General features: G+C 34.8%; 3 protein-coding genes and 1 pseudogene across 14 annotated transcripts; 1 reads left to right on the forward strand and 3 right to left on the reverse strand.

Annotated features, from left to right (window-relative positions):
• Nucleotides 1-23,549: 23,549 nt before the first annotated feature.
• LOC149078901 (U2 spliceosomal RNA) lies at nucleotides 23,550-23,723 on the reverse strand (annotated as a pseudogene).
• Nucleotides 23,724-25,954: 2,231 nt separating this feature from the next.
• Nucleotides 25,955-42,888, reverse strand: LOC149078902 (LITAF domain-containing protein-like). Of its 2 annotated transcripts, XM_089241087.1 has the most exons (6): nucleotides 42,650-42,888; nucleotides 41,497-41,630; nucleotides 37,985-38,062; nucleotides 33,542-33,598; nucleotides 31,664-31,814; nucleotides 27,746-28,483 (listed from the first exon to the last, which is right to left on the reverse strand). In XM_089241087.1, exons 2-6 carry the CDS (start codon nucleotides 41,606-41,608, stop codon nucleotides 28,375-28,377), a joined length of 507 nt encoding a protein of 168 aa, XP_089097213.1. In that variant the 5' UTR covers nucleotides 41,609-41,630; nucleotides 42,650-42,888; the 3' UTR covers nucleotides 27,746-28,374. The 2 variants fall into 2 exon arrangements, with proteins under 2 accessions (XP_089097214.1, XP_089097213.1); XM_089241088.1 differs by lacking the exon at nucleotides 37,985-38,062 and having other exon boundaries at nucleotides 25,955-28,483.
• Nucleotides 42,889-55,166: 12,278 nt separating this feature from the next.
• hpo (serine/threonine-protein kinase hippo) lies at nucleotides 55,167-68,480 on the reverse strand. The gene is made up of 11 exons (XM_089241089.1): nucleotides 68,236-68,480; nucleotides 62,860-62,940; nucleotides 61,983-62,163; nucleotides 60,443-60,505; nucleotides 59,853-60,017; nucleotides 59,358-59,525; nucleotides 58,594-58,731; nucleotides 58,282-58,398; nucleotides 57,706-57,928; nucleotides 57,063-57,409; nucleotides 55,167-56,219 (listed from the first exon to the last, which is right to left on the reverse strand). Exons 1-11 carry the CDS (start codon nucleotides 68,247-68,249, stop codon nucleotides 56,061-56,063), a joined length of 1,656 nt encoding a protein of 551 aa, XP_089097215.1. The 5' UTR covers nucleotides 68,250-68,480; the 3' UTR covers nucleotides 55,167-56,060.
• A 211-nt stretch (nucleotides 68,481-68,691) lies between these two features.
• LOC149078904 (dyslexia-associated protein KIAA0319-like protein) lies at nucleotides 68,692-92,755 on the forward strand. 11 transcript variants are annotated; one of them, XM_089241090.1, is made up of 22 exons: nucleotides 68,692-68,855; nucleotides 72,294-72,415; nucleotides 74,058-74,342; nucleotides 74,940-74,997; nucleotides 75,715-76,069; nucleotides 78,226-78,397; nucleotides 78,517-78,620; nucleotides 79,123-79,210; nucleotides 79,923-80,015; nucleotides 80,149-80,281; nucleotides 80,877-80,941; nucleotides 81,716-81,876; nucleotides 82,542-82,801; nucleotides 83,883-84,031; nucleotides 84,728-84,879; nucleotides 85,953-86,162; nucleotides 86,547-86,641; nucleotides 86,877-87,022; nucleotides 87,692-87,814; nucleotides 88,696-88,786; nucleotides 90,040-90,155; nucleotides 91,993-92,755. In XM_089241090.1, exons 2-22 carry the CDS (start codon nucleotides 72,313-72,315, stop codon nucleotides 92,139-92,141), a joined length of 3,108 nt encoding a protein of 1,035 aa, XP_089097216.1. In that variant the 5' UTR covers nucleotides 68,692-68,855; nucleotides 72,294-72,312; the 3' UTR covers nucleotides 92,142-92,755. The 11 variants fall into 11 exon arrangements, with proteins under 11 accessions (XP_089097216.1, XP_089097222.1, XP_089097225.1 ...); XM_089241096.1 differs by having other exon boundaries at nucleotides 68,707-68,855; nucleotides 78,244-78,397; nucleotides 90,043-90,155; XM_089241099.1 differs by having other exon boundaries at nucleotides 68,714-68,855; nucleotides 78,244-78,397; nucleotides 90,061-90,155.
• Nucleotides 92,756-105,380: the final 12,625 nt, after the last annotated feature.

The raw sequence follows: 105,380 nt of genomic DNA on the forward strand, positions 1-105,380 counted from the left end.
GGAAAAATCGGGAAAAACCTGATTTGTGTAAAAATACTGATGTTTTCGAAAGTTTATTCATCGGAAGGAAATCTGATCACTTAAGCCCGGGAAGAGTTTAGGCACTAAAAATGGTCAAAATAGGCAGGTAAAAAAGCACTAAAAATGCTTAAAGTAAGCATTAAAAAATATATTTACAATTAACGGAACAGAGTAAAAACATAACTAAAGCCTATAGATATTAAGTGCCCGAAAACTGTCTAAAAATTAGTGGCACTTACTCCGTTTACTGTTTCATATAATAACCGCATTATTTTCAAAATTAAACTGATTTTCATGCAAAAAATAGTGTTTGTGGTCCCCCTCAAGATTAGGTCGATTCTAGGGCCACCATTACCAGACGCGAAGCCCGGAGAGAAGAAAATTATGGGGGTTCCTTCGATTTACGAATGATTCTCATTTATTTCTTGCATCATATGAAAAAGCCATTATTTCTATAGTTGAAACACAGCTGCCACGTTTTATTATTGTGAAAAAAAAAATTCTATTCAGATTACCACATGTGCTGACACATACTTTGAGGGCAGGGCCCGGTGTGACCGCGCCTGACTCCTGATGGCGTATCTGATCAATTCAATCTAGTACTAAATACCTAAAAAAATTTTCATGGCTGTTTGCAGTGCGTTTGTGGTGTAAAGAAATAAAATGGGGCCCCAATACAATATGAGCACCAGGGGCACTCTCAACTCCTGCACGGCTGGATGAGCCAAGACGTCAACTGATGACCTCTTGGACTTGAGACAGCGATCGGTCAGCATTTTCCAATGCAGTCCAGTGCATCAGCAAGATATGTTATAAGGAGAAATAAACTTTTCTCAGCTTCTCATACATAGCTGCGTTTGTCTGAAATAAAAGCATTGATGTCCAACGCCGTCTGGCCAACGAAAAGTTAATGCAGGGCAACACCAAGTTTTCTATCTCTTAGGCACTAGCGCCTATTCGAGTTTTGAATGGGTCTAGAAGGGAGGCCTTTCTGATAGTAATTGCTACAAAGAGTTATTTCTATTCCAAAATTGAGAGAATTTGTGAACGAACAGCATAAAAAGACTAGCGGTGAAAAAACTTTCATCTTTTGCCTTCGTTTACGGCTTCTTCCTCAATTCTTCTCTGATTTTTGAATTCAAATGTCTCAGCGAATATTGCACTTAGAAACATGGAATTGTTTTTTTTTTGTCATAGTAGACTGGGCGGCAACTTTCGAATTGAGTTTTTGAGGACAGTGTCCGTATGGAAAGTTAATTTTCATATTTTAACAATTATACAACTGCTTGTGATACGAATTACGTGTAATCTGAGTTCTACACATTATTAAATACTTTTTCCTAATTGGAATTATGCTTCCATTTGGCCAGTAAAATGTGGAAAGGAGAAATTGGGAAAAATCACCCTGTTTTTTTTCCAAACGTATCTTCTTCTAGCACTTGTTGGTATTACGAGCGTTGTTTGTTCAGTATATCGATTTCATTCTCCTCGAATTTCGACACCATTTTGCTCACCTTGATTCATGTTACTATTGATAGAGGGAAAAAACGAAGGTAAAAAATGTCATTTTCCTTGTCTTCTCTTTCTTTTATATCAGTGTTTCCCAAAGGGGGCAATATCGCCCCCTGGTGGGCGATGGAATAGTCCAAGGGGGCGATAGAACCTACTTATTTAACATAGGATCCTATGGATTTACTTGACTTATGAGGAAAAAATTTCTGATGAAGGGGGCGATGGAACAAAAAGTTTGGGAGACTACGATTTATATGAAAAATTCTTTTCACATATTTATCTTCACTATTCAAAATTACACAATCGCAGCTAAACAAACACAGTAAGCAAATCAGCGAATTCAAATACAGTACATGAATTCTGTGCTGTACTTAGTTTTTTTTTTCTTCCGGAAATTGCATAACCGTATTTAGTTTCTTTTGGAAGATAATTGGCAGCACTTAGATCACATGACACGCAAGCCTCAGACAACCATAATAAGTACCTATTCGTTAGAAATTACTCAGATGAATATTTAGGAAATAAGTGTACGGATTAGTATTAGAAGTAGCATGTATATGGGAGGCCATGTACCTAAGAACAAAATTCACGTTTTAATTTTTCTCAGCCTCTGGGAAACATATTTTCACCTGTAAAATGCTTACGTTATGTTCTAAACTTTTTTTTTTATCTAAAAATTATGCATATTGAATTTTTAAATTCAAAATTTGGGAGAAGCAATGTTTCCTTAGGTACAATGTTTCTCCTTAGGTACAACAACCTTATGTATTGTATGCCCATACTGTTATCCTCTGACCATGACGCGCGAAGGGAGGGTTCATTTTCCAGGGGGGGGGAACAGGGGGGAAAAAACTCGCTAAAATAGTGCAAAAGACACCCAGTGGGAAATACCAACGTGCTCCTTTTCCCTGCGACCTTTTTACCGAAAGAAGATAAATGGAATCGCCCATCGTGACGTTTCATTACGTAGCCAGAGGCCAATTCAGTGGGGGTATACAATGCCTATGGACACAAACGGAATTACTTTTTCTTCCCCTCCCCCTCTTTAAACCGAGCACAACTCCGGTCTATCGCCACGGGCAATTTACTACCGAATGAGTTGTGCCGGAAGTTAGAATGTGTGTACCTAGCAGTGCTCTCCGAGACCGTCCAACCCTTTGGGAAAGAGCGCAAACCATCCCAAGATGGTCTCTCTGGGTGGTCAGCGGTCATGTCTGTCTGTCTGTACCTAGCAGTTCGAGTGCGTATACAGTATAGTGTTGTGTCTGATTTTCAGTGCTGTCATCTATATTTCAGAAGTGAAGTGTATTTATTGAATATTTGTACCGTTTGTAGGTCTGCTGCTCTCTGTGGAGAGACTTTTTAACGGGGAGATGGGCTCGCATTCGCTCTTCGAAGTTGGAAACCACAGAAACCAAGTTCAGCTGACCACCACTGTGGAACCAGTGGAGTTTGAACCAACACCATCTATAGCAGAATTCCTCCTTTGCTAAGCTCGTGACTTCAATGAAGAAGGTCATCTCACCTATAGCCATTTGATACACAGTCCGACTGCATGCGCCATCTTTACCAGGCCCGTCATTTAGGGGGGGGGGGGGGGCTTTGAAAATACACTACAAATGGGATATATATATATATATATATATGCGTACCTTTAGTACATGTTCTTTGCCCCCCCCCCGGCAAAAGTTGAAATGACGGCCCTGATCTTTACCCTTTTTTGTGGTATATCAAATGGCTGTAGGTGAGATGACCTCACCTACCTCTAGCTCTACGTCACGAACATCACGTGGAGGACTTCTGCTATACATGGTATTGTTTGAACCCGGATCCTCGCGATGCGAGTTCGTCATTATGACCACTCGGCCACCACAGCGGCACCCGGATTAACTCGCGGACATAACATAAAAAGTGTAGTTTTTATACTATATACTAATGCTTTACTATTTTATACTCCTATGAACTGTTTTTCATGCCTTCTCTTCCTTCATTTCTTCGTAAATAATAACCTGAGGATCCCAATGACAAATTTACTTCATCAGAGTCGTCGGGAGAACTAAGGAGAAGCATTTTTTCCACCGTTTGTTATCTTTTTGCTACGTTCCTCCTGTCTTTTGAGTAACTCGATTTAACTATTTTATGCAGAGAAAGGCTTGTTCGATAACTTGTTTTTCGGTGCCCGAAGGTACAACGTATGCGATTTTGTACTCTAAAGGGAGGAAGCAACTGGAAGGTTGAGATTTCGATCATTTTTAAAACAAAAATAAATCAACAAAACCTTGATAATAAACTATGGCTATGACAATTGATCATAAAAAATTAAAGAGAGAGAGAGAAAAAAATTGTATATGTATTTCTCTTACTTTTTTTCACCTTCAAAAAAGAATAAAAATATCATGTTTACTTACCTTGAGGCTCAGGGGCGTAGCCAGAAATTTCGTTCGGGGGGGGACCACTTTCATTTCGGGGGGGGGGACCAAAGTGACAGAACAATGGATTTGGCCATCTTTTTCCCTTTTTTCGGTCATTTTCTCACATTTCGGGGGGGGGACCAGACCCCCAAGTCCCCCCCCCCCGGCTACGCCCTTGTTGAGGCTTCCAATAGCTAGTAGTTTCCACTAAGCAACTGCCTCTCTCTAGTTTGCATCTACTGGGAGCCATCACCCTACATTCCCACCCGTTTTCAAATTTTAAAATGAAATTTCCGTAGGTACAACTGTCTTGCGTACAGCGGTTTCTTTGAACATAAAAGAACATGATCATTTTGCAGAGTAACCTCCCATAACGGCACTGCCGTAATAAGCTGTCACCCGAACTGACGGATACTTTTGAATTACGTCGACAGAAACCCAATGTATTTTACTATCAATTACGGACACTCCTCGTTGGCGGACAAAATTTTCGGTCCCATGGATGTCCGTTATCGAGAGGTTCTACTGTAAAAAATGCGACTTTGAAAGCACTTGTGAAAAATGCGCCGTTTTGAACAAAAAAAACTCTTAACGTAAGTAGGACAACCGCTTTGTGTTATGTTCATTTTTCAATGAAAAATACCGAACAAGGTTGATATGTTCTCTTTTGGTAGAAATAACTAACTTTACATTGCGATTTCTACCAAAAATATTCCCGTTTGAATGAACCCCGTTGTATAATCCGACGGAGATAATCCAAAAGATTCAGAAACCGTTGAAAAATTAATTTCCGATGGAAAAAAATGGAAATGTTCCCTTTTGAAAATAAGATCCTCAATTGGAAATATTCAATTTTAAATAAATTAAAAAACTTCAAAAAAAACTTTTCAGAATACGAATGAGCAATTATTTTAATAATAATTATCGGATTTTCATTATTGTTTCTCCAATATTTCTGAGGGAAAAGACATAATTTATCATTCAAGCGGGATGGGAGTTTCGAGAGAAGTTTTATTATTGGGATGGAAAGCGTGACAAAAGCCAGTAGAATTGATAGCATTGACTATCCTAAATACAGTAGATAAACCCGTGATGGTACCAAGATAAAATGGACTAGCTTTCATTCATAAATGATGAATCATTCATGAATAATTATATAGACCAGGGAAGGCCAACTTTTTCAAGGGCCAATATAATGGTCAGCTGCAGCGTCCTGGGCCACACCAGGGACAACACTCCTGCGTATAAGCCACGTCAGTAAAATTATCCAGAAAACTCGCAGATTTGTGTCCGCCACAAGCAATACGGTGAAAAACGGGTAAATTAGTAATTAAAATTTTTTCCTGGGCTCTCCAGCTAGTAGATGCAATGCATCAAAAATTATTGTTTCTCTTGCAAATTATTCCATCCATTTTCATCCATAGTTTCAATTTTCAATATAACGGGCAAAAAATTTTTTCTATATTTTTTTTCTGCAATTATTTTTTCCCCTTATACCTGATTTAGCAACTGGCGGTGTCACACGGGTCGAATAGACGCTCAAGGGATTGATTCGGTAGACTTCGAGAGCAGTTTTATTATTGGAGTGGAAAGCGTTGTAACAGCCAGTCGAGTGGATAGTATCGACTATCCCAGGGGTTCCCAACCTTTTTCAGCTCGGCTGGCTACCCCCAGCTGGCTCGGTTCCTTTCCGCGTACCCCAGACCCCGAATCCTCCAGATTGGGGGGGCCCCCCTCATTCTGTTTCACCCATTTCAGATTCCAAAAATTTTTCTAAAATAGTTATATGTTGAATTAAATTAAATGGTCTATTTTTTCATTATATAGTTTTTTATTTTTGAAGTAAGCAAACATATTAACACAAAGATTTAAAAAAAAATTTCAATGTGGTATTTGGGGCTGAATGGAATTACAAAGTTTTGAAAAATTAGGTTCAAAAGAGGATTAATACAATCTCAAATCCTGAGCTGTGATCAATTTGCTTTTATATTTGTTTTTCACATAAGTATACGAAAAAAACGCCCGTTCAACAAGCTCCGGGATAACAAACGGCAATAAAAACATGGCTTTTTTAGAAAGTTCACTGTATTTGACCTCGGCGAGCCCAAAACTGACTAGGTTCACCATTCCATCGTTGAAGGGAATCTTCAGAGTGGTATCTGATGTGAGCTCTAGCAATTTCTCCTTTTCTGGAATCGACAATGAAGCCGGTTCAAAATACTCTTCTTTGAAAGGATTAGATGTCCACCGATCCCCTATTTCTGGCTCTGAAAAATTATTTTCAAACGAGGATTTGAATCCTTCCAAGTGACCGACTGTTAAATTTAGCTCGGCTTGTGACAAGAAATCGTGAAGTGTTTCAAATACTTCCGAAAAAGAAGGGCTACATGTGCCGAAGTTTGAACAGCAACGTCAGGACAACCACCTAACCTCAGTGTGCAAAAGCAAAGCGTTGTGTAGGTTATCCATGTCTTAACACAACAATTTAAATAATTTGTAGTTGGTAGGTAGGATTCACCTTGAAAAAGTTGACAATCTTGATCGCTTCATCAAGAACGTTTCGCAAATTTGGAGGCAACGGTTTCGATGCAAGGATCTGTCTGTGAATATAGCAATAAGTCCATTTCATTGTGGGAGCGACTTCTGCCACGCGTGCACGACGGCCAGAGCAGCAACCTTCCGTGGATTTTCCTCCATCTGCGGTGAGCCCAATGCATTTTGACCATTGAATTCTCCTTTCAACGAAATAATCATTAATTGCTTCAAATAAGTCTTTAACAGTCGTACAACCCCTTCAATGGGTGACAAATAAAAAGATTTACTTCGAATTCAAATTTTAATTTGATTGACAAAAATCAAAAAATACAAAATTTACTTTTGTCGACTTGGATAGAAAAGAAAATCACAACCTTTGACGTGGCTTATGACTGTGCTCTCAACATCGTCTGACATGCCCTGTATTCTTCGAGATACCGTATTATTTGACAGAGGTATTAAACTCATTATATGAGCACTTTCCTCTGCAAGCGCATGCATCTCACAGCAACTTTGATGCACGGTGAAATTAAATTTTCACCAATGGTTGTGATTTTTTCCTCGTCTCGCGATACGATACCTAATGTAGTAGGAGGCATCGGTAGCTTTGACAGAATCACTTTTGGCAGATTCAAAATGTTTTCACGTTTACAGGTGTTCCTTTTAAAATTACCTAAAGTGTACCTTTTTAAAATTCTTTTTAATCTTTTGTAATTCTTTTGTTGTTTTGTTAGATGGGTGGCCGCCATTACCATATTCTTTTCGCGTACCCCCTGACAGCCTCTCACGTACCCCCGGTTGGGAACCACTGGACTATCCAGAATAGGTAAACCCGTGATGGTACCAAGATAAAAAGGACTAGCTTCGCATAGACTCGGCAGACTACATTGTAGATGTGAAAAGATGCGAACACGCACCATTACCTGTCGTTTCTGTATATTCATGAGATTACACGGAACCATATTTGCGATACATGTATTCTAATTACTTGATTTACCTCCTTGGAAATGAAAAAATATCAGTATTTTGGTTTGAGTATTAGTCTGCTTCAATGCGCTATCTCCACCAACCTGCTATGTTGAAATTTAGAGATGACTGCTTCTTTGTGTTTTTTCGACTTAAAAAATCATCGTGTCTGGGTGTGGAACTATTTTGTTCAACGGCACAATATGAATCCAACCATCCCATATGACACATTTTTTCTCTTCGAAATTATCGGGGTCTGCATAGCCTAGTTAGTTATAAATTTCGAGGTATCATTGTGGGTTGGCATCCACTTCAAAAAATTTCGTTACTATGACCAAATATGCATTCAACTACGAATACATAGACCAAAAAAAAGACAACTTGCCCAACGAGGTGGCGGAAAGAAATGGGGGTAAAAATTGCCATATAAATAACATAATAAATAAACCATAACAAACTTTAATAGAAATACGTGTGTACGAAAAGGTAGCGTAGCTAATTACTGTCGTCACTAGAAATAATGAATATAAAATAGTCTGTTAATCGGGTCTGCTGTGGGCAGATGATAGTCGCATTCCGCACAAAATCACCTCAAGGACCAGTTGTTGGATATCCCTGATATACACAATAAAAATTCAAATACAAATACAACACCACAACAGGCAAAATGCCCAACGAGGTGGCTGGGAAACAGATGCCCATAAAAATATGGATGTCATATATTTCAAAAATACAGCAACCCAATTACAAATGCAATTAATAAAAGTTACAAACAATCTATACACATGATAAAATATTATACAATGCCATAAAGAATACTTATGGTTGTCTTATTATAAGTATAGATAGCTTCTCGATTTACCCCAACATGTTTATCGTATTTCTTTTTAAACGTGTCAATTGTGTTACAATTTACTACCTCCGGGGGTAAGCTATTCCATTTATTAACAACCCTATTAGAGAAAAATTCCCTGCGACACCATAACATTGCATTGTCCCTCACCAATCGATACTGGTGTCCCCTTGTAAAAGCAGTCGATTGGTGGTGTACTGAAAGTTCATGGTCCATCCTATCCATCCCATTGAAATTTTTGAACACTTCGATCATATCTCCTCGACACCTACGTTCATCCAATGTAAACATATTCAAAAAATGAAGTCTCTCTTCATAGCTCAAGCCCCGTGTCCCAATAAGGACACGCGTGGCTCTTCTCTGCACCCCTTCAACCAAGTCTATGTCCCTCTGTAGGTATGGTCTCCAAAACCTTACAGCACACTCCAGTCCAGGACGAACTAAGCCTCGAAAAAGCGGAAGAATGATTTTAGGAGAACGCGAAGAGACTTTTTAGAAAATGAGACCAAGCATTCTATTCGCTTTTTTGACCACCGCTGAACAATGTTCAGAAAACCTAAGCCGCTCGTCAATGAGAATTCCCAAATCGGTGACCCTAGATGCATCCGGGATAGTCACACCATTCAACTCGTAAGAGAACCGCGGGTTGTTCGAACCAAAATGAGCGCACTAATAAATCATGCACTTATCAACGCTAAACGTCATGCTCCATTCATTTGCCCATTCTGCAATCCTGTTTAAGTTGGTCTGGAGCAACTCCCTATCGCATTGATTCCCGATTACCCCCATTAGCTTCACATCATCTGCGAATTTGCTAGTAATCCCATCGGTACTCTGATCGAGTTTATCGATAAAAAGTGAAAAAAGTATAGGGCCAAGGACACTTCCTTGAGGAACTCCACTTGTGACGCCTGTCCAACCAGAGAATCCCCCGTTCACCATAACTCGTTGCGACCTATCTCTTAACCACGATTCTATCCAATTCAGCAAGTTGCCCTCAATTCCAATCTCGTGTAAATGATGCAAGAGTTTACCATGTTGGACCCGATCGAATGCCTTCGTTCGTATAATGATTTCTGATCACTTTGTGTTTGTCAAAATCATGTTTGTTTGTTTTTTTTTTTTTTTTTGCTTGGATTGGTAGACATGCATCAAGAGCATTTGTTTAGAAAGTCGAAGAAACGTCAGATGCTTTATTAATTGAATTTTACCGAAAGAATCGAATTAATCAGTTATATGAAGACGATGATGAGTAAAAAAAAAATGAAAAAAAATGATATATAGGTTTTTAATCATTCATTATTCAAGACCACAGACTTCACGTTGCAGTATCTCGAGAGAGCATCTGAAATCTCCGGAAGCAGTTTCCGCATTAATTAAGGACTTGTGTTTAACCGAATTAAGCGCGAGTTTCGCTGTTTTCCGCCCAAAACGCGAGGGAGGGAAAAATAATTAATTATTGAGAAAACATGTTTTCGGTTGAAAAGATAATATTAGGGAAATATATGTTCTCTCTCTCTCCACACAGCACTTTCTCTCAAGAGAGAGAAAGTAAGAATGTTTGTTTGTTATAGTTTGTAGTTATAATTTCATGCATTTTTGAACGCGTTCATTTATTCCTCTGGCGCACTTTCTGTTGAAGTTGCTTAAAAATATGCAGTGCTTGGTGGAATGGATAGTGAGAAAACAGTGCTTCCGAGTAAATTTTATGAATGATTAAAATACGAATGCCGATGGGTGATTGCCATTAAAGTTGCGATTTCAAAACGCTGTAAAATATGGACCACTGATCAGAACGGCTTGAAATTCTGCATGAGCACAGTGATACCTCGGCTAACGAACGCCACCGCTTACAAATTCTTCGGCTAGCGAAGATTTTTTTAAGGATTTTTCTTCCTCGGCTAACGAGTACGGATTTGGCTAACGGACATTTTTGTTGATATGAATGCACGCACTAACATAAAACCATAGCATGGATTTCCAATTTGTGTTCCGCGGAAACCCGGGGTTCCGTGACAGCTTTTTTGGGGGGTTCCGCATGATCTAACGCCACACGGAACTCTTAAAAATCACGGATACCGGAAAGAGCTTTCAAAGGGAAAAAACTTTCTTGTTACTCGCAAAGCTGTTCTTTGTTTTGAATTTCAACGAGGTAGTAAGGTTAAAAAAAATCCAGACCACTTGGAGGACTAACTTCCAAGTGGTGTGCGAGCATCTGAGTGACCAAAACAGTGTACAATTGTGTGAGTGACCAAAAGAATGACCTGGTGAGATAGGGATGAAAACAGCGACCTAGAGAGTGTGCGATGAAAGCATGACCATAAAAGAGTGACTTAACACAGAGACATATTTACGGTGTGGGGGGGGGGGGGGGGGACTAAGCGGGCTGCGGTCCAGGGCGGCTAATTTATAGGAATCAGTAGAACTGATGGGTTTATAAGAATCAGAAAACTGTGATAGAATGGGTGAATGGAGGCCACAGGCCACAATACGATAAATCGGCCTCCGGAGAAGCCCCCAGAAAAAAAAACTTTTCGGAGGGCAATAAAATTACGTGGTTCTTGTGAATTGCTCGAATTTCGACATGGACAAATGAGGCTTTTGCCCAAGCGGCGCCTGCTATTTATTATAGCACCTGATCCCATTACCGTGGAGTTCCTCTATGCACCAGAGAAGGCACTCCAGGCCGGACTTGTCAGGCTCATGCGTTAGGACAGCTCTGCAGTAGTTTATTAAAGAATCAGGCAATATCTCTTCCTTCTTCAATGCAGAAACAAACAAAATGAGTTAAACAACACTCAGCGCTTGATAATTAATGGTTGGAAAATAATTATTGTTGTATAATTATTTTCCAGCATCTCTGCAACTATCCTAACCATTTCTTGTAAACATATGCAAGGAACGTGGCCAAAGATACACGCGGTTCAAGTCCAGGTTTAGGAATCTCGTAACAACTTTTTAACGCTTCCTCCCGCATATTGAGTACGTAAATAATAAATAACATCGTTGCACATTGGAGCCCCTGCCGGCTAAAAAAATTCTGCTGAGCTGAATAAAAAATCTTCGGTAGTACTAAGGATACTTTTTATTTTCCAGATATATATATAGGGGGCAGATTCTCCTTAATTTTTACCTGTTGTTTCTCTGCGCATATAATTTCAATATCTGTGCAGAATGTCAAAATAACATGCTATATACAATATAGGGAATAATTTTTTCTGCTCAGGAAAAAAACTCTATGTGCACGGAGGTATTCTCAGTCATTCTCAAACCGTAAATAATCGTTAGTAGGTAACAGAAGGGGTTCTAGTTTAATCATTTTTCCGCAATATAGTATAGTATTTTCTAAAAGACATGTTTTGGCTGATAAAATTTTATTTTCACCCCCTCTTTGTGCCCTTTTGTGCCCCCCTCAACAGGTGCGTACACTTCTGTCTATACACTGTTCCTGATTAAGCGAAGGTTGTGACTGAGCTCTTTTTCATTTTGCCTAACATTTTGCCTAGTCCAGGGGTTTCAAAAACTCTACGTGAAATTCATAAAACTTGTCGAACTGGAAGAAAGGATAAACAATATTATCAGGGGGGAAAACGGGTTCCACGCTATTACATTTGGCGCGTTTTCGCAGAAGCTGATAATTTCGTGTTAAGGCTATTATGTTGCAGTAACGAAATTTGACTCGATCAAGTTGATGAAAAATTTCCTTCATTTGCTCAATGAATTTCATTTATTCTTTTGTAAAATATTTAGGACGCATCAGATTTTAAAACAAAATCAATTATTTAATATAGACGAATATTGAAAACAATTTTTTTTTTATTTTCCCCATTAGGGACAGTTCTTAATAATTTCATAGAACTTTTGAGTTTTTGAATTTTAATCCTTGCGAATATTATGTTGAAGGGAATATAAACAGAATAAATTTTTCACAAAATAAACTCTTTTTAGCAGTTTTTAATAGCTTTCTCAATATGTACACACACACACACACACACACACACAGGAAACCGAAATATATATGTTACGGTAAATGTGATAAATCGGTAATTACGCATAATTGCCAGTAATTATACAAAAACGCCTGAGTGATGTAGTGGTAAGGTGCTAGTCTACCACCATAAAGGTTGCTGTCATAGTTCCGGGTTCGAAACCGAGGGAGGATATAGATGCGATGTTTTCCCTAACGAACATGAGGCGACTACATCGCCTTTCGCTTCCAACCCATCTCGTAATGGCAGTAAATTGCAATATCGTGATATGGGGTCAGAGTTGGTGATGTACTAGTAATTATGCATAATTATCAATCGTTTAGTTAAGTTAGATAAATTTCACTGCATTTATCACTTTTACCGGCTATTATGAATAATGCCCGAATGGAGTTGGTAAGTTTGATAAATATGGGGCATGGGTGGAGATACGGCGGGCATGAGGGCATTGCTCACCCCTCAGCATCAAAGGTGAAGTCGACTGATCTAATGCACATATGTATAGATTAACTGATTAACTGACATCATCATCATCGTGCCCCCCCCCAGACTTTCAGTCTATCCCCGCCTATGATATGGAGGAAGAATTTATGTGTCATGAGTGTAACCTCTTTGCTCCAGAGGTACACGCATGTGTACCTTCATTTTTTAAGGCATTAAACGGTTTTATAATGATTCTTTTTCAAGTTAACATCTGTTAACTCAAATAGTCCTAGCAGATATATCGACTCAAATTAACTAACTAATTTATTTATTTATTTTGGGCATTTTGGCACACAGCAAACACAAATCAATCAGAAAATTTTTTTTAATAGTATATATAACTACTATCTTTAGACGTAGTTATATATTACGCAAAACTGTCATTGTCTTGAAGGGGGGAGTGAGTTATCATTACATTATTCGTAAATCAAATATTTGTCATAAATTCTTCATTCTGAAAAGCATATTTTCTTCTAGTTGTGCGAAACTCGAATGAACGCATTAGCTCATCAAATCTTGCGATGTATATTTCGGATAAAACATTATAAAAACTCATTACTTTCAATCATTTATTGCAAAAAATCATATTAAAACATGTCATAATGACTCGTGACATTTGAATTTCACCAAAACTGTGAACTTTAACTGAATTTAATCCGATTTAGAATCGTTAAAAACTAAGACTACAACAAAAGTCGATGGAATCGTCAATTTAATACTATAAATTTTGAATTTATCAGACGGTAAATAAGCAAAAAAAAAAGTACTCATTTGTGAAAGGATACTGTGGGTCCTCCTTTCTAACCCTTTTCTAACCTCCTCCATTCAGAAGGCTACACAAGGGGTGATCATTCTGATCAAAAATGAGACAGCAAGTGGAGATCGTCATGCGAACAGCCATAAGGAAAGCATTAGCGAGATTCTGTGAGCAGCCTTTCGACCCGAGTCACGTGACTCTGATCCTTCCTTCCCATTGTGTAACTCCCTTCGCGCTTCCTCTAGTATTATTATTAGTCTATGCATTAAAACAGTCTCGTCGTGAGCTGAATTTTCGTGCCACACAATCATCATCAGAATTACTTTCACTCGAGCTCGATTAACTCATGTCCACCTCGGAATCTTTTTCCTGGTGTATCTCCACTTCTTTCTTGGAATTCTTTGAATCATTTCATGTAAAATGAAAGATTCTGCTAATAGAAAATGCATTTAAAAATTTAAAAAATTTGCTTTTTTTTCAAAGCACACGTTCTTTCAGTGAAAACTCTTAAACATCGAACTGAACAATCTGTCCAGAAAGTTCCGGATATATATATATACAGGGTGCATAGGTAACAGAGTGCAATTAACTGAGTTTAATTAACTAGTGTTTTACTGACGAACTGTTGGCCCTAAAGGCAAACTTTCAGTTAGAAAAAAGTATCCAAATAACGTGTTGTACTCTGATTTATGCTATTAATGTGGCAAGAGGGTTGTTTAGTTAATAAATTTAAAAATATTTTTTATACCGTCCTCTCTCTCTCTCTCTCTCTCTCGTGTACCCAAAAACCCAGTAAGACAGATGTTACCCTGTTTTTCCTGATGTCATCTATAAAAATTCCCCGTTTTTAATTGCAATATTAACTGAGATATTTGAATTCGAAACACGAAAAAAATATATATAATTTAAAGCGGGAAAACCATTTTATACAAATTTTATGATGTTTTCCCGCAACATACCTCCATTTTTTGAATTCGAACATCTCAGTGAATGTTCCACTTAGAAACGTGAAATTTTTATATATGGCATCAGGAGGGACAGAGCAACAACTTTTTAATTAGGTTTTGTGGACACACGGGGCCGGTAAAAAAGTTTTAATCAGGAAGTACGCCTCTAGTTCGCCAGTAAAATGCCATACTCCCTGTTACCTACGCACCCTGTATATATAAATTTAAAGAAAACTGTTTAGTTCATGAAATAAGGCAAAAGATTTAATTCGCTCAATCTTATCTGAAACTGAAATTTTAAAATTTAAAAAAATTTATTTAAAATTTAATTTTTAAGCTGTTTTTAGTGTTTTTTTTTTTTAAATTTGCAAAAAATTAAGTATCATCAAACATATGTAAAACTTTATGCTGTTTCAGGATAACAACATATACAAGAAATATTTGTAAAAAGTTTTAGTAAAGCAAAATCTTTAATTATTATTTTTAATGATATTTCTACTAGAGCAGTTTTTCACCACGTTTAGGTATGAGACCTTTTAATTTAATTCTAGATGAGTCAGTTGTCAAGGAAGAAAAGGAAATATGTCGAATTTGACTTCCTTTCCTGTATATGGGTATGTAGAGTCATGAAACACAATTTGTACACCGTCAGTTCATTTCCGATAAATGCTTCATGGTGTTGAGAGTTTCCGAAAGATCGAGTGAGATGAGCAAAAGAAAAAGGAAATGAGATTCCTCCCAGCATCACAACCAACGAGAAATCAATTCATCCTCTTCTTCCGAATTCGCATTCGTTTCCGCGAGACTTCAATTATTTCTTTAATTTTAATTGCAATATCCGGCAAACAGAAATTATTATCAAAAGTTCTAAAATAATCGGAAATCCGTCTCTATTCGACATTTTTTGTACAATACCTATTTAACTAGCAGAGCAATTCTGCAGCTAGTGGAGGGGGGGGGGGGATCTGAAGGTCTGCCTGTTCTTCCCCCCAGACCGAAAGGCGAGAAAATGATTGCTATTCATGAAATCACGTGATTAAGTCCAATGTACTGTCACAGTTTTTGGTACTCCTCACATTTTTTCAACTCATTTATAGACAAAGATTTTAACAACTGGCTGCTGCACAAATACGAGTTCAGGAAAGAAAATTCAACTGTAACTAACCGATGGGAATCAAACCACCGTGCTATCGCAATCCGAGCAAATTCGCTAGACCACCACGCTAGAGAAGCAACGAATATCTTTCCTTAGAGCATATATACGCTGAAAGCGAGCGCGAGTCAGTACAATGGCACTACCTCCTATGTACAACAGACGTAGAATATAGGAGGTACTGACAATGGACAGACTCAGAACTCAGCATACACTGACATTTACCACCAGATGGTCGCTTATCTGTAAATGATGCCACTCTCTCGGCTATCCATACAAAGGTTTTAACAACTGGCTTATGCGAAAAGAAAATTCACATTAAAGACATCCTACACTACTAAAACATAGGCGCTAGAACCTTGGGACTCAAGTTATATCAACCCTCCCTCTCAGCTCACAAAAATTAATAAATATACAATGCACCCCCTTCTCCTGAGAACGCGTTTTGGGACTATAATGGCAACTTCCATCCCCACCTTCAATACTTTCTTCGTGTAATGGCGGCGACGGTACATCGTTTGAAAACCGGTCGTTCCTATTTTACTCGCAGTGAACTGAAGCATAGTTTTGTTTTTGCTTGATAGATGGAGCAATGGTCCCTTTTTTTTAATATTAACTGTTTTCATAGGGTTACCAGACGTCCTTCTTTAGGAGGACATGCCCTCCATTTTTTATTTCATTTCAAGCGTCCTCCTAAAACATTCGCACGTCCTTTTGTCCTCCTTCCCAAGTTCCCAAAAATGTTTTTCATTTTTTTACTGGGGAAATTTTTTTTCACTCTGAAGCATAATTATATCTCGTTTTCTTTTCCACCCATCTTTACACGCTTTGACCAATCGTCGTCGAAATTCCCAGAATACAAGAACTCAAGTTACACCCAAGCAGGTCAGATGCTATTGTAGCCATGACACAGCTTGCTCCAGGATGATATGAAAAAGACATTTCGAAAAACCGCTCCGGAAGAATAAACCATTCATTCCAAGATTGTTTGCTAAGCAACAGCTAATGACGTATACCGAAGTGAAGAAAGAGGCGGGGTGTTGCCTCTTCCATTCAGAAATAAAGAAAAAAAGGATGTACAAACAACACTCAATTCTGATTCCGGAGCGAAATCGCCTCTGGCAAAAAAAAAAATCAACGCTCTCGAAGTTAAAAAAAAATCTTCTGAGGGTAGAGAAAAAAAACCTCTCACCTTGCTCCAGGCAAAATAATAAAACTGACCAGACTGTGTGAACAATAAATTAAAAGCGTGGGGAGACGGGTCATATTTGTTCTTTTTTTTAGAAGTTCAGTTCTGTTTTAGTTGGGAAAAACTATTGTGTGGCGGGGTTTTTTTTGGTGAATTGGAGCCATCCGTTGTATAATTTAGGAAAAAGTGGCCTCACGAATCATGCTGACGTAAGCGTCCTCTTTTCTTGGTATTTGAATTTTTAAACCCTAGTTCTAAGTTCCAACGAACTTTTGACGCAGTGTGTATTCTATAATATTTTTCATCTCATAAGGATGAATTTTAAGCAAAAAATGTTTTATTCAGCTTAATTTCGGTTAGAAGTTACTAGAACTTTTTCGTTTTTGATTGATGAATATACATCGGGACTCTTCCAGTCAAAAATATCGATCCAAAATTTCTTCACGACTCAACCTGTCAAAGTTCCAAGATGAAGAAGAAATAAAATGGAAAAAAAAAACACGTCTTTTCACACAGAGAGAGAGCTACTAAAAATTCCTCTCGCATCAGAATCCACCAACATTAGTTGTTTGAGAAAGAATCAATACTTTATATTGTGCTATCGCCCAATAACACTCATTTCCACAACCATCGACGCTCTCGGTACTTTTTCTTTTTTTTCTTCTCCCTAAAGAATAAATAGTGAAGCCCGATGTTCGAGCTTAAAAGGTTCTATTTTACTCTTGAAACGAGACTTGACATTTCTCATGAGAAAAATGATGCCATGTCTCGTATGAAACGAAATTTTCCGTTCGATAAATACACGAAAATTCATAAGGAAACGTCAAAATAACGCTCTACCCCGCTACCGAGTTCTCGTGATGGATACTGACGGTCAATTTCGAGAGGAAGTACATCAAAAAATTGAAATATCGTGTATTTAGTTGAACTTATATTTAAATAAGTCTATAACACGCGTTGTTCATACACTGCCTGGGCGAAGGGGCAGAAAAAAATAAAAGCTGCAGTATATATATATATATATATATACATACATATATATATTTATTTATTTTACTGCTCCTACTTTGCACGTCTCGGGAAAAAAAATGTTGGGATTTCGGATCATTTCTGTTGTTTCAGTCTTGGAGACAGCGATAAAATGAAGCTGCTGAGTATTTTAGCATACTTATTTAAGGTGCTTCATAAAGTATAGTGTGCTCGTCATCCATCTTCGAGCTAATGACGGGGTTGCCGTTCCCAGAAATATTGATATCCCAGAAATCGTTAAAAAAAAAGCGGGGTAGGAAACAGCTATTGGCTAGAGCTTCTGGAAACCTTAGGCTGACTCATCCGTCGTAATTAGTCAAAGGTGCGACGTCAGTATTATCACTGTAGCCAACAGGGCCGTCTTAAAAGTATCATGGGCCCCCGGGCCAAGTGGTTTTTCGGAGGCCCTACTTGGTAAAGCCTGGAAAATTTCGACCGGATCTCATTTTTGTGAGGCCCCTCTTCTCTTGAGGCCCCCGGGCCGTGCCCGGGTGGGCCCATGCGTTAAGACGGCACTGGTAGCCAATCGTTGACCTCTAGGGCTCCTCAAGGCTGAATTATCTGCCGTCTTTGAAGCGAAGTGTATTAGGTAGTATTACAAATACAAATACAAATACACGCCACAACAGGCAAATCGCCCGAGTCCAACAACGCCTCTACAGCGCTGTTTCCTAAGACGCCTTGAAACCCGAGCGAACTCATCGAGGACTAAAAAAGGATCTAAAAAAAAAAAGATGTTCCCACCTCCGTCTCAAAAGCATCATCGCCCCAGGGCTAAATAAAAAAAAGAGGGCTTAGGCACTACCTCTAATAAAACATATTTATTGTCATAAATCATTGTGGCAGATTTTATCGTAGAAGCCCCTACTGCAGGATGTAGAGGCCATGGGTCCCCGTGTCGTGCCCGGATGGGACTCATGTGTTTAGATGGCTCCTTTCCAAAACACGAATCAAGAGGTTCGATTATAACCATCGCCACACACAAGAGAAGCTCCCGCACAAGAACTCTGCCTCTGCGCAATGGCATATTCTTCAACAGAAATAATCATGATGCTAATCATTGAATCATCGGGTGGTCATCCGTGTTGTCGGTGAATATATTTTCATTACGAAATCAAGCATACATCCTCAATGTTAGAATGAAAACCATGATTTCCCCCCTCCCTCCTAACGGTAGGCCTGGCAGGGATCTAGCACGGGGACCCGGGATAGAAATCTTATTATTTTTGTTTTATTTTTCTATACTATAAATTCATTATATAGGAGGATCACCAAATATCTCAGTCCAGGGAGCCTGGCTCTAGGTTGTGGGGAGGGGGGGGGTGGATGAGCACCGAGATTCTCGCGGGAAAGGGAAAAACTTTATTCCAGCATTGAATGTGCCCGTCTAAATTCCCCCCAGATAGTAGGCACATTCTTTTTTATTTCACCTGCACAGACCTGTTATTTCTCTGCGTACAGAATTTTGATATCTCGATATCTGCGCGAAATTTGACGAAAATAAAATACTACCTTATACAATGTACGGAATTTTTCTCTGCTCACATAAAACTCTGTTTACAGGGAGCATTCCCAGTCCTTCTCAGACTCTAAACGTCCATACTTTGAAAACTTATTCACCATGAAAAAATCGTGCTTTTCTTTGTCACTTTTGTCCATAACCAATGCACGGGTAAAAAAATAAAATTTTATCAGTAAAAATATGCCTTTTCCAGAAAATATTGAAAATAAGTGTACAGAGTACAGTACAGTATATATACTGTATACATATATTACAATATGTAAAACATCAATGATCTGGAACTACTGCTGTCACTTCACTCAATAAAAAATAGAATTGTTGTGATTCTTCGTTTGGAAATTGTTGATCGGTTTTGATCAGTGTGCCGCATTGCAAAAAATATAGTATGACATTGACAAATATATTTTGAGCAATAATATTAGTTGAATCGTCAAGTTTGCTTCGAAATTTCAGCAGTTGTTAGTTTTGTACGGTAAACTATTGTTAGTAAGGTGCACCAAGAATAGTCCAAAACATCCTCCTAGGCCTACATTCAAGGTTCACGAATTTTTTGTTATGCCCATTTTACTAATCTAAATTTACCGCACACAAATAGCAACTGTTAACATTTTTGAGCAAACTTGATAATTCAATTGATATTACTTTAAAAATATTTGTCAATATCATACTAATTGACTTTTTCTATGCGGAGCACTAATCAAAAAACCACAGTCATCTCAATTTCAATCGAAGAATCACAACAGTTTCATTTTTTACTTGATAGGTGACAGTAGTCGTTCTAGTTCAATGATATTTCTTACATATAATATATATACACGGTGATTCCCCTTGCCGCATTTTACTGGTAACCATTGATCATAGAGGCATACTTCCAATTAGAAAAAGTATCCAAATAACGAGTAGAACTCAGATTCGTCGTTCATGTTGTAAGAGATGGTATAGTTATCAAAATATAAAAATTAACTTTTTAAATACTGGTGGCACCCTGTCCTCACAATTAGCGTCTCCTATACGTTAGGAGTTCCTCAGGAATATTAACGTTTAGGCGTGTCTGGTTTTCATGTACTTACAGTTAGACACAATTAGAAAGTTATTGCTCACAGTCTCTCTTGAGGTCAACAAAAAAAATTCCACCTTTCTAAGTGCGACATTCACTGAGATATTTCAATTCGAAAATCGGAGGAAAGTTTGGAAAAAAAAAACAGCATATATAAACTAACGGACGCTTCTTCCCTTGATTTATGCTGTTCTTTCAATATGCTGATTTTTTTTAAAGACACTATCTCGTTAAAATGCAAAATAAAGAACACCTTTGCGAGTACATATTAGTGACAAGAAAATTTTCTTTGAAAGTTCTCCGAGTTCCAGGATTTTTAAGGGTTCCGTTTGATCATGCGGAACACCACACCGCCTTGGCTTTTTCTTTATCCACGTATAGACCAGTTTTTTCCAAAGTGGGCGATGAGAGAAAAAAATTTCTGAAGGGGGCGATGGAAGTTTGGGAAACTATGAGCCAGCGGTTCTCAAGCCTTTTTGACCCAGGGAGTCCTTTCCGGTATAATTTCTATAGCGAAGCCCGAGACCTATTTTTGATTTATTCATTGAATTTGATATTTTTTTGAATAATGAAAATAATTAACTTTTTAATTTACTTTTTTTTATTTTCCTCAAGCGACCGCGGAGCCCCTGTGGGTTCACTAGTGGTTGAGAACCGCTGGTATAGATATATGTGGAGCGGGAGATCAATTTTCTGTTCGAAAGACAGTTTTGTCTGCTCTCCTTTACAGGCACCTTACGATTGGCCAAGTGATGGCTCTTCTAGGCCAATGCTACACTTTTGCTCAAAGATGGCGCGTAGGTCAGCCTAATATTTCAAGCAGCTCTTATACTCAATGAATCCTTTACCAATCAATGGTATGTTCTAGAATGACGATGGCAAAATAAATTTAGTAAGTGGTTAAAAGATCATAAATCATCCAAACAATTAGACTGTCAACTACCAATTCCGATTTAAATCTAATCGAGATCCTATCGAACTGAAATGAACACCAATTAAATGAATTACTTCAACATTTTCATGTGTTTGACTTTATTTATATTGATATAATATATAATTTTCATTGCACGTAACAGCTTGGATACAGTGGATAAAAAATATTTGAAAGCTCACAATAGAGCAACTTACATCAACATACACATTTAGCACATGAAAAAGGCTGCTAATGCAGTGGCACAGACTGTAGTACAAGAAAATAATAGGCACACGAAGATAAGGGAATGGATATTCTCTTACACACACACATATATATAAATGGAGGTTTCCTTTCATTATTTCAATGCATGGGTGAGAGCATGTTATATGATACGCAAAATACAGTCATCACAGAGATGAAAGGATAAATCAAGCTCTAGAGAAGGTTTTCTTTTTTTAAACCTGTAATGGACATATATCTTCAGTAAGAAAGTCAGCATATTCTGCACTTTTTTTGGATGTTCGTAGCAATACAATCACACTTATCTATCATCAAGGAAGTAATGAGATACCAATCAGAAATATTCATAAAATATACAAGTTAAAAATGATTTGAGCACCTGTATTCTTATTATTCTTCCCTTTAATTCCAATGAATATGATTTTCATTGTTTGATTCGTTTCAGATCACATAAGGAAACAAAAAATTAAATCAGGAAAAAATTTTTAATGAAAAAATGATGCACCCAGACCTGCCAATCTATAAAAAAAAGGTTAAAAAATCCTGCAATTTTTCCTCACAAAAATCCGGTAATTTACTGGAAAATCCGACAAGAGTACTTTTGAATGTCATATTTGTCATTTTATTGCAACGAAAGAACCTACACACAGATATAACAACTTTTGGAATCCAGAAATCCAGATATTTTCCCGAGGAGGAGAGGGTACACCCACTCCCAAGAACCCGATCAAAAAACATTGTGAATAAAAAATTTTAATCAATTGAGAAAAGTGCCCCACCCAGGTCCTGGGTATCCCTTAAGCAGGGATGCTATCAGTGAAGTGATGGATAATCTTGGGTATACGAACTCTCAAAAGCAGTTCTATATTTTCTTTTTGAAGGCATTTGATCTGAGAAAACAAAAAAATTCAAAATATAAGGCTGCTGATGCTCTCTCAATCAGTTATGTATTGTTTGCAGCGTGGTTGTTCATAGAATACAATAAGTATACACGGATGTCGACAACCAAGACCATCCTCTGATACAGTCACGTCATTATCAATTTGTTTAAATGCGGTCACTAAGACATTTTTTGATGGCTACTCAAGGACATGACGTCTTCAACAGAGTAGGTAGGTTTCGCTAAGGTGACTAGAATAAGGATAAGCTATATCTAGTGGCTATAGGTTCCGTGAACTACGGCTGCGCTGTATAGTTTTCCCCAACGGCGACAGTAGTCATTGATGTCACAACATCGTGAAAGCTCAGGGAAAATATTAAAAATTTCGATCGAAAAAATGTTTCTTCCACATCCAATTTTCACCTAAAATCCGGAAAAAGAGCAAAAAATCCGGAGTTGGCAGGTCTGCGCATCATATAAACAAAAATACAATAAAATTTACAATATAATGTTTAACCAGAAGAACAGACATTCTTTCGCTTTCTAATTTAAATTTTGCTACCTACTGCAATTTATAATATCAATTGTGTACGTGTGAAGAGATCTCAGAATATTTTGCTTTCATCAACTGATAATCTAAATTTTTGTTACTCAAAGAGGAAATTGATTTGAATGAATTGATCAACTGGAATTAAATTCTTATTGAAATTATTCACTTTCAATAGTTTTTCACTCGCTAGAAATGAACCTTCCGAGGAAAAACTGGGATAACTAATCTACAGTGTATAAAATGTAATTTGAAGCATCTACCAATCTAAAATGTGATCCCACACTACCCAATTCAGAACTGACAGAACATGAACCTGATTTAGTAGAATTCACACACCTTTTATAAATTTTTATGCATGATTTATGACTTTATTCTCTGGACATGCATATCAAATTTTTTATGAACTCTTAAAGGAAAAAAAATATTTTAATTTCTTCGATATTATTTGCTGCAAAAATATATACACTGAGTATGTAATTAGTATTCTAATTTTGCTCAGTGAAACACTGGTTGAATAGCGAGAGAGAAAATCTCCAATCCACTATTGATTTTATAGCAACATAGAAGGCCTACAGCAAAAGCTCAGCAAGCAAAAGCACTCCTCCCTGTTCCAAAAATAAGTTTAATACCTTGTCCCATATACAGGAGATGGCATACCAGATATTAATCTAATAAGAACCTAAACTTTAATCTCGACCAAAAGGAACAGAAGCAATATAATAGCATAAGGAAATAAACTTCACAATGGGACAACAGGTGCGCATAAACATATATATATATCAGATAACTATAATAAATGCTTCAACAACCTTATGACAAATAAATAATGCTAATAAAATAGTAGCTAAACCAAGGCGTACTGTAAGCTGCAGGAACCCCTTGGGACAGATTAGCATCTGATTCCCAGATGTCGATATTTTGCATCTTATTAGCTTATCTTGGGGCTCCCTGAAGCTTTGAGCCTCAGTAGTCCCATAGTGGTTTCAGACTTTACTGAACTTCACATACCATTACAAAGATCCTGGATTATTAAAGACTTGATAAAACAGCTGACATGTCTCAGCACAAATGCAACAGTTTTGACCTCCTTTCAGAATAAAATTACATCAATCAAGAAACAATATCAAACATCTTCAATCACAAATAATTACTCTTGGAAAATATGAAAGCAATGCTTTTACATGTCATATTTTCACAGAAAATCCTTCACACATTAAAAATTTTTTTTGTAAATCTATGTATACTTAAAAGGACAGAAATAATTTGATTTATAATGAACTTCAGAAAATGACTATTAAAATATATTTTTCTTCTTTTCAGTCTTCCCTACAGAATTTACAAAACAATAGTGATTAAAAAAACCCTTTTTCTTTGTTCCAAGCTCTGTAATGTCGATAATGTAATTTATTAATTTGCATCTGTGCAAAATAATGAGCAAGATCTTATTACAAGAGAAAATGAGTTCAGGAAGAAACTTCACACAATATACATTAGAGATTCTTAAATTTGTTCGGCCTGCTATCTGTTTTCGATTGGGATGCAGGGTGATCAGAATATCAAAGTGATCAACTCTGAACACAAAAATATATGAAATTGGGTCACAATGAGCGGGACATCAGACATTTTGGACATGAATCCTATATCAATTGATAGGTGGCTCACATTCATATCATGCTGAAAATAGCTTAAATTATAGCACACCAATATAATTAGTCGAAACTCAATTTAATGAATCAGAAGATCAAATATTATTTTAAAATTTCATTGCATAACTGACCCCTGGATTGAAAAACTCTTGTCTAGATTCACTAGGAAAAAAATGTTATTAATTTTGATGCTCAATGAAACATATATAGCAATTAAAGATGTTTCACGAGTCAATCTCAAAACCTACAACTCAAGTTGAAAGAAATGAAAGTTACATTATTCAAATAAGCATTTATAACATACACATCACAGGAGAAAAAATTCAAATACTTCTTTGGAAATATCAGGAAACCTTACTACATGGGTGAACAGGATAATTTTTTTCCTTACGTAACAGAGTACTATGACCGAAAATGCTAAATTGCATGATGAAGCATTCGTCAAAATTGAATTTACACCAACAAACTGAAAAAAAAACCTTTGTATAAAAAAGAGAAAAATGGCACTCAAAATATCACAATAAATAGCTAAAGATACACGATTAAAATCATTCATCAGTCAAACTGCTTTTTGAATTAAACTTACATAAATTACATCACTGACTAAATCATAGAACATAGTTACTACAGTATATGTTAATAGCATAAATACTCCAGTATATGTGCCAAATTTAGTGAGAATACAAAAATTTGGTGTGACCAATATCTTTCATCACCAGAGAGAAGCTCAATATATTTTTAAACGATCTATGAGATAAGAAAAAATCTGAATAAGACTTACATGACATAATCAGTCAAGGGTATCTCAAAAATTTAATCTTGTTGAGCCCCCACAGCTAAGATAAAGCAATACTAGGAAAGACTTATTCATATTTAATGTTTTGATACTCTGTAGCAGAAAATTATAGCTAGAAGGGATCCATTTTATGATGAATGTCTTTCTATAACAAAAAATATTTGAAGTGAATGCAGGGCTCCCACTCAAAAAATGAGAAAAAGAAAATGCAGGAACAAAAAGTAGAATGGGGGAGGGTAACCTCCTTAGACAACATAATCATAGCATAATGGAAAAAAATCCCAAAAACAATTTTTTTTGCAAAAAAAAAAAATTCAAATTTAAAAAAAAAATTAATTTTGAATTACCTTTTTTTTTTTTCATAGCACTATTTCAGTTTCTTATAAGACTAACTCAAGCCAAAGCAAAATGACAAATGACTTGGTTACAAAACCAATTTTTGGCCAAAACAGTGTACTAGCAACTACAGATAATTCTTTGCCGGTTCTCCTCATATATATTACATAGTCTTCCAAAGTGCAGAGCTTGTCAACTCTCTTCGACAAGGCACAGCAAATTTTGAAGATGTAAGTTTTTTAAGAATGACGCTCCTTGGAGACCACTTTCACAAGCACAGTGCAAAATGTGTAGATTACAAGATCCGATGTAAATAAGGCAAGGTGAACCTGTTTTACTGCATTGTCCATCATTTTTTAAAGGGATTTGTTCACATTTTACTGTTCAATGCCAGTGTAATCATTTTTGACAAATGAAGCACTTCCATTTCTAGCTCTTTGCTGAGCATTGTAAATATTGTTTCATGCCTTAAAAATACAGAAGACAACTGAATGCTATTGGGTAGCACCAAAATCACCAAACCAAGAATAGGCCTATGTATCCAACTGCTTTGCAATACAAACTGTTGTTTCACCTGTTTGCGCCGTAATTTTGAATGATGAATGTTAGTTACTGTCCAAGACCACAAAGTAATCAATACAAAATTATTTTTCCCATCCAGACAGAAGTTTTTAATGACTACTATACTTGTTGAACCCTCAAACTAAGCAAATGAAAAATTAATCAACCAAATGGTCCACATACACCCCCCACCCCTCTAAATAACCTTAAAAATGATAAAATTTCTGCTTTGGCAGAATCATTAATTGCATTCTTCAGCATTTGTAATATTTGGCAATATATCAATGATTTCCTGCTCAATTAAAATCAATTACACAAATTTTGTCGATAGGATTTGGTAAAAAAGTAGGACAAAAACTAGAAAGTAGGACAAAACCGAGAGAGTAGGACAAAAGTAGGACACTTTACCAAAAAGTAGGAAAAGTAGGACGAATGGGAGCCCTGTGAATGTTAACCAACTGACTACTCCTGATTGAAAGACCTAAAAGTATTTGTTAGCATTGAAGCAAAACTATTATAAAAAATGCTCAATCTCTCGAATGACTCATAAAAAAAAAAACAGCAGTTATTTTCTCTATGTAGATATCAGACTTTCATGTAGTTTACCAATTTTGTACTGGAGCTTTTTGACAATACTATTTTCCCGTAGATGTGCATGCACGGCTGCCAGTATGTCAAAGGACTGTTAAGCAGAAAAAAATGGCAACAGCCATAGTGATTTTTGTGAAAATAAAAAAAATGTGTAAGAGAATAGTATGCAATCAAGTTTTTCAAACAGTCACCAAAAACTTAAATGACTTGTGCAAAGCAGAATTCATGAAACTTACAAGTCCTGTAAAATCTGCATTGAAAGCAAATGCTTTTGCAGCTAAACACTTATATGCTAACAAACAAAATGTGCTTATAGAAAAAGCGTGACAAATTACACAACAGCTTTGCATCATGAACAAATATATTATTTTAACATTTAAGAATCACTATATAAATTCGTCAAACTACAATTGGCAAAACATAAATACCCCAATAAAACACACAAATGTATATTAAAGCTTTAAAATAGCATTAATTCTTCAAAGACTGAAGAACTTATATAAAACTGGCGTTCAATTTTTTCCTCCTTTGCATGGAAATGTCACAGAGAAAGTCATAACTACAGTATTTCAAGAAGGAAATAACCATCCATATATACATGAAACAATCTGTACATATGTGGTTTCAAAAATTTTGAAAACTAATTTTCCAAACATTATTCTATAATAACCCATCAGTATTGTCCATTCTCATCAAAGACATTTCAATGACAATACAAAATGTAGAGATACGCATTTTTTGCTTGCTCCAGCATTTTTGGAAAAAATGCACCTTACGAAAATACCATTTTTCATTCTTTTCTTTTTTTATCAGTAGACATGGCAATGTGTCGATAAGCACCAATTGATACAACTGGTGAAATCCAACAGTATCAAAAAAGCCCTGGAAATCAAGATCATTGAGTGTATAAATTCTCCTATATCAATTTTGACTAACAAGCTTTGCGCCACCTTTTGTAATAATAAAAAAAAAGTCTCATTCCACACACCTCTCATTCTCACCATCACTTAAATCAGGCTAAATCAGATATACACGAAGGATATAGAGGGGAAATTTTTTTTCACAAAATGTGTACACTTTCACTCACAAACATTCCCGTTTGACTTTGAATCCACATAAATCAGAATTATTACACGTCATATTATTTAATTATTAATGGACACTAACTCATGAGTGTATATGTATATTTATACATACCCCTACACTTTGAACAAGTATACAATAAAAAATAACCCTAATAACTGTAAAAATATGACTTGAAATTGGAATACTACACAATACTGGTAAATGGGTATTTACACTAAATAATAGCAGAATAAATGATGTTCTTTCACATGTGACAAAATATGTTATAAAATACACTTTCCCACCACAAATAACATAATTTTCTTCTCCTTTTGACTGTCAGCATTTTCAATCATTAAGATTTCATTGGATTTATATCCTACGGAAGGTTCCTAAATGCTGTTTGCAACTCGGGCAGCGATGCTCTATATCTTGGCATTCTGGAACACAACAAGGAATCAAACAGCAGCCAATCCAGCACCTGCAATTTAGAACAAATTACTAAATGAAAATGGAAAAAAAAGTAAAATTAGGCTATATTATATCAAAAAACAAAGATCTCTGCAAAGATACCTTGAAATTTCAAACCATCAGCATGTTTTTGTAAACAAGACGTTTTGTATTTTTTAATAATTCAACATTAAAATTGGAATTTCACCAAATTAAATAAAAATATCTGTTCCAAAAAATTTGTGGGCTAGCACCACTATACAAATTCTGTTAAAAGAATTCAAAAGCCAAGCAAGATAGCATGTGGTGCGCAGTTTTGCTTAACCAATTACAGTCAAACCTCGTTAGTGCGTCACCCGGTTAACACGTCACTCTGCTTATCGGGTCACTTTTTGGAAGTCCCAATTATCCTTAGGCAGGAATTGGCACAGATATGGCTTACTCCGTTTAACGAGTCACTCTGCTTACTAAGTCATATTTTTGTTCTCCCAAGAGTGACTCATTAATGAGATTTGACTGTATGTGTCTACGACGGCACATGATGTCATGTTGATTTTCTGTCTTTCTCACATGAATATGAAGAAATAATACATAATACAGCTGCTGCCACCTGCACATTCTTAAAATACTTCAGGGAATACTAACAAATTTTTATATTCCTAGGTTAATTATTTAAATGAATAATCACAGAAATACCTAAAACAGCCAGCATGGGTCATTTTGACCCCCCCTTAAGAAAAATGATTGATTTTAAATTAAATATCTGCAGATGATTTGCGAATTGTGTTCAAAGAAGCGATGCCACACAATTGATGCTGTAAAATCATGTGGTATTTTAGACAACACCCAAAACATCAGAGCTGAGCACCTGGCTACTAACAGATTTGTTCTCGCTTCACACATTTGGTACAAGCTGACAGAAAACTGTTATTAGTGAATAGTCCTGGACCAAAAATTACCGTGGATGAGCAGTTGTTGCCATGTATATATAGATGCAAATTTATCCAATACATGCCAAATAAGCCAGACAAGTTTGGCATCAAGTTCTGCTTAGCAACTCTTGCAATATCCATAAATATGTCTTGAATGGCTATCCATATTTAGGCAAAGATAAAGTGCCACCAGTCAATGCACAACTTTGGGAGAGTGGTATTACTGCAACCACATCCAGTCTGGATGCACCGTCACAACTGACAACTATTTTACTTTTGGGAAACTGGCAGGTGAGCCTTCTGTGAAGAAAACCACTATTGCATGTGACACTTCAACGTCACAATATTGTCCTGTTGCACTGAGAAATGCAAACACACTTATGACATATAGGTGCAAAAACAAAAACAATAACCCTAATTATTAGCCACACCTTGCATACAAATGTGTCTGCAGATGGCATCAACAAAAAAAAGCCGAACACTGCAACTTATTACAGTAGCACTAAATGTGGCATAGATGTAGCAGATGAGATGCTGAGGAAATACTCTACAAGATGCAAAACTCGCAGGTAGCCTGTTCATGTACAACAGCCTTGACAGTCACACTCAATGCTCACCTGCCTTTCAAGGAATCCTCAGGCTCAACAGTATCACGCTGAGAATTTAGTCTTGTGCTGGTGCTTTGCACCATAAATGCCTTCCAATTCTCTTACACACCAAAAAACGAAAGAAATATGCCTTTCAACTGTGCAAGAGACAATAAGGTTTCTGATAGCTGCAAATGATACAACTGTCAAGCGTGCATATCATTCAACTTGAACTGATGTTTAATGAACTTTAGAACATATTGTGGGTTCATTCACGTTCATGAGTATAATTTCACCTTGAGACATGTACTAATTTATAGTATGTGTTGAGAGAGAGAGGGAGAGAGCCTCCATTATATATAATTTGTACTCATGCAAAAGCACATTGTGAAATAGGTTAAATATTATAGTCAGACCTCGGTATAACATCACCTCTAGACACCAAATAAAAATAACTTCACAAGTGGGGTGATTTAATAGCGAATAAAACTTTTTGCCAATTATACTAGAACTTTCAAAAAACTGACGTTATAGATGGGGTGGTGAAAAAAGTGATACATGTTATAATGAGGTCTTGCTGTCTATTGTAATTCCACATCTTTCATCAATCAATTTCATTATTCATCAATTGAATTTCTTGGGGGAGGGGTCAAGTTGACCCCTAACAGTGGTTTTAGTTAGTCTAAAATCCGGCTGTTCGAGTATTAACGTGAGAAAAGCCAATTTTATTTTGGGATTGGACCCATGCCAAAATATATCCTAACAATCAATCAAAAAAGTAGGGTCAAACTTTAGGAAGTGCTAGTACACACAAAATCAAACATTTACCGTTATAGTAAACCATCAGAGATGAAATGTTAAGAAAATCCAGGGCACTTACTCATTTAGAAGTGACTGCTCTGCAAACTTAAAAGTGTCATTCTGGTTGTGATTTTACGAGTGAAGACAACCAGAAACCCGACTGTTAGGTACACATGCATACTTTTGGCACAACTCATTCTGTAGTAAATTGCTCAAGGCGATAGCAGGGCTGTTTCAAGAGTATCATTGGCCCCCGGGCCAAGTGGTTTTTCTGAGCCTTTACCTGGTAAATTCTAGAAAATATCAACCAGATTTCATTCCTGCAAGGCCCCTCTTCACTTGAGGCCTGTGCCGTGCCCGGGTAGGCCCACGCATTAAAACGGCACTGGGCGATAGACCAGAGATGTGCTCTATTTGAGAAAAAGACAACAATGTACGCCTATGACACTTTCCTTCAATCTGAAGATACACTTGTTGCCAGAATTAAGGCTGTTACAGGAGAAGTGTATAATATACCTAGTCTGTTCAAGAGTTTGACAGCCCATTTATTGCTGCTGCGAGTCATGCATTTAGATTGATGGTAACTCTTTTGAGCCATTCTTTTAAGTTTTATTAATCAAAATGCCATTTTTTAATTTTAAGTCATTTTTGTGTTTTAACTTGACCCTTCATGAGCACCCCCATTGAGTTCACCATCAAGTCTCTACACTGACTTGGCATTTAATTTCTGACCCATTATGCTGTGATAAACTGTTTGATTCAGTGTGTACAACCACCTAGTATGGGAACTTCCTACAGTAATAATGCTTGTCTTGGTGTTTTCTGTGTCAGAAAAGATTCTATCAAAAACTGAGAAAATATAAAATTTCCAGATTTAATGTAAATGCTCACCCCAACAGAACAAGACCACCAGCTAATAGCCAAGTCAACAAGCCAGGTAGAGCTGTTGTCTCTGACATCACATGAGCACCACAATGGGGGCAAGTGACTTGCATCGGGTATGGTCCACAATGAGTAACATTAACAACAGTCACAGCCTGAACTATATAAGGGGAAAAAATAGATTAGAAAAAAATAAACAAAATTTAGAGACAAACATAATTATCATAATAAGTAACTTTTTTTTCCCTACCATACTCTTTGATGAATGGAAAGAATTATGGATGAAAAATTTCATGCTTTAAACTTTAAATTTGCAAATTTAAAAATAAAATCTTCGAAGATTTCCAGTTTTAAACAAAATTCATAACTAATGACAACATTTTGCCCTCTTAAGCCCTGTTTACATGGGAAATAGAAAAGGCGGGTTTAGAACCTGCTTCAAGAATTTTCACCAATGACTGCTCTCCATTTCTTCCTTACAAAGGGAAAAGTCATCAAGCAAGTGATAGAACTCCCAATGCTACCGCAATATTGCACATGTAAACAGAGCTTTAGAGAAAACTCTAAAGCCAAAATTTCAGTGCTACGCCACTCCAAGTTCCTAAAAAACCACTTTTTAAGGTGTGGCAGGGGTGATTTTGACTGATTTTGCAGTAAGAAACTTGTTGTTTTTTGTTTGTTTTTTTTTGCACAACTAAGAGCAATCAGAACATGTCCTGCAAAAGAAATTGGTAATCCAAAGGCCAGCCTTTTTTTTTTTTTTTTTTTTTAACCGAGCACAACTCAGGTCTATCGCCATAGGCAATTTTCTACCTAGTGAGTTGTGCCAGAAGTGTAATTGTGTGTACCTGACAGTCTGAGTGCGTATCTAGTGTTGTGTATGATTTTTCAGTGCTGCCATCTATATCTCAGAAGTGAAGTGAGTGATGTGTAGTGACTGAATATTTGTACTGTTTGTAGGTCTGTTGCTCTCTGTGGCGAGACTTTTTAACGGGGAGATCGGCTCGCATTTGCGCCTCGAAGTTGGGAACCACAGAAAACCAACTTCAGCCGACCACCACTCTGGCGACGGTGGGGCTCGAACCCGGGTCCCCGCGATGCGAGTCCGTCACTATGACCACTCGACCACCACAGCGGCCCAAAGGCCAGCCTACATGCACAAGCTATGTGTTGTCCTTGAGTAGTTTTCTGTGAAGTTCCTAGTATGGGAATCTATGTGTATCTATCTATGTGTATGGCTGTCAAAAAATATTTCAGTGTGCACCAAGCAGTGCACAAAAGACAAACATCAAACTTGGGAGGATGTTGAAACAATGAATTCATCAAAGGAGTTTGTGTCACATCTCTTTGATTTTGAGTAGCCAAAAGACTGGGAATCAAGTTGTGCATGACGAGTGGGAGAAAAGTGAATATAAAAATATGAGAGCAACAGCCTGGTGAATTCGCAAAGCAAGACCACAGCCAGCGGGGGTCAGGGAGAGTGAACATATGTAAACACACCTTGAAGATTTTCATGGAAATATGAGAGGAACAACTGTGGATTTTCTAACTCACCAAGAAAAATTTATCATGTAGCTGAATGTGTTAAGCTGGGATTACACTGTAAAATTTTTAGAAGAGTTCTTTTATGAAACTTCAAAAATGCAACCAGTAAACAGATCGGTTACCTTCGCTCGAATGTAATCAATATGCTGCTCATTGGTCAAATTTTTCAAGTTTTGTAAAATATCTTTTATCAAACTTTTATAGTGCAATCCTAGCATTAGGGTTAAATACCACATTCAGATACGCCAAGTCAAATGAATTGATTGCAAAAGCAATACAATCATCGCGAAATTGCAAAAATAAATAGGCAGCGATATATATCATAAGAGAAAAAACATTTACCAGGAGCTCCAGTTGGTGTATTCACAATGACTGTTTGAGCTGAAGGAGGTTTATATCCTGAAAATATATAAATCAAAGAAAAAATTAGCTAATCAAATATCAAGGTGATTTTAATACACAAAAGCAAAAGAAAATGTCACAAGTACAATAAAAACTATTAATTATTTGAAGACACAAACAAATATAAGGTATGATTGGCATTTCCATGCAAAGCAAAATAATGATCAAACAGAAAACACACAAAACACGGTACAAAACTAATTTCCTAGTAAAAAAAATCAAGCATTTCATGCACAGAAATCTGAGCTTCTATGCATGCACTACAGCTTCACAGAGCGGAGAATTTTGGAAATTCAGTTTATTTACTACATTCAGCTTAAATATCCAATAAGTGGACATAGTTGGGGACTGTACACACAGAACACTGAATTATATCATTACAATTTCAGTTAACTCTGGGATAAAACAGTAGTAAATTGTCTCAATGGCAATATATCAAAGTTGTGGATGATTTTAATTTGGAAAATACTATATTCACTCAAGTAGTCAGTCCATTTATTCATTAATGCAAAATACAGAAAACCCCCCTACTTACATAACACCCCACATTTACATTGTCTGAATTTTTTTTCGCTATTAGATGCATTTTAAACAAAGCTTGAAGACCTTCAATGTCAGTTTTTAGAGAAGAATGTTTCCTTGAATAAAAGCTACATTGAAAAATGTAAATATAAAAGGGAAAAATAATGAAAATCTGCAAATTTACATCATTCTTCCTCCTGAGAATGGAAGGCGTTACCATTAGAAACGTTTATCTTGACTTATGTCATCAGTTGTGAAACTCATTAATGATGTGGGTAAGTCAGGGTTTCACAATACAGTGAAATTGCTTCATTGAATTTGTTTACCCTTTATTTTATCAAACAACTGTGCATGTATAAGCCTTAATGCTTATAAGTTTCCATTTCAAACACTCCTTTCTCTTATTTTGTGTTAATATGTAAAAAAAAAATAAAAAGAATTTCTGTACCCACTCGGGGAGTATTAGGTACCAATTAACATTATGTAGGCCTATAAAGATTTCAAAAACAGACTTAAAAATAGGCTATATCAAGCGTGGTCAACTTCTCTCTGCTCGAGGGCCAACATAATGATCAGTGACAGCATCACCGGCTGCACCAGGGACAACACACCGGTGTATAAGCGGCACCAGTAAAATGCTCCGGAAGTCTGGCAAAACATCTCATTCCCATTTTAAACTTCAAGGACAATTTGAAAGTTTGAAAAGGCAGTATGATAAGAAAATAGTACGCCAAATCATTTTTCTTTCCTAGAAATAATTTATTAAATAATCTGTTCATCAGGAAGTCTACAGTTGAAACCAATAGCTCAAATAATGATTATAATTCAATTAAATGCACATTGTTTTTAACTAGTTGGGGGCCAGCTGTTGGCCACCTTTGGCGTATATAATATTCAAAGAGCTTCTATCCACCTATCATATTTTCCATTGAAATCAAAACAATAGTACAGAAAATTATACTATCGACAATTTATTTGGCATCCACTTACAGAGCTATGACTATAATTACACATCCAAATTACTCAAAAAATTAGAAAAAAAAACTGTTGATCTCTACCAATTTGTGAAGTGAAACTTCTATAGCGACATAACAGTGAAAAAGCAACATAAGAGTAAATTTCCATGAGAAAGGAAATTTGTCATAAAAACTGAAATGCTTTCTTTTTCTCAAACCTTTCTTTTTCCCTCTAACTCATAGGTTCCCAAGCTTTTTGGAGCCAGCGCCCCCTTTTTTAGTGCATGACTTTATAGCGTGCCCCCCCCCTCTCTCCAGGTAAACTATATTGTACATAGTATATATTGAAAACAAGGACAAATTTTTAAATTTATTTATTAATTTATAAGAAGGTAATAATATGTATTTTTCTCACAGTATTTGATTGAAAATATATATGCTATTTGGAAAAAATGAATATAATACCATTAGTGAGATATCTGAGCTTGATGTGATGAAACTAATTTCTCGATGTTTGGTGCCATTTTTGTCATCAATAATCTTAAAGATCTGCGTTCCACTATTGACAATGTTTCTTAATAGACTGGTGACTATGCTAAATCCTCTCTCGGCTGAATATGATGATGGGAATGCAATAAAAAACTTTTTTGCTGCAGCCCATAAAACCGGATATAATGTTTGAATTTGACTTTGTAGCCAAAATTCCTGATACCCTTTTCTTAATTTCAATTTCAACTCTTCATTTGTTGAAAATTCTATCAACTCTTCTTGCAGCGATAATTCTGTTATTTGAGGAAGGTTCTAGGACCCATTCTGGAATAGTCATGTTGACCACATCCTGAAATCTATTCGCACAATCTTCTGTCAGTGCTTCCAAATGCTGGCAATAAACCAAAATGTCGTTATCGGTTGTTTCAATTGAAGAAAGCATTGGAAACTGATAAAATTGTCGTCTACCAAAGTTTTGTTAGTACAAAGTAAGTTTTGACACGAACGCTGAAATAATTCCTTTTGCTTTGGTAAAATTCAAATCATTTCCTTGAAGTTGTACACTCATTTAATTAAATTTAGTATATAAATCGGGCAAAAAGGCACAATATCACTCTTATATTTCAATAAATTCTCTCTTAATGAATCATCCTTGTTTTCAAAAAACTTTGTGGCTGATTCAAAGAGTTCGTAAAATCGTTTCAGACAGGTACCTTTTGACAACCAACAAACTTCTGTATGTAATAATAAATGATTAAAGTGTTTTCATCGTTCTCATCACAAAGATTTCTGAATATCCTGTCATGGGAGCATTGCTTCTGATCTTGTTAACTGCTTTAATTACATATTGTAACGAGCGATGAAAGCGATCACTAAGATTTTTTGCGACCAAATGTTGCGGTGAATCATACAATGCACGACCACTAAATTTGGTACGACATTAATATCACCGGAACATATTGTGTTTATTACAATGAAATACCTTTATGATTTTACCAGGGTTATTAAAATCAAAACAATAAAAGTAATAAACACATTCTTACATTTGGTGGTAACAATTTACCCTTGATATGAAGAAATTCCGAAATACATTGGTTGGTATTTATAATAATCTTTAACCTCTGTCCACTGCACTATTGTACCGCCCACGAAATATTGCCCCGGAAATTTAAGGTCTATATGATTTACATGGGAAATGAAAAAATAAGGGGAAACCGGCATCCACCAAAGCCCAAAATTTTTTGCTGAGCAGGGAAAACTGGCAACTCTGTTTCCTTATTTCGCAATAGCGAAAAATCGCAAAGGATTATGAGAAATAGTATGCACCGTGAAAATCTCCAAGAGGATATGTAAATACAGTATTTTTCCTCCTCTTTCTTTACTCTTCTTTCTCTACTAGAGAAAGCAGTCAAGTCAGTGCCTGAACTCTCAGTGATACCGCAATATTGAACATGCAAACCGGGCTAATATGACTTGAACATGAAATGCCCCCTCAATATGACTTGAACATGAAACGCCCCCTCAATATGAATTGAACATGAAACGCCCCCTCAATATGACTTGAACAAAAAACGCCCCCCCCCCTCAGACTTCTCAGCGCCCACCAGTGGGCAGTAGCACCCACGTTGGGAACCACTGCTCTAACTGATTGTGTGAAGAAAGTCTGAAAAGCAGATGGGTGGTGGTGGGAAGACGTCAAGAGGTTCGGAGGTGTAAGAAAGTAAAGTTGGGTGTGCAGGAGTGGGTTTGAACAGTTTGCATGGACAAAGACAGTTTATTACCTTTCCATATTTCCTGTGATGCTACACCCCCGGCCACTAGAGAGTATATTTCGCATGCAAACACAATTTTTGTGACGTCACAGTACCAGCTCCTAATTGGCTACACTATCATAACGCAATTTTTTTTATTTTGAATAAATTTTTATTCAATTACATTGATGTCTGGTTATTTTATCATGTGTGCAAGCTGTTTATGCGTTTTTAAACTTTGTTTGCCATAATTTATATTATATTGGTTCCCCAAAGCAGAATGTTTAGCACTGTTCTGCGATGATCCCTCGGCTGACTGGAAATGTTCTGCGGTAAAAATCCCCATACATGTAATAGCGTTTTTTGCACTTTTTTTAAAATTCTTCCGAATTGTTCTGCAATAGTGCTAATTGTTCTGCGACGTACGTCGCAGATTTTGGCACATTCTGCTTTGGTGTATCGATGATAATTAATTGGTATTGGTATAATTACGAATTTTTAAAAATTTGTGAATCTAGTTATGTCAAACCTAGAAGTTTCACTTCAATCGCGCAAAATTCTCACACAGATTTTTTTTAGCATGCATAACCTGCGTGTAATGAAAAAAAAGAGGGAGAAACGAGCATGGGGGGAAAACTCAGGCGAGATAAAGAAAATCACCTGACCTCCAGGCATAGGAAAAACAGGCACACCACCAGGTGGTGGTGGATGTATTGGTCCTTGAAAAATATTTCTTCCAGCAGCTTGAACAAAATCAAAAAATGCAGATTGCAATATAGAAAACAATGAATTCAACTTGATTATCATATCGAACTGGAAACCAACATATTTTTCCCATAAATATGCAGAAGAAAATGCATACGCAAATATCTTATAGAATAAATGTTTTGTGAAACAGTAAAAACAATCATTTAGAACATAACCTCTTGGGTATTCCAAGAGTTGTATGATGACTAGGGTGATAGAGACACCATTGTGCCAGCTAAGTTTGCCTCAGGACAACATAATTGTACAAAGCGATCCAAAATTCATGAAACTCATTACAAAATATTTTGTTTTTAACATCATACAAAGAAATAAATCGAAAAGCTATATTCCTTGTAATGAAAGGTCATTTATGGATACAAAAACAATATTTACATCAAAATGTTACAACATATGTTCAGAATGTTAACCTCTTTTGTGACTGCAAGCGCAAATTCTTTTCACCAGATTTCTAGCCACTTTTCCAGCACTTAAAGCATTTTCGTTTCAGTCTCCAGACGTGCCAACATTTGAAATCCAGAAATCTGGAGATTCTCTCGAGGGGACCCCCCCCCCCCCCACTAACACTCATGGACTCTATCAAAAAAATATTCACAAAAAAAATTCCGAATTTTTTTTTTTTTTAATCAATTAAGAAAAAGTTACATTCCTTTTCCTCCCCCCCAAGGCAGGTTCTGCATTGCCCCTGAGCAGAATATAATTCCATGTCAGTCTTTCCATGCAGAATAGACAAATCACATCTACATACTGTTCATAAAATATAAGTGTTTCCTTTCGTGGATGCTATCAGTGATTCTATCTTGGGTATATGAACTCTTAAAAGCTTTATAAAGCTTAAAGTTTTATATTTTCTTTCTGAAGAAGTTTAATCGTAAGAAACAATTTAAAAAAATTCAAATTACAAAGCTGCCGACGAAAAAACATGTTTACCGCACGGCTGTTAATAGAAAACAGTAACGATTATACTGGAATTAAGTCGTGTCTTTGCCAATTGCTTAAATGCGGTCACAGAGACTTTTTTTAAGGCTGCTCGATGGCAATGACTATGGTAATCAAATCATTGACGCCACGACAACGTGAAAGTTTGTGTAAAATCTAATTTTCTGCCAAAATCCGGAGAAATTTTAACAAATCCGGAGAGTGGGAGGATGGATGAAAAATCCGGAGTCTCCTGCATAAATCGGAAGAGTTGGCAGGTCTGAGTCTCCAATTTAATACCCTTTTTAAATTTGAACAATAAAATTTTCGATGCACCAAATTCTGGTGTTTTGACTATTCATGTAGTCTGTTGAATGAAATCAAGCTTTATCTGCGAAAAACACGGAATCATGTTACTCAATGTCATTTTTATCAACGAAGCTCTTAGCCACTGGCAATATCTCAAAATGTTTAATTTGATCAAATGCTTTCAATTCTTGAATAGCACAAAAAAATATAAGTGTTATTTCTTCAAGGCTCTGTGAGCAGTCCCATGACAAATTCATCTGTGATGCCACTCTTTGAAGGAGAGTTCAAAGTTTTGTTCTTCGCTGGCCTAATAGAGATGGATGCTTACCTTTCTTCTAGTCTACAACATCTCAAGTTTTCAGAAAAAAGATCACTAATCTGAAGATTGTGATTTATTGGGTGAAGGGACATTAAAAAAATCATTATTAAATGCCTCAAAAATAACTTGAAAGAATTAAAAAGAACTGCTCGATCATAAACATTCATTACTCCTGGGAAAAAACCATCTTGATCACACATCAGACTAAATGCTACCGAGAGCATCAGTGTACATGGGAAATGAAAAATATATAAAAGCCCACATATATACCGTATTTACTCGCATATAGGACAGGGTATGATTTCAGAGATTAAAATAAAGGGAAAACCAGATTTACTAACGCAACTTATTTCATTTATATATATTCTCAGAAAATAACATACAATGTACATATTAAGGCAAACAACCATGTTTTATTAATGCTATCATCTTTCGTCTACTCAAGACATATTTTACCTATTGCTCCAGTAAAGCACCCACAGTGCTCTATCCCTTTGTGATTGTAAGCACTTAATCAACATTCTGAACACCTTGTACAAATCATATTCAAGGATTAAAATCACCTGATTTAATGCGTTTGTATGTCCAACTTGCCATAAGCGCATTCTTTTTTTGATGATATATAATATTCAAAGAGCACAGGCAGTCCTAGAAAAAAGGTTGACTTTTGGCACACTCAAACTCTCCCTCCGAAGCTTCGCTACAACTCTAATCCTTATTACTCTCACTCCACAAACCATCATTCCCCCCCCCCCCCCCGATCCGTTGAGTGAATTTTTTGAATAACGTGATATAAGTTCTAAAGGTACACTCTTTGCGCAACCGGCAATAAATTCTTTTATTGTTATTAGAAACCCCTTCTCCCTAGTCTTGATGTGATCACATTAAGCAATGTGTGTGTGTGTGCACTGCACTAAAAAAAATGCAACGAATCCTTCGCTTACATAGGCCTATATAGCACGATTTAGCTTTTTGAAGCAGTGAAAACTGAATAAAAGCCTTGTCCTATATGCGAGTAAAATATGGTATATTTTTCCTTTTGAGCAGTATAGCATTACAATTTATCAAGAAAATTAGCATTTACAAACTTTCAGTAGAATAAAGATACATATTTCATAACGGGTTTTGTGTGTGACTTTTGAATCATCCTGTACTGCAAGTACTAGAGGTGAAGAGGTGACTAGAAGAAATTTGATTAGACATAAGGGATGTCCTGGTTTTGCCTTATTTGAAATCTAATCACCCGTTTTTCAGCATATATAATTACGGCAAGGTCTTGAAATCGGCTTACATAGCACCACTTGTAGAAATGGTTGCTGTTATTTTCATGGAGTTTCATCCATCTACTTTCACTTCACTGTGAACTAATTTTGAGAAATAAATCGAAAGACAATCAAACCCAAGGCCACAATTAGATGCTTGGTCAGCTGGAACAAATACATTTTGGCACCTCCTCGTAATGTTGAAGGAGAGGTCAGAGGTCCTGTCTGTTTCAGTGATACGAAACCCACCTGCTCTCCACTAGTTACGACCCTGCACAAACTACAAGTTAATCTCCCCCCCCCCCCATTTAAGTGGTTATTTACAATGGTAATTTGATTTCAGTGCTTTTCCCGATTAAATTTTGCTTCTCGAATTGCTTCAATTGAATTTTCTGGATCCAATGCTTGTGGAAGATTTATACAGCATCAGCAATTAAAATGAGCAGAATTACACACACAAAAATTATTTTGGATGACAAAATATGTTCTATCATCCAAAAAATTGATGCTTTGCTTACAATTGCAGGAAAAAAAATTTTGAAGTGTTGTCAACTCTATGGATGACACTGTACTAAGAATTTGATACATGGTTCAATATACTCACCAACATTTGGACCATAATGACCAGGAGATGGATATGGTGCCGACTGTTGCGGTGCACTAGTATATGGCGGCGGAGGTTCCGCATAGGGAGCACCATTCTTCTCGGCAGACATATTGATTTTACAATTCAGCTACCTTTTCAGACGATACAAATTGAAATGTTATGATAACTAAACACAAAGATATATTTATGAAATTCTGGAAAAAAAAAATTACTACAAAACTGTAGTGTGACCTTCATAACAACCACTGTTAAAGAACACCTTCCATTAAGGAACACTCATTTAAATCTGTGGAACATAGTCTCAATGTATTTGGCAAAATATCGCGGCACTCAACGTTAGGGAAAAAATTTTTTTTTGGTTCCACGGTGTCCATTATTGAGAGAACCTATTCTAAAAAAGAACCTAAATTTTAGGCTTTGCCCAGCCAGTTCAGGTGGCAGCAAGAGATATCCCTGGCCAAAATCTGATAGCGAAAGATACGATTTAAACCCCAGTCAGGATGAGGTAATCTTTTTTCAAAATTTGATGATCACCGCATAATCTCAACCCCCCCCCCCCCCAATATACACTCAATTCAGTACAGAGCTATTGCGAGCAAATGCAACTTTTTCACCTAAATTTTTCATAATCGAAGATATTCCCATGACTTTTGGGAGAGAATACACACCAAGACATAACACAAATACAAGAAAAATGTTGAGTGAATAAGTCAATTTTCGGCTTTATTTTTCCAGGTTTTTGTTTGCACACGGTATGCCATAACTATTTTCTAGGTTAATAAGAAAGTGTTTTCGGTAAGAGATATATCCACAGTATGTTTTAAGCAGGATATATAATAACAAAGCTATGAATATATGGAAGTGAATGAGCCAATACTGGGGATTATAAAACTGTGTCATACCCCGGATATGTTGTCAGTGTATTTCACTGTATATTACACATGCATTTGCCACACTTTTAAAACAAAAAGTATGTATGTATTCAATCCATAACATCTGGCTCTACTCCCCACAACAACAAAAAAGCTTTCAAATGCAAGCATTGAAAACAATTACCAATACGGAAACTGATAACGTGGATTTAAAGCGACCTCAATAGCATGGAACAAACACGTAATTGTATATAGTATCAAACAAAACGAAAACTCACTTGTTATTTAAGCCTAATCTGAGAGAAATTCGGACAATTTATCCGCGACGGTTGACTATTTCGAAACTTGTCGAGACACGAAGCCTACAAGATGAGACGCTAACACGTATTTCGCTCGAAGGAAACGGCACTCGAATGACACGGAAGAGTTAAAACATCCAAACTTCGGCCGCTGACAAATAAACAGTCACTATATGACGCAAATAATAAGCCAGAGGCTTGTTTCATGTGAATCACGCAACTGTGCTGCCAAACGGGACCTACGAAATACTAGTCAGCTGAGTCGTAAGATCGCCTGTGCAGCGTTCAATCACGGAGCTAGTTTTGTAGGAAGTTGATGCAGTTTTGGATATTTTGTCTTTTGCGATTGGCTTTTTTGGATGGACAGATTATTGAATGCGCGGGATGTGGAGTTGTACTGAAACCTTTTTTTTTGTGGGCAAGGAAAACGAAAGACCCTCGAGTAAAACATTGGTTGACCATATGTCCCGTATTTTCCGGGACAGCGCAACACCACATTAAATACAGTCGGCCCCTCCCGTATTCGCGGTTTTTTTTTTTTCCTTTATTGGAATTTTTTTTCTTCAAAACTCAGAAATCGTCATTCATGTGTTTTGTTTACAAAATTTGAGTTGTGCATATTAAGAATGGCTCGCTAATGACATTACTGTCATCACCAGAGCCGTAGCAGCCCCCAAGAGAGAAACAGTCCTCTTGGGTTGGATTAACCTTTCGCCACAATGTGCACTAAAGGATACAACCACTTCTACAGAGCCAACTGAAGAGACTATAAAAGACACTGTCACGTTAGCGAAACAGGTGGGTGGGTTCAATGATATGGATATAGAGGAAGTCGAACAGCTAAATTAATAGCAATTCAGAGGTGTTGACCGAGGAGGAATTAATGCAGATTGACTGCTCCTGAAACGGAAGCGGTACCAGATGAAGATCAAGATAAAGAAGTAGAAGACACTGGTTCACCATGAGTAACATACTGGAAAGGCTTCGCACGTTCAAATCAGCAATGGATTGTTTTCATGGTACGCTCTTCACATTTAGAAAAATTTGTAGGGGAAGTCTTGTCATCATATTACAACATACTTGATGATATAAAGAAGACACGACAAACAGAAATCACAATGTTCTTTCAGAAAACATCGCCAACAATCGTTGCACCCTCTTTTACATTTCGTTCTATCCTCTGCGTCACCCTGCTCTTTCCCATGATGTTCAATAAACGAGATATACAAGAAGAAAACTATGGTTTCGGTTATTCGCGGATTTCCCGTATTCGCGGTCACCTCCGGAACGTAACCCCCGCGAATACGGGGGGCCAACTGTATAGTAAATATAGTAATACTAAATATTATTTCTAGTGTGGTGTTGGCCAGTGCCGGTAGCTAATTTTGCAAATGCTACGCGATTACACGATTTCAGCCAATCACATCTCTTCTTGGTTTACGATAATTTCCCACTACCTTAATATCGTACGATCTGTTGTGCTCTTTCGGTCCATTGAGAAGAAATGTTCTCTTCTAAGTTTATTTTTCCTTATTTCTCCTCTAAAGCCAGGTTTTCCTAGGAGCAGGCTTACTGCTGCGCGTCCAGCGTGAAGACTGTGATTGGTCAAAAAACCAGAATTTCAGGTTTTTGACCAACTATCAAAGCTGTTAACTTTGCACGTGACTGACTCTACTCCCAGTATTGAATTCGTCATGTCCAGGCAGGATGATTTTCATCATCACTTTCCCCCCCCCCCCACTATAAATTCACTTGAAAAGAGCCTGTGAACCAGACCGTTATGTCTGCGAGGTGCGGATGAGGGGTGCAAAATCCCTGTTACCCCCCTCTCCCTCACAAACCAAATTTTTAGATATTTTTGGAAAAAAATTTAAATACCGAAAGAAAATGCCCTTTATATGCTATTTCAATCAGTTTCTGTGGATGATGGGAGCCAACTGGTATAATATAGATTTGACGTGTGATTTTATGAATCTGCCATTTACGAACTGCATCTTTTTACGAAACTTCTGGTCACGAAAAATATACTATCCCGTCTTTTCTATTTACGAACTTTCGAGTTTACGAAATTTTTCTTCAAAAATGCTTTTTTGAAGGTTGGTAACAAGAAAGTTTTCTCTTGAAAAAGTTCTTTGTCCCCCCCCCCCCCCAAATGTCGATCCTGCTTACAAGCCCCTGTCCAAAGACGAATGGACTTTATTTTGGTTATTGAGTGTTTATTCTTTTGAAATTATTCGTGTGATTGAAACGATTTTCTCTCTCTCAACTCGTTTCCGACTTGATTTAACTGTGTGTTTAGTAAGTTGATCCACTTATAGGGGACTCGTGATCGCATAGGCAAAAAACAATCCCTTAAGGGAGTGGTAGAGGTTACGAATACAAAAAGCAGTTTCTTAACTAAAGGTCATATGGCCCCTTGCGGTCCTGGAGACCATGTGTGAAAACCAAATGGAAGGGGGAAGACAAGATAACTATGAACTAAGCCTAACGACGAGCCATTCACTTTGTTTCCTCAAACGAGGTCATAAAAAAATTGCAGTAAAATGGGGCAGAAAAACTTTTTCGTTTAACTTTCAATATTAAACTTTCCGTCACATTCTTAGGGTTCGAAATTGAAGTCTATTGGGAAAAACTGTAGAAAAAAGTCAGTGGTAATTTTTTCTCAGTTAACATGTAATATTATTACTGCTCACAAGTTTTATTACTAAGCTCACAGAGCAATTGCTCTCTGTGAGCTATTCTTACTCAGAGCTATAGCCAGAGATTTCTTTCGGAGGAGGACAATTTGTGTTTTCGAAGTGCGGTTATACTGATGGTGAAGTAGACTATGTGTTCCACAGACTAAAGATATTACTACTATTATTACTCTATGATGGACGCATAGGCGGATACAGAAGAATGGCGAGGTTCCTCCTCTAGCTGTAGCCTCGATCCTACAGGTATATTATATTGCGATCTTTACCAGTGCCGTCTTAACGCGTGGGCCCACCCGGGAACATCAAGAGAAGAGGGGCCTCACAAAAATGAGATCCGGGTGAAATTTTCTAGGATTTACCAGGTAGGACCTCCGAAAAACCACTTGGCCCGGGGCCCATGATACTCTTAAGACAGCCCTGATCTTTACCCTATGTTTGACCCTTACCAGGACCGCTTTGCAGAATCATCAGAAGTCTCCCCCCCCCCCATGTGCTAAGAGTCTCTAATCCGTACCTGGGTGAGCTCGTGATATAGCCCATAATTCGACCCTATCGTTTCAAACAGATTGCACGTGTTGATTGAAGAATAGGTGACATTGGCAGCTCGATTACTGACTCCTATTCATTCTCGAAAGTTGCTCGCATCTTGAAGCAAATTTTGCCATTAAAAAAAAGCGCTATTTTCACATCTCTGGGCATATTGGCACTTTTACAAAAAAAACAATTATCACGTTACAATGCAGTATTTTCTATGCAAAATAAAAGGAATTTCGTCTCTACAAGTTTCATATAGAACATTTTAGCAAACATTTCTTGCTCATAATTTGAGGGTAGCACTGTTTCTTGTTCTGTGCTAAATTTGTGTCATTAGTAACATTGACGTTTTCAATGATTGAAGGGTTTGGATGAACAACGGTCTATGTTACATTTGTGGGCATTTTTTTTTTTTGACTAAATAATGTTCTATGTCGTCACTTTATAATGAAAACCTTATGCATAATTTTTTTTTGAAAATGACTTTTTGAGATCAAGGAAACAGTTATTTTCCGGATATCACGCTGAGGTGAGCTCGGAAAGAAAAGTCATCACGTCTCCGCCGGGACTCGAACCCAGGCCCTCTTGCATACCGGGGAAGCATGCTACCATCTACACCACTGGAGACACATGAATCTGCCTTCCTAATTTCACGCACTGTGTCGTGAGGCGCTGAAGTAGAGGCAGTAGTAGCCTCTCTTAACTTCAGGAAATGGCCCCCGGGTGGGACGGTTTAGAGAGATATAGATGGCTTTTTTCTCAGCCAGAGATATCAAGGAAACAGTTATTTTCCGGATATTACGCTGAGGTGAGCTCGAAAAGACCATTTCCTGAAGTTAAGAGAGGCTACTGCCTCTACTTCAGCACCTCACGACACAGTGCGTGAAATTAGGAAGGCAGATTCATGTGTCTCCAGTGGTGTAGATGGTAGCATGCTTGCCCGGTATGCAAGAGGGCCTGGGTTCGAGTCCCGGCGGAGACGTGATGACTTTTCTTTCCGAGCTCACCACAGCGTAATATCCGGAAAATAACTGTTTCCTTGATATCTCTGGCTGAGAAAAAAGCGACTTTTTGAGAGTTTTAGATTGAGAACATCTCGCTTATTACAGCTTTTGAAAGAAGAAATTGACAATGGACTGCCATCTATAGAGAAAAAAAAACCCTTTGTCTGTAATCTAATGGGACATCCCATCCTTTTTTTTTGCTCCTACTTTAAAGTTGGAATTGTTGAAGTTTTGATGTACGAGGTTTTCATTATAAGGTGACAATATAGCTTCAGTGTACCTTAAGTTAGTTCGTACAGAGACCTACATATTTTGTTATGCCATTTTAAACGGCTGCAGTTGTGAGTTTTATAATTGGAACGGTCTATTTCGCCATTGTGTCTCAGTTACATTTCCAGACGGAATAAAAACTGGTCTATGTTACTCTCAGGCTGAAAAAAAATTCCCTTTTTCAGCAATAACTTAAATCACATCTCCTATAAAGTTAACTGACAAAAGTTGACAATGATATGGACCATTTATTCATCTGAACCCTTCAATCATCACTCATGTCCTATTATTCATCATTATCATCATCATATTGAATCCAAATTCCTGCATATGAAAAGCTGTTTCAGTTTTTCTTCTTTTTTAAGTACTTTCAATTTAGCAGTCAATCACAAATATTTTAAACAAGCCTAAATAAATTTAGTGCAAGAATGCCAAACAACTTTGTTCCATTCATTATAAAAAATAATTGAAAAAAATAAACAATATTAGGAATTAAAATGTTTTTTATTGAGTCCATACATTTACTAGAAACAAAATATCTGTACACTTCCATAATTATTTCTCAATATAGATGGCACAAAAAATTAAATTTAATAAAAACATGCCAAAAAAAAATTTATTTACACTATGTCAGGATATAACCAGTTGCTCAGATATGTATTTCAAACCACTACTAAAAGTTTTACTTTTCCTAAATTTGAATATCATAGCATATTGCTAATAATAGTTATGCCTTGTGGGAGGAGGGAGAAAACACTGGTTTTTTTCCCCTTTCACTACATACGTCTTGGTAAAGATTTATTCCATGCGTTTGTATGTAGCTGTTTGCACATAATGAAAACCTAAATCTGTGAAATGATACATCTTTGCTAATTTAATTTATATTTTCCTTAAAATTGGAAAAAAGGGATTTCATTTCTGAGCTATGAACTTAGAAACACGAGATGGAAATGAAAAAATAATCTTTTTTTTCAACTGAACATCCAAACTAATTTAGCTGATCTAAACTACCCATCACACAAATTGGTGAGTATACAATGTTAAATGTAAATAGACACATCAACTTATAATTATGTGAATACAAACATCATGATAACATTATATCCAGACTGCATGACTAGAGAAGTGAATGGGAAAATTTTTTGATGAAAACATGTCTAAGTTAAACAAAAAATCCTGAGAAGTGAATTATTAGTGATAGCAAGTAGAAAATTTGAGTTTGAATGAAGCCGTTAACTAACCATAACTTTCGAAATGAAAAATTCAATTTCCAGTTTTAAGAAGGAAATAAAGACCAAAAATGTCAAAATTACTTTTTGTACTCTGAAGTATCTCCAAGCTTCACTCTACACATGAGTGGTTAGAAAAAGACAAAAACCAGAGGCAGATGTAGACCTTAAAAAAGTGTAAGGTTAAAGAAGTTAATGTACCCCACTCATTTTTTTTTTCAATTTCACAAAAACTTGATTTTTGGACTTATTCCCCTCTTAAAACTAATGATTAAATTGATAAGTTTATAAACAATATTATGATTATGTGTTTTTTTACTTATTTCCTAAAGCATCAAGGATATATGTGCATAGTGCAGAAGACTCAAGATTGATGATTAACAGCTGATCTTTATATCGTTAATCCATTCATACAATAACAAATTATATTGTGATTTCAATTGTCATAATACTCTGCCACTCACTTGAAAATCAACTATGTTAACAGGATAGAGGGAAGTTTTTTCCGTATTAATACCTCAATGGCAACTGGTTACATAGAAAATTATACACAAATCGAATATAATAATTGAATGACACTAAAAGATCTAGATTACAAAAAAAATTTCTGTTGGTATTTGTTGTTTTTCTCATCACAATCCTGATTAAACATAATCATCAATGCAAAAGTTTCTTCTTACAACACACATATTTACATGTTACAAAAAAAATCCAACTCTAAATATATGCATAACTAGACATATCTTAGAAATTCTGATTTCAAAGAAAATAGGCTTATAATCTTCAAAAAGGAAGACATCCATCATTAAAATGAATACAATACTTATATAACGGCACTTCTCATTCATAACACACACACACTCATTACGTCACCAGAAAAAATTGAATTGATTTCATATGTGAATAATTCAAAACAAATGTAAAATATGAATTTAATTTTCAATTAAAAAGAGTGAATGCATCTGAAAATAATTATTGCGCCAAACTTTAAAAAAAAAAAAAGAACCAATATGTCCGGGTAAATTGTATTTTTGAAAATAAATTTCATATAAATCCAATAAATTTTAATATTAAAAGCTAAAAATGCACACAATTATTTATGAAAACAAGCTAAAATGAACTAGCACCGGTCAATGAAGACATTATACATCAGAAAAATTCAAATACAGTAAACATTGAATTAATGTAAATTCATTGGACAAAAAAATAATTATGGAAAAACTGAAAAAACTCATGAGGATATTACAACAACAAAAGACCATCCAATTGTTAATATCTTGAACACAGATGCATGAACATAATAAAATTATATTTTTTTCTAATTTTACACTTGGTTAAAAAAAAATACAAAACATTTCTTTTCAAATATGAAATATTTCATTCGATCAGAGCAGAATGAATTTACATGAAATCAAGAGCGATAATAAGTTGACTATCACTTGAAACAAACCTTCTAAACTCTGACATTATAGCACCACAAACTGAAAGAGGAAAAAGCCTAATCTATTCAGTAAATGACCATTTATGGGATGCTTACTACGAAGAGTATAAAAATATCAGCAAGAAGATTTTCACCTATACACACATTGAGAGGCAGTAAGAATATCTCTACATTGTTTTTTCCTTGAAAATTCATCATAAAAATAATCGTATGTCACATATACAGAGAGAGGAATTTTTAAATTTTTTATTCGTTTTTAGTTTCTCTCGCAAAGCTTCAGGAAAGAGGAGAGAGACACAAGGCTTTCCAATATAGATATTTATACATATTATATTTCTGGTTCAGCAAAAATACCCCTGGAATAAACTCTTTGTGTCGCATGTTTTATACCATGAGCTTATACATTCAAGTTCAGTGAAAATCAGATAACTTAAATCTACTTGACAAAACTAGAAAAATTGCATAATATTTATAATTATTGAGAATGTAAAAAAAAAAAATGACACTCAGAATAATAAATACATGATTTTCAAATTATAAATATAGTATATAAACAGATGTAAAGGAATATGTATAACTAATTATTTGATATTAAAAGTTAGGATATGCATAAAATTGATCACTGGTTTAATTATGATAAATATTTGAGCTTAAGTTCAAAAAAAAATTCCAAAGGGGTTACAAAAATTGCTAAAAAAATAGGTAATAATGATTTTGGGAAACTTCATTTTAAGGATAACTTACTGCAATATATTCTTTTTAGCATGCTGTTTATCCTTCTAGTCAAGAAGGATAAGGATAGCCAAGAAGAGGATCTTATCTATCAGACTCCTTACTTCCCAAAATGTGAGAAAATTACTGCTTCCAGTGGATTCATACAATTAAGCTTAACATCCCAAAAGTTCTCCCTCCCAAAAAAAAAAAAAAAATTATCCCCCTTCATTTTTTTCCTAGCATTACATACAGTTTTAAGTCTAGTTTTTTAATGTATCACCACTTACGACTCTAACAGTGTAATTGTTCTATGTTTGTTTGAATACAAGCAAAAGAGATTTAAAATCTCTGAAATATCATCAAAAACTGACAAATTAATAGTATTTTAATTTATAATCAATGATCGCATGGTTCAGATTTTTAGGAAAGAAATTTGAGTGCCAATGAGATGAAAAATAAAAATTATAATCACATTTGAAAAAGCACATCTTTTTTCCAAAAATCTCTTGAACTTTCAATTAAGTTAACCCCTAATTGTATAGAACCTCAATAAATCTATATTGTGCTGTCTTTTGAATAAAACTGACACTGAATAGTTATAATAACTAAACATGTTATTCTCTAATGACCTCAACAACTGACATTGATTTATAATTGAAAAAACCATTAATATGTCTAATTTAAAATATTTAGTCAATGACTATGACAATGTCAAAAACTGACAGTTAAAAAACAAAAGAGCTAAAAGAATGAAATATAATTGTATTGATTATTTAAAATGCTTGTTTTCTGTGAAGAATATTTGAAGAAATTTACGAATGAGACTGAAACCAGCTCAGTCGTTTCAATTCACAGCATATGAAATTGTTTCAATGAAAATGTTTCAATTCACAGCTAAGGACCATAACACGAGTCTATCATTAGTGACATTCTATTGACTGGCACATTGAAGAGCATCAATATATAAACATAAATGCATTGTGTTTTTTCCCTGACTCTGACATGCAAAACTTATATGCCCCCAGCTCTTTCTATAAGGTGTATATTTGGAAACTACAATAATAGGGAGAGCCAAACCAGAATAGGTGGGAAGACATACATGTACAAACACTCAAATTTTACACAAAATATTCTTTACATTTCTATGATTGTTTCGCAATAGTTTCAATACTTATGTCGCTTGCTCATTTGTGACACCCTGCATGACACAAACAATGTCAAAATTATCAGAAATACATAAAACATTTCTGAATATTCGCTCTAGTGAAGAAACATAAGCTTTTGCACATCAAGCATATCATATCTTCAACATAAATCTAAAAAAAGCAACAACTCTATACTTAAACAATACAACAATCAATATACAATAAAAAGCAACAAATAATGTTAAAAATAAATTGAAACAGCAATTGATATTCAAAAAAAAAAAAAAAAAAAAATCTGCAGGCGTAGAAGAGATAAAAAAACAACTCTTCCACACAAATTCATCTATAAACCAATCTAAAATTAGAAATGCACTAATCGTGCATAGAATTCATTTTGTTTCAGTGAAAATGATTTTAAAAAAAACATCAAATAATACAGACAAAAATAATAAAGAAATAAAGATGATACTAAATTGAAACAATGAATAAATGTAAATGCAATTTATATGAGAAAATAAGTAGCTCATAATAGTCATGTCAAAATACAAAGATTATAAAATTTCGTAGGAAAAGTGAAAAAAAAAAATTATTTTCATGGCTGCCGATCTTCTTTAACAAAAATTATTCAAATACCTCTTCCCAGAAAAAAAAAATTGACACAGATATTTTATCATTCAGATAATGAAAATATTTGTAATAATTTCCATATTAGCAGCCATTTTCATGTATGAGAAAATTTAGTGGTTAGAAATCAATTTGAGATTACAAATACTATTTTATTATATCTACTATAATTTAAAGATTTTTAATTCCTTTTTCAGAGATTGAAGTTCAAGAAATGTTTGTATAATAGATTGGAAGAAAAAAAATAGAAGATTGGCAGCTATAAAAACTACACATTAAAAGAATAAATCACGATCGTGAATTTTCTTTTAAATATATTGTTAACTGCCCTATCGATATAATTTTCTTTTATCATAGCTATCCATTTTTCATATTAAAAAGTAAATAAATAAACTGACTAGTGGCATAGCGCACAATGTTACTGAATTACAAACTATTGAAGTGTAAAAACTAGTTCTTTTGTACATGACTATTTCATCAACTTCTTTCAAAGTAACCATAAAATATTTCAAACTTTACGTCATAAATATTGGGAACCACATAAAATTATATGCCATATTTTACTCAATTTTTATGGCACTTTTTTTTACATTAAAAAAGATACCATAAGAATTTAAATATCAGTAAACTCTAGCCCAGAAAAAGTAGACCTGTACTCTTGGCAGTGTTATGTATCTCCAAAAAAAAAAAAAAATAGACGAAAGAAATGTAATCAATGAAGTCAAATGAAAATGTATGTAACTGAACCACCACAACTGAATTTGGATAAATATATATTTTTCTTGGAATTTTACATAATTTTTAGATTTTCCTCATGAATATATTCATGCTGTATGGAAATGTTTCAAAATAAATCTATGTGCTTTTGTAGCATATAAGTAATTACTCAACAAAATCATTCAAAGTTATGTAGACATCCTATACACCCCAGCTATTAACCTGTAACGGAAAAAATCTTTCCCATTCGTTAACATCCAAAGGACAACCAAGGTGGCCCTTATCAGATGAAGGCCTGGTGCAAAAATAATCCCAGGATTCTTTCACAGGATATGAAGAATTATTTTCCTCCAATCCCTTATACAGTGAAGCTTCCCATAATGGGCATTCCCGGTAGTGGCCCCTTATCAGATGCGGGGCAATTTCCCGGATAGTTGCATCTTCACAGGAAAGAAAATAACTGCTGAGCCCAGAGCCTCACATCAAACAAGGCTCCAAAATAATTGAAGGCTTTCCACAAATTCTGAAATATTTATTTGTTAAATTCTAAAAATATTTCCCTCATTGTGATTTTTATTTCTTTTATCAATCCTGAATTTTCATTAATTCTAAATTTTAATTATAGAATCATCAGTTTCATTGAATTTGGATTTTCCTATAAAGGTCTGCTGAAATCAATAAAAATTATGTTAATGGGATGCTAACAATAACGTAGAAGAGACCTTATTTAATAAAACGTGTTCACATACACAAGAAATTTCAAAAAACCTTTTGCTATCATTTCTAGGATTTAAGAACACAGAGGAGGAGAGGGAATAAATATATTGCACTTATACAGGGGGCACTGAAATGAATTTAGAATAAAGTTGAATAGCATAGCATCATCTACAATATTTTAACTATCATCTACAATATTATTGAATAAATAATTAAGTCAATTTTTTCAACAAGATGGCCATATCTCTAGAATCTAAAAATAATAAATATAAAAATTGAAATCAAAAAAATTTTCTCACTATAAGAAATTAAAGGTTTGGTAAATTGAATATGTGTTTCTTAAATTTATATTGTTCGACTTGAATATATTGCAAAAAATTACATATATTAAGTAGACACCAAACTTAAATTTTGATCTTTTTTTAAGGTAGATAAATTATTCATCTTCCTCTAACATTTAATTCATAAGCACGAACATGAAAATAAAAAAAAATGATACTGGTAATCCTTTTAAACTCAAATAAGAGATGTTTTTATAATGAAATAATCCAGGCTTTTTTTTTATTCATAACAAGATCAGAATACTGAACTTAAGAATATTTAAACTAATGGAATAAGTAACAAACCAGCTATTATCAATGTAACCCAGATATGAACTGGCAGAGCATCTGCTATAAATCATTAGAGCAGGATAAAAATAGCATTGCTTAATCAGAACTACGGATGGCTATATACCGCTCATAATATCAACAAAACCACACCTGCATAAGACATGTTCTTGATATGTTCAAAAGATATGATAATTGTGCCAATCGATTAACTGTTTAAAACTGTTCAGATACCAAGTGATCCTGGCAAATCATATTCAAAGCTTTGGAAAAATTACTTCTATGACTATTATCCATATATAAGAAGTATGTAAGATTATTTGTTTATAAAAATTACTAATGTTAACTGAGCTTCACTTCAAAAGTTTTCATTGTACGATCAGAGATCTCGATTTACATTTCCTACATATGAATCAATTTCAATTAAGACACATGCATTGTGACCTATAATATTTTTAAATACATTTATACAAATATAATCACACTGCATTAAACAGTATTTATAATTATAATCATTATACTCTCACTATAAGCAGACTCTATATTTCTCTTTACATGAAATACTAATACTATTTTTCCTCTCACCTATGCTTTTTCCTCCAACACCATTGTCTGAACTATAGGTATACTCATGGGCTAAATGTGGCCTGGGACAGCAATTAATGAAGCCCAACAAGCCATTTCAAATTGACATAAATAAATATTTCTTAACTCTAGAGCACATGGAAAAGAGATTGATTTATTTCCAAATATTCAAAAGGTAAATTCGCCTTTAACACAAGATTTTTTTTTCTTTTAAACATGTTAACTAGTTGGAGTTTTTGGCCCACCAGCCTTTCTATTCGGTCCACTAGTAAAGATGAAAGATTTTCACTTGTGGATTATGACCAATAGTTTTTTTGTCAATCATTATGACTCTTGCCACACTATTTGATGCCCTTTCTTCAAAGTGGCCCAACAATTTGAATTTCTTATAAAATGGCCTGCTTCGATATATCTTCTCATTAGCTATTGATTGCACTTTAAATATATTCCAATATTCTCTCTAAGCTGAATTCACAACTGAAACTGCTTTAGCACACACATAGTTTCTCTCACACAGAAGAAACTCATAATTTTCTATGCAGAAGCATGTTTCTTCTGTCATTCTGTGCAGAATAACGAGTCTGTGCTGATAAAAAAAAATTTTTTAGAGGACACATTGATTCCCAAAACAGCTTTTTTTCCCCATGGTGGTCCAAAAAAGCCAAAAAGTTGGACACCCTTACACAAATATAACTATAATCCCAAAAAATTAAAACCAAACAAGGAAAAAAGTGAATACAGATATTTTTCTGGACTTGAGTTTTAAAAAAAAAATGTTTTGATTAGATATTGCATAGCCTTTATGATTTCTATCTTACCCAACAATTTTTCCCCTTGTTCATGAAAGCAATCCGATTGCATCATTTATAATAAAACTAATATTTTTCCTATATAGCTTCATGTCCACACAAATTCAAAATATAATGGGCAAGCTGACATGGTAATATATCACAATTCCCATCACAAGGCATAATACATCTTCTGCCAGCTTCAGCATGGCCACTCAGATGAGCTAGATGGAGGCAGATTTACCTATGACTGGCATGTTTGTGATTTAAACAAAATTTCCCCACAAAAGTTACACATGTGCAATGTTGTTGAAGTACTTAAAAGTTCTGCTGGCGCTGTTTCTTGGCATCCATCGCATCAAGAATAGGCTGGCGCTTGGCTTGGTATCTACGACGCAGTTGCTCGATTTCCCGCTCCATTTCACCATCTAAACTTGCCATTCTTTGACTAAGTTCTTCATAACTGAGATATTTCAACTGTGCAGGAAGAAAAACAAATTAAGTTTGAAAATTAAAATCCTCTAAGCTTTTTGTCAAAATAATTTAAGCACTAGCACTATATTGATCATAACCATAACAGTTTGATTCTGTAAATTTCAAGAAAAATTATAGTTTCTACATCTGTATGAAAACAATATGACCAATAAAAAGTGTACAATTTCATTACTTTTCCACAATTAGTAATGAATAGATTTTGCATAACTGCACACCTATTTATCTACTCCTAGGTTCATCATTGTTACCATCAAATGAATAACAATGATGAGAACTCAATAAAACCATATAGGATTTAATGTGTTCTATAATCTTAAGAATAAAGATTTCCATAAGAAATTTATATTGAACTCTCATGTACACAAAAAATTAATGTTTAGCCATTGTCTGAAGCATCAAGCAGAGTAGACACTTGCTAATCTGGCAAATATCAAATCAGGGTGTACCGGATTACTGGAAGTTAATTGAAAAAAACCCATTCAATTAAACTTCTGCAAGACATGCAGTGTCATGTTTCCTTCTTCAACTGGGAGGAACCTTGAAGAAAACCTGTCTATAAAATGCTGGATTACTGGATGGGCCAAACTAAAGAATGGCTAGATTATTCAGCCTACTGTACTTAATACTTATTTATTCCCTTGCACTGATATGTCTATTACTTTATTCACTTGCATCAATATTTAAATTTGTAATAGCAAAAAGTTTTTAATTTCAAAGTTTGGGGAAAGAAAAAAAAATCTCATGAATTAAAAAAAAATAGTCTGTTTGGGTAATAACATGAAAATCATAATTACTGAAATTGTCCAATAAATGAAAAATACTCACAAACTCAAAATCACAATCTGCAAATGAACGTTGAAACTTCATTGGTTCATTTAGCGCAACTGACGGTCCAATACTACTTATTTGATTGAGCTGACGTTGTAAATGATTGGAAAACTTCTTGTGGTCGGAGATCATAGGAGTTTTAATTTGTGAATCACTTTCCCCTGTATTTTGTGGGAAATGATTTGGATGAGGCGTGCCAGTGTGTGGAGCCGGTTTTTGGACGTTGTTGACGAGTTGTTGCTGCTGTTCATTCCTGTTTTGTTGCTCTTTTTCTTTTTTGTCAAAATGGTCCAAAAAATAAGGACGGTAGTTTTCTTTTTTCTCTCCTGGGGCTGTATCATGCCCTACAGAAAAATAATAAATAAATATTTTGTAAACGAAAAAGAAGTCACGAGAATACCTCTCCCATCATTCACACATGATCTTTTGTTATATATTATCTTTTTTCACAATATCTTGAATATAAAAACAATTACCTTGCACATAATGTTTCACTATTGTGATAAAAAAAATTCTCTATACATACATGGTAAAAATATGAAAGCAAAATGACCTAAATTCAGTTTGAAAACTTAGGGAGGGGGAATCAAGTTACATGGTTGACTTTTTTTTAAACCATATGGCAAACAGAAATGTTTACTTTTCATAGTTGAATCATCATCATCATCTTCCTCCTCTCCATCACTATTTATCACTAATGTGCCAAGGTCAGATTCTACATCACTATTTGCAACAAGTGTCCCAGTGTCACTATGTGCAATCATGGTATTCAGCTCTTCAGACTCTTCATTACTGCTAGGAACCAATGTACCTGAGTTGGTCATGAAATCCACCATGGTTCTAGAATCTACCTCATCATCATCCTTCAATAGAATTTGTATATATATATATATATATAATAATCAAGAATATAAATTTCCATAAATACATTATCAATTACTTGCATAATATTTTTTCCCCTAACGCTAGGAGTTTTTAATATTTTTTTTTAAATACATGTATTATCACCACAAGAAGAACTTTATATTGTTTACCAATATTTACTATAAAGGCATTTCCCTTCTGATGGCTTTGTTAGGAATTTTTAATTATAATTTGATTTTAAAAGCAAATAGCCCTTTTAGTAATATAATATGCAAACTTCTATCAGATCATTTTGATCAACTATAGATCATTTTGCAAACCTTCTATGAAAAAATAGTTGAAATTAACATACAGATTCAGCATTATTAGTTCTTTCTCTCCTATATAATTCATTTTCTTGTATTTCCTTGGCTTCAGCTATCATTTGTTGTAGGATTGTCACTGGCTTGGCATTTCTGATATATTCATGCTGTTCAAAAATAAATAAAAAGGAAAGAGATTTCTTTTCTCATTCATAAACATATTGCATGAATAATTTTGATACCAACCATAAAAACTAACATTCTACTCAGAAGAAATTTTTTTAAATAATAAATATAAATTAAATTAACTATAATAGTAATATGTACGGGGGGAGAGAGGGACAGAACATAAACACCATTACTTGTAGTAGTTCTGAAGCCGTAGACCTTTCTTCAGGGTTTTTTACTAGGCACCTGGATACAAAATCGATAAATTCTGGTGACCACCTATCAGGATCACGAAAGGACGGCGGAGGCTTGGTTGGAATCATGAATATTGCCTGCAATTTAAATTTAGAAAATCAAGGTGATTACATAACAAAAAGAGCGAGAAAAAAATTCACGGGGTTGAAAAAGCAAAATAAAAGATTCATGATTTTTAAGTTTCTTGTAGAATCATAAAATGAGATGTTTTTACTGCTCTATTAGTTACCGGGTAATTAATTCTATATAGTGCAAAAGCTGCAATAATCACTTTATTAATCGTCGTAGAGGGATTATTGTTGTATTGAAAGTCTGTTATTTAAGATTACACTATAGCAATTTCCAAACAAGACTTGAAAAAAATATTGTTGTAGAGGGATTTATTGTTGTATCGAGTGTAGTTGTATCAAGGTTTCATTGTGCATTTAGAGAAAAAAATTTCATCAAAAACATCAAGAAAAATCTTTCTATATCTGTTTCTTTGACAGGAAACAAAAAAATGTAACCTAAATTACAAAAAATTAAGACATTTTATGTATGTAATTTTAAACATGAAAATTTGTTTTTTTTTTTGTATCAAAGTGGTTTCTTTTCTAATATTACACCCATAATCAAACCATTCAAATATGACAAAAGAATTAGCATGTTTGCTGCAAAATGAATGATTGAAAAAAGAATGCATGATTAAGCTGTATCAACTAACTCTCATTGGATGAATATCGCCATATGGTGGTTTTCCTTCAGCCATTTCCAATGCTGTGATCCCAAGGCTCCAAATATCGGCTACACAGTCATATCCTATCTCTTGAATGACCTCTGGAGCCATCCAAAACGGAGTTCCTATCACAGTGTTTCGTTTTGCCATTGTATCCTAAAATTGTTTGATTCATAAGAAAAGAAATGTCAACACATAAGCTTTTTAAATGAGTTGTAGAGCCCTTCAAAGAAACTAGGAGATGAAATGATCATCCAGTAAACTTACGTAAAATATTCATGAATTTTTTTTTTAAGAAAAAAAAAATTGCTTGGCAAGCTAATTTTTTAATTAAAAAAATTGAATTAAGAGCAATGAAACAATACAATTTTTAAGGGTGAAAAAACAATAAATTATGCATAATACAAATAATCAAACATCACATAATTAAATTTAAGACAAGCATTTAATGAAATGAAAAAAAAAAATCTATGGTTTACTCACAGTCAATTGTCCAGCAACACCAAAATCAGCTAGTTTAGCATGACCCTCTGTGTTGAGCAAAATATTTCCTGCTTTTATGTCCCTGTGTATTTTTCGTCTGTAATGAAGATATTCAAGGCCCCGAAGAGTATCGCAGAGAATAGTAGCAATTTCATCTTCCATCAACTACAAATTTACAAATGGTTGCATATTTAATGATGGGAGCCATTACCAGACAGAGAGAAACGATATGCTAGAACATCAACCTCATTTTTTAAAATGTGGTAGAAAATTTTTTAAAACCTCAAATTTTGTAAACTAATGTTCTTTGCATGATGAGCTATTTTGCGACTTCACACTGAAGTAAGAAAACTAAAATAATTGAAGTCATAAAAAGCATTGCTATTTTCATCGAACCAAATTTAGAAAGTTGAAACTCTTAAATAATGGTATTTAAAAAAAACAAAAATATCTTTCATTATTTACTTAAACGTTTCTGGTTGATAAACATACATATTTTTGATTATTTTACTGCTATCTCTTTAGATATTATATTTTGGATAAAACATTGATAATATAGAAGGAAAAGAAACAACTAAAAAACAACATACCGTCTTTTTCCTTAATCTCATTATGTCAGATACAGACCCCCCACCGCAATATTCCATAACAATCTAAGAAAAAATAGAAATAATTAAAGTTTTACTTAAATATTTTTACAATGACAATAAAACATTAAACAGAAAATTCAGAAAAATATAGAGATAAGCAATAAAATTTTATCAATGCAAGAAAAATTTATAAAGTGAACAGAAGAAACTTTTGCATGCAAGCCTATATGTAGATCACTGAGTATTTGAGGTGCAAGTATTATGTTTGAAGTGATGCCATCTCCAAAATTGAAGGTGAAAATGGTAAGTGTATGAGATATGGAAATTGTAATAATTTTCGGTTTTTTTTGATTGCGTGTGTCATGTTTCTGTACAAGAAATAAGTTAAGAGCGTGCAAGATTTGAAAAAAAAAAAAATGTACATCAAAATAGATCTATCCAATTCTTAAGAACATCAGTATCATACATGTAATAATATCTTTTGGTAATACAGAATCAAACAGGATTTCCCTACTTTAGAAGAATATGTACCATATATTCTCTTGAATTTTGTAGTACGCTGGATAATGGCGAAGCTGGTCAAATGCCTGAAGAAACCCCTGCATTTCATGGCGTGCCAGAAAAAATCAAACCATTTTTTCAGAAATAAATTACCCTTTGGGTGAGATAATATACACAGGGAAACAACGTATGTAAACCCAAAATAATGTGTAGAGAACATTTCATACCGTGCACTGATCAGGCTCTATCGACCATTGTCAATTTTAGCCATTGCCCTGGATGAGGGGAGCTAGACAGCATTGTGAAGAGAACAAAAGCTAGACAGTTTTTGTATTGAACAGCAAGTAACTCACTATATGGAGTGTTTGCCTTTTTTGCGAGCTTTTTTATTTTTCTTGGCCATTGACGAAGGAATTTGATGTAGTTCCAAAATGTGACTAGCTGCTGTTCTCTCCATATTTTGGATTTACTTACATTTTTTTCCAATGTATATCATTTTTTCAAAACTTGATTCTCTTCAGTCTCAAGTAATTTTATATTCTTTTTTAATTTTATTAAAATCTGTTTAATAATCCTTTTCAATTCATAATTTAAAATTCAATGTTTCTTTTTGGAGCCTCTTAGTACAACTTCATTATGAAGGAGTTTCTTGGAAAACATTTGCAAAAAAAAAATTGCGAGAGAATATTCCACATTCAATGAAACATTCTGCAATTTCAAACCTTTTTTTAACCTGACACGCCGTAAATCAACTATTCTAAATATGAAAACTGGTGTCCATAAATATTTTTGGCCTGCCTGATTATGTGCAGGAATAAAGTAATGATTCACTGTAGTGTTTGGATTGCATAATACTGTAACAATGTAACAATTAGCAATTGAATTGTTACAGTGATCACAGAAAAAGAACGAAGTTAAGAAATCTTGAAAAAAAAATAAAATAAATAAAAAGTACAAGCAATTCAGTCATCATCACCAAACAATTTCATGAGAATAAAGAGATATCTAATATTAATGGATTGCATAATGTACCACTTACCCACAAATCAGTACCCTTAAAATAACTGCCATAATATTTAACAACATATGGACTATCACACTGCTGCATGATGGATATTTCTTTGATAATTTCTTGTAGATCAGTATCGACAGGGACCTGTTTGATAGCCAAAACTTGACCAGATTCTTTGTGCAAGGCTTTGTAAACGCTTCCATAACTCCTACAAAGGTAGATATGAATAAAATTACTTACACATTTCTCTTTTTCTACTTGTATGCATACATATATTTATATTATATATTTACTCACTTGAAAATAATTAAGCAGCTCATACGTGTAATTACTGAATTGTAATCTGAGGGCAGAAACGTACATTGGGGGGGGGGGGGGGGGCATGCCCCTCCCAAGCCATCCAAAAATTAGGAAAAAAAATTAATATTTTGGTTAAAAAATTAAAAGAAAATATCCTTATATACCATATTAACCAATTTCTGTTAATTTAAGTGCTTTTTTGAAGGGTGGTAATTCACAATTTTTAGGAAGAAAACTTTTGTGCCACCTCTAAAGGTCGATCTTGCACACGCCCCTTTCTGAGGGCATCACCACAAATGTTTGTTAATTTATGTCATATTATGAGCATATGTAAAAAAGGACCTAAAAATCAATTTAATTAAATAAGTTATGTATATATAGTGTATTATTTTGGACTGTTTTTCTTGGTAGTACAAAAATGTGCTTGACATGTAAGAAATTTGGCTGTTGCTTAACATTTTTTTTTCAATTTTTTTAGCTCGATTATAAAATATTTTGTTTTCATTTAAAAAAATATATATATATATATTTCTCTTTTTATTATTACTATATAGTTATTAAACATAAAAAAAAGCTAAAAAACATAATTCAAACTGAAGCTTACCCTTCACCGAGTTTGCAAATGATGTCAAAAACTTCTTCAGGCTGCCTTGTCAAGCTTTCTTCACTCAACTTCTTCAGTTCGCTACCATCATAAACAAGAATAAATATGAAATAAATATAGATGTACATAGACATGTATTACCGAATAAAATTTGGAATAATAGGCCTATTGCACATGCATTTACTGACTTAATTATGGTAAATGGAAACGTACAATTCTTGAGTTATTCAATTTCTATTGCAAAAAATCCTGACATGAACTGTATTTATTTATTATTAGTTATAATACCCGAGGTTGCCCGGGTTTTCTCCGATGAGGCTTTTTGGATCACATGATATCTCGTTCTTCTTTGAGGGACAGACAAACCGTGTCTAAATTAACCAACATGGCGACTTCCTGCGGGACTCATGTAAGAAACAAATCTAGATTAAAAGAAACGTAGAAATTAATTTTATTTTCTATTTTTTAAGCAGCACTAGGTATTTCGATTTGCCCTCCCCCTTGAACTTCAACTTATCTATCTGCTTCAAAAAATGCTCAGTTAAAACTGTGGAATTTCTTCGATGTACTTTATGGGCCCATATTTAACTTTAAAACAACTTAAGTTATATGAATTTATGCAGTTGAATATTAAAAGACAATAAGGAGAAATTAATTTTTATGCTTGAAAATATATAAACAAAAAGTGGAAATCAATGTTATTGAATGGATATCCAATTCAAAAGTAGTTCTGGCTAATTACTTCATATTTTATTTTCTGGGCTTCGTATCTCTAAGCGAACTCAATATTTCAAAAATCGATAATTTCGCACAATTTTTTAAATTATTGATGTGGCAGGAACCCCCCCCCCACTGAATTTCTGCATTTATACAGTAAAATCGGCAATTTTAACACTGATTTCTATGGGGATCATCCTTTGCCTGACTCTCAAAGTGATGCTGATGATTATTCTGACATCTATTGAAAAAGCCTCAATACTTGGAGGATTGAAAAAGTGACAAACCATTATAAGAAATAAACTATTATACATAATACTGACAGCACATTAAAGAAGCCACGTTGTAAAGGTATATGCATGTCTGAAACGCATTGCTAGGGAACCACGGTAACCAAAGTAAACGTCCCGAAAGTGATTGTTGAGGCCCAGAAACCATTGCTGCATGACAGTTTTTTGCCCATTTTTGGCACTTGCCCAGGTCTAACAAACTTTTAAAGTAGCCTATCGTTCAAGTTGGGTCCCATTTGGTATATAGCAATGTATTGGGTTTATATCCCGTTTTGGTATATAGCCCTATGTAAAATTTTGCAACGATCGATCTAAAATTGTAGATTTGTATAGAGAACATACACAGACACAAAATCAATTTTATACATATAGATGAACCTAATATGCCCCTGAATCAAACAGGCACCTTATTTCTCAGCTGGGAAAAAATTGGTATTTTCTACAATTTTAGCATGCATCCATATGAACATGTCAGATTTTAGAGGGGGAAAATGCTATCAAATCATTGCATAAAAATCTCAAGCCACCATTGAATCAGGCTAAGTCTATCTGGTCCATTTTAATTGATAGATAACTGGGCTTGACAAATCCCAGGCACCAGTCGCTGTTTGCCACTGCCTAAAAAATTTGCATTTTGCAATCTAAAATATATGGTCTTCAGCAAGGCTTGAAAAAAACACAAGCATGATAAATTGGACACATAACTTTTCTGATTTCACGGCAGTGCATCTTTTAACATAGGAAAGGGATATTATTAAATCCTGGAAAAGGATTATTTAGGATCGTTTTTCTTCAGCAATAAACTCTATGCTTGGCTCCTAAAAAATTAGGCTAGAGCATAATTCCCCCTCCCTTTTTCTAAGGGAGTCTGAGAAAACAACATAAAATATATATGTAAAATGTTTGGAAATTATGTCAGCATATCTGCCAAAAGGATTTGGCTAAAGCTTAAAAAAATTGAAAGAAACATTAATTTGAAACTTTATAATTTTTAAATATGCTTGGCACCTAAAAATTATGCTGGAACCTATTTTTTTTTTCAATTTGTGAAGCCATGGTATATATTTAGTTTCATAAATGTCATTTACAACTACTGATGCACCTCGTCCATATTTCTCTGTGAAACTTCTAACGAATTGGTAATGTGGGAATGTGTGTGTATGTGTAGTGTACCTGACTTGAAGTTTATCACTATGTAGTGCTGCCATCTGCCATCAATTTTACTAACTATGAGTGAAGTGTAATGATTGAACAATTGTATTGTTGTAGACCTGCTGCTCTTTGTGGCAAGACTTTAATGGGCTGATTGGCTCACATTCACGCCTCGAAGTTGGGAACCACAGAAAATCACCACTATGGCAACAGTGGGGTTCAAGCCTGGATCCTCACGATGCGAGTCCATCACTATGACCACTCAACCACCATAGCGGCAGTCATTTACAACTGGCAAATCACTCAAGTGAACCTTTCTTGTATTAATGTCACTGCACTTATAAGTGCCTGTTTAATACAGTAAGCAAGGCCATAGTGTTATAAGCATATGGGTACTATTTTCAAGCTTTAAATAGATTTTGTTTTGTGAATTAATGCGGGGGAGCTCTACCCAACAATTCAAAATACTGGCTATACTTCCGGCCTTGACATCACTGATAATAAGTCTGTTTTAACAAGAGCTTAAATGGAAAGAATCATTATTTTGCAATTAGCTATAATACCCGGCGCTGCCCAGGTTTTCTTCAATTACTGGAAGGATTTAAAAAGTGACAAACCATTGTAAAAGCATAAACTGTTATGCATGTACTGACAGGATTAAAGTGACAAACCATTGTAAAATCATAAACTGTTATGCATGTACTGACAGGATTAAAGTGACAAACCATTGTAAAGGTATATGCATGTCTGAAATGCATTGCTAGGGAACCATGGTAACCAAAGTAAACATTTTGAAAGTGATTGTTGAGGACTATTGTCCAGAAACAATTTTTGCTCTCTACAGTTTTTCACCCATTTCTCTGAACTTTTGAAGTAGCCTGACGTTCAAGTTGGGGCCCTGTTTGATATATATGCAATATTTGACAATGATCAATCTAATATAGATATATCAAGTATATCCAGCATTGGGTCAGTGAGGATGAATTGCAAATCCTTATAATAGAGAGGGTCGCATTAGTACTCATGATGTTGGACATCTACTATACAGTTAGATGTCAACGTACTATATAAACCAGGGCTGGATAAATCCCAGGTGCCAGGTTGCCATGACGACTAAAAATATAGGCATTGGCACCTAAAAACTCTCTATTCAGTATTCTGTGACTACTAAATCAGAGTCTAAGAATGAAAAATTTTTCTGATTTCACAATCAATGGCATGGCATGGTGGTGACAATGAAATGTCTCTTCTAACAAGGAAAAGGGGGGTCACTAAGTATGTCTGGCGCCTAATTTTTTTTACATTTGTCCAGCTCTGATCTAAAACTAGTCAAAATGGAATACATACATTAACACTCACTGAGCATGTGTTAAGTAACTAACTTACAATATGCATCAATAGATTTGTAATTCTTGACATTTTCCTTTACAACTATTAAAATTTTTATAGATAATGAAAATATAATTAAACGCATGGAGGCAATTGGTTAGGATTGTCTTCAAGTGATCAGAGGGGCATTCATTGTGGTAGAGAAAGATAGTGTTTTAGACACAGGTGCTCGGCCTAGCTTGCAATAGAGATTTTCATTTCTTAATAAACACTGGGTAAGCTTTGCCCAACAATATAAAATACTGTTAAAATAGGCCTGCAGATCACAAAGTTTTGCATGTGAATATTTAATTGGTCTATTTGTGTGTGTGTGCATATGCACGTGAAAAATTTGTAAGCAACTATAGACCTGAGACACAAATTTAAAATACAGTGATACCTCGGCCTATGAATTTTTCAGCCAACAAAGATTTTTATCATGACTTTTCAGAATCGGTTAACAAATGCAGATTTGGTTAATGAACATTTTTTGTTGATATGGGTGTAGGTGCTGAACTAAAACAGCAGCGTTGTAAGCTAGCTTTAACACCAATCATTATCAGAATTACTGACAATATTGACATTACCACCAGATGGCGAATTATCCAAGGATTATGTCACTCTCCCCTATCCATATAGGACCCTAGAGTGACACATATACCTTTGTAGTCTAGCAGTCTGTGGCGCTCAACTGGCAAGTGAGAGGACGTTGATTTGATTCCCCACAAGGGCAAGCAGTCGAATTTTTTTTTGTTCCTTAAATTAATTTCCACATCAGCCAGCTCTTGAAAAACTTTGTATGGATAGCGGGGAGTGACATAACTGTTGGGTATCTCCACTTTTCTTTCTGAGTTTTTGAACCATTTAATGAAAGATTCAACTGATTGATTCAACTAAATTGAAAATTTATTAAAAAATAGGGAGAGCCTGCGTTTTTAGAGCCTGTATTATTTCAGTGCAAGACTTTTAGCATCAAACTGAATAGTCTGGACATTCTAGGAACTTATATTTTCCATCTGCATGTATCAGACTCATAAATGATCTGACCAAATCACAAATGGTTAAAGATACTTACAAACTCGACTGGGTTGTGCCAATAGACAGCTTTATCTACTAAAGCTGATTTTTTTTCAAAGCTGTGCATTTTAGCCTTCAGTCAGTTTTTATTTTTTTTTATAACGCTCCTTCGTGTTTTAAAAACTTACATTTGAATTTTGGGCAGCGCCTGGAAAAAAAAAAACTATGATCTCTCATAGAAATATATGGGAAATCTTATTTCGGCTAACAAATGTGATTCCACAGCAAATTGTCTTTGTCAGCCGAGGTATCACTATATTTTGTGTCAGTGTACAAAACTTTTCGTCCTGTCAAACATTAGACTAATAGCAACCCACTTGAAATTATGCGTGGATTTTAATTTGGATCTACGATTCTTGATATTTTTTTCGTAGAAGTATAGAAAATTTCATCGACAATTAAAATAATCGAGTGCACGGAGACATCTAGTTACAATCGCCCTGCAGTCGATCAATAGCGAAATATTTTAGGTAACTATAAACACTCAATTCATGCTAACGATTGATACCGGGTAGTCATCATCCAGTCATTTCATACGGAGGGAAATCTCGCACCGGGACTCGAACCCGTATCATTAAAAATTACACATGTGCAACCGGAAAGCAAAGCTATACAAATTAAGTGAGGGGAAAACAACATTATAAATGAAATGTTAAATTATCGCGGTCGAGCAACGGCCTCGCTGAGGAAGAAAACATTCACAATCATATCAAACAAACAGGAAGCAGTAAAGGTTACGACTATTTCATGTTATCGCTGCTGCTATTACTACCTCTTAGACGACATTATCCGGGTTTCCGTGATAAAAAAAACATAATTTTTCAAGTTTTAAATAAGTTTCATTTAAAGCCTCATTATAAGGGCTAATGACGCTCTATACATCCATCATTTCCCACATTTAAAATCAGCTACAGTTTCAAATAAAATCAAACTCTTTGTCGCGTATAAAAAAATTCAACATTAAAATCTAACAAACATAAACAATATCGGTCACACAGGAACTTTCGGATGAGATACGCGGTGGATGGTTTTTTCCGAAATAACTTCCTCTGTGATTCCTTTTTTTTTTTCTTCTTTCAAAATTTGAATCACAAGAAGTAGGGGGAAAAGATATTTTTTTTGAAAAATTAATGAAAGATAAATAAATTTGAATTTATTCACTGAAAATTTTGTTTCTTATTTCACGGGAAAAAATTAACAATAAAAAATGTTTACTCTCACGATAAATGTCATCATCATCACTATCGTCGGTGCTCATATGAGATTAGCGAAAACCATTAATTGTCAAACATACATCAACATGCATTTTCGAATCGAAAACGGAGAGAAACCGAAGCGTATCCTCCGCTCGTAATCCGCCTAATATTAATCTCAAAGATGGTATGAGATCAGGTACGATTTGCCTTCATTATCCTTGTGCAATTTCTCAATTAATCGTGAAAGACATGAGTGCGCTGACGCACCTTTCAAATCGGACGAATCAAGAAAGATGTTATGATTCGAAACTTTTCTATATGCAGATAAGAAATGAGCTGTGATTGGTCACTCACGGCTGGCGCGCTTTGTTATTATGGAGCTCATGCAATTTGTCATGCATGATTAAAAATATGCATCTAATAACATATGTTGGTATCATACCAATATGATCATGCAGACATGTGCGCGGTTGTTTTTATGCAATCGATGTAAAGGCGGTGAAATAGCGTTGCGTTCAGTGATCTCTTATCAATTATTTCATCATTGAGATGGGTGATATGCCATGGAGCTATCTCTTCAAGTAAATACCAGTCAAGAACATGTGAAAAGTTTTATTTATATCGAGTTGTAGTTATAAAAATAAGAGATTTATTTAGATCATAACTTTGAATATACGTAGGTTAATTTTTTAATAGTGACAAGAGTGCTGTAGCAACCCTGTGAAACGGATGAAGGCAATGTTATTTATATCACAGGTAAGTTGAATGCCTACCCTCCCTCAGAGCAAAAGAACTCGCCACTCCCTGCACAATGATAACAGGAACAGAGCGGTTATGGATAAGCCGGTCTGAATACTGTTGTAATGTTTTCGTAGCGAGATCATGGGAGCTTAAAAATTGATCTTGCTAGAGGTCGCAGTGCATGACAGTGTCGCCAAAGACTACTGTCATTCATTGTGGCCACTAGCACATTCAAGTTTTAATTAGTTCCTCTGCTTTGGTTTCAAAAACATTGCAACGACATTTCGACTGGCTCATCCTAATGTTCCTGCTATTAATGTGAAGTCCACACTTGCTTGGAGGAGAACAAGTTCATTTGCTCTGAAGGAGAAAGGCATTTAACTTACTTGTAGTATAAACGATATGCCCTGGCTCCGTTTCACAGCATCGCTAATGCACTGTTACCATTATTACAAAATCAACCCATGTATTTCATAATAAATCTAGACCAATTATCAAAGTTATTATATCTTGCTGAGCTAAAACAATGTTTGTAACCAATTACTGTGAAACCTCAGTACAACGATGCAATAATAAATCCCTCCACAATAATAGTTTTTCAATTCTTGTTTGGAAATGCCGATATTCTGATGTAAACTATCGCCACTCAATGTAATGATAATATCCCTCTACAGCAATGTTTTTTTCTTGGTCTGCAGGGCATTATTTTTTTTTGAGATATTGTACAGTTGAATCCTGTTATAACGAACTCCGAGAGACCAGAGAAATCATTTTGTTATAATGAAATTTCGTTATAAAGAAATCCCATGTATTTGCATTATTCCTATGTAAACGTATCTGGGAGATTAGAAAAGTGTTCGTTACAACAAGATTTTTGCTATAACGATATTTGTTAAAATGGGATTTGACTCTATTTCAATCTAGATAATGCAGCTGAGAATTTTATATAATGATACCCTCTATAGCGATATATACCTATGCAACAATACCACTCTATCATCCAGGTAGCCTTTGTACTTCATGTGGTCCTTTGAGTATCATTATGTAAGTTTCACTGAGCACTAATCACATATAGGTACTTAACAGATGACTGTAATACAGTGGATGCCGCTTAAAATGTTCTTTCAAAAAACCTTCATAATAAAACACAAGCAGGAAAATGTTTTTAACAGGAAATCCGGATGAGTATTAGTACAGTTGGGAACATGAAAATAAGGGTTACTAAACGAGAAAGCCTAAGTGGGAATGGTGTTAGTGGGATCTACTGTATATGAAGCTTCAATGATTCCTCTATGGTCATGTCTTAAAAGTTTCATGCATATATATAAATGCTTTTGAGCAAGGATTCAAAAATTTTTAAACATTTCTGGTGCCCTAAAGAATTTTAGTCATCTTGTGGCATCCCTGTAATATCAGGTTATTTTAGGTGTCACTCAAAATTTATAAGATGCAGGTTTTTTGAATCATAGTCCTATTACTAACAATCAATCCAATTTTATCTTTAAAATATCTTATCGCACTCCTGGTTATTTTTGAGCTACATTTATATAAGCAAAATCATGAGAAAAAGCAACTCTGTAGAAATGTCCTCCACTTGTTAATACAAGATTCCTCGAAAGACTGGTTATATATTTTTGGGGATGATATCAAGGGAGGAAATTAGAATATTCATCTGTATTTCCCACGAGGACAGAGATGAATTTTCTTTCGAGAAATCTTGTAAAAGCAACTCTTTTGCTTACATGATAAGAAGGTGCTATTCTAATTGTGACTCTGATGTGTGCCTTCAACAATTTAGTTCGACAAATTCTCAAGCACGCATTGTCAGCTGGAACCCTTATTTGATTGGTGATATTGAACAAATTAAAAAACAAAACCCACAAAAGCATTTCACGAAGTGTCTACCTAGTCTCCTTGACCTCTAATATCCTAAACGACTGCAACTCTTGGATCAAAATGCACTAGAATGGCAAGACTGATCAATGACTTGAGACTGTTGTATAAAATTTTCTATGGTCTAACCCATAGTTTTCCAAACTTTTTGTTTCATCACCCCCTTTTTCAGACTTTTTTGTTCTCATCGCCCCCCAACTCAAGCGTACCCATAGGATTCTATGTTATACCCGTAGCTTCTATCGCCCCCTTGGACGATTCCATCGCCCACCAGGGGGCAATATTGCCCACTTTGGGAAACACTGGTCTAACCTATGCATAGACTCCTTCATCGAATATGAAGTTCATGAACTCTCACACCAGAAGTCATCAGCTGTGCATATGCATTCCATTTGCGAAAAGGAACCAATTACAGTACTCATTTTTATGTTGGACTGGCAGAGCTTGGAATAGACTTCCATCCAATCTCGTTTGTACACCGACACATGCGTTATTTTGCAAATTACTATCAAGCTTTGACATTTCAAGTTTCTTAGTCAGATGTCCACTTTAATATTTAATATGCCCCCCTCATGTATGGACAGTATGTCGTTATTTGGTTCTTTTCTTTTGATTTTTTATCATGACTTCCTGGCAATGTAAGTAAGTACAACCAGTCTTTTGTGGATGTAAATAAATAAATTATCTCAAGGAAAATAGAGCACCTTAGAGAAATACCACTTTATGCAGTTTTTAAATTATGTCACAAAAACATTGTGATGCGTAGCAATGATCACAGCAGAAAAACTATGATCAAACTGCAAAGTAAAGGATGGCTAAAGTTTCTAGGTATTTTTCCCATATTTATGTTTTTATAATGTTCAATATAGTGTAAAAGTTACTGGGACCTTGAAATTGATGCATATTATATATTATGATGATTTTATATTGATTTCTGGCACACACTTAATACAAGTTGTTTCTTTCAACGAATTTTTTAAATTTTTTCTTTGCATTTCAGGTGATTGCCATGTGAAAAAATGGGAACACTGCATCTGCTTCACTCACCGTTGAGATTTACTTCATTACTTTGCATCCCTTATGTAATACTTATACTCATATTATCTGAATATGCTTTTGGTGGTGAGTAAAAGTCTTGAATAATTGTCTATTTTTTTTAAAATCTGAATGTAGGATCTGTAGTGCAGTTTATTCATGAATGCACAACTTAAATTGCGTTTAAGTTACCAAGCAATCCTTCAATTAACACAACCATGTGAATGAGCTTTTCAATGTAGTGCCCACAATATGCTTGTCAAGTCAGATGCAATGCACTTCGCTCTGTATAAATTTATTTATCATAACTTCACTGTGGCATATTATCTGCACATGCAGCTTTTTCTAGGTTTGAGAAAAAACTGCAAGCTATAATCTAATCTGCAGATGTAAATTTCTGATCGCAATCTTCATCACTGAGATTCACTTCATTAATGAGAAGGTAAGAAACAGAAAAGGTTGTTGGTCAGTTTTGCTCAGGAAAAAAAAATCTCTCCTCTCACAAATGCCATGCAATTGAAATTATCTTCAGGGAAATGTTTTGTAAATTAGTTGCGAAAATATTTATTTTTATTCAAACCTCTCAAAAAAGGGATGGAGATAATATGCAATAATCCATAATTTGCATGTATCTAAATGTATAATTAATTGATTATCAGCAGAAAGTGATAGTAAGTGGTAGGCTATTATTTTTAACCGAGACAAAAAAAATGTTTAAAAACAAAGATTTATTTTCACTGTCTTAATCTGTTCAATGTTTCTGACTTAATATTACTTTGAAAGTTCTATGAAAGAAGTACAAAACATGCACCATTGTTGCACTTGCTAAGTGTGTGCATCAGTTTAAGATAAAAGCAACCTTGGATTTTAATCTGACTAGTGCATTATCTAATTAGAAATAATTAAGTGCAATATTTAAAGGAGAGAGAGCGAAGTTATTGAAAATATTGGGGGGAGGGTGGCATGTGAATCCAATATTTCTATAGGTATTATTGAGATGGGGTGACAAATATTGAATGGGCTTGGACTCATTTACCAGATACAAGTTTACGCCTATGATAATTTGATATTATGTAGTTTGCTAGCAGTTTATTTGGCATTATTTAGTTATGTGTCCATTTTTTTATATTATACCCAGTACTTTTTCGACAAATTGTTGCACTTGAGAATTAATTTTTAATTTCTCATTTTTTATTTGATGTATTTTTTATTTCACGTCATTGACTTATGCATAGTGCTAGAATTTGATTCTAGCATAAATCAGGAAGAATTAAATTTCTGATTCATGCTTAAATCAGGACGATCCTTATGCAGGTTAAAATACAGTAATTTTACATATTCACCCTTCGAAAGAGATTTTAACTACTGGAAATAATTGGTTTTCTTCTATTTTGGCAGAAACGTTGAGGACAACTGCAGTCATAATGTTATTGCATCAATTTTTTTTTAGATGCTATGCATTGGGAATATTTGTTTAACTTTTTTACAGTAAAAAGAATATGATGCTCAAAATTCTTGCTTATTTTAAATATTGATACAATGATTATGAAACAGATGCATCCAAAGGTGCCACTGAAATTTCTGGAAAAAAAAAAATTATAGTGCCTATAGATCTCTGATACTAGATCATCTCATTTTTCAAGTATTTATTTTTATCTGCAACATTTTTGTTTACAGTTATTTCAGTTTAGACTAGATATTTAAAGTATGGTTTTTTTTCTCTTTGCAGATATGCACTTCTTTTGTCCCAATTTGCCATATGACAGATTTGAGGTCAACGGCCATTCAACTCCCTATGGAAATTTAACAGCTGGTCATTACCAGAAAAAATCCAATGCCAAAACACTGTATGATTGTGTAACTTCTTGTTGCTCTGATGAAACCTGCAATGTTGCATTTTACTTCAACGTTTCTTGCTTTTCACTGCAGTGCCATAACAAAGAACTATGTGAACCTCTTGAAAGGAGCGGGAAAAAATTTGAGAAATCATATATGGTTACTATAAGAGCTCCAGGTAGCTTATTCCTTTTATGAAATATATATTTTTTTGTTGTTTTTAATTTAAGCGTTGAACTTACAAATATTGTAAAAAAGTTTTATAACGATGGCTTGTATGTAATGCCATCAGACTCTTCATTATGAGAGCTGCAAGTATGTTGATGTCAATATTAGAGTTTGTTGACATTGCTTAGCAAATCACTTGAAATAGCTAGATTTAATCCTTACTTATTATATCTCATTTTTACTGTATGTGTATATTCTTTTTTGTAATTACAGGGAAATAATTTTGAAAAGTCACCTCTCAGATGCAGTGACTCTTCTGTTACGCCCAAAAATGCTTAAGTTTTTTCCAAAACTTTCAAATAAAAACCCCCTCAGATGTGGTCACTTCCCTTTAACAAACAATTTTTTTTGTCCTGTCAGGTTTTACTAAATTACCTTCATGAACGCACACTATATAATACTGTGTCTCCAAAAGGCATTTTTCCATGAGATAGAGCAGTTTCTTTTGGATGAAAGGGTCTGTCTTATCAAGGTTTTGAAAAACATTTAGATTGTCTTTCAATTCTGTTAATAAACATTTTCAGAAAAATTATCCTATTTATTTTAGATACTGGATTTACTTGGCCAGATGGACTAATCGAAAATACTGATAACCTAATTAAAAAGTAAGCTTTTACTCTTTATAGTATCATTATTTACATTTGACATTTATATGAAGTTTTTTACATAGTATTTATGCATTAGAACCCCAGGACAATACAATACATGTGTTGCTTTGACCTGGCTAAATGTCTGCAAAAGCAGTGTATTAAAATTTTGTGAATATGCACCGTGTTGTGTTTAAATTAAATAAAGCTACCACTTTGCAAAAAGATTGAGATGAAGAAAGCACCAAATATACCCATTTGCACCGACCAACTCCAAGTCAGATCACCAGCAAACTTGGTTGAGGAGCTTCTCGGTATGCAGGTTTTGAGATGTAGTTATGCTCTATATATAGAGCAGCCAGTAGCTATGAGACTGGAGGAGAGCTGGTAAGAGAAATAAATAGGGATGAGTTGATTAAAAACAATTTGATTAACCAGCTGGAAATTTTAATTGATTCCCACGCCCTGAAAATGAGTACAAATATTTTTTCCCCAAATTTCTCAAAAAAAAAAAAAATTCTTGTAATGCATTTTTATGATAGAAAAGTTCTTTTTTTTTTACTTTGGAAACTTTTTCAAGTTTCAACCACTGTTATTTTGAGAAAATTGATTTAACATACTATTCTTTCTATTCTTATGTCTTATAATGGATGTCTATTTTTTATATATTTTTACTATTTAATTCTTATAGAAATTTTATCCAATATTAATGTCATCAATTTTGTTTTTCTAAAGATTGTCACTATCGGATGAAGAATATTATCTACCACGCACTTCTCCATTTCAAAATGACAGAGTATATGATAAAGAGCTTGAAACGCCTTTGCTTCAGGATAGTGATAAGTCATCGAGTACTATTTACAGCTCTTCTAAGGTTAAAAGGAAAATTTGTGTTTATGGAATCGAAATAGATTGCCCACAAAACGAGCATTGCGTCACCAAAAATAATAGGGCACGTTCTGGTGTTTGCCACTGTGATGAAGGCTATGTACGGGATGCATCCTCTGGTGATTGTAGACTTGAACCAACTTCTGTTATCACTACTAGTAGTCCTACATTTGTTGCATCTTCAGATATCTCAGTTACGGAAGTAAGTTATCTAAAAATAACTTTAATGTTGCGGTCTTGAAGGCCAATTATTCAATGCAATACAATTATTCAACCATTACATTTCACCCATAGTTAAAAAAATTGATGAAAGATGGCAGCACTACACATAACAACTCTTACACAGAAACAAACTCATTGTTAGGTTCACTACACTCAAGGTTACCAACTGCCCCCCCTACGTTTCAGAAAATTTGCCTTTTATCCTCCTTTTCAGGTTTCCATAATTATTCTTTTTCCCTCCACTTTGAAACACATTTCTTCATTGATATGAGTGTTTTGTGTTTCCCCCCCCCCCCCCCCACACACACACACACACATTTACCTATAGCCGTCGAAATTCCCAGAATTTTTTCTGTTCCTTCATTTCTTAATGGTTCTGTTTTATAGAGTTGGGAAAAATTATTGTCGTTGTCGTTTTTATTGGTTGGAATAGTGCCGTCATCTATTTGAAAAATTGGGATAAGTGACGTCACTAAAGGTGCGTATGCAGTCATCCTCCTTTCTCAGTTTGCAAATCTGGTAACCCTAACTACACGTACACCCACATTCCAACATGTACCAATTCGTTAGAAATTCCACAGAGGAATATGGACAAGGTGCATGTGTGTTTTAGTGGTAGTAGTTTTGAAGGTTATATAATTGAATTGTAGTTTATTAAAGTGGGGTTTAGCCGTCTTGAGTAGAGGTTTTGCTTCATTGGCTTTAGCGTTGACTAACCACAGGAATAATAAATTTATTTATTTATCATCATTCCAACAACAGAAATATCCAGTTACAGTTGGAGAGGAGAAAAAATGAACACATTTGCAACAAACAAAATAAATAGTAACAACGAAGCTTAAAAATGCATGAATTACACGAATAAAAATAAACAGGAGTCTATGCCCTGATAGTCTTAAAAAGGTAATTTCTAAAATTCATTAAAGGGGAATCAAAAATATCTAGATTCATCGTTCAACAATTATATAGCTGGCTGAATCTATAAATAGGATCAAAATTACGTAAATTTGTTCTGTAGCTCTTAATTGCAAATAAATTATAAGATCTCGTTCGATACATTGGAACATTAATATTAACCTCCTGTAAAATTTGCATACAATCAATCTTATGGAACAACTTATGGAAAAATTATATCAAAATAAAAAATCTCTACGATCACTTAGACCAACAACATGAAATAACGAGCGTAAAAACGTACCAGTAAGAATATCATGCTTAACACCAAATTTTTTGAAAACAAATGTTTGAGAAATTTTATTTGGTAATCATGAACTGGGTTCCAAATAATGCACGCTTATTCAAGTTTAGATCGAATAAAATAGTTAAACAGAACAGTTAAAACTTCAGTATCTTCAAAATCTTTGGTAATTCTCATAATGTATCCCAGTTTTTTGTAAGATCCAAACACAATATCATTAATGTGTTTTGAGAAAGTAAAATCCAAAGAATGTAGGATACCAAGATCAATCGTCGAGTCAGTTCTTGACAAAGGAATATTATTTACACACACACATGGTGTGAATGAATTATAGGAGAAACTTGGCAAACATAAGTGATTACAAAACATTTATCAATTTTTAAATCATCAGCAAACATCAGACACTTTTCAAAGATTTCAGCAAGATCATTGATGAAAATTAAAAAACATAACGATCCAAGAATCGATCCCTGAGGGACCCCAGATGTTACATTAACATGCAGTTAGTGCAGAACAATACAATACATTGCAAATTCTGCTTTGGAAATAGCTATGAACCAAACCACAAGATCACAATTAAAACCACATTAAATATTGAATTATTGATGTGGTTGAGTTATGCGCGTGTTGAGTTAACACAGGTTCTACTGTGTTATCAAAAACATGTTAAATGTGATATTCTTTCATGCAGCATTGATTTCATTGAGACATTAATGGCGGGGGGACCACCATAAGGTTATTGTACTGATAGTCTTTTCGGTTAATTTTTTATTATTCAGTCGTGATTCATATTTTAACAACGTATTATATTTGAATTTTCATGCTGAATAAAATAATAAATATTAAAAAAAAAAATTCTGTCATGAAAGTGTTTCAAAATTGATTTTGCTTGCATATTTTAATTTTATACTTCAAATATATTATATATCATATCATAGTTGTTGCATTCTTCGAAGGACAATCTGACGGAAAATGCACCTTCATCATCTACAACAACAGCACCAGCTCCTGTTCATCTTGTAGTTTCTGCAGGTGATAATGTGACTTTACAGCTGCCAGAAAATGAAGTGACACTATCTGCTTATGCGCTGAATACAAAAGGTCCCAAAGGTAATTGGCTATTGTCATTTTTGCCAATTATAATTTATTTCATAAAACCCACAATAATATGTTGGTGTCACAAATTTATGTGTCATAGCAGATAACTCATTTTTTTTAATTACTTAAAGGAGATGAAGACTATAAGTATGATTGGACATTGATTTCTCACCCAGAAGGTGATGAAACAGGAACTATGCAAGATCAAAACACTAAAAGTTTGAAATTGTCAAAAGTAAGTCAGATGTGCATTTGATAAGTTAATGAACTAGAAGTTCATAACAGACACACTCCATTACATGATGCCTCCTATTAATAGGCATTTTTTTGGAATTCTGTGGAATAGGACTTCAATGTATTTCACTACTTATTTACAGACACTTCCTGTTAGCAGGCAAAATGGTCTGTCCCATGGGTGTTTGTTAAGTTCCTCTGCATATTTTGAAATGTGAAAACAAATTGAAGGGAACAAAGATAAAATGGAAATGTATCTATAAAGAAATTTTTGCTAGCCCAATGCAACAGTTATTATGGAGAAATACTTTTTTATAGGTGGCTAGGTTTAAAAGCATGCAAGTTTGTTTTCTTTGTGCCTGCCACATCAAAAGCATTGTTTATCATTTTTACCACTCTTGTTGCTATTAAAACTGATGACCTTACGTATTGAATCATTTCTTGGCATATTGATTCTTAAAAAATTATATGTCTTTTAATGACATTAAATGTATTCTTTATAGCTCAGGGCTGGACTCTATACTTTCAAAGTTTCAGTGACAGGAGTGAATGCTGTGGGGGAAGCTACAGTTAATGTTAGTGTTTTGCCACGTGAGTAATATTTCTGCTATTCTTTTTGATTTGCTAAATATAAAAATATCAAAAGAGAAAATATTAATTTTTTTCCTTTTATCAGACTTTTCCTCTTTTTTTATGAAAATTAAAATACGACTGATACAGAAAACTGGTTGGAAGAGGAGGTAATAATGTTTCAGGAAAGGAAAATTCTTTTACATAAATTGCCTACACGGGGACTCGAACCCCGTCTTCATAGCTTAGTTGGTAGAGTATTCGTCCAGCAAACGAGAGACCAGGGTTCAAGTCCCCATGTGGAGAGAGATGAATTTTCCATTCCTGAAACAATATCTTTTCCTTCAGCCAGTTTTCCATATCTGTCGTATTAACAAGGGAGAGTGGCGTCTTTCATCATAAATTTAAAATACTCCACATAAATTCCCATATAAAATTAAAATAATTTATTTTATCTGAGAATGATGTCGCTCTCCGCTATCATTAAAAACCTTTGCAATTTATTTTAGTTGTGCTATGAACATTTATTTGCCTTTACCTTGAATGATTTTTTTTCTTCTAACTTTTGAACTCAAGATAAAACATTCTTAAAGAAAGAAATTCTTTAAAAAAACTTATCTTTTTTTAATGCCGAACGCTGTTAAATTCCCTAACAACTCCTATAAATATGCATAAAAATATATTATGGTGTAAAATTTAGTATTATATCTGATTTTCATTTTTCTTCATTTAGCGGAACGTCCAAACAAGCGACCTGTTGCTATCATTCAGCCGTCCAATGTTACTATAAAACTGCCAAACAAAGAGACAGTTTTAGATGCGTCATGTGAGTGCCAACTTATTGATTGTTCTGGGTATCTTTTTGATTTTGATTGTTCTGGGTATCTTTTTGATTTTGATTGTATGATGGTTTTTGTCGTTACATCATTAATTTTACCTGTTTTGTTTCTAAATTTCAGTTAGTACTGATGATGATAAAATTGTCAAGTACCAGTGGGAGGTTTTACAAGTTCCTATTGGATATTCTGTTCAACTGAATGAGACACCAACTCTTCAACTGAGAAATCTGCTGCCAGGCTTTTATCGTTTCAAGTATGTTTTTGTAAATATTATTTTCAACTCAAATATTTACTTATTTTAAAAAATAATTTTAGATAAAGTTGTTTATCTAACTCTTCAAAAAATGTCAGTTATGATATCAGTAACGGGCAGAAACTATTTATCATCAATGAAAATATTTACTTTCACCAAAAAATCTTGACTTTCATCATGTTAATAACAATATAATTTGCAGCTATGAGGCATTAACATTAAAAGTCTTGAAATTATAAAGACTGCTGTCTTAATTTATAAAACAAGTTTTTATGATGATTTAAAGGTTTTTTAGTTTTAATTTTGTATCTGATTCTGAGCCCCTTCAAGTTAAGCTAAAGTTAATTTTTTTTTCTTGGAAGGTGAGGTGGATGTGTCAATTCAGTGCATATGTTAAGTTCACAAATAAATTTTAATTATTTTTTTTCCTATATCATGGTGCTTATTCAAAAAAATATATAATCTTTCAGTTTATTTGACTAAAGTAAATGATTGTTTTACTTCAATAGTTTTAGTTTTGTTTTAAAATCAAAAATAATTTTAAATAATTGAACAAAGGTACTCACCCATTTTTCTTTATTTCTTTGCGTTTTAGGCTAACAGTGACAGATTCAAAAGGTGCCTCAAACTTCACTTTTGCCAATGTAACAGTTCAGAAAGGTTAGTAAAATGTAATTTATGTAAGGATGTGTAAATTTTCTGCATAATTTTTTTATGTGTGCAATTATTTTAGTTAATTATTTTTTAATCCGGAGTCTTCAAAAAGTGATAGATGTCAATTTTTTTTATGGAGGGTAATTTTAAATTTACAAATAAAAAACTTATTAATATATTATTACTGTAACAGATACTATTGTTGATTCAGTATGGTTTTGAAATGTGCCATGGTCAATTTTAAAATATTTTACAGAATACATACTTTATTCATGTCATGGTATAATTGCATTTTATCTTTTCATCCTTGTATATGTTTGTGGTGGTTTTTTTTGTTTTGAAGTTATATAAAATATGATTTTCTAAAATTTGTGTAGTAAAAGCTATATATATATATAGACATCTAAAATACAAACATTAGTTGTAATATTTCACTTTCCTCTATTATGAGCTATTTTTGTTTTATCTCAACATTGTATACAGAAATTAAATTTCTTTTCCTGGATGGTAGCACAAATTAAACTTAGTGGTTATGACCACAACTTCCAATTTGTATGGATGTTATTTTTCTGCTGCGCAGCTGAAAGTTGTTTTTTGTGGGATCCCCTAGTGAGCATGGTAGTGGTAATTTTTTTTCCTACGAAGATGACACCATAGTGTGTCGAAATTCTTAAGGATACTTTAGATACACACATATATTTTCTTTGCTTATTTGCTCTCATCATTGGCTTCTTTTTCACTGCGATATTGAATGATGCATTTTACTTTTATTCTCAACAGAAACTGACTATCCACCCACTGCTAATGCAAAATCAGAAGTAGTGATATATTTACCTCAGAGTGAAGTCACTCTTAATGGGAATCTTAGCACAGATGATCATGGCATCAAGACATGGGAATGGAAGAAGAGTGCAGACACTGACAAAGCTGTTGATATGGAGGTAATTGTTCTTTTTATGGATTTAAAAAGAGGCCCAGAAATTATTTTTTGGCTTAGGGGGAAGGAATGATTTAAGTTGAGATGGTATCTGCTTTAGTTAGGCTCTTTTTCTTTGCTGGGTCCAGTTGCCGAAGTTGATAAAAAATTTACCTAATATATTAACAGTCATTTCAAAGCTTTGTGAACTTGCAATCAGTGCAGTCCCTGTCAGAAACTTTTTTGACATGCAAGTACTATTTTTGCTTTTGAAAGAGAGATGGGGTACCAAGATGACTGTACAATCATACGACTATCACAAAAATTCCTTGTAAGTAGGGATTAAAGCATCAACCTCTGTGTCAGAGACATGAAAGAAAAGCTGTCCAGAATCTGCTATGAATTGAAGGTCCCACTATCAACACCTCTCTTATGCCTAAAATTGACTATGGCACGGCATGAAATATAATTATCATATCATTACTCATCATATCAATTACTCATTGCTAATTCAAGATCCTTAAAGTTAAATATATATAATATACTTTCTGTTTGTGTTAATCTGATTATCAAGTCATTTGAAAAATTGTTTCAAAATTAATCAAAGTTGATTATGTTACTTTACATTTCACATTGTCTTTTAGTTATTTGGTTTTCTTAGAATTTATATTCACTTTCTTTATCATACAGGGAACTAATAGTCCTTATCTTCATCTGTCTCAACTGGAAGTGGGTGTCTATAAATTTGTACTAAAAGTAACAGATACTGCTGACCAGACGTCCACTACCGAAGTGCACTTGTTTGTCAAGCCACAAACTAACAATCCCCCGGTTGCTGCAGCAGGACCGGATATTCGAGTGACATTGCCGCTAAAAGATCCAGTGACTCTTGATGGAAGCAAAAGTAAAGATGACAACAAGATTGTCCGTTACGAATGGGAACAAGTGGAGTATGTATGATTTAATTATCACCATGTTAAGCCAGGAATTGATAATTGATATTGATTATTCATAATTGGTATTTTAATAAATTTATTAAAAATGCATAAATATGAGTGGAGATGTTAAAAAAATGTGCTTTCATTTTTTTATGCTTGTTTTTTTTTTAGCTGTTTTTAACAGATCTGCAATTTAAACTTTTCATGAGATTTTAATTTCTAAAAATTAGTTATTTTGTCTCGTGATCATTAGTTAGTTATCAGCAAGGTATGAAAAAATCATGATTTTTTTAAAATTTAAATCAGATTTTCTTGATTAAAATTAACTGACTGCTTATTAATTAAAACAAATCTTGTTAATCATTAAGAATGCATATTTTCATATCACCTAACTGATCTTTTCTCCTAATTTGTCAATTTAATTAAGCATTAATGAATAAACTACAAACGAATGCCAAAAAATCTGTGTTTATGTAACATGAAAGATCACTGATCCCAACTTTATTTCATGGACTAACATTTTTTTTTGTAGAGAAAAGTGCTTTTATTCATGAACCCTTCCCCCATTAAAGTGAATGAGTGGTAGCAACTCAGTATCATACATTTGGTGTAGACATCTACATTCACTCGATGTACAACCAAAGGGCCATTCAGCATCAACTAAGTAAAACAAATTTGATTAGCAAGATTGTTTCTTGTACAATAGGTGGATGTGTTTCTGACTTGTATGATGTTGCTTAATAGTTTACACATTTAAGACTAGTGCCAAATATTTTCAAAGTGGTGGCATGCAATTGAGAATGGCTGATGAACTGGCTGGAGATTTTAAGCAACCATAAACATTGTAACCTCTGTATTTTATTATTTATATATATATCCAGTAAAACCCCTCTTAATGGACATCCCTCAGATGTGGCCACTCCTTTTTTACGGCCAAATAACAATTTCTCCTTGTATAATAGAATAATACATTTCAAACCCCTGATTAGTGGTCACCCCCTATTTCATGGAAAAAATTTTCTGTCCTCAAAAAATAAGCTGGTGTCCTCAAAAGAGAGGTTTTATTGTATTTGCTTTTTCCTTTCAATTTCAGTGGACCATCTCAAGCTACTTTAACTGATCCTGGCACTCCTATCACAAAAGCTGTTGGCCTGGTTCCTGGTATCTATCAGTTCAAATTAACTGTATATGATGACAAGGACAGCAATTCTTCAGCATTTGTCAATGTTACTGTTATTCAAAGTGAGTGCTCATTGTTTTAAACAATACTTATATTTTTTGATACATCAGTGTATTAATTCATCACTGAAAGTCTATTCTTATTCTTTTCCCAAAAGAAAAATATCGGCCAAAAGTATCTAAAATTTTTACTCCTTTTTTACCAGATAATGATCTACTGTTCTGTCTCAAGAAAGATATAGCAGCAGGTGGGTGGAAGATGACCTGGGCCATGCCGAAAAATAAAATTATTACTGACAAATTGATCAAAAATTTATTTTAGAAATCTACACACATGGAAAGTGTGTTGAAAATTTCAAACTTGAATAACCATTTAAGAAGAAAATCTCTCTTAGTAAAATTTCTCTCTTTAAGCAGAACACCCTTCCTTTCCAGGAAACTGACCCAGAGAGGGAGAGCTAGGGCCTCTTGATAGGAATTGAAATATACAGGATTAAATTTCAGACCGGAAAAAAATCTGTCCTTCAGAAATGTTTTTTTTTTTTTTTTTTTTTTGCAGTTTTTTTGTATAAAATATGATTTTCACCTGAATATAAATTTTCATCAAAATGATCCAAGTTTTATTTTTATCTATTATTATTATTATTTTATTTATATATTTATTTTGGCACTTTGTCATATTTTAGTTCTGCACATGTTCTAATTATATTTGTACAAGCACAGTAGCTTATGTGTATATTGTATTACTCCTTGTTTCAGCTAAAAACATGCCACCTCATGCTTATGCTGGAGGGGATAAAACGGTATACCTACCCTGTGATGTTATCATAATGAATGGAAGTTCATCTTCTGATGACGTTGGTATTATCAAGTACAAATGGACCAGAGATCCTACATCTTTAGCTGCTGGGGTGAGTACGCATAGTTAGAATATTGCATGAAATGTTAGTTTAAAAAAATAATTTATCAAATGAGAATAAATTTTTTTCTTATTGCAAATTTCATGAAAATGGCCTATCACTTCCATTTATGATAGTGATTTTTATCATATGGTCTTTTTTCCCAAAGTGAAGTTATTTTTATTCATTTATGTATTTTCCATCGTTTTCAGATAATCCAAATTTACAGTAGTGCACTGACCTTGGCATATCAAGACTTCTTGGACGGATTAGTCTCGCAACTTGAACCACATAAATGCTGTATGCCTCCAGGGGCAGGGCAGCTTACTATAATTGCATAACAAGACTTCTGTGGAACTTAGATTGATTAAATATCCAGTTCAAAGATAGGAACAAATTTAAAAACTTAATTTTTGGGAAATTAAAAATAAAAACTTTTCTGCATTGATGATATAACTTTTCACAGGGAACAAATTATTTATTGTAAAAATTGCTTAAATTAATGGGAATGATATCCTGTTTTCATTAGCACACACATGATTCGGGTAGACTGTAAGTGATAATAGAAGCATTGGTTGGATTAGTTCATTATCAGGTGTTCCCTTCTTTCTATTTATCCGTTTGTTCTATCTGATCATGTACTTGAGACACCTCAGCTATTTCTTTTATTATTCCATAGAGGCAGGAAAAGAAATCATGTATTGGAGATGCTTGTGTATCTCACAACAATTGATTAAATCAAGAATTATAAATTATAGGTCTTGTTTTTACCAATGATGTTCATTGATTTTGAAATTCAAATGTTTTTGAAATTCGATGTTCATTGAAACCCATGAAATTTCTGCTAGAGCATCATTTCTTAGCTTGGAAATTTAGATTTTAATAAGAGAAAGAATATCTTGTGAAAGATAGGTGGAAATATAAAAAATATATAAATAAGACAGTCTGTCTCTTTTCTTCAATTTTTCTCAATAATCCTGCACTTCCCCACTCCCCAATCATATCATTGTTGTAAAGAACTTTTGTTATTATTCAGTTTTTTTTTCAATAGCCACCAAGCAGTATATTCATGTCTGCATTTACAGGTGGTACTTGAAAAATCTGATGCGTCTGCTGTTCTTAAGCTCACTGGGTTGATAGCTGGCAGGTACTTGTTCCGATTGACTGTTTTTGATGCGCAAGGTGCTTCTTCTTCAGACACTGCTTCTCTGATTGTGAAGCCTCCTGCGAGTCTCATGGATCAAGTGGAAATAATTCTTGATGCAGACATCAAAAGCTTCACCCAAGAACAAGAAGTAAAGAAAAATAATCTTATTAGTTGATAGAATTAAAAAGCTCTTGTTAGTTTTTTTTTTTCCATCGCTGTGGGTCACTACAATTCGTGAATTTTATTAAGGGTTAACTTTTGCACTCTGTCTCTGCCCTTCCCTCTTGATAAATCCTTTGAAACTTGACATCTGATGATTTCAGACACATGTTTCTTAAAGTTTTAAATCTATCAATCTATATATCTTACCGAGTGTGGGAGAAAAGTTACAGTTACTGTAATTTTTTCCCAGAGCATATGTCTCTGCTTGTGCATTACATTTTAATAAATTGCAAAAATGCAATTTAAACCAATTTCACAATTTTTTTTCAATTAAAATGCTCGTGTTTCAACTCGTTTATGCTCCGTTTAGGAAAGTATTCTAAGACAACTAGAAATGTTACTTCGTGTTGGTGATCCTGTCACTGTGAATTTGATCAAGTTGTCTTCAGATCGAAATACAAGAAGGTAAAAGAAATTGGTTTTTCTTTTGATTAATTGTTTTTTTTTTCTTTTAATGTCTTGAGCTATGTATTTAAATTCCAATAATTCTTTTTTTATCATAGATCAATAAGTAAGTAATACTGTGAATAGCAATCGTGTTTCATTGGAGTAATTATGGCCAAATTTCAAATTTATTAATTGAACACATGTTAACAGCTGCATTACATAAGACCTATGTGTATTTTCATGTTTCTCACAGAGTTATCATGATTACTACTGCTGAGAAAGTATTTGCTGAAAAGCATGTAATCATTCCTGGCCCTGAGGTTGTGGCACGACTCAAACGCAAGCTTCGCACTGATAACTCGCTTCTTGATTTAGAAATTCTCTCTATTGATACCGTAGGTAAGTTCATAAAAAAATTTCCTGCTATTAACATGAGTAATCGGTTTTTTGTTCAAATGTTACCTAATCTGATGCAGAAAACATTCAATCAAATTATTTAAATTCAGTTTGAAATCATTTTTCTCTCCTCTTTCATCTTGGAGTTATCAATGTTTTTAATATCGAAAGCTCTTTCTTTTTGTAATAAACCGGCCTCTCTCAATCAAAAGCAATCTGGCCAACAACATTTAAAATTCACACATAAACCCACCTATTTGTTGCTTCAAAATTTTGAAGACTTCTCAAGCACATAACACATTCCCCAAAACAGCCATCTTTACATTAGGCATAAAACATGTACACAACATTTTCCGGCATGCACAAATTCATTATATAGAAGACCGCAGGGAGTCCCCCATCAAGGGGTAGCACATCAACCCCTCGACGGGTATAAAAAACAAGCCTGCCGTTCGTAATCTGCAATAAATTGTAGGTCCCGGTCTAATTTGCCCTCGTGTGTAGAAAATGACCACAGTGGTATGACAAAAATGATCAAATGATCATTATATGGAAGTTTCTTTCTCGTAAGAACTGCTTACGAGAAGCATGTATAGTGGTAGTAGTTAGCAATAATTCATATGATGTAATCATCTGCATACTTATTTATTTATCTTTGTTTTTTTTGTCTAGTATGTCAGAATACTTGTTCAGGACATGGAACTTGTGACCAGTATACAAAACGGTGTATTTGCGAAGCTTTCTGGATGCAGAATGTATTCAGATTATGCATGGGGGATAAAGAAAGCAACTGTGGTAAGCTGTTTATTTCATTAAATATAGTTCAAAATTTTCATGTTTTGTTTATGGTACAGGAAAGTGAAGCTTTAATCATTTTTAGTTTAATTAGCTCATCCTCCTCAGTCCTCTAAGTCTGGACATTGTCATTTTAAATTCATGTTTTTGTGCATTTACTTTTTATTGTGAAACTGCCTAAGATTGGTTTCTGCTAACAGATGAATATGAATATGCATGTAGAAACGTCCTCTCCACTTGTCAATACAAGATTCATCGAAAGACTGGTTATTTGTGGAGATGAAGATTACAAGGAAGAAAATTCATTACTGCCCCCACGGGGAGTGGGGGGCAGTAAACCAGATGGCCATGCATATGGCCATCTGGTTGGCCTTTGTCATTCACGAGCTGTTAGTTGATTGTTGATGCCGTCCATGTACGGTGCCTTTCAACATATATATACGCTCCAAGGTTGAAATATTCTATCTGCTTCCATAGCTTAGATGGTAAAGCACTCATCCGGCAAGCGAGAGACCGGGGTTCGTGTCCCCGTTGGGGCAGTAATGAATTTTCTTCCTTGTAATCTTCATCTCCACAAATAACCAATGAATCTTGATTATGAATATGTTAGTACCAAATGTTTACAACATCTAGAACTACTTTTGAGGTATCTGTGAGCAATTCTTTCAGCTAGATTAACTTTTCTTTGAAGTGCTGTTTAGTGTCTCCCACAGGAGATGCATAGACTGAGGGGGTTAAATGCATGTGTAGGGCCTATCACAAATAATTAAGAACTTTCGTTTCAAAAGTGGTGAGGCCATTTCAGCATTTGTTTCTTTTTTTTTTAATATTACAAGGACTCGAAACCTTTTGATTCAATAATAGCATTGATTTCTTTACAGACTGGAGCATTCTCTATGTAATAATCATTTCCTTCACTCTTGTTGTCTTGTTTGCTGGAATTATGTGGGGGATCGCCATATGTTGTATGAGGTAAATTTTGGTTTTCTTCGTGAAATTCTAATTTAATTTTCCATTTTTGAACCTGCTCTCTCTCTTTTACATGGTTTTGCTTTTTGGGATTTCACTATAATACAATTTTGAAGTTATTTCCACAAATTTTGGCCCACAAAATTTGGTCGGTAGTTTGACTTTAATCCTGAAAATGGGTTTGTAAATTAGAAGTACGACATAATTAAAATGACAAAATCTGTTTGATTTGTTGATGCAGGTGAGACAAATATGGAGAGATGCTAAAGTCCATATCACCAGATCTCACTAATGAGAATCCTTTAGCAACACATTGACAATGCAATCAGAATTTTAACCGAAGAAAGTGATCCTAATGAATCTAGAATTGTCATATTTGCAATGGATATTCAGAATTCTGTAGCTGTGCTTCTAAAATTTTCATAAAATGCCAAAGAATGCTGCTTGTCATCTGAATCTAGACCACTTCCATTATAAGAGTTATCAGTCTATCATATCAGGATCTCAAGCAAAGAAAAACATCTCCACTCACTAGAATCAATATGAAGTAGTGAAGTCAGAAAATATAAATTGAATTTATTCATATTGCCTAAATGGACAAGATTTATTTATTTGTTTGAATAATGAATTCATTCAAAAAAAAAAAACTATTTTGTTTGCTGGAAGTTGAGTTTTTCTTATCCTTCTGAAGAAAATCCCCTTACTTACCTATGTTGAATTTGATTTGCTTTATATGATTTTGTCTGACACAGTTACTTTGTGGAGCCAATTAATTGCGTAAAGTGAAGTACACCTGTGATTTTTTATGCTGTAAAATATGAAGATCATTGCAGCAGTATTCATATTGACAATATTTAATTTTTGAGTACTAAATATAAAAATTTCATATTAGGTTATCAAATCTTTTTTAAATCATTCAATTTTTTATCATCTGTCAGTAATGCATAGAGATATTGCCCCCCCTCTCCCCAAACTCTGAAAAGCCAAATGGGCAGCATTACATTCCATTGGTTTTAAAACTGCTTTGTGTCTAAACCTGGAAATGATTCCTTTAGAAGAGATTGATTTCAATATCTCACAAAAAATACTTTTCAATATATTTCACTATAATGCAAGTACATGCAGTAATATGAGACAAGTCATATATCACTCAAATTTGTTTTCTCCTCCACAATGAAGAAGTCGCAAGAATTTTTTCCCCATGTATAAGTTTGTTTTCTTAACCATTTATATTCACATTGTAATTTTATTTCAAGCAGGATGAAATGTAATTACAGGATGCACTTTCGCAAGCCAAAGAAACGACATCGATATACTTTGTTAGATGATTTTGGGGATAAAGAAAGAGAAAGAGAAAAATTCATTTCTAGAAGTAAGTTTTTTTCAAACACATTGCCGATCATTTTCTGATAGTCCTTGTAGCAGTTGTGCCCAAGTGGTGCAGTGGTAAGATGCTCGTCTTCCACCCTGAAAGTTATCATGAAGGTCCATGGGTTTGAGTCCGGGGCAGAACACCGAAAGCAAGTTCTTTACCTACCGAGCCTGGGATGACCACTGATAGATGGCACCTTCATTTCCCACCCAACTCCACTCATTGGAAATTACCAATAGCAATATGACCGGAGTTGATGTGTGCTGAAGTACTCCTTATAACATAGTGGACATGTCTTTTGCCTTCTGATAAAACCATTTTCTTTGTATTCTTAAGTATTTGAAAATCTTATATATCATCAGGTACATTATCTATGGTGTATGGGGGGGGGGGAAAGTTTAGGACCATCCACAGACTCTCCCCAAAGCTGCCGCAGCCTATCATTCCACATGTGATCAAGCATTCTGAAGAGAACATTTTTCTTTGTGAAGAAGTCCAGCACTTTTTTTTTTTGCAAATTTCTTCCTTCAAATGAACTTACAAAATTGTTGCATTCAAATTTATTATTCGTTTGTTTGGCAACAGTAATATTCTCATGGCTTTCAAAATTAACTTTACAGCATTAACCTGAATCTGCATTAACCCATTTCTACCCACTGTACTCATTTGAGTACAGAGTGAATTTGGCTTTGTACAATATTTTAGCCTTGCAGCTAGATGTTGCATATTTTAGCACGGCCATAGTGTGACTTTTCGGGGCCCCGGGCAGACTTTTCCTTGGTGGGGGGCCTTTCTTGAAAGAGTTATTATGCAAAATAATTGTCAATTTTTGAGTCCCTCATTCGGCTCAAGGCCCTGGGGCAGTGCCCCAGTTGCCATAGCCTAGTTACGGCATTGTTTTAGAAGGCAACCATTCTCAAAGATTGGCATTGAAAAAATTCTCGAGTAGCCATTTTTCTGGTTTAGAAATTAACTCTTTAAAGTTGGTGCATTTTATTATAACATGGGTACTTTTATTTTCCACCTTACATTATCAACATTATATTGTTATTTTCCTGCAAGTAATTCTTTTACAATTGATTATTTAGATTATAGTTTAATGGAAATAACTAACATAATTCAATTTCGTGTTTTACTTCAACGTCTTTTTTTAAATGTTATCATATTTTGCTGTCCAAAATTGAGGGCACTTGTCGCCCATTGTCATACTTCATGTTGATGTATTTAAAAAATCTCTGGGAATATTCTTAATTGGTGCAATTTTAACAAAATAACCCAATATCGAAATGGAACTGAAAGCACATCAAAGTGCAAGGATAAACGGGTTAATGCCAGATTTCTGTTGCTGGAATTATCCCATTACTAAGATCTCCTCCAGCCTGGCTTCATGGTGGAGTCTTTCGAATGCTGCAGTATTATTCCCATTGATATTAAAAAGCAATATTGACAGTAACCTCTTTGAGTAACCAGAATCCCAAAATTTCTTTGGACGGGGTTAATCCCTGTGTATCTGTTCTGCTTAGATTCAGGGTTATGATACACAATCCAAGACTCATGTAAGAGGTTAAGTCTGTTGTGTGTTATATATATATATATTTTTAATCATTGCAGAAATGCCCTGGAATACTTCCATTATTTTAAAAATTTAATTTGATTTTTGTCTCCAAAAATTCATTAGCAGAAGAATCACTATGCTGCAATCACTCTAGGAATCTGTCCAAATTACCATATTAAAAATTGATTCTTTGTATGCAGCTCCAGTTTAATATTCAATTTATTATATTTTGTATATAATTTATCATTCTCTAAAATTTCGAAATGATTCAAATTTTTTCAGGTAAATTGCAGAAAAGCAGCCAGAGTAGTTTAATGATGTCCGAATCCGAGTCAGATGCAATTTTCGAATCACAGAGGATACCATTGACTGCAAAAACAAACGGTGTTCCGAATGGTCTAGTCAGAGACTTCAACAAAGTAACAGCCTAGTTTGCAGTTACTTTTGTGTATATTGTATGTTTATATGTATTTACAATTGTGCATAGCATACAAAAAAAAAAGTTTCTTTCCATAGAACAATGACACCAGTGGTTTGATATTTTGATGATAAACTATTCTATGATTATGTGATAAATTCTTTTATTTGCATCCTTGAGATTCTTGTTTTCTTTTTTAAAATCTCTTTGATACACAGGCTATCATTTAGCTATATGACTTTGTGTCTGTTACTGCAGCATTTACTCGCAATGAACATCTAAAATATATATATGTATGTATAAATGTTTATAGAATCAATGAAAAAAAATTAAAATTATGATTTTGGTGCTATATATATATATATATCAAGAACTTTATACTCGCGTGTAGTTGTTTGTAATTATTTTCATGTAATTTTTGTTTATAGAATTTTTGATTTGCGGAAGATACTCTTTTTGTTATACTTTCATGTTTCTGTCTTCGAATCTCAATGAATTTATTATTTTACATGTTGCTATGATGTATGATTAAAGTTTGAAGAAAAAAGTGTATATTTTGTTTTTTGAATGCTTGATTAAGCTTTACTGTTATTTTTTTGAAGTAAATAAATTTATTTGGAATACCGATTTTTTTTCTTTTGTGTTAAAACATGAAGCCTGTGTTGGTGTTTTTCTATTCAACAGCAGAACTGATCTAATTTATTTGAATGCAGCTATCATTTGCTGATTGATAAATGCTGGCTTTCTGCCAAGACATGAGTAAGGGAAGAGGTAATTAGAAAAGAGCAGTGTGCCAGAAAAACATTTGAACACACTATTGCGGAATAATGTTCTCTGAGGATTATTCAATTTTGATTCTCAGCATTGTTGATTCTTTGTCTGAGCTGGGGAGTTGCTCTTTGCAAAGTGGCAACTCTGTATTGATTTTTTTTCCTGTGAATCTAATCCAGTTCTTTTGATCATCAATTTATCATATTAGTGGAAGAGATATACATCCAGCACACAATTTTTTTGGTTGTTTTTGTCTAGTGAAATTACATGAGCAGGTTAGGACCGAAAAGAAAAATTGTATATAAATTTTGATATGCCTTTTCTCGAAACAAATCTTATTTTTATTGGCATCTCAATGATGAACAGTCATGCACTGAAAAAAAATGATTGTCTTGATTTGAACAATTATAAAGTAGGACACGGATATAGTCGACACTTGTTATAATGACCCCACGTTATTATGACCATTCCTTACAACGACTGGTAGTATAAGCCCCAAATGCTTTCCACATGAAAAATATCATGCATTTACCTTCGATATAATGACCACCCAATATTTTTGTTTTAGATGAAATGGTGGAGGTCGTTATAATGCGTGCGAGCATCAACTGTATTATAAATTTTCACATAAAATGGAATTTTTTAATTTCTCTTGAATTTTGCATTGCTTATGAAGTTGATACAAATACAACAAAGATTGCGTGTAATGAATGTTTTCATTGTTTTCCTCAGCTTCCAGACCATACATGCATCTCATAACATTCCTCTGCGGAATTTCTTACAAATTGGTTACATGTTGTGTATGAACATGTGTGGCTCTGATGTATTTATGTTGTCAGAGTTATGTTTGTTTGGTGTTCTTGTTGATGCTGCCATTTGTTTTCCATCTTTTGAAGTGAAGATGATAAATATTTTCTTTGAATTAATTTTCCTTTAAATATCACATTAAAAACAAAGATAAGCAAATATTTGCAAATGATGAAGGGTGAAATCTGATTAATGTATTGGGATGAATACATTAAATTTTTTTAGCTTTATGTTGAACCTGATGTTTCAAATAAATAGAAAACTACATTTATATATAGGGGAAAAACTTTAGTCTGTTTCATCTCAAATAACTTGTGAACTGTCTGTTACAGAAACATACTTTCAATTAAAAAAAGTGTTCAAATAATGTTCCTATTTTAGATGCGTCGTTTATTTCACCAGGGACCATATTCCTCTGCGAATACGATATTCAGGTACACAATTTAATTTTTTTGTATGATCCCCTGTCCTCTTACTCCCAATGTTGTTACCCTGTCTCTAATGAGCCCCCCCCCCCAAAAAAAAAAAATTCCCATGTTTCATGACGTTAGAAAGGCTTTAGTATAAACTGCCCCTTTTTGAAGAATCTTTTGAATTTTCATACTGTTTTTCTTCAAGTTTGCCCTTTAATATATATATATTTTTGTTTTACTCATTCTTTTTTTGGCTGTTCTTGAATTCAAATATTTTGGCTAATGTTGCACTTGGAAACATAGGTTTACGTCCTCAGTAGAAAAAAATAACATATCTAAAATGGGCATTGAATTTTTTTTCTAATTAGAAGCATGTATGGTTCACAAGTGATTTAAGCTGACTTAAGTTGTTTTCACCCTGTATGTGCAGGCGGGCATCACAGAAAGATATAAGAATTCTTTCATTAATTTCAAATAGAACTCTGAATATAATATGGGTACACAATCGGGTAGAATGTGAAAATTGAAATCTTACACGGACCTCAATTCAAAAAAAAAAAGAAAGCAATGAGTAAAATTTGGGCTTTTCTTATTTCTACTGTAAGAAATTTACCTCCAAACATTTGGATAAAAATTCGTCGGGATACAGGTAATGAGAAATGTTTGGTTTAGGCTCATTATTCGTTTTTTTTCGAAGTTCCATAAAATTTCAAGGCTCTGTGAATGGAAATAAAATGAGCAAAAATGAATTTCAATCTCGGCTTAATTTTTTGTTTATGTATATGTTACTGCCAAAGTCCGAAATTGCGTAACGGGGCTGGCCAATTGGCCAATTTCGTTAAACATTGACCCAGCCGAATTAGCCGGTCATCCCTGGCCAAAGTCCGATAACAAAAGACATGATTCGGGATCATCAAGTTAGTGTATTTTTTCGTGATAATTATGTTCACGTTAGTTATGGCAACTCGTCAAACCTCAGTCACGATGCGATAATCATTTTTTTCTCAAAAATTTGGCAGAAAAAACTTTGTTTATATTTATTTTTATAGTTTTTCTCAAATTTCACTTTTTTTTCTCTCCCGTCACATGGAGTTAATCCAATAAAGCTGCTATATATGTATCACATGTTGGTAATTAAAAAAAATTGATTTGGCTCCAACCGAGCCGTCTTGCATCGAGCTTTGGGCAGGGATCTCCGGACAATCCGCGCATAGGCGGAGATAGACTTGGAAGTCTGGGGGGGGGGGGCACGATGATGATGATGATGTCAATTCATATATACATTAGATCAGTCGACTCCACCTTTGACGCTGGGGGGGGGGGGGCGTATCTCCTGAACTTGGCCAATCTTCGGGCTTTGACAGTAACATATATAATGAATAAAGATATGCAAATGAACTAGTTGGCATCTCTGGATTTTTTTGGTATGGGGGGGGGGGGGAGGCATATGGAATAATTTGAATTTTGATATCTCCCAATTATTTTTCGGTAGATAACTACTGATAACAGTTGAATTCCTGTTTTTGTGTTAGTCATTTTATCATACTGTACTTTAATTTTAGAATCGACTGTGAAATTCTTAAAGAAAGTAAGTAGTACTTAAAGTAGTAGTAGTAGTTAAGTAGTTAAGTAGTACTTAAAGAAATTCTTGAAAGTACTCCGCGGACATAATATGAAAGGGAAAAACAGTGATTATGTGTTACGATGACTATATTATAACGTGCTCTGGATCCAACAAAAGAACATGTGCTGTTTACGGAAGAGGCATCAATGTCACGTTACATGTAAGCTGTCGTTTTGAAGAAATACTAACAAGACACGCGATCACAGCGGCTCCTAGTCACGACACAGAATTTGACCTTTAAAGCATTAAAATAAACACGTGAGATGGCATGCTTTGCAATGCTTTTTTTTTTTTCTCCTCCGGAGAAAAGGTTAGTGAGATGAATGGAATAGAACGCCCACGGAGAGAGAAATTCATGAAATCATTCTCCTCCTTCTCCCTAACACAACAACGTTTCGAAATTCCCTTATAACGCTAAAAAAGTTCCGAAAAATTCATGTAATGAGATTCAGATGATTTTGATTTTTTCTCAGCCCAATTCATGAAGGAAAGACTTTCTTCTGGATATTATGTTGTGATGTGTGTGTGTGAGGGGCGAACTCCGAAAGAAAAGTCTACTAGTCTCCGCCGGAAATCGAACTCAGTCCTCTCGCAATCCGGCCTGTGGTGTGTATGGATAGCGCGTTTGTCCAGATTGCAAGAAGAGTGGGTTCGGTTCCCGACGGGGAGATCAGCATAATATCCACAAAAAGGTCTTTCTCCTTCAATTCATACAATTCTTATATATACAGTCGAGTCACATTGATGTGACCACCAACTTATGTCCAGAAAAATGGTTTTGTGTAGTCCAGGCATCTTCAACCCATAGGCGGAGATAGATTTGGAAGTCTGGGGGAGCACGATGATGATGATGATGATGTCAATTCATATATATTCATTACATCAATCGACTCCACCGTTGACGCTGACCCCCCCCCCCCCCCCACGTATCTCCGCCCATGCTTCAACCTGTGGCTAGCGAGCACCACAACGGTGCTGTCTGTAGCACACATAGTACTCTACGCCCTTGTCTAATTTCGTGCTCGCGAACACTTAAATCAACCTCCCGATTAGACGCCTTTTACATATTATATTTAATAATTCAAACATCCTGATTTCATGCATTCGTACATCAAACTTGCCGTAAGGGTGCTCTTCTTTTAATGATGGTACAGGCAGTGCTCGCGACCAGAAAAAAGGTTGATGACCTCTGGTGTAGTCGATGGTCTATTTTAGATTAAGGTTTCTCAACTTTTTTTTTTGACTCGCGGAGCCCATTTTTAGTCTGTAATTTCTATGGTGTATAATTCCCTTAGGTCACTGGTAATTGTTTATTTATGCAAATTTACTGATGTATTTTATTCTTCTGGGGCTGTCACGGAACCCCCAGGAAGTGCACATGGAGTCCTAAGGGCTTTGTGGAGCTCAGGTTGAGAACATTTGGTCTAGATCATACATGCTCAACCCATGGCCCCTGGGCCAAATGTTGCCGTCGGAGTCATCCGATGTTGCCCGCGACTGAAACCTAATTATGTGAGAATTAACACTCTAAGGTCCATGTTTATTGATCACTTAAGTCACCCGCGATGCATCCATATCACTCCAGTGGCCGACGGCACATTCCCAGACCTCTTGAGCGACCCGCAGGAAGGTGGCAACCTTTCCGAGTCTTGAGCGGTCCGCGGCGCATTTGCAAATCATTCAAGTGACCCGCTGCACATTTCCAGATCACTTTAGTGACTCGCGGCACATTCCCAGACCACTTAACTGACTTGCTGTATATTTACATCAAGATGACTTAAGTGATTCGCCGCATAGTTACAGTTTAAGCAGCCCCTTTCACATAACTTAAGTGGCCTGCGACACGTTTTCTAAACCAATAGAAGTGGCGGGCGCGGTAGCTCAGGTTGATAAGATACTCGCCTAAAGTATCAAAGGATGTTTAGAGGTGTCGCGAGTTCGATTCCCGGTTCGTCCTTGTCAGGAAACTTTCCTGACACAGGGGTACAATAGAAACGACGACATTATCACAGAAAAAAATTGCTACCGCAGGGAGTCCCCTATCGAGGGGTTAGCGCACCAACCTCTCGATGAGCATAAAAAACAAGCCTGCCGTTCGGAATCGGCAATAAATTGTAGGTCCCGGTCTAATTAGCCCTCGTGTGCAGAAATGACCGTGGTGCGACAAAAATGATCAAATAATAGAAGTGGCCAGCCCTTTTTAAAACATTTAGAACCTTTGGTCCGAATTAAATGCTGGAAGATTGTTGCATCTACCTAGGTCTCGCAGTTGATGTCAAAAAAAAAGGACGTGGTCACATAATATGCGACTCGACTACTAGTTCTACTCATCTGTACACGCTACTCGTAAACATTCATCCGGGGAATTTCTAATGAATTGATTCATGCAGGAACGCGTTGTGTTTGGGACCCTAACGTATTTATGTTCTTGGAGTTATTATTATTTTAGTGTGAAATTGGTACTGTCATCTGTATTTCATATTTTGAAGTGAATATAGTAAATGCTTGAAATTTCATGCAATTTAAGTATCAAGTATTTAAGTATCGTGCTGGTGAAGATCCGCATGTTCTCGGCGGGGAGACTTTTTCGAATTGGTGACCTGCTCACATTATCGACTTGAGGTTGGAAAGCCGCAAATGTCACTTGACTGTGGGCAACGATAAATGGATCCCTTCTCATGCCCGGGTTCTTAACCTATTTCAGCCGCGACCCATTTGACTGTTTTTCCAAAGTTAGTGAAACTACAGGATTGTAAGTGGATGTGTATACGGTTTATCTAGGAAGCCCCTGCTAATCAAGTTTGGGTCGGAACATACAGCTCAAGAGCCCCTGGCTGTTAGTATATTTTAACGACCCATCTCGGAAGCCCCTGCGAATCAAGCTTGGGTCGTGACTAGCTCAATCGTTAGTAGTGTTTCAGACTTGTGGGTGCCCAACTTGATCTTTGTATAGGATATTTGGATTTCTGAATCGATTGTGTCGGGTGCTCAGACCCGTGATACAAAACACCGTGACTCTACCAGGCAAATTTACATGCTTACTCTCAAAAATTTTAACACGATCTCATCCGGGAAGGCCCATGCGTTAAGATGGTGTTGACTGTGGGTGCTCGAGCACCCCCGGCTCCGACGTCACTGTCCCTAGCTGCTAGTGGATAAGAATGACCCATCTCGGAAGCCCCCGCGACCTGTAGGTTAAGATCCCCTGCTTTATGCCAATCATCGAATGACCACACAACATCGAATTTCACAATTTTATTGTATGCCATTAAAAAAAAAGAAATCTTGTAACACATGCGAACATGCATTTTATTTAAAATATAAATTGTCAACACATGTATCTGATAAAACTCCATCTCATTTAAATATTGTGAAAATAAAATTACGAATCACGGAATCAATTATATCGACTAGACCGAACACATTCTATGTAGAAGCATGAAAGCACACATGCACGATAAAGTCTACATGTAACTTCTATTGAATTTCCCTGAAATTGAATTAGCATTTTCTGTTATGAAAAGCCTCAAATGGGGAAAAAACTCCTTTAGGCATCATTAACATTATTCAATTACCAAATAATCCAAACACAAGCCCTGCAAATATATTTTCACATAAAATATTTAAAAATCATTCTCGAGATTTCACTTATGAATGTACAGAGGAAACGTACACAACAGCGCAAATATTCAAGCTGTGAAACAACAGTAAAATCTCTCTGAAAATGCCCCCAGTTACTAAGAGATCCGATCCTCCGGGAAGAGGTGGCTCTTTAACCCTTATAGCGGCAATCACGAGATATCTCGTCAAACTTGATCTATTTTATTTCGGTCACCCTGAAATATCTCGGATTCTTTACACACTTTTATTTCCAATATGGCAGTTGTAATGCGGATCAGGAAAATTTTAAAAACCGCTTAAAGGGTTAATAGAACCTCATTGAATAAAAACACTGAGTTTCAGCCACAAAAATGTGCGGAAATTATTCATTACAATCACTAAAAAAATATATAGGCTTATATAATTTTTCACGAGTTCAAAAAAAAAGTCCTTTGCAATTATTTTGCCTTCAAGCCTAACCCATTCATATTTTCCCCATTGTATGGCATCAAGAAAATATTGATAGATTTCTGATATACCCCTTCACCTTACATGAAACAACTGCATTCCACAGGTGTAAAGAAAGCGATAGGGTAACTCGTTCAATATACAATAATATAGCAGTCACACCGCATGGACAGGTTACTGTAAATGTGATAAATTGGTTGTAATGGATAATTGTCTGTGATTATGCATAATCACAAATCGTCTTGGCAAGTTTGATAAATTTTCCTTTTCTTACTTTTACCGGTGCATAATTCCCGAATGAGGTTCGCAAGTGTGATAAATATGAAGAAAATCATGCAGAAATATTCATATTCAATCACTTTCTCCCTTAACCAAGTTTCTCCCGTATGATGGGTGCACCACATATATTTTGCCATAAAAATTAAAGTAAAATGAGTATTATAAGAATGAAAACCTATAAATTATTGTTGTAATGTTAGCGCTTTCTCTTCACATCTACATATATAAAATTTATTTTCTGTGTTTTTGTGTGTTCTATATACAAATCTACAATTTTAGATCTATCGTCGCCAAATTTTGCCTAACGTTCAAGTCGGGTCCGAAACAGGACCCGACTTGAACGTTAGGCTACTTTAAAAGTTTGTCAGAGCTGGGCAAATGCCCGAAATGGGTGATAAACTGTCGGCAACAATGATTTCTCGGCCTCAACAATAACTTTCGGAATGTTTACTTTGGTTACCGTATTTCCGTAGCAATGCGTTTCAGACATGCATATACCTTTACAATGGTTTGTGGCTTCTTTAATGTGCTGTCAGTATTATGTATAATAGTTTATTCCTTTAAATGTGATGAATTCGCAAAACTTATCAAAGTTACCAAATTGGTCGGCGATTATGCATAATCACTGGATTTATCACATTAATCGTAACAGATATACCACATTACCGCGAATAATACGGCATGCCGGGAAAAATTTACTGACACTAGCTTTTTTCGATTTCAAAAAGTTGGTGATTTTCAGCTTGCAGGATAAAACGAGGTCTTAATATTATTCAACTTTACTTTTTTTATTATTTATTCAAATTCGACACTTTCTTGTATCTGATATATACAGTCAAACCTCGTTAGTGCGTCATCCGGTTAATACGTCACTCCGCTTACCGGGTCACTTTTTGTAAGTGCCAATTGTCCTCAGGCAGCAATTGGCACAGCTATGGCTTACTCCGCTTAACGAGTCACTCCACTTACTAAGTCATATTTTTGCTCTCCCAAGAGTGACTGATTAACGAGGTTTGACTGTATATACAAACTTGTATTTTATCTCCATTTCTTGAAATAATTTTTAGGCAAGAATCTTTTGCATGTTTTTTTTATTATTTTCTGTTTGTTTGGCACTTACTACAGTTTAATTTGTGTGACAATTTTTTTAAACAAACTTTTCCAGCTACCCAATGGGCTGACTTGAGTTGGGGGCGGTGGGAATAAAAATTTTCTAAAGAAGGGGTGCGATGGAACAAAAAGTTTGCGAAACCATGTTATAATTGAGGGGGGTTTAAAGTCAGAGTAAGTCGATTAATCCTCATTTTGAGAAAAAGAAGGTTCTAGTTGCAAACTATTGAAGCTGAGACTAAATTCATTTTTTTCTCAGCACTTCTTTAGCAGTTTTAGATTGCAATTCTGGACTTGAGTCAGAGTTGTTGAAAATGTGACGCACACCACTCTGACTTTTTGAATCCTTCCAGTAATTGAATAAAGCTCGTCAGTGCCGGGTATTATTGCTAGTTTGTCAGTATTTTAATACGATATACTACCATCCTCAATTCATCTTTCTGTTTCGGCAAACCTTGAATACTTATCAGCGGTATGTCGGGTTTGCCACTACCACCATTAAACGAAATTTTGAATAAACTTCCACTCTGAACGCAATCCTGTATGTCCTCTTCCATTCAAATTATAATTTCGATTTAAGTCAAAGCTAGAAATCGAACGCGTGTTAGGCACACAAATCGACTACTATTTCTGATCACCTTAAAAAATTCGTTTTGAAATTGCTGAAGATCTCAGTGAATACGGGATATTCTGGTAATGAACCCATCATTGCGTACTTTTTGCGAATATTATCCACAAAAAACTTAAGGTCAAGTAGTATTGAGAAGACTAGCCACACAGTAAATCTTTACGTCCAAGTTATCAGTTAAAGAAGATTATTAAACAGATTTATAAAAAATAGAATATAAAAAATACCTTTGACCGAAGAAAGTCAGGTTCTGAAAAGATGGCTTGATTTTTCCGGCATACTCCCCAACCTCGTTATTTTCCGGCATGCCGCGATTACGGTATTAATACGGTATTGGTCCTATGTCTGCTGAACAAGAGAGTTAAGTCAAGAAACACAAACGTAACAATCTCCTCTCATTAAAAAAATGGCCCTTAAGGGAGGAAGCTATGTATAAGTGACCCTTTAATGGAGGCAGAATAAACACGTTATAGGGGGAAAGTTCCTAACCAGGGAAGAGACGGCTCCTTTATAGAGGTGACCCCTTCAAAGAGATTTTACTGTATTTTAAAAGCTACATATAAATGAGGCATATATTTATACTTCATTTATTAAGCATCGGAAAATTCCGATTCACACAATTTCAATATTTCATGATCTTTTAAAGTAGAGAAAAAGCTATCAATCATTAAACAACAATCGGACAATACTAAACATGCTCTAATAATTTTTTTTAACACAAAAAAAGCTATAATTACAAGTCTCGGAAAGCGTTCACACACACATTTACAATCAGCTCAATCACTTCCAATAAAACCTTTGAGCGTCGCACATCGTTATACATTCTTTTAAATACATAATTATTTACAATATTTTATTAAAATTCGGACGAGAAAAATATCACAACGTCGTTCATTATCGGAGAAAAAAAGAGGAGAAAATTTAAAAATTAATAACAATGTCTCTTGTAATTAACAAACAACATTGGGAAATGCAGTATTTCCGCAGATTACACGGAGACGGAGAAACATGTAATTACACGCACACACACACATTCACAGTCAGCGGCAGTGGGAAAAATTTCTAATGCATGCATTAATTATGAACAAGTGATTTCTACATTCTTGAAACTCGTGCAGTTTTAGGCAATTATTGAAGAAGCAAACTGATTATAATCAGTAACGAAATATGTTTTTAATTAATTGGGAAAATAAAATAATATCAGTTAAATCAAAGGTTGATGAATTGTGAGATTCTCTCCGTTGTTTATTCCTAATATTTTCTGCCCACGAACAACGAAAATTAGTGGTGAACACCATTCGAGATCTAAACATCAAACATATCTAGTATCTCCATATGCATCGGAGAAAAGTACAGGGTGTAGAAAAAAAGACGAGGTTTTATCACAGATTAAAGACAACAATCATCATATGATAGATAGGTCAGTGAGGGTCCTATAGAGCAACAAGATAATATCAGTTAAATTAAAGGTTATCGAAGGAACTTTCTAAACGTGGGAGCAGGGCCACCCTTATCAGCCTTTCTTTCAAGCTGAGAACAACTCAGGTCTATTGCCAACCCTCATCGGCTTATGGCCAGGTGCCTCTCAATAGTTTCGGGACACCCAAAAATGTTTACTTTTAAGACTGTTTACTTACTAGGACTTACTTTACCCTCGATGTTATACATTTTATGTAGGAGGGGAATCGGCATCCATTATTTCAGCATATACAGAAATGCTGAGAAATATCCATACAAAAATTTTTAGAATTGATGAATTTAAAGTAATACAAAAAATAGTAATAATTGCAGTACAAATGAAAATTTAAAACTAAAAAAAAATAGTTCCATAATTGATGAAAATTCAAAATTAATGGAAGAAATAGTTCTAGAGTATTGATAACTTCTTTTTCAGAATTAATCAAAGAAAAATAAATTACATTTTTCCATAGACAATGACAGAAATATAGTTCCAAGTTGATGAAAATGCATAATTAATGAAAGAAATACTGTGATTTCAGAATTAATAATTAATAGAAACTAATAATTCCTCAATTGATGAAAATTTAGAATAAATGCGAGAAATAATTTATGAACCTGTGAAAGCCTCCAATAATTTACCTTGAATATGCGGGACCATGAGCGGGACCTTGAAAGTGCGACCATGGGCACCACTGGTGGAGGGTATCTTTAAATGTGCCCACGAGTGTAATACGCTAAGATCAATTTCAAGCACGTGAGGTTTATATATATATATACGTATATAGTATACATTATATCAACATCTCTATTGAATCACCCCATTTAAGTTGCAAATGCAATATTTGCACTTGTCTGAGTCTAACATTTGTCACAACAATTTTAATGCTGGGCGTAAACGATGTTCGCGACTCTGTTGAAGTCATTGGTTCATGCCCATAATTAGAAGAAAACTTGAAGAAAATTTGGCGATTTTTACACACGCTCAAACTGAAATCAGCGCAATGGTGATACTTCAATGCAATTTGAATGGGATGATTAATTGGGTGTGTCACATGATCAATCGGGGTACACTCATAGATGTTTTGGCATCGAGTTTGTTTAACTGTCGTGTTTGCGAACAAAAGATTGTATATGCTTTCTAGTAGTACTAAACCACACACGCACTTCGTCCATATTCCTATGCAGAACTTCTAACGAATTGATACGTGTTGGAATGTGCGTGTTGTGAACCTAAAGTGGTTTGTTTCTGTGTAATATATGCTTGTTATAGTACTGCCATCTGCCATACATTTTTCGAACTATGAGTGAAGTGTGATGATTGAATAATTGTATTGCTGTAGGTCTGTTGCTCTCTCTGTGGTGAGACTTTTTAACGGGGAGATCGGCTCGCATTCGCACCTCAAAGTTGGGAATGAAAATGCTGGCTGTAGAGCATGACAGAATCGGGACGATAAGTGAATTTTATAATTAGCAACAGATCTCGCTGTGTCGGTATGGAATTGGTCTCTTCGAACTTCGATGCAACGATACAAATGTCGGTTCGACATGTTATTTACAGGACTGTTATTGTTCACTAGTGAGAAATTGTTCTATTCTTCTTCTAAGTTGGTTTGCAAGTCCTGCAAATTCCAGAACGGTGTTTTACCGTGCGTTACACGTGTATTGGGATGATCATAGCAAGGTTCGTTACTCATTACTCCATGGAAAAGACGAACAGAACCCAGAAGAATTTCTGAATATTTTTCCGTAGTGATGAAACACGGTGTAAAAATATACCGTGGCGTTCTGCTGTCAGGCACGATTCTTTATTAAATCAATACTTGTCCACAACTAATTGGATACATCTTTGAGAACTTAACCAATGACTAACTACTCCTATAGAACCAGAACAGATGCTGCATATCTTTATACCAGGATGCATCTTCTTAATCTTGCCATTTCTTAGCAAATCATTTCAATGAATAAACCATATTAGTCATTAAATTCCTTTATATAAAGGAAAAAATAAATAAAATTCCGTTATCGATAGATCTCCTACTCAAAGATCATTATACGAAAAAATCCCCCCCCCCCACATTGGAATGAATTTAT

This window comes from Pholcus phalangioides, unplaced genomic scaffold (genome assembly GCF_987345545.1).
Source record: "Pholcus phalangioides strain wild (caught in Gottingen) unplaced genomic scaffold, Ppha-v1.0 ptg000013l_1, whole genome shotgun sequence".
NCBI lineage: Eukaryota > Metazoa > Arthropoda > Arachnida > Araneae > Pholcidae > Pholcus > Pholcus phalangioides.

Bases quoted from the DNA above. Each gene is read 5' to 3' on its own strand.
- hpo (XM_089241089.1), bottom strand. The intron at 58,732-59,357 runs GTTAGTTGATAC...TTTAAATTGCAG, and splicing joins GCGATATTCATCCAATGAGA to GCAATATTCATGATTCCAAC. The intron at 57,410-57,705 runs GTAAACATTTCT...ATTTTTCTGTAG, and splicing joins TGATGATTCAACTATGAAAA to GGCATGATACAGCCCCAGGA.
- LOC149078902 (XM_089241087.1), bottom strand. From the start codon at position 41,608: ATGTCTGCCGAGAAGAATGGTGCTCCCTATGCGGAACCTCCGCCGCCA. The intron at 33,599-37,984 runs GTCAGGTGATTT...ATATATTTTCAG, and splicing joins TGTTTTTCCTATGCCTGGAG to GATATAAACCTCCTTCAGCT. The intron at 31,815-33,541 runs GTAAATGTTTTT...CCCCTTATATAG, and splicing joins TACACCAACTGGAGCTCCTG to TTCAGGCTGTGACTGTTGTT.
- LOC149078904 (XM_089241090.1), top strand. From the start codon at position 72,313: ATGGGAACACTGCATCTGCTTCACTCACCGTTGAGATTTACTTCATTA. The intron at 74,343-74,939 runs GTAGCTTATTCC...TATTTATTTTAG, and splicing joins GGTTACTATAAGAGCTCCAG to ATACTGGATTTACTTGGCCA. The intron at 90,156-91,992 runs GTAAGTTTTTTT...AAATTTTTTCAG, and splicing joins AGAAAAATTCATTTCTAGAA to GTAAATTGCAGAAAAGCAGC.